The sequence below is a fragment of the Pseudorasbora parva genome, chromosome 13 (assembly GCF_024679245.1).
Source record: "Pseudorasbora parva isolate DD20220531a chromosome 13, ASM2467924v1, whole genome shotgun sequence".
NCBI lineage: Eukaryota > Metazoa > Chordata > Actinopteri > Cypriniformes > Gobionidae > Pseudorasbora > Pseudorasbora parva.
This window is the reverse complement of record NC_090184.1, coordinates 6,687,420-6,831,598: the sequence shown is the minus strand read 5'-3', so window position 1 is coordinate 6,831,598 and position 144,179 is coordinate 6,687,420. Positions and strand designations below refer to the sequence as shown.

Sequence of the window (144,179 nt, the reverse complement as noted above, 5' to 3'; positions counted from 1 at the left end):
CACTCACTCACTCACACACTCACACACTTACACTCACTCACACACTCGCTCATTCACTCATACACGCACACTCACTCACTCACTCACTCACTCACTCACTCACTCACTCACACACTCACACACACACACTCACTCACTCACTCACTCACTCACTCACACACACACACACACACACTCACACACACATTTACTCACTCACACACACACACACACACTCACTCACTCACTCACTCACTTACACACTCACTCATTCACTCACTCACTCACACACTCACTCACCCCCCCCCCCCCCCCCCCAAAAGCCAAAGGCTTTCCAAAGCCAGCTCCTCTGCAGGAGTGAAGCTGGCTGGTGGTGGCCCTCCCCCAGTGCCAGCAACCTCAGTCTTCTTTTTGGTCGCTGCAATTAAAAAAATAAAAACATACAAAAATATATATAAAAATATATGAAGTTAAAATATATGAAGTTAAATGGTTGTAACTTCAAGCTGGCATTGATTACATATGTACATACCATTAGATTTACTTACCATTCTGAACTTATTTTTATATTTTATTTTCACCTGCTGCCAGGTTCTTTTTCCTTCACTTAAGTTGCTGTTGTGTGAAAGCAATTAACGTTAGGCTACTGTTATTCACACACAAACTTTGCAACGTATTGTGACACATATTCAAGGTTGATAAAGTATTTTAAATAGTTTACACTGCTACTTATGCATTGAGACGATCAGCAATTTCCTGCCAACCTTTCTCTCTTGCTTTAATTATTGCTGCCGTATTGGCTTTTTTGGTGATGACATCTTTAAATTCTTCATATGTTTCCAATAGCAAACGCTGTTCCGTTGCCGTGAACATCGCTGCTCTATCTTTCCCTTTTGTTGCCATGGTAGCCCACAGTAAATCGACTGACCCATGCTCGCCTTTTCAGGACTTTTAAACAATGGTGTGCACACGCAATTATCTAGACTATTTAAACCTGACTCAAATTAGTAAGATCACATGATCCTCAACTTACTGTTATGGAACCAATTTAAGCGCGGTTGTTTAGCTCGGCTCATTCAAGTCAGGTTTTGGACTTGAATCCCCGCTTTAAGCGGCTTTTATGGAATACACCCCTGGCCATTTCTCTTGAGTATGTTATTGTGTTTTGTCAATAATAAACATAAACACCTCTTCTGATTTTGCAACCCTCTAATTTGTTAGCAACATTTAACCAGATTCTCATTTATAAAAATCTGTTGTCTTCTTAAAATAATTTATACTGCACACTGACATGGTTTTAAAGCTACAGTTAGCTGATTCTTTCATTTTCTTATGTCTTAAAATGCATATGTGAAGGAGGGAAATGTTTTGTTTTTTTCAAACCCTCCAAAATTCATATTTGGACCTCGGTATTTTGAAAATCCTGGGTACAGCCCTGAACGCGGGGTATAATCCTTTTTTTTTTTTTTTTTTTTTGCGTCATAGCTTATATTTTTGGACCCCAGTTTTTTTTAATAACGTACATATTTTCATAACAGAGACATATGCCGAAGCCAAGTGAAAAGTTCAGCATGACATGTTTTCATCAAATTTAGAGAGTGAAGACGAGCCTGCTCGAAGACTTATCTGTAAACCCACACGATACAGAAAATATGTTGATGATTGTGAGTTTAATAACTTGACGAGACAAGAGTGTTGTCATTTTGAAAAGCCTGCTGTTGTTTCTTGTAATATATTTAAAAATATAAAAATATATTTATTTTTCATAGATGACGAGGATGATGAACTGATTAAAAGGAAAATACCTGAGAGATTTTCAAGCACATCTTCATGTGAGTAATGTTTGTACAAGGATTATTAATTTGCTATTTATATTAAATAATTCCATAATTTAGAGAACACCACATATAATTGTTCACATAAGAGCAATTCGATACATGTAACCTTGTTAAACAGGCTGGCAGTAGGTAATTGTAGCAGATAAGTGGTACCCTCAGGACAGAAGGACGGCCAAACATGGATGAGATGAAGGATGTATATTTATTTCCCTTTAAAGAAGAATAGGTTGGAGCAAAATTAGAAAACACACTAGAAGGCCTACTCTCTCACTCCGCACTTCCCCGTCTGCATTCACAGTCAGACTAAGCGCGAGCGCTTAAAGGGTAACATTAAGTTTTGATGAAGTTAACACATTTACAAAAATATTTCTTTCAACAAAAAGAAGGTAAGGTAAAATAAAATAATAAAAGTAGGATGACATAAAATAAAAAGTCACAAGCAACTGGCTACATACTCCCCTCTTAACTTCACAAAACTTGTCACACTACATAATTTGTAGTCCTTTAGGGGTGTGGTTGAAGCAATTAATTTGATACTAAACACATTACTATCAAGTCATGCAACACATATGTTACCCGATTACCACGGAGAAAAGAACAAAAGAAAGTTGATCAGGCTCTCAGATATTCTTTTGCTAAAGAGGTGCCTTATACACCACTCAATTTGACTCAAATTACTCAGATTTTGGTTGCTTCGAAATTCTCATAATATGGCAGTGGTGGAGGAAGTACTGAATCTCAGTATTTAAGTAAAAGTACAAGTAACCAGAAATATATTTACTTTAGTAAAAGTAGAAGTACTACAACAACAACCCTACTTAAGTAAAAAGTTAAAAGTACCTGATTTTAAATGTACTTTAAGTATTAAAAGTAAAAGTACTTGCATAAAAATGTATTCTCTTAATGTCTAATTCTAATAATTAAAAAGAAGAAGAAAACAGTATGGGCGGTGGCATTTTAATTTAGTTAGTTTTGGGTTAATGTAATTGTTCTTACCATCTGTTGCCCAGTTTACATTCTGACTTACAATTCTGGTTATCTGCAAAGTTAAATGTCAACATTCTCATCAGCTTTGATGTATTTAAATCTTCATATTTATGATATTTTTACCTTTTATAAAGGACATTTTCCCCTAATCTTATTAAATATAGGCTTTGCTTCAGCTTTCCCTTTATATTCTTAAATTTGATTAATAAATTAAATTAGAATAAACAATAGCGCTGTTACCAATCAAATTAAATAATTAACACTGAAAAATTAAAACTGCACTAAATAATGCTATGCGGTTGTTTTAACTAAAAAAAGTTAACTAAACCACCAGTAGATGGCGGCAGGTGAATCCTTATGAGAGAGTCATTGAGTCTGTTCGTTCAAACAGCTGATTCGTTCATAAATGAGGCAGTCGTTTATGAATAGGGCATTGAATCTTTGATTCAGTAACGCACTGTTGCTGTGCAATATGGTTCGGACGTGGAAATCTGATCTTGGAAATATTTTCGCTGCTGAAATAGAACAAAAGCAATAAAGCAATCAATAAAATGTAAGTGACTTGATGTTAATTAATTGTTTATGGAACTGTTAAATGAAATCAGTGTCACATTTTCTGTCGTGATGGTATTTAGGAAAACTACACTCGTTGGTCGTGTCGTGATGTTTTTTGAACTGTTATAAAATATAAAAACTAAACATTTTGACTTTTTACTGCAGTATGTTACTGAGTTTCTTTGTGTGAGCGGGGCTGATTTGTTTCCATTTCTCCTCGAGAGGCTGCGCGAGCCTCAACAGCGCAACCGTCAATTCATTAGCCTATAACATACATTATATATTATTATCCGGGCAAGCCTTAATCTCGAGCCCTGAAACTGATCAGAAAATGTAACGAAAATGTAACGAAACGTTGTAGAAATGTAGTGGAGTAGAAAGTATAATAATTGCTGCAAAATGTAATGAAGTAAAAGTAAAAAGTATGCATTATTTCTTCTACTTAAGTAAAGTACAGATACGTGAAAAATGTACTTAAGTAAAGTAACGAAATATTTGTACTTTGTTACTTTCCACCACTGTAATATGGACAGTATAACTTGAAGTATCTTAAGACAACAGGGACTTAGTTATATCTTTGACTGCGTTGTGAGTTGTTCTCTGAGTCATATTCTGAATCAGTCTGTTCACAGGTCTAACTAACCTACCAACCCGTGTTCGTACCTGGGTCACTACATCAGACACATTAGGGGGTGCACTAGAAATGGACAAGGTTCTGGTGGATCTCAGCTGTTCTTTAACACTGGGCACTGTATCAACTGTATGCACTCCGTCCCTAGAGTCTGTTAGATTTGATGGAACGACTTGATTTTCAAATTGAGGGCAATTACTTTCAGACCCTGGGTCTGGTTCTTCTAATGTACCCTCAGACTCGCCAGGATCCATTATGCTCTCCTGTCCTCCTGTATCCACTCGCCCTTCACCCGGACCATCTGTGTCAGGTAGAGAAGCCACCCACTCAGCAGTACGCTCTGGTTCAGGTGGGTCGTTCCCCAGTACAGAATTCTGTGTCAGGGCATCATCCGACTGTTCCTGGCTAGTTAGTGAATCATCTTTGAAAGACTCAATTTCTCTTTCCTCAAGAGGCAGAAAGTTGGCTTGCAACATAAGGTTATGGTGCACTACCTTCTCTTGACCTGTACTGGTGTTCTTGATGCGGTAAGTGCGGCATCTGGGGTCTTTAGAAACTACCACGTAGGGCACCGTTTCCCACTTATCAGACAGTTTTTTCCGTCCTCTCTCGCCCTTGTTAGCGAGCAACACTCAGTCTCCTTTGAATGTCACATCCTTTTATCCTCCTGTTGTAAAATTCAGTCTGTCATTGCTGACTTGCACTGGCATTAACTTGAGCGAGGTTAAGAGCTTCCTTGAGATCATCTCTCATCCTTGCAACGTAGCTACCGTAGTCTGTGACATCATCATTCCTTCCAACACTGTGGAACATAGCATCTATTGGCAGACGAGGGATCCTTCCATACATCAGAGAGAATGATGCGTATCCCGTTGATTCATGAGCGGTGCAGTTATAGGCGAACGTCAACGTCTGTAACATCTGAGGCCACTTTTATTTGACTCTTGGGGGCAAGGCTCGTATCATGCTGCCTAGTGTGCGATTAAATCGCTCAGTGTGACCATTCCCCATAGGGTGGTAAGCCGTTGTCCTTGACTTCTTGACACCTGCAATCTGCATCATCTCCTGAATCAGTTCACTCTCGAAATTCGCCCCCTGATCAGAATGGATCCTCTCTGGGAACCCATATATGCAGAAATACCTGTACCACAACTGGCGAGCTACTTGCCTGGCTGATTGATTGCAGCAAGCAAAGGCGTGTGCCATCTTCGTAAAATGGTCTGTAACCACTAGCACGTCCACACTCCCGCCCTTGCGATCCTCTGCAGACCAGAAGTCGATAAACACCAACTCAAGAGGCCTGGTCGTCTTTACACTCTCGAGTGGTGCCTTTGCCTCTGGCTCAGGCGTCTTGCTTACCACACAGCGCTTACAGCACTTAACATACTCTCTAACATCTCGCTCCATGCCTACCCAAAAGAATCTTTCTCTGGTCAAGTGAAGTGCTCCTCCTTGGCCTTGGTGACCAGCATCGTCATGGACTCCCTGCAGGACTTGCTCAGTCAGTGAGGCTGGGACAACATACTACCAGCGTCTTCTTCCTGTTAGCCGATCTTTGCATACAAGATACAAAACTCCATCTAACAGTTTCAATCTTTCCCACTGTTTAAGAGTCTTCAGGAGCTTCAGCGTTTCTTTTGTCCTCTCACCTCTTGATGGCCTCCTGCTACGAGAGACATAGGAAAGAACTCGAAACAAGTTGAAAGAAGTTGTGCACATCCTGAGCCAGCCAATAATGCACCGCTTCCTCTGGCCCTGCATTCCACTCCACCTGGTTCATCTGGATGGCTGAAACCTCATCTGAGGAGAGTGAAATCTTATTTAGCTCCTGGCCAGAGAATGGTGGTTCGACACACTTAGCACTGATTTGGAAAGCGTGCTGTACTACGTCTTCTTTCAAGTGGTTGGCCTCCTCCAACAGGGCCTCATAACTTTCTGTTACCAACCTCTGACTTGCACGATTTTTTTTCTATATATTTTTTAAAATATTTTTTTCTATATTTTTTTAAAAATATAAAAGTAAATAAAAGCCCTGGACCGGACAATATTAGTGGCAAGGTACTGAAAGCATGTACTGAAAGCATGAAAGCACATTTAAGTGGTATATTTACACAGATCTTTAACCTTTCTCTTAGGATGCAAATTGTCCCACAAATCTGGAAACACTCCAAAGTTGTTCCTGTGGCAAAATGTAGAACTCCTAAGGTTTTAAATGATTTTAGGCCAGTAGCCCTCACCTCTCTGGTGATGAAAACATTTGAGAAGATTGTGAGAGGGGAAATATTGAAGTATGTAGAAGACAAATTAGATCCCTTTCAATTTGCGTACAGGGCAGGGAGGGGTGTTTAAGATGCTGTTGCGACTTTAGTGCATTTAGTAACTCAACATCTGGAGACCCAAAAAGCAAGGGTACGGCTAGCTTTTATTGATTTTTCAAGTGCATTTAATACATTAAGGCCATACGTGCTAGCCGAGAAGCTTGTGGAATTATTTAATCTGGATCTTAATCTGGTAGGATGGAGAGTCAATTTTCTAACAAATAGGACACAGTTTGTGCGTGTCAATGGTCAGATATCCTCCATGTTAAGTTCCTCCACAGGTTCTCCTCAAGGGTGCGTCTCGCCCTTGCTTTTTATTTTGTATACCAATGATTGTAGTACTACATTAAATAAGAGATATATACTGAAGTTTGCGGATGATACTGTCATTGTGAGCCTTTTAGCAAATGAGGAGACATCGCATGGTTCTGTGGTGGAGGACTTCGTTTCTTGGTGTCCAAACTGTGGCCTAAACTTAAATTTTGCTAAGACCAAGGATATGATTATAGACTTTGGAAAGTCTGTTATTCCTGTCTCTCCTACTGTTATTAATGGTAGAGCTCTTGAACTGGTGGATGAGTATAGATACTTGGGTACAGTGATTGATAATAAATTAAACTATAACGCTAACACTGATGCCATTTGTAAAAAGGTCCAACAACGCTTGTTTTTCCTAAGGAAAATGAATTATTTTAAGGTATGTAAAGTGCTAATGACACTGTTTTATCAGAGTTTTATTGAATCTGTTATTTCTTATTGTGTCATTGTATGGTTTGACTCTATTACTTTGTCTAGCAGGAATAGATTGATGAGGTTAATTAAGACTGCATCTAGGATTATTGGAGTTACACAGATATCAGCCAATAAAGCCAATGTGATAATTAATTCCTCTTCCCATCCATTACATAGAGAGTTTGTGGTACTTCCATCAGGTCGTAGATATAGAGCAATAGGAGGGAGAACGAAGAGATTTAAATACTCATTCATACCGACTGCCATTTCTATGTTAAATCAATTGTAATTGTAATGATGTGTGTGATTGTATAAATTATGTGTTTGGACACTTGTGCAAATTAAATTTCCTGAACGGATGAATAATAAACTGAACTGAACTGAACTGAACTGAACGTCCTTGGACAAAAGGCTGTCGACTCATGGCATCCGCCACCGCGTTCTTGTTCCCGGGGATATACTGTATACTAAAGTTGTATGGTGCCAACTTGGCGACCCACCTTTGCTCACACGCATCGAGCTTTGGCTTCGTCAAGATGTAAGTTAACGGATTATTATCCGTCCCTACAGCAAAGGAACACTGTAAAAAATAAAAAGTTGAGTTAACTTAAAAAAATAAAGCAACCAGCTGCAAAGCATTTTTGAGTTTACTCAACTTCAGTGGTTGAAGTTATGCCAAATCATTTTTGAAAGTTCACTAAACTTATTTGATTAAGTTAATTATACTTTACTCAGTAAGTTCATCTAACTACCAGTCCAACTCAAAGAAACAAGTAAGCACAACTTCAGAGGTCTTGAAGTTAAAAACTCAAAAATGCTTTGCAGCTGGTTGCTTTATTTTTTTAAAGTTAACTCAACTTTGTATTTTTTATAAGTTGGTTCAACTTTCTTCAAATATCTAACCCAGATACTTGTATAGCCCTCACATTAAGAATCCAAATGCAGCAAGAACAATCCACACTGAAAATACAACACAATACAAAATACATTGCCATCATTACAGAAAATATTTATTGACAATTCTGCAAAACAGCATTTTCTGTCTCCAATAGGTACATTAGAAGGTGATGAACTTCTACTCCACTCTTCAATATTTATAAACAAAAAAGATTATGCACTAAATTAGATTACAAATTGAAATAAATAAATGCTCAACCTTATGATTATCCATAAAGACTGCAGCAATTTTTTTAAGGACCAGACTCTTGCTGAGCACTGGGGGTCAAGAACATTAAACACTTTTGAAAAAAAATAATATTTAGTAACAATTGCAGCAAAAGTATTGCACATTACCTGGTCCAATCTGCTCTTGATACGACAGAGAGGCACCTTATATTTGGGTTTGAGTGGATGGTGGCTCAGAGAGCATACTGTCAGCAGTTGAAACTTGAGTTTGGTTCATGACTTTCAGCTCACAACTGTTTGGATGCTGGGGACCAATGTCCAAGTCCTCCAAAGCTACACAAGGGAACACATCAGCCACCTTTGTGTTCCTTCGCAAAGTTATGGGCTTATCAGTGGCATTCAGCACCTTGACGGGCACCCATCGATCACTGCTCATGGACGCTATCACCCGCCCGACGGCAATGTTCTCATGTAACTGTGACTTTGCAGGTTCAACAAGGACAGCACTTCTCACAGAGACCGGTACAGCAGCAGGTAACTTAGCCCAGACAAGGTGTTCTTGCTGAGGACACAAAACTACAGCTTGGGTAAGCTTAGCAGTTCCTATCTTGCCGGGCATTTCAGTGCCTTTCCACCTGTGAAGGCCAGACAACATGTCTAAAAACTGGATAACATCATCATTATTTGAACTTTCAGGTTGACTTAATACACGCCAATACACGGGTGTGTTCTTCATTTGGCTGATAATGTACTTGATAACATTAGTGCCCAAGATAATTTCTTCTCGCTGGCCATGAACAACTAGAATGGGAACACTGACTGCATGGCCATACACTTCCATCTCAAGATGATAGATGAACTCAGGCTGAATGCTGATGCCACCGCAACTAACAAGGATGATATCGGGACGCGTTTCACTGGGAGTGAGCACAACTCCTGCACTCTTCAACTTGAGTTCAGCCTCTTTATTCATAGTACAGGCCATAGACCCACTATCAAGCAATGCACGCAATGTAACTCGGGGCTCTGCAATGACAACATCAGTGTAAAACAGACTGTCAGCTCTTTCCAACTTCATCACATTTTGATATAGGACACTCTTATCAGGAACTGCTTTGCAGCTTTCTTCGTACAACAAAAGATCATCTTTTTTCCTGAGGGTTTCACTCTCCCTGCTCACATCGTCCCCTCCCCAATGCGAGCAGGATAGTTTTCCTGAGAGTGTGACATCATGTTTGGCTGGGAAGCTGGTTCGGTACCATTAGGACAGTCTTTACGTTGGAAACAAATGAGGCACCGCCTCTCTCGCATGCAGTGTGACCGAGTAGAGTGTGCAGTGTCACCACAGACACGACAAGACAGAATGCGAGCTCCATGTGCTTGAAAGGGCCTTGAAGGACTGTGTGCTGGCCTACTGGTTCGTTCCAGTACTCTTTCTAACATGCCAAGGACGCGTTCTAATGCATCAGAGTTGGGTGTAACTCCATCAACAGTCTTAGGATGGCCACTGGGAGTGCATGCTGCAGTATTGATAGCGGTGATTTCACTTTCCATGACTTCAACACTAGGGACTGCAGTGGCTGTCGATACTTGCAAAGTGCGAGGCTTAAATGTGCTGGGAATTCTGCGAGACTGACTTTCTCTCTGATGTTCATCAATAGCTTCCTGTATCTCTTCAACTGACCATTTGCTCATAGGTTTGCACTTAAACACGCTGGAGAGTTCAGGGTTAGGGCAGTTCCGTATGAACATCATGGCTTCTTCTGCACTCATGTTCTCCATGTTTCCCCCACTACGTTCTAAGTGATTATTAGTTTGTTCAGCTGCAGAGTTTAATCTCACCCAGTAATCTACGGGGCTTTCCTTAGCTTTTGGCTGTGTTGCGTAGAAATCTGCCAATGGCAAAAGTGACACAGGGTGATCACTAAAGTAGTGTCTCAACATGTCATAAATTTTATCGACACTAGCTGGACTAGAAGATGCCATGCTTTTTAGTCCCACTTTGATTATATTCTTAGCCCTTCCCAAGAGATGACTCATGACGGTGTCTGCTTTCTCTGCTTCAGGGCAGCAGCTTTTCTGCAAGTACAGTTCCATAACATCTATCCATTCTTGGACTGTGTACTTGTCGCTCTCGTCTCCCTTGAACATGGGTGGTTCTTTGATGTCAGACCTCACTATGAAATTAATTTTGGGGGGTTCAGGTGGGAGCTCAGTCTTGGTTAACTCTGTGGGCTTGTGGGTAACGGGTTGGCTACACTCTGACTGGCTAGCAAATGGCTAATAATGGTCTCACCAATCTGACTACTCAGCTCTCCTATTAATTCTCGTAACTGCTGTATGACATTGGGACTAGCATCAGAAGGAGTGGAGCATGTTGGCTGCGCTAGCTCAGGATGGGGATTTACTACTGGCAGAGACATACTACTGATACAGCTCCTGTACTCTCTCCTATTCTGCACAGACCTCTACCTCTCCCAGCTAATGGGGTGAATAAATCTGATGGATCTTGGCCCCTTCCAGCCATTTTGTGTGGTACAACCACCTGAACTACAAATAACACAAACGTGTAAATACGCTAACACTCAATGGTGACTGAAATGCAAAGACACTCAATGAGAATGTAACGTTTAGGAAGAATCCAGTCTTCAAAAAAAAATGCAGGTATGAATGTCAATGTCCAATGTGCATAAACGTCCAAAATGTACGTGTGTTGTACGACAGTCTAGGATTACGTGGAACTTTACGGTAGATAGGCGAGTGTGTGTGTGTGTGTGCAAACGTCCAAATAACATCACTTGAATATCCGCTGCGTAGATCCTCTGGCCGCACGGCACAGCACTCACACGTCAGCACACTGTTTGACCCCGGCGATCGGCTGCGGCTGACCAAATTGATCCGGGTCACGGCACCAGTTAGATGTAGCAGATATCAAGTGGTACCCTCAGGACAGAGACAGAGACCTAGAGAACACCACATATAATTGTTCACATAAGAGCAATTCGATACATGTAACCTTGTTAAACAGGCTGGCATTAGGTCATTGTAGCAGATATCAAGTGGTACCCTCAGGACAGAAGGACGGCCAAACATGGATGAGATGAAGGATGTATATTTATTTCCCTTTAAAGAAGAATAGGTTGGAGCAAAATTAGAAAACACACACACTGGAAGGCCTACTCTCTCACTCCGCACTTCCCCGTCTGCATTCACAGTCAGACTAAGCGCAAACGCTTAAAGGGGAAGCGATAACGCATCCTAAGGTGCGCCACTAATTAAGGCCCCACCTACAACAATTGATAGGAACTCCCGACTGGAACCATTTAAAATTAAACATAAATAACAATGAAAGGGTAACATTAAGTTTTGATGAAGTTAACACATTTACAAAAATATTTCTTTCAACACAAATAAGGTAAGGTAAAATAAAATAATAAAAGTAGGATGACATAAAATAAAAAGTCACAAGCAACTGGCTACATAATCATATTGTAATCCATTATTATGTGACTTATCAAGTGTTTGTGACTATTTTCTTTTCTAGTTATTCCATCTGCAAAATATTATTCAGCGCTTAAGACTGTGGAGTCAAATGAGACAAGTCAGTCAGTCAGTCTTTTAATTATAAATTGAATCAAACTGCATATGAGGTATTGATAAAATCAACAGTGTATTGTACATACTGTATGATTAGTTGTCATTTATTGTAAGTAACAGTAACATATTTGGGTTTTGTGTATCTTTACTGGATTTCAAGATGCCTGTCGTCGAACACACACCAAGGTGCTGGAAAAAGTAATTGAGGACTTCATAGCAGAAACACTGAAGTTTGCACCACACAGAGATAAGGTAAGGCTTTTGTAGTTTATAAAAAATTAATAAAGAAAACAATGCAAATGATATACTAATACTATGTTTTGTTTCTATAGAATTTAAGGTGTCACTTCAGCCCGAGGCAGAGATTTCTGGAAAAGAGGACACACAACACACTTAATTAAATGTCTAACACACAAAATATTTTGTTATACGATTTGGAATGTTTCAGTTTGTGGAATGTTTGAGTATATAAAATGTGAAAGTAAATTAAGATGTCAGTTACGATATTGTTTTCATCGAGATGTACTGTATGTTACAGTAGTGTACTTACTTTACAAATAAAATGTAAAAATATATTAAAATATGAAAAATGTTTGTGTAAAATAATATGTCAGTTACGTTATTTTTTTTAGATGTACTGTATGTTACAGTAGTGCTCTTGACAAATAAAAATGTAAAATATATTAAAATATGAATCTGTGTCTTACAGTTTTTGGTGTTGACAAATATAAGTAGTAATGTTTTATCAAATGTTATTGTTTGAATTGATATTTGTTTCTAAAAAATGATCCCATGGCAAGCATTTTCAAGAGGACAGAATTGAATGTTCCTTTAACGTTCACATAAACCTAGGAAAAACACATCTAGACATTTTGAATATTTAAAAAACATCCAGAAATAACGTTTTCATAATGTTTTCAAGATGATAGAATGGAATGTTTATATAACATTCACATAAACCAAGAAAAAACGTTCTCAATACATGGAAATACATACATTTGAAACATTTAAAGAACATTAACTAATTCACATAAACCAACAAAAAACGTTCTTAATACATGGAAAAAACTGGACATTTTAAACATTTAAAGAACTTTCCATAATAACGTTTTCGTAATGTTTTCAAAATGCTTGAAAAGAATGTTTTTATAACGTTCAGAGACCCTACAAAAAACGTTCTTAAAGGTGCACTACGCAACTTTTTTCTAAACAAAGGGCGCCTATATTCTAAACAAAGGCGTAGTTTGATGACGCCAAGTTTGAGCGCAGTATCTTGGGACATGCGGTCTTCAACTCACAGCCGGTGGAAAATAGGACTCGGGCAGAAATCACGTTCATGGATGCGGTTATTAACGTTACTGTAGTGAGAAGCAGAGCAGGACCGAGTGTTGAGGAACTGAACACGGCCCACTGGAGTGATTTTTAAACAAACACACGGCTCGCGAGTACCGGGACTTTTATTATGACGGGACGAGACACAGTCGCCGGGCGCCCGCTAGTAGTGGGAAGTTCGGATCATTTTCCTGACTCTAATCTTTGAGTCTTGTTCAACAAAATGAACCAATCTTTTTTCGAGTCATTTCGTTCATTTCAGCAAAATATAATTAAAATGACATGTTAAATAGCCTAACACATCTAGAACTTATGAAAATGTTGATTACATTTTTAAAAGTAAATAAAAATAAACTATAGGGTACTGCAACCAAAGCCAAATTATAAGAAAGTGAAATGTTTTTTTTTTTTTTTACATTGTATTTATTGGGTTTTAATATTAAATATCAGTACAAAATACAAGATAGACTGTACAGATCTTTCCTTATACAAAACCCTATAACACACCCCAATCCCCACCCAATGCCACAAATAAACCATAGACACACTGAACAAAAGACATGGAAAATGATTTGACGTTTAAGTACTTTGTACTGTTGTTATACCAAGATACGAGAGAAAGTTGCCCCAATTTTTTACAAACAAATCTTGATATTTCTTCAAACAAAATGCTATTTTTTCCAGTGGTACATATGATGATACTTCTGTAGTCCACATAGAAGAAGACGGAGGTTTAGGATCCTTCCAACTCAATGTTACACATTTTAGCTGCTAAAAGAGCTAATCTAACAAACCTCAAATTGACCCCCTTTTTTGCTTATCCAGCAAAGAAGTGTCCCCTAATAGGGTAAGCCTGGGCATATTACTGCCAACAACTTTACTAATCTACTAATGAACTTTACTAAGACCTCATCCCAGTATGCCTCTAGTATAGGGCATGACCACAGCATGTGTAAAAGAGTCCCTTTGTCATCTTTACATCTGGGACAGAGCTCTGAGTAGGTACTTTTGATATGAATTTGACTTTGAATTTAGCCTTATCTGGAGCAGGCTGCTGCCTTTGATGGTGAGAAATGCAGACTAAACAAAAATGTCATGCAAGTCTGCTCGACCTGGCCAACGTGTATTCCGTTTGAAAAGGCTACACGACGTTAAAATAGGGAAGTTTATGCCATATATGAAAATATTTCATTAAAGTCTACTAATCTAATAAAGATGATGCGATTGACATCACTGGCCGCGACACAGCGGACCCGCATCCTGCTGCCACGTCTAAACGGACCCTGTTGGCAGGTAACTAATTGACGGACAGCCGAATCAGCCAATCAACGTGCCCAAGTTCAAGGCGCAGCCTACTTTCTCACCCAATAATATACGTTGTGGGCGGGCTTTTACTGACAGCGATTCAGAACGAGGAACTAAACAGCTTTTGGCAGCAGAAACGGAGACATGTGTGGTGAGTAGGGCAATGGAAACTAATTTTTAAGTCATATTTAAACTGGTAATATACGTGACATGTATTTAAATTAAACGCGCGATAGATTAAAGACGTTTGGACTGCAATAGTGAGATAGAAAAGCCGTAGGAGGGAAAAATTTACTAGCATGTAGCATCTGACAGAGGCTGTGTCTGAAAATATACAGTAGTGAGCGTATCTAGACAGCATTTTGGGACATCTATGAACCCGGTTATGATGCTAAAATGTTTTCTAGATAGACATGACCTTAGTTTATTTATATTTAGAGTTATATTTATTAAGATTATTGTCCATTGCTTTTACTCTTTGTTTTACGATCTAGATTTAAATTCTAATTTTTAATGCACCCTTTGTTACTTCATCTTGTTGGATAAGATAGATATTGTTTACACAACTATTTGTACTATAGTGTATCTATTCAACATAAACCATCCCACTATTTAAAGATGACCAGACCACTCTTTCCAGTGGAACAGGTCACCATTCTACATTTCAAAGAACCACACCTCTAAATTAGGTTTGTTTGGGTGGCAAATGTGACAAACTGAATGCTTACGTCAAACCCAAAGAGAAGCACACTATAGGCTAAGTTACGTATAGATACTCAGTGCTTTTAAAAACCCAGAGGAGAAGGGCTCAAATATCCTTTGTCATTAGTAGAGGTAAGGAAGTGATAAAGAGGTAGACTGACCATCTGGATGTTATTTTCCCAGAGTTTTTTTCTGATAAGCTAAATCTGTATGACCTCTCCCTAAGATAGACAAGACATTCAGGGGCAGACACAACCTTGACGAATGGCAGGCATTGTCATTTTGGCCCTAAACTAAATAGACCAAAGTTTGGGATCAGATCTTTTCTAAAAGGCTCTGAAATAGAAAACAGCATTGCTCTTTTTTGGGGGGTGAAAGGAGTCCAATATATCATGTAGACATACTTTAAAGGTCATGGTTATTTACATACACACGTAGAGCTACACAATCCCATTTAATCCTGTGTCCAGGAGAGGTTGGAAAAATAGGCTTGAAAATCTAAATACATTTTTGCTGCTAGAAACATTAAGTTGTATAGTTACTAAAGAGAAAATATAATGCTAAATGTTTAGAAAATTGGTTCTTTGGGAAAGTGAAATACAATGCTTTCATACTATTTTATAAAAATATTGATATATAAATTTACACTATTTAAAAGTTTGGGATGAATAAAACATTTTTTTTAAGAGGAGATATTACTTTTATGCAAGGACACATTAAATTGATCAAAAGTGACAGTAAAGATAATTATAATGATTTCTGTTAAATATATATATATATATATATATATATATATATATATATAATTTTTATTTTTTTGAAGCTATGAGATGTTTATCAAATAATCCTGAAGTAAATATGTCACATTTTCTAAAAAAAACGAAAAGAAAATTCTGCAAATCATCATATTAGAATGATTTCTGAAGGATCATTCGGTACTAAAGCCTGGAGTTATGATGCTGAAAATTCAGATTTGTCATCAGGAGTAAAACACATTTACAATATACAATGCATATTAAAAATAGAAAAGTTATTTTAAATTGTAACCCTCTACACACACCTTGGCAATAGATTTGCAATTAGCCATTACATATTTAGTTTACTCGGCAAAGTGATATGGTATTTTACAATTTTATTTATAGGTATGAATGTATATGATTCATTGAGATGGCACGGCTTTTTAAATATCTGTAAACTCTTAACATCAGTCAATCAAGCATTACATTATGATAATCAAGCACTATTTAATGATAGAGCTTTAGTAATGAGAATTAAAACTTGGAACTAAAACTGTTTTAAAACTAAAACATGGTGGTGATGCTTAAAGGTGTAGTATGCAGTATTTATAAGGAGCAATTGGCAGAAATGCAATATAATATACATAACTATGTTTTCAGTGGTTTATAAAGACCTTACATAATGAACCGTTATGTTTTATTACCTTAAAATAAGCCATTTCTATTAACACACTAGAGCTGCATGATTCTGGATAAATTGAGAATCACGATTTTCGAAAACATTTAGACAACTAAATAAAATAATTTACTAGAGGTTCTGAAAATTTTAATTGCTCCAGTCTATTTAAAAAAATACATTAAATTGGACAAAATGTAGCAGATCTATTCTGTGTGGTATGTAAGACTCTCTCTCTCTCTCTCTCTCTCTCTCTCTCTGCGTGTGTGTGAGAAACACAGCGCTCTCAGCAAAGCGACAGCGAGTCGTGCACCGTCACACTAGAGTTAACAGCACGTCAGATACAGCTATGCTGCGCATCCATTGAGCTGAACTGAAATAGTCCAGATCGCTTGATGGAGAGCGAAACTCTCAAGCGCTCAGTGTTCACCGAGTGAAAATATATCTATGCTAACTTATACTAGCCTCTAACACACACACTGGAGAGTAAAATCTAAAAATGTATTAGCCAATGACTAATAGACATTTAGTCACCAGAGTGAAGATTTAGTCACATTGTTGGGGGTTGAATAATATTTCACAATATCACAGTTTTTAATGTTGTCAGACAAACTTGGTGGGAAGTAGAAAAAAACGTACAGACCCATATATTTTAACAGTATTGTACATAGATGTTTAAAGAACATCTTTTTGATTGATTTAGTCAATCAGATTTAGTTACTTTTTTGAAGAGGTGGGGGGATGAAACTATATTAACCATCCATGCTTTATTCATTTTAGCAATTCGTCGATGTATCTTAATAAAGCAGAGCCTTGTTTGACTACCTAACACTCTCACATACATACCGCTACACACACACACACACACACACACACACACACGAGTGCAGACCGCTGAATGGTGCTTCTGTGACGTTTCTTTCCTTTCATAGTGCTGTACTTGCCATTCACATTTCTCCCCTTTGACGATATGAACATTATACCAGTAATTTTCCTTATTTTCACTTGCCTTATCTCGCTGTTCACACCAGATTTTGCTGAGCTGATTCCTTGCTAACATTGATTTTGTTCTGACTAAGTGTATCCACAGAGATGGATGTTTCTTACCATTAGGCCTCTTCATTTTCTTAATGGCATACTCCGTAGTGTCACTTTCTTGTTTGTGCAATGGTGTGTTTTAGGGCTGGGCGATAAAACGATAACGATAATTATCACAATATAATTTTCCTCGATAAAACAATAACAACAGTTCAATAAATTCTTGATTTTATGCTTGCGCGCCATGCGTAATGCAGACCGGGCTTCTGGGCACTGCACGCGGTGCTGTTTAGAGTCACAGCGGCTGACAGGCTTGGAGGATCGGATGAAGTGGAGCGAGAAAAATTAGCGATAGTGAAGAAAACTAAGAGCTCACGATCAGCTCGGAGGACACAGATAACGTTGACAAGTTAGTTCGCTCAACTTCAGTGGTTTGGAATTTGGATATATTTTGGCTATCCCATCTGACATAAAACAGAGCGACGTACGTGGACTGTTTATCATAGGTTCACGTTCACCACAGGGAATTTAATTATTAAAAGATAGTGCTTCTTCTGAGTTCTTCAATATAACATTGAGCCCAACACAGCAGTAAATCTACCTTAATTAAATTCACACACAGGCTTATCACCTTTTTAGTTTTAGTGGGTGACTTGCAAGCTAACGTTACCAAACTATAATCACTAAAACATCGGACTTGTACATCGCTATCAGAATTGTTTGTCTTTGGTGATGAATTAATGACTCGGTATCGCCTGTATCAAAAGAGAAATAATTTTATCCGATGTTTAAAATGAATAAAAAAAGACTAGACAGCCCTTACTGGAGATCCACAAATACTGAACTTTGCTCTCTCGCGACCAGCCCACTGTCGCTGAGGGAGTGTGTCGGTGAGATGCGCGTGTGTGTGTTTATAGACTTGTTCGACTTCACCTAGCGATGCGCAGACCGATCGGCAGCTGACTTGAAGCAGTGCATGCCGGTTAGAAATATTGTCCGACTTGAGACAGTGCCGACAGCACGTGACTGTGACGAATGTCAACAAAGTACCGCGAGAGCGATTCGAGAGCAGCCGGCTGGTGCAGCCGCTGCAGATTCTCAAGGGGGACTGCAGGTGGATGCAAGAGCTCTGATGACGACACAGCTGATCCATGATTGGCCGATTCACCGCATGACAGCGAACACGTGCGTTTCGTGTTTATTCTAAAACCTTACGTTATGCTAATGCTCACAAATCATTTATATTTACCAGTAAAACCTCTTTTCATGTAGCCGCAATGTTATATCATCATGTTTATCAAACTAAAACTGATAAAAACCGTTGACAACACTTCATTGATAGTGTACGTTTATATGTTGAACATTAATCTTGCCCAAATAGACGCTTTATTAAACAGTACATAAAGTATTGAATGAAAATGTCATCTGAAACATCTGTGTATTTGAGAAATATTGCATTTATTTAACTTCAGCTGTGATAAAGTTTGCAAACGCAGTGCAAGCGTCACCACGGGAAGCAGAAAGTGTCCGACTTCACGTCTCCGTTTGCAGCTCCTCCCCGACTGCACTCGGCTACTCTCGCCGATCGCATCCATCCAGCCGCAGCCGCTGTCGAACACACCTTATGTGTGAGAAAGATGAACTGTGGACCAATCCACTGTGAGGCAAGAGAGGGGGGACTCAAAATGTGTCTTAACTTAAAACACTTTTTTTTGTTGCCTGTTTGCGTTTTTGGTGTTTTACTGCTTACACGATTAAGTAATGATATTATTGATATACAGTGTAGAGAAAAAGAAAATGCTGACCGCAATTAAGATTTTAATAAATACATCTACTGTAGTTTTAATAAATTGTTCACCTGTTTGGGAAGTGTGTGTCATGTTTTGACAATAAAGGATAGTGTAAAACCAACAGATGTGTTTGTTTTCTACATCTTTTACTCAGGAGCAAAAATATGCCTTTAAACTTTAAAGAAATAAAGATTTTACATTTATCGTGATATTTATCGATATCGGCTGATATGGAAAATTATATTGTGATAATTTTTTTGGGCCATATCGCCCAGCCCTAGTGTGTTTGTAGATTGGCCTGTTTCTAGCCCTTGTCCTTTTAAGTGGTTATTTAAAAGGTGTAAAACCAGTTTTGTCCTTTTTAACAGATTATCAGATTTGACATCACTCACTTTTTGTCTAGCTGTCATTTCGTCAGGGCGCTTCTTTCGCTTTCTTTACTGATTGTTTGCTGTTTGTTTTTAGAGACACTGCAGTTTTTCAAGAAATAGCATTTGTGATGTTTTGTGTCTTAACCATGATGAAGACTTAATCTGTAATAAAAAATGTATGGGAATTTAATAAAAGCTCTAGTTTTTTTTGTACTTAAAATTTAAAATGACTCAAAAGTAGCATCAGATATTTTATTCTTTAATGTACATCCGAGTATAAAGTAAAAAGTGTCCTTAGTACAAACACGTTTAATTAGACTTTGCTTTAAATATTGCCTTCATTAATTAAATTGTTCATTCAATTTAGTTTCATTTCCTGTCATTACATTTTATTGTATAATATGGATGAACAAGTAGGTTACTGTTAATGCTATAGTCATAAGTTAATGTTAATGGTAACCCTTTAGTGTTCAAAGTGGTCAACTTCTCACTGTTAACTAGTTGCTTATTAGAATGCATTCTACTAGGATATTGTTGGCTGTTTTTTAGTAAAGCACATATCAATGCCTTATTCTGCATGAACATATTACATCCCTAATCCCACCTAATTCCAAAACCTAACAACTACCTTACTAAATATTAAAGGGGTACTTCACCGCTGGGAAGATGAATGTCTTTTTAAATTATCATAATTAAAAAATAATGTTTTGAAGTCGGTGCCTTTTAGACTGAGAAAAGCCATAAACTATATTTTTGGCTCATGTGGATAAAAGACAACAAATCCAAATGCGCTTGCTTTGCTGTCCTACGAGGCCACTCCAAGGCGAGGCTATGGGTTACAGCACTCGGCCACCGCGTTTTCATTTTTATAGTAATAATATCATTTAGTTCAGTTAGAGAACAGACACTACAATTAAAAACGGAACATGTTTGGAGTCTGTTTAAGCTACAAGGTGTGATATTTTCCCCATCTAGCGGTGTAAAGGTATATGACCATCCAGTGAATATTAGTTTCTGTTCCTCTTAATTCTGATTTCGGTTTAACTCCTACGGTGGCTGATTTAGTCCAAGATTAACATGGCAATCCCCCTCTTCACATCGACACGGTGCCATCGAGTGTTAAAACGCGAAAGGCAAAGCTCGAATTTATGGGTATGTCCCTCTTTGGCTAAAGTACTTTCAAGATGGAGGGGCAACATGGCGAACCCCTCACCCGTATGTATTTTCAGTGGCATATTATAAACTTACGAGAGTAGTTTATTACTTGAAAGAAGTAAATATACATTAAAGGGGGGGTGAAACACTCAGTTTCAGTCAGTGTCATGTCAATCTTGAGTACCTACAGAGTAGCATTGCATCCTGCATATCTCCGAAAAGTCTTTATTTTTTTTATAATTATATAAGAAAGATGCGCTGTTCCGAGTCTTTCCGAAAAAAGCCGAGCGGGTGGGGGCTTATCGTGTGAGCGGAGCTAAATAATGACGTGTGCAGCAGCGCGCTGCTATTGTGTTTGAGTCGAGTGCGTCGTAAAGCTGTGTCATCCCTAACAGCGGGAAAAAAACTTTATTCAAAATAAAAATATGGCTTTTAATCAGATACAGCCATACATCTATGATCCGGAATCAGACCCAGAGGCTGCAGTTGAACAGGAGCAGCAGCAAAAACGACTAGAGCAGGACGTCTCTATGTGGTACAAGTTATACACTAACTATATAATATGCTTAGCGTCTTGTGTTATTTACATATTTATACTTGAATTATATCGTCGTATTTTTGTCTTTGAAGGTGTACATGTGGGAAGTGCAGTTGTGCACGTGTGTTTGTGTGTTTACGCGTGGTTTGTGTAGACAGTAAGCGGACTGGTTTTGCACGGCAGGCTAAGTTAGTGTTTACATAGAAAGACACGGAATAGTAGCGCATTTGAATGAAGAAGCGCGCTTATTTAGTTCAACATATTTCCCCACTCTTTGTGTATTGTTGTTTGGAGTGCTTTTACAATACACAAACATAAAGTTACACATATAGTGGCCAGCTAAACAAATGTACACGCACTACACATCGCATGCTCCATTGATCAATTAACTATACGTAATCATGTTTGGGCTACTTGATGAGCATAGGCAAAAACACAGACATTTGAAGCAGTCTTACTCACAGCCTGCGGTTCTAACGTTAGGACCTTTATCGTTGGGACTGCTCCATCCTTCAGCATTAGGCGATTGGGAAAATCCGGCGTCGAGCTGGGCCTTGTTTATGAAACAGTCGGCACCGAAATGCAGCGAACAGCTATAAACATTCGCGCAACTCAGTTGCTGATCCGGAAAAGCAAATTACATCCACTGTTGCCTTAACGCGGGGTTTTGGGGAATCTGTGCAGGACTGTCTTGGTCTGGCAACCAAAAACGCACTTTTTTGGTGACATTGTTATGTTTAGCACATTGTTATGTTACCTGTTTAGCATCCTACAAGCCAGCGCTTTGATGGGCGTAGCCTGTTGCTTTCGCTCTCTCCCTCGCTCTCTCTCTCTCTCACGCGCTTCCGGTAGAATTGTCCGTAAGGCCCATACAAGGAAATTCCGCCCCCATTAACGTCAAAGGGGACGCATGATCTCAAAAAACTTGCCGAAACTTATGACTAACCGGAAGTAGTATTTTTGACAAAGAAATACTCCCATCAAACGTCCACCTTAACTTTTGAAACTTTGTCTATGTTTAGTATGGGATTCCAAGTCTTTAACAGTGTAAAAAGATCAGTATGCATGAAACAGCATTTCACCCCCCCTTTAATGAGCACATATATTTTTGAAAGAACTCAGTGTTTTTAGCTATGAATAAACTAAAAAAGTTACACAGTGTAGCTTTAATAAAGTGTGAGTGAGCTGAACGAGATTCACAGCAGATTTCATTCATCACGATTAAAGCATTTACATCTGAAATCATGTTTTGTAAAGTTTAGCTAGTGTCTTTAATTGCTGAATTTACAAACAAACAGAAGAGTTTCACTGCTCTGTCCATAATGAAAAAAAATGTTTTCTCTCTGAAGGAATCTTTGCTTATCTGAATTATCACGTGCCTCGCACTCGCCGTGAGATCCTTGAGGTCCTCATCAAAGGTCTGCATCGCCTGGAGTACCGTGGCTATGACTCCGCAGGTCAGGAACTAACGGCTCATAAAACTGATAACACACACACACTTACATAGTTCTTCTGGAACAGGACCCACTGATCTTGAAATAGCATTTTCTTTCTGCAGGTGTGGGTATTGATGGGGGAAACGGTAAGGAATGGGAAACAAACTCCAAGAGCATCCACCTGATCAAACAAACAGGAAAGGTGAAGGCCTTGGATGACAAAATCCATAGTAAGTAATGGTGCTCGGTCTGCAGGTTCAGTCCCAGAACACACTTCACATCTGTACGAGAATGCTTATAGAAGCTCGACTTCACATGTTAATGTGCTTTGAAATGTGTGTCAGCACACATCACAAGTGTCACATTTTCAACATTGCTGAGTGAAGCTCTGTAGCATGCATAAAACAATCTTCTATTGTCTGTGTTCTCTTACAAATGAACAGCTTAAGAGGAAGTTGATTAGGCTGTAAACATGTTGACAATGACCAGTCAAAATGTCATCCAGTCCAATTCTTGCAAGAAAAAAAACACTTTAACAAATCTGCTTCACTGTTTATTATTTGAAAAAACACTTGTGCTGTGTAATCCACAAAAACAGTGAGATTAATACATATTTGATTTCATGATATTGTAAAAGTATTTTTTATTAGAGCTTGTCACTAATTATTTTATTATTAATCATCGATTATTTTGACGGTAAATGGAGTAATTGGATTTTTCCCGGGTAATAAAAGTAGACCTAAGCAAAGACCTAAGCCTTTAAAATGACTTGTATAATAAACATATAATCATATAATAACCATATACAGTACTAAATTGATATACTTAAAGTCTGCTAAATTGTTACAACTAATTTTGTACTTGATGCTCTTTAGTTATCCAGAAATAGTGCTGAGGTCCAACTTATCCTACTGTCCTTACTAACAGTGATATTAAAGCACATTTTAGGCTTAATATTAAGGAAGAAGTACTCCAAAATTGTTTTAATTATAATATTTATATCTGTAAGTCTTAAATGTTATGTCATTAAATATGGTAATGGTTTGTAGTATACTTAGTATGAAATAAACATATTTTAATACATTTTGGTATAGGTTTTCACTAGGGTTGACATTTATCATGGTACTTTAAAACCTTTTAATTGGCTCATTTTTGTGGACTTCAAAATCAGAACTTGAGGCTTTTGAGTTTCTAGCATTTTAAAGTCCAAATAAATTTTGAAAAAAAAAAAAAAGTGCTTTCACTCCTTATAAAGATACCATTGGTCTGTACTCCAAATCTGTGAATTACAACCATTTAAGTTCAAATGTATGCTCAAAAAGGGGGATGACAGTTAGGTTTTAAAAGGTAAACTTTTTGAAAAAGGATATAAATGTTTTGTGACACCAAATTTCATTTTCTGTCGTATAATGGGTACAATTGGCCAAGTGCATGTACACTTGTGTAAAGAATATTTCTGTTTTCTAGTGTGATCAGGTCTCTGTGTATTTGAAATGTGATATTAGCAGTTTGTATTTGAACATCTGGTCTGCAGTCCAGCAGGATGTTGATCTTGAGGTGGAGTTCGACGTGCACCTGGGAATCGCTCACACTCGATGGGCCACTCATGGCGTCCCCAGCCCTGTCAACAGCCACCCGCAAAGATCAGACAAGAACAACGGTCTGTTACCAACAGCCTGCTTTTCACAACAAAAAGTTTAACAAATCTGTGAAAGAATATTTTGGATAATTTTATAACTATTTATTTGATATGCTTGCAGAGTTTATCGTCATCCATAATGGGATCATCACCAACTACAAAGACCTGAAGAAGTTTCTGGCAAGTAAAACATTTTGGCATCTTGTATCCAACCATTTATCCAAACAACATGTCTAATATTTGACCACTTCTGTTTTTATGTGTACAGGAGAGTAAAGGTTATGAGTTTGAATCTGAGACTGATACAGAGACCATCGCTAAGCTGATGAAGTACATGTATGACAACCGGGAGAGCGACATCACCTTCGCCACCCTCGTGGAACAAGTCACCCAGCAACTAGTAAACACCTGTTCTGTCACCTTGACAAGAGAGGATCTGAAGGTCATGAGTAATGGGAATGATGTGGTAATAAATGCCTTCTCTATTTAGGAAGGAGCTTTTGCCCTTGTCTTCAAAAGTGTGCACTATCCGGGAGAGGCAGTGGGCAGCAGGTAATATCAACTTTATATATTTAAAGGGATAGTTCACCCAAAAATGAAAATTCTGTCATCATTTAGTCACGCTCCAGTTGTTCTGAGGAGCAAAAAGGAAACTATTTGGAAGAGTGTTATTAACCAAACAGATCTCACCCCCCATTTACTACCATAGTGGCAAAAAAATACTATGGCATTCAATCTGCTTGGTTATAACATTCTTCCAAATATTTTCCTTTGTGTTCAGCTGAACAAATAAACTCGTACAGGTTTGGAACAACTTGAGTGTGAGTAAATGATTACAGAATTTATATTTTTGGGTGAACTATCCCTTTAAGTCAACATCCTGTATGTGCTTAACATACACATACACACACGCACGCATGTCTGATTCACTATCTTTGTTTGGACTTTTCATAGACACACACAACTTTCTGTATTTTTACGATTTCAAAAAAAAAAAAAAAAAAATCTAGGATTTATAAGCTTGTTTCCTCAGGGGGACCTGAGTTTAGGTCCCCATAGTGACACAAGTCCCCATGAGTCAGTGTGCATTCAGGTTGAATTCCCCACCGGGATGGAAAAACATATTATTTTGCTTGACCTAATGGTGAAAAATATTTTTAATATTTTTAAATATCTAAATATTTATTATAGTTGATGTTATTTATGATTATGATTTTTATATTTTAACATAAAAAAAAAAAACCTAGTTGTATTTTTTAAAGGTACACCATGTATATTTTGGCCCTCTAGCAGTTAAAAACAAAACTGCATACATTGTGCAGAATAACATGGTTTTGGTTGTGCTTCGGCTCTGCTGTGACTGTATGGATGTATATGGTTCATATAATATATATATATATATATATATATATATATATATATATATATATATAGATATAGATATAGATATAGATATAGAGAGAGAGAGAGAGAGAGAGAGAGACTTTTCTCTTTTTCTGGATATGACAAGATGTGTACTAACATTGTAATTAATCATTTGATACAATGCACTTATTGTGTACATACATGTTTTTACATTGTACTTACATTTTAAAAAATACCTGCATGTAATTACATCTGTAATTAATTTCTGTAGTTACATTTGTAATTACACAGTTGGCACTTCCCTTAAACCAAACCCATCACCACCACACCTGTCTCTAACTCTAACCGTATCTCACCTCAGTATCAGCAAAGGTGTTTTGCAATACAATTTGAACACAGTAAGTACATTGTACTTATTTTTTGATGTAAGTACATAGCAGTTAAGGCCACCTAATATAAAGTGAGGCCTTAATTAATTAATTAAAAAAAAAAACGTTAACATTTATTTAATGGATTTAAGCTAACATGAAATAACAATTAATTTTTATTAGCGAAAAAGAATAAATACTGTTACAAATGAATTGCTCCATTTTAGTTAATACTTTAACTAATGCTGCACTATTGTAAAGTGTTACCAGAATGTAAATATCAGAGCACAACAAGTGAAATGCCTTTCCTAGAAAAATGCAATGTCAACACCTGTTGAGGGCCAATGCAGAGCCCAGCAGCAAATTATCTTTGCTCACACTTTTTTAGACATAAGCTTAAGTTCAAACACAATTAACACCTTTTAAACTGTTTTGTTTTTAAACTAGTTTGAACTGACGTGGTTGAATGAGTTAACAAATACAATAATTAAAAATCGATTTACTGTCATCAATGATGACCAAAATCAAATCAGCCAAACAGATTTTTAACTTCTCAAACTGATGTTTCTGTCCATCCATCCAGGAGAGGCGGTCCATTACTGATTGGAGTAAGAAGTGACCACAAGCTGTCAACGGATCACATCCCCATCCTGTACCGCTCCTGTGAGTTTGCACACTTTGCCACACTTTTTTCATAAGGCACAATGACCTCACACTGCATTCAGCACAATCTCTGTCCAATGGAAGTTATGTTCTTTCAAATGTTGGTGCAGAATTGCAGAAGCCTAAAAATGAAGGAAAATGTATTACAGATTAATAAGCATTCATATAGTGGCAAAAACATGACATGCACAATATGCATTTTTGAGTATGTTGTCATGCATAACTCGGTTTCATGCAGTATCCTACTTCAATGGACGTTTCTGTTAAATTCCCCTGTTATGTTATGCTATAATGAATGATACTGTTATTTGTATCTTTTATGTAGCTGGTAAAGATAAAAAGAGCTGCAGCACTCTGCCCAGGATGGACCAGGACACGTGTCTCTTTCCTGTGGATGAGAAAGCTGTGGAATACTACTTTGCATCTGATGCCAGGTCCATTCCTTTATATTTCGTCTTATCCATTCGGTTTCTTTGTTGGTTTAATCCATATATTGTGCATTGTTAATAAGATTTTATTTGTTTGCACTGGTGTTTATCAAGCACACTGGAATACATTTTAAACAGAATAGGGGTTTAAATTAATAAATGACAACTCTCGGAAGAGTTTAGCATGGTAATGGGTATAAACATTGTAAAAGAGATAGTTCACCCAAAAATGTAAATTATGTGATTAATTACTCACTCTCATGACATTCCAAACCTGTAAGACTTTTGTTCATCTTCAGAATACAAATTAAGATCTTTTTGATAAAATCGAAGACCTTTCTCTCCCTCCATTGACAGCTACACAATTACCACTTTGAGGCTTCAAAAAGTTCATAAAGAGATTGTGAAACTAATCCATATGAATTGAGCAGTTTAGTTTAGAGACACGATCACTTTATATGATGAACAGATTGAATTTAGGCTTTTATTCACATATTAACGTTGATCAGCAAACATAAACAGAAGCTCAACCGAACCTGCTTGACGTGTGAGAACAAACCTCATTGGTTCTTGCTGAAGCTCAAACATGCTGCGTAACACAAGAATGAACCTCACTGGTTCTCATCGGCTCTATTTAGAAAATATCAGATCTATGCAAGTGGAGCTGGGGAAGGTGGAGGGACTCTGTAAACTGCTACATCAGCATTGACCTACTTTTTTTAATGTTGAGCAGCAAACTCATCAAGACCTATCAGCCTGCGCCATCTGGATTTTCATGAAAGCCATATCCTTTTGTTCCTGCAGTGCTGTCATCGAGCACACCAATCAGGTCATCTTCCTCGAGGATGATGATATTGCGGCAGTGAGTGATGGCCGTCTCTCCATTCATCGAATTAAGCGCACCGCTGGAGACCATCCGGCCCGCGCCATCCAGACCCTTCAGATGGAACTGCAGCAGATCATGAAGGGTAATGACAGATGCATGTTGTACAGAAAAATGGCAGGAGTTGATTGAAATCACCAGTCCCTACCTGATTGCTAGGCTCTTCCTCTGTTCTACTATTGTATATTGAAAGACAGTAGAACTCACCGAACTGTATCATGTCTCATGTAATCACTCAATCAGTGTTTCAACTGCAGAAAAACGTTACATTTTCCTCAAAAAAGCTATTCAATAACCATAAATTGTTAATCAACCAAGTAAAATAACTCTAGAGAGGAAGCTTTAATGTTATAAAAAAAAACTTAAATTTTTTATTATTATTATTATTATATAAGCTGCTTGCAATCAAAATGTTTATACATAAATCATTTCAACCTTTAATAGGTTTTTACAGGGTTCCCGTATAGTTTACAGCATTAGTTAGTGAGCCATTCTTTTTCTCCTGAGAAAAATGGATGTATATAAACCATGTACAGTCCCCTCCAAAAGTATTGGAACAGTGAGGACTATTCCTTTATTTTTTCTGTAGACTGAAAACATTTGGGTTTGACATCAAACAATTTATGAGGCAAAAGATCAACATTTCAGCTTTTATTTCCAGGTATTTACATCTGGATCTGATACACAACTTGGAAGATATAACCTTTTGTTTGAACCCACCCATTTCTCATGTGACCAAAAGTATTGGAAAATGTGACTGACAGGTGTGTTTTGTTGCCCTGGTGTGTCCTATATCCTATTACATTGATTATTCAAACAATAAATAGCACTAAATGTCTGCACTCAGTTTCAGATTTGGGTTTTTCCTGTGCAGACTGCATTTATAGTTAGACGTGTAACCGACATGAAAACCAGAGAGCTGTCTATGGGTGAAAAACAAGCAATTGTGAAGCTGAGAGAAGATGGAAAATCAATCAGAGCCATTGCACAAACATTGACCATAGCAAGTACAACCATTTGGAATGTCCTGAAGAAGAAAGAAACCACTGGTGTACTAAGTAACAGACCTCGAATGGGTAGACCAAGAAAAACATCAGCTGTTGACGACACAAACATTGTGAGAGCTGTAAAGAAAGACCCTAAAACAACTGTTAGTGACATCAGCAACAATCTCAAGAGGGCAGGAGTTAAGGTATCACAGTCTACTGTCCGCAGAAGACTTCATGAACAAAAGTACAGAGGCTACACCAGAAGATGCGACCCTCTCATTAGCAAGAAGAATAAGAAGGCCAGGCTGGAATTTGCCAAAAACTACAGAGACAAGCCTCAAACATTCTGGGGCAAAGTTTTGTGGACTGATGAGACAAAGATTAACCTCTACCAAAGTGATGGAAAGGCTAAAGTTTGGAGAAAAAAAGGATCTGCTCATGACCCCAAACATACAAGCTTATCTGTGAAACACGGTGGAGGTAATGTCATGGCTTGGGCTTGCATGGCTTCTTCTGGGACGGGCTCATTAATCTTCATTGATGATGTAACACATGATGGCAGCAGCAAAATGAACTCTGAAGTGTACAGAATTTTTGTTTGCCAATTTACAGAAAAATGCAACCAAACTATTTTGGAGATCCTTCATCATGCAGCAAGATAATGACCCAAAACACAGTGCCAAAGCAACAAAGGAGTTCATCATGGGCAAAAAGTGGAAGATTTTTGACTGGCCAAGTCAATCTCCAGACTTAAACTCTACAGAGCATGCATTTTACCTGCTAAAAAAGAGACTGAAGGGAGTAACCCCCCAAAACAAACAACAACTGAAAGAGGCCTGCAGTGGAAGCCTGGAAAAGCATTACAAAAGAAGAATGCAAAAGTTTGGTGAAGTCAATGGGTCATAGGCTTGATGCAGTTATTGCAAGCAAAGGATTTTCAACTAAATATTAAGTCTTATTCACTTTAATCTATTTTAAATTAATCTGTTCCAATACTTTTGGTCACATGAGAAATGGGTGGGTTCAAACAAAAGGTTATATCTTCCAAGTTGTGTATCAGATCCAGATGTAAATACCTGGAAATAAAAGCTGAAATGTTGATCTTTTGTCTAAATTGTTTGATGTCAAACCCAAATGTTTTCAGTCTACAGAAAAAATAAAGGAATAGTCCTCACTGTTCCAATACTTTTGGAGGGGACTGTATATCCAAACTGGATCAAATTATTATATAATTTTCAGAGGAAGTACTATAGATTTAACGTTGTGTGCAAGGTTCATGTCACTTCTCAAGAAAGAAAAAAACATTTCTTAGTGCTGGGTATTGATGTCCCGATTCAATTCTGATTCACAAGATCTTTTGATTCAGTTCTTGATTTTCAATTCAATTAATTCAACGGTACAATTTTAAGGCCCCACCACAAAAAAGTGATAAATAAATAAAATTATTGTTTTTGATACCATAGCTAAAACTACTAACTAATAGAAACTTACAAGTAAAACTGTCTGAAATAATTACATTTCAAACAGTAGCACAAATACAATAGAACAAAGATGCAAATGAAATAATCAGTGCTTTTCATCTTTTTCAACTAGGTCTAACTGTAATTTTCAGTGGAATTTTTTTATTCTTATTTGCACATTGTCATTTGCACGTTGCACTACAGTCAACAGTCCGGTTATATGAGAACAATCATGAACTGACATGCACACATGCAATCTCTCTGTTTAATGCTAATTATTTGCTATGTTTGAAGCATTCTTCATTTTGTTGACATATTCCCCCTCTAAAGTCTGAGGTTACTCGTCTGACGTGACTGAGTGGTGTTTTTTTTTTTTAGAAATTGAAGATGTGATTAAACTGGTTATTCAGAACTGTCTTGGGAGAAATACACAATTGAATTTCAACCAACCACACCCTGTGACCCACATTAAGATTGCAGGGCTAAAACATTTTTTCATTGTTTAAAGGGGTGGTTGCATGCAATATCACTTTTTTAACTTTAGTTAGTGTGTAATGCTGCTTGAGCATAAACAGTATCTGCAAAGTTACAGCGCTGAAAGTGCAATGCAAATGGAGATATTGTCTTTTAAAGTTATGGCAGTTTATTGCCTACAAAAACGGCTGGTTTTGGACTACAACAAGCTTCTTCCTGAGTTGGTAACATTATAAACCCTTGGTATTAACATAAACACTGTGACTTCTGCCGGTAATGGTAAGGGATGTGCCGTTTCCGGACAACCTGTGCTTAGCACTTCAGCCAATAAAAATACAGGAAACTACATTTGGCCATCTAACCAATCTAAGACCATTGCGTTTTTCGGAGGGATGGGCTTCATAGAATCAGGAAGCAAACAAGCCGCTCAAAGGACAGTGGAGACAGCGGTGTGGAATAAAGGTAAAATATAAGAAAAGTATGGCATTTAAAAAATATTAAACTGTGCCCCATAAACACAACTAAGCCTAGAAAAAAAACACGGAACAGCCCCTTTAAGGACAAACAAAATACAGCTCTTTCTCATTTATGCCTGCCATATGAAACTTTAAAAAAGCGTGTGCTCAAACATTGATTTGTGGCATTGCCTCAGGAAACATACCGGTTTCATATGACAACTTAACTTATGGTACAACTATTGCAAACAAATCTGAAATCAGACCTTTTCCTCTACATAAACTAAAGTTCCTTATGTGTAAAAATGATGAAATGCTCCTGAAATTGAGATTAGTTTCTCTTGTTTTAAGTAAATGAGTTCTAGGAGGTCTTTGTTTCATTGCACTCTTGTTCCTTGCTCTTTTAATTGTCATACTTCTAACTCCCATGTTTATTAAACAAACAAAAAAAATGTAGTTATTATACTGCAAAATATTGAGAAAGCATTATTGTAACAAGAGTAAATCTAGGTAGTGTGCGTGTGAAATTCGTGGATTTCCTTGCACAAAACATAATAAGGAATATGACATTCTATATTATGTTTTAATTTTAATGGGAAGCACTTGTGCAGCACTTTGTTTGTCAACATGGGAAAAAACTGTTTAAAAGATTAATTAAATTGTTAAAGATTTATACGTATTTGATTATCATTGTTTTTGATAATAACATACATTTGTGTTAAAGTATAAAACTGGATCATTAAATCAGACAGACCAATAAAATAAAACATGTTTCATAGGGCATGATTATTGTTACAATTTTAATAAATTGTTAAATATTTTTTTTATGAATTCAACAGATTAGTCATCCTTTTTGATTTATTAAAATTTAATCTAAACATGAAAATGTAATCAGAAACAAAAAATAACACTTAAAATGGCCTTACACCTGAAATTCTTTGACAGTCGAAGATGGATCTTTAATTTATTTCCAATTTAAAGGTGCAGTATGTAGTATGTTTGAGGTAAAATAGCCAAAAACCACCAGCCAAGTATTATATATTTTGTTCAGTTGAGTTCTTACAATATCCCAAATGTTTCCAACTATTTTAAATTGTGAGGAAATTGCTATTTTAACCAAGGAGCCGGGACGCCTGAGGCAGTTGCCTGCCAATTGCGTCATATCTGCGTTACCCTCCGTTTCCGGTTTTATTTTAAAAACACTTTACTCTTAGCAGTGTGAACATGTCACAGCAGCCGCTAAGCGAACACACAGAGTAACGTCATAACATCATTTTGAACACAGTCAAAAGTATCTAATATGATAAACAGAGCTGAGTTACCGCATATTCATGAACGGAAAAGCGGAAATGGTGCCGGCAACTTGTCCCGTCATAATAAAAGGCCTGCTGCTCTCGAGGCGTGTGTTTGTGTTACAATCGCTTCAGCGGCCGTGCTCAGCTCCTCAACACTCGGTCCTGCTCTGCTTCATACTACAGTAACGTCAATAGTGGCATCCATGAACATGAGTCCTATCCCGATTCTTTTCCACTGGTCCACAGGTGAAGACCACATGTCCGAGGATTCTGCGCTCAAACTTGCCGTCATCAAACTACACCTTTGGTTGAATAGGCGCCCTCTAGCAGATGGAAAAATTACATAGTGCAGGTTTAATATTACTTGAAAATATGTGCATCTTAGAAATGTCTGGGAATGGGTCATTCATATCTTGTGCACTTGTATTAAAATATACTGTACATTTTGATTTAAAGTCAGACTCTGAGTCTGCATATAACGAAAGTTGTAATAGTCTTTACTTCCCTGTTGTGACTCAGAAGACCTATAATAAGTCATAAAATACATATGATACACCTACACAAGCACAAATTGTGCCGGATGTTTTACAGTGGTAATTCTTTATTTTATACCTTTCTGACATTTTAGATGTGGTGATGTTATTTAAACTGTCATTTATAACATCTGATTTGCATTAAGCTGCTTGTTTCAGAAAGCTGTTGTTGGAAAAATGATGAAAACACAACAGAAGGTTGTGGTTGTGTACTGCTGAGGTTCCTCTTTAGATGTTTCCTGAACTTTCGAATATTCCGATCTAATATGATTTCTGACCTGTAAGGTTGCCAGAATAATAATCATACACGGTGTGTTAATAGGCCAGAGGAGAACTGGCACCCCAACTGAGTCTGGGTTATCTCCCAAGGTTTATTTTTCTCCATCATGCCCTGATGGAGTTTTGGTTCCTTGCCACTGTCGCCTTTGGCTTGGCTTGCTCAGTTGGGGACACTAACATTTCAATCTAAGTTTTCAACTAAATATACAAATAAAAATAATTAACTGTATCAACTATATCACTGATCTGCCCACATTGTCACTATATGATAAATTGATCATATGATCCGTTTTCTCCAGAACAACCGTACAGCTGAATACAATTTTGTTGCAGTATTGTCCTGTTGAACACTGTGAAGCTGCTTTGAAACAATCGTCATTGTAAAAGCGCTATATAAATAACGTTGACTTGACTAGATGTCTGTGTCCAGGTAGTTCCTGTCAGTGAGTACTGCTCTTGCATGTCGAAAAGCAGCTTTAGTTCCAGTACAAAGTCTGTAGTAAACTTTTTTTTACTACAGGGAAACTACTCTACCTTTTAAGTGAATTGATGAAAACCTGTGCACACCCTGGCTTCTGGAAGTGACATTGCAGTTGAGCATTCTGGTTGACTTTGGATTGAGGCCGAGATTACGTAGCAGACCATGTTGAGCTTGTTGTGCTTGTGGAGTCAGAGAACAAATGTGCAACTTGCTCTCGTCCACCAGAGGGGAGTGCGTCAGTTCAGATGTGCACTGCTTTGTTTTCTCCTCCTTTTTTTCTCCTCCTCCATCCACTCCGTCCCCCATTTCTTCTCACCCCCCTACATTTCATCTGACTTATTGTGAAAAAAAGAAAACTATTCTCATGACCTAAATTCAGGGTATAGCATTCCCTCAAAGTTATTCTCACATTCCTGCTGTGTTTTGCAATGATTTTGTGAGACAATAATTAATGAAGAGTTTGTAATTGAGCGGAAAATTAAGGGTTTTGCTTTTGACTGGTGTCAGTGGCTAAAATCTCTTAATCCTGTCAAAGAGACTGTCTGTAATCTGCCATTTATAATAATGAGTTTTCAATCATTGCTTATAATGCTTCCTGGATGCCATTTGAGACTAGATCAGTTCCAGATGATATTTCTTTAAAAATATGACTTGCTTCACACAACCAAATGAGCTCTGTTTAATGCTTCACCACAGTATTCATATATATATATATATATACTAATGTAATTTACCACCAGCTAACATCACTCTGGTTCTTCTTTAAAAACAGGAAACTTCAGTTCCTTCATGCAGAAGGAGATCTTTGAGCAGCCAGAGTCAGTGGTCAACACCATGAGAGGACGAGTTAACTTTGAGAACAACACAGGTGAGCCCAGCTGTGCTCGGATCAGTAAATCATTTTCAGACCAGACATGGGTCTTTACAGTTACATGGGAATTTACAGTTTCTTAGAAAGAATTACATGGATTTAACTGGAATGAATGTTTATTTCCAAACATTTACCAGATAACACTTGAGATTTATTTATTTATTTTAAAGTAAAATGCCTTCTTGTCCTTTACAGGACTCATGAGCAGACTTCATGACTCTGAAATGAGTCAGATTTCAGTTGAATGATTAGTAGCAAGTTTACTAGAAATAGCTGATTATTCATGGATTTCCTACTTGTATACTGGATTTTCTTAACATGTGTGTGTGTGTGTGTGTGTGTGTGTTTGTGCGTGCAGTGACCTTGGGAGGGCTGAAAGATCACATTAAAGAGATCCAGAGATGTCGAAGGCTCATCATGATCGCCTGTGGGACCAGTTACCATGCTGGAGTTGCAGTATGTACATCATTAAACAAACAAACTCATGCCCACTTCACACCTGACATTACTTTGGGCGTTCCAGCAAATGGATGTAGTGCTGAAGGCAAATTTTGACATAATATTTGGAGCTAGTCATGGACTGATTTTAACAACATTGAACATACATGCTAATTCGTACATGAAAACCTTTGATTTGAGCAACCAATATATCTCAAATGGCTGAAATGCCAATATTAGGGGTGTAACAGTAAATTGCTTACGGTTCAGTTTGTCTCATGGTTTTAGGTTCACAGTTTTGGTTCATTGTTTACATGTCGCACGTGAATTCTGCGTAGTATGTAAGACTCTCACAGAGCTTACACAGATTGATTGTTATATCCACGGTTTGATGGTTTTGTCCTGACGCGTGACGATATCGATTATTGCTATTGTAATGTATTATTGGGGACCCAGCTTGTGTATCCATTGACAGAAGCATACATTTGCAAAACTGTTTTACATGTTGATATTTTCAACAAACTATAAGTTAGATGCGTCGACAGATTTGAGATCAACGGCAGTGCAACCGACCGGTACGGTTTGATGATTTTCTTTTTCTCCGTCTAGACTCTCCACCTTTCTCCATCTTTATTGGATTTTTTTTTAACAGTACTGGCTTATAAATTATTTGTCCAAATTGTTAAACAAATGTCAAAAACCGTATATGAAAAAGTGTTATAGCATGTGCCTTTCTCTGTGCGTGATTTTTTCCATCTTTGCTGAATCTTCACAGACAGCTTCTAAATGGGAAAAACGCAATAGACTAGATTTCTTATTTATTGCCTGTTATATGACAGAAATCATTTTGAAATATTTGAATCCGATCACATTGGAGACTTGGAATCCAAGGGGACAATGCAATCCAGCAGACGACTGTCCGGATATGAAGCGCATGATTATGTCAGGTGGAAAGCGGCCACAGAGACATGTATAAGTTTAAGTCCAGCTTTTAAATAGGGTCATATTAGGATGCTATGAAAAAATGTTTGTAACATTTATTTTTAACTTCTCATTTTGAAAAGATCATCTGACACTAAACTTCAAAAACAGTATAATGGTATGTAGATGGGCTGCTTTTGAAAGATGGGGAAGTGCAGAATATTAGACCTGATGTGGAATAAACCCGTTTTGCTTGTGAAATTTCACCAAAAATAATGGAAACTTATTGTGAAAAAGGCTGTCATTAAGTCAAAAACATTATTTGATAGACATTTTATTTGTCATATCACATTTATTTTTATTTTATTGTCATGTCTGATTAATGATGGTTCTTGCTGGTTCTGTTTCCTGCTTAGACTCGTCAGGTCCTGGAAGAACTGACTGAACTTCCTGTCATGGTGGAGCTGGCCAGTGATTTCCTGGATCGAAACACGCCTGTCTTTCGAGATGATGTGTGCTTTTTCATCAGTCAGTCAGGTTAGCTTGTGTGTGAGAGTGAGAGTTTTTGAGAAAAGGCATGCATCTGAACTCTGATGTGTGTGTTCAGGAGAGACGGCAGACAGCCTGTTGGCTCTGCGCTACTGTAAGGAGAGAGGCGCTCTGACGGTCGGCATCACCAACACTGTGGGCAGCTCCATCTCCAGAGAGACAGACTGTGGCGTTCACATCAACGCTGGCCCAGAAATTGGTGTGGCTAGCACCAAGGTGGGTTCTGCTTGTTTGTTTGTTTTTCTTAATTTATCAAATACTTTTTGTGTAATTTTGTCAGTACAGGCCAAAGTTTGGACACATTACTATTTGTAATGTTTTTGAAAGAAGTTTCTTCTGCTCATCAAGCCTGCATTTATTTGATCAAAATTACAGATTTTTTTTTTTAATATTGTGATATATTATTACAATTTAAAATGATTGGTTTTCAGTTTATTGTACTTTAAATTATCATTTTTTTTCTGTGATGCAAAGCTAAGTTTTCAGGATGGTTACTCCAGTCTTCAGTGTCACATGATCCTTCAGAAATTATTTTGGTGTGTTCCAAAAAATAGCAGTGTGGCATTCAATCACTGAGGTCATCAATTTTGTGAAGAAACAGGTGTGAATCAGGTGGCCCCTATTTAAGGATGAAGCCAACACTTGTTGAACATGCATTTGAAAGCTGAGGAAAATAGGTCGTTCAAGACATTGTTCAGAAGAACAGCGTACTTTGATTAAAAAGTTGATTAGAGAGGGGAAAACCTATAAAGAGGTGCAAAAAATGATAGGCTGTTCAGCTAAATTGATCTCCAATGCCTTAAAATGGAGAGCAAAACCAGAGAGACGTTGGAGAAAACGGAAGACAACCATCAAAATGGATAGAAGAATAACCAGAATGGCAAAGGCTCAGCCAATGATCACCTCCAGGATGATCAAAGACAGTCTGGAGTTACCTGTAAGTACTGTGACAGTTAGAAGACGTTTGTGTGAAGCTAATCTATTTTCAAAAATCCCCCGCAAAGTCCCTCTGTTAAAAAAAAGGCATGTGCAGAAGAGGTTACAATTTGCCAAAGAACACATCAACTGGCCTAAAGAGAAATGGAGGAACATTTTGTGGACTGATGAGAGTAAAATTGTTCTTTTTGGGTCCAAGGGCCACAGGCAGTTTGTGAGACGACCCCCAAACTCTGAATTCAAGCCACAGTACACAGTGAAGACAGTGAAGCATGGAGGTGCAAGCATCATGATATGGGCATGTTTCTACTACTATGGTGTTGGGCCTATTTATCGCATACCAGGGATCATGGATCAGTTTGCATATGTTAAAATACTTGAAGAGGTCATGTTGCCCTATGCTGAAGAGGACATGCCCTTGAAACGGTTGTTTCAAAAGGACAATGACCCAAAACAAACACGTGTAAACGGGCAAAGTCTTGGTTCCAAACCAACAAAATTAATGTTATGGAGTGGCCAGCCCAATCTCCAGACCTTAATCCAATTGAGAACTTGTGGGGTGATATCAAAAATGCTGTTTCTGAAGCAAAACCAAGAAATGTGAATGAATTGTGGAATGTTGTTAAAGAATCATGGAGTGGAATAACAGCTGAGAGGTGCCACAAGTTGGTTGACTCCATGCCACACAGATGTCAAGCAGTTTTAAAAAACTGTGGTCATACAACTAAATATTAGTTTAGTGATTCACAGGATTGCTAAATCCCAGAAAAAAAAAATGTTTGTACAAAATAGTTTTGAGTTTGTACAGTCAAAGGTAGACACTGCTATTTTTTTGAACACACCCCTTTCAACTAATTGCCCAATTGCACAGCCTTAAGAGCGTGCATATCATGAATGCTGGGTCTTGTTTGTTTTCTGACAATCTACTGAACCTACTGGTAACTTGTTTGCCACGTAGCAATAAAAAATATACTAAAAACCTTGATTATTCTGGTTAGTCACATTGTACTGCTATTATTTTGAACAAGACTGTATATATTAAATATATTTAGATTCGATGTGCGGAGTCGGATTCAACTACCGATCTCACAGTCAAATCTTCACGGGCGTGCGACCCCTTTAAGGGCGCTGAGCTTCGGGACGCGAAGCTCACCACCACGCCACGTCTTTAAAACTCGAACACATTGTTTTCAATGAGTGTACACACACCGGCGGCGGCATTCGGTGCCTGTCCGCGGCGAATCAGGAAGTTGTTTAAAATCCTGCGGCGCCACAGAGCGCCATTTCAAGGTTTTATATTAAATGTATATTATATTTCCCTCAAATTGTCAATGTTCTGATTTCACCCTGTGCTACAAGAGACACCCATCGTGCAGCTCTTCGGTCAGAAGTCGATTCAAAATTGAGCTTGCGCGTATGTAATGTGGTGTGCGACCCCCTATAATCAGCTTAAGAACGTGCATGTAAACACACTCAAAGTGTGTTTTTCCTCTCTAGCCAGGTATTTTTTTTAGGTTTATTTATCAAAATTTTCTTTTAGATATTTGTGTGATGTTCTGTATTTCGATCTCGGCTATAAAATGTTATGGGAAATCCACCACATTACCTTTTATTTAAACCTCAATAAGAAGGCCAGTCAGTTCGTCTGTCAGTGGGCAGGCAGTTTTGGTCGCTTTATTTAAAAGTTGTTGCTGTGTGCAGTGTGTAAAGGAAAATAAAAATAGTTTACCCTCCTGCTGACTAGTTTCGTGCCCCTCCCAACACACACACACACACATAGATGATTCGACTATCAGTCGAGCATAGAAAGATTCGACAATTCTGATTTGAATGTGAAAATCCTTAGTCATCCTTAGGGACACCCCTAATATATATAAAATCCTAATAATTTTATTACAATTTTAACCAATTTAATTCCTTAGTAATTTTAGAAGTCATAAATAATGATAGTTCTTTTTTGTCTGTGTACAATCTGATACTGATGCTCAAGTAGCAAACAGTTGCTATTTATTTATTTATTTATTCTTTATTTGACAGGGACGGTGGACCATAAAATATTACCCCAGAATTAGCTACAGAGCTAAATTTCATCAGTTGCTTTGCTATGGTTAATTTCCCGTCCTTTTCACAAGCTTCTGAAAATACACACTTTCTTGTAATCGTAACTTTTTTGGTTACTGAAATACTGTTTTAAAATGGTGTTGAAATGTTCCATATGTAGGAATAAAACCGTTAACTGTTCACACCTGCGTATTTCAATCCTTAATTAGGGATGTCGGATCTCCCTACAAACACCCTTGTAATTCGTACCAACCCATTTCCACCAATTTGCTAGAATCCAATGTTCACTACAACACATGGCAACCCTCATTATGTGCGTTAAATTGGTCTATTACCTGCAGCTATCCCATAGCCAAAGGATCTGTTCAAGAAGCCAATATGTTCTATATGCTGCAGTATGGCTGGGTAAGAAACGATCAATTTCTCGATTTTTAATTGATCCTCATTTTTGTAAACCACTATTGATTCTTAAAGAGTAAGTACACCCGAAAATGACATTATCCCATATTTTCCTCACCCTCAAGCCATCCTAGGTGTAAATGACTTTCTTCTTTCAGCCAAACACACTCAGAGTTATATTAAAAAAATATCCTGGCTCTTCCAAGCTTTATAATGGGAGTGAATGGCCCTTGTTTTTTGTAGCCCAAAAAAGTGCATCCATCCATCATAAAAGTAATCCATGTGGCTACAGAGAGTTAATAAAGGCTTTTTGAAGTGATTTGTTTTTGTAAGAAAAATATCCACATCCAACTTCATAAACTATAATCACTGCCTTCCGATAACGGCCGTACACAAATCTAGTTCCGGCAGGAAGAGTGACTCTTGCTTTGACTCGACGCATGACAGGATGTATGAGTAACGTAAGCTCAACAAACTCAAGCTCCTCACATTTCTCTTTAGAAATACTTGTTATTTACTTCTAGTGTTTTGTTTTGCACTTCAGCGTTTGTCAATATATCATGTGACGGATAAGAGGTCACTCTTCCGCCGGAAATCGACTCGCATACAGCCATTACAAGAAGCCAGTGATTATAATTTAACACTAACTAAAGATTTACTGAATGCACCTTTAACAGAGATAGTTGAGATGAACATTTCTGAGCTATTCTGAACCATTGTTGCATGATGAGCCATATTCTAGATTCAAACCTTTCTCTCCTGCATGAGCACTATAGCTCAATAGTTCTGGAGCATTTTAACCACTGTTTCATAGCTTTGGACACTGCATACAAGTCTAATGAAGTCACAACAAATATGTGAAAAGAAAAAACCTTTTGGAATCATGAGTCTGAGGAGCAGCTGGATTTGGCTGGATAAGAGAGTATAATACAGAGAGAAGAAATATGACTACATAGAAGACTGCACTTTTCATACTCGTGGTGCTCCAGCCTTTCTCTATCCCTACTTTCTTTCACCCTTCTTAAAAGAAAGATGATTGTCATTTCTCACTGTTAACATGTGTCATGCAAGAAAGACAAGAGAGCTCCAACTAATTTATGACAGAGCTTCATTAGGATAGAAACGGGGATGGCTTTAGGCTGAATTAGGTGATATAATCGCTCATATAAGTATCGGAGTGAAATAATGAGGGTAAGGAGCCAGGACATCTGCCAAAATCCTGCACTGGTATTTAGGTCCACTTTCTGGGCACGCCATTTTCAACGAGTTTAAACGATATGTTGCAGATTCCCCCGGATGAGTTCCAGGTTTCAAATGAAACACAGGACTCTACAGTTGTGAATAAACCCACATCGGTGGTTTATTTGGTTCTGTTTTCAAAAATAATTTGATTGTTAATGACCAGGTGTGTTACATAGTTGTAAAATAACCCCTTGCCAACCCTTCCCACCATAAAAAATAGATTTATAGTCACATAGCAGTGAATATATGCAGATTTATAACAGATTATTCATTAGGTCATATTAAAGTTAGGATGTAATCAAAATTGACCTTTTTTACTTTTTTACATATTACTCTCTAAAGAAAATGGTCTTAGTTTTTGTTCGTCTGCACTGTCAACTGCAAAATCTCATTTAGGTCCATTCTGCCATTGAAGGCAACTTTTGCAGATCCAAGACTTGTGGTTATGTTAACAATAACCATACAGTCATGTTGGGATTTTAAAGTAAATACCTGGAAATTAGTTTTTGCTACTACCAAGAAGTGATCCATAAACCAGTCACCTCTGTGTCCTTGAGCAAGGCACCTCAAGTTCTTCCTGGGAGTGTTTGTTCTGGTAAAAAAAAAAAAGGTTTATGATGCCAGTGTATGATATAAAATTATGTTCGATGTAAAATTACTGTTAATCAATTGCACTGGCCTCTATTATAATGTGTTACTGTATTTGCCTATTTTTCAAATTCAATGAATATGAATTTGACACATCCACTTTTCCACCATAGAGCGAATGGCTCTAAGAACAGTAAGGAACGGTTCTGTGTATTAAATTCAATTTAAGCTTTGCTCGGCACAGAATGATTACAAACCTTTCCTGGCCTGGAATTCTGCTGGTGGAATGCGTATAATGACGTCTCCACTCAGGATTGCTCACTTGTCTGTTGCCTGGCTGGCAGTTTTTCTGTAGCTGGTCAAGCCCGCTATTTGAGCAAAGTTAAGGCAAGTTAATAATAAAATTAAAAGAAATATCTGATCACCCTCCATATCGTGGTGGCTATTTACAACTCATATCATCTGTAAATTATTGCTGTACTGAGACAGCAACTGATGCATTTGTATTGCATTCCAATGACCTCTGTTATCAGCCCCACAGTGGAAAATGAAACCATATCCATACCGTCTGGGCCGGCACATAATTGAATGGTTAAGCAATGAGAAGGGTTTGGTCTGACTGTGGAAAAGCGGCTTTTGTTGCACTGTAAAATGGTGGTCTCTTTCCTGTGGTGCATTGTCATCGTAATAATTCCTCAAGAGTCTCAAATGAATTCCCTTTGGAGGGATTAAGAACCGCCATGATCATTGTAGAAGCTGTTTCCCAACTGGAACTCTCATTACAAAGAGAATGACACTCTGACTTTCGCATCGAACAATGAAAGTAGAAATCCATCCATCCGTTGTTCTTTTGTCCTCCTACCTTCTGGTTCCTGATTCATGTTTTTCCAGATCAGGGGCATTAACTGTCAGCACAGGACTTTGGTAGGTGTTTTTACATAATAACACCCACCAAACATGCACAAGCATGCTCTCGCAAGATGAACGTTATCTGGCCTACTTGCTTGTCTAAATTACCCCTAAAACCACATTTTAAAATGTCAGGACCTTTGAGAATTGTTGGATTGCTCCAGATATGCAGGCAGTTGCTCTCTATCCACCCATGTCTACACAGCACCAGAGCAGTCCCTCAGGGGAGCCTCTAAACCCACACCCACAACTACTTGTACTGTTGCGCTGCTGGGTTTCCAGATTTCAGCTGTAATAATTTGGATTGCAACTGCAAAATTGGAAGGTGTAAGTTTGGGGGGAAAGACAACTCTCTACTGACTGAGATAATAGAGGGCAGTTCTTTTTTCCTGACTCTTGATCATTTTCAAAACATCTATTTGTAAGTTTAACGCCTTTTGCGATTTGCAGAATAGCTTGCAGCCCATCCTGTGAGCCACTGTATTTGATGTAGAAGTGACATATTACTTGGTTTGCCTGACTTTGCTGTGACTGCAGTCCTTAATCTCTCATTAGGCCACTTTTCTTCCAAAATAATCCTACTGTGGCAAGCTTTGAAAACTGTGACATTCTGGAGAAAGAATAACTCTTGGGGAGCGTTCTTGGGAGGAACGTTAAGTATGAAATCTTGAAAGGAATCAAAAGATTTCATTGTGTCATTCTACCCATTGATGCTTCTGAAGCCTATTGAAGCTCTGCTTGTCCCTCAGTTGGTGGTGATGAGACTGTTTTAAAAAAGTGTTTGTTATTGAATCATTAATTTAAGAGATTCATTCAAAAACGGTGATTCATCCAATTATGAAACAATTCTTCATGAATGGGACATGACTCCTTCATTCAGTGGCACCAGTGAGACATCTAACAAAATTTAGTCGCACCGTAAGGAAAAGGGAAAATGAAAATGTGACCATTTGGTCTCCTTCTCCTCTATCTCCATCTCCTGTTATACCTCTTGGCTTTCAGTTTCCACTGACCTGAATAAACAATGTGTACCGTATACACTTTCACACTGGAAGTTTAGTGTTCAAGTATTACACCTTATTATAATAGCTAAAAGTTTGTTGCTATTGGAGACAACTGAAGAAAAAACAATCTTTTACACCATGATTTGATCCCAGCCAGACTATGGATTGACGAGCCAGACTATGCATTGGTGACTCAATGTTGTATAGACTGGAGGGTAGTAGACCACTGTCTACTGCAAAGTATTCCAGTGGGCTCAAGCACAGTGACTTGATTCAAGTTGAGTTTGTCTCTTTGTTTAATGTATCGTCAGGTTTGGCTCTGTTTCATTTCAACAAAACATGCTGAGGGTTTGATTAATATGCATTGGGGCTCTGGTAGGTTTCTGGTTTACTGAGATATATCGGCTTACATCATATTCTGTCAAACCTAATTACCATCATACCTTTGACCAAGCTACTTAACCTCGGATTGGCACTGGAGCCCTGTCCCTGCAGGTAGTGAACCTGCACAGATGAGAAGCATCTGCAAATAATAAGCGACACAGTAATGTCCAGTGAACAGCTCTCATGTGTTAGTGATTTGTCAGGGTGGGTGTATTGTCCATGGCGTCTCTACCGTCACTGCAAGTATCTTGCGTGAACTCACAGAACCTTAAATGAGCCAGAGGATATTGTCAAACATCCTGGATGCTTCATAAATGTGCTTCACATTTGACTGAGAGTGGCTTTAATATGCACTGAAGGATGATGGCATAGCGCTGGATTACAGTTAGACATGTAATGGGACAACGTATGCATTGAGGAATGCCGTTAAAGTGATTTAAAACCACAGAGGCTTTGCGGATCAAAGGCACATGTGAGAGATGGGGACAGAGAGAAAAATAAGAAGCTTATAGGATGGTGTTCACCATTCAGTTCTCTTTTCCTTAGTCTCATTTTGATATATTATATTTTTCATAACACCTCTTATGCTGAAATACGAGATAGTGTCTTTTGTCGCTTTATCATTTGACCAGGTGTATAATGTGAATCTTAAGAGTCTTTCTTAATCTTAAGTGTGGCGCAGGACTAGATTTGATGACAGAGTACGGGTGTGGGTGGAAAGGTATTTGTGTTCAGTTTGCGGAAGAATTAGCCTAGAAATCTAGACGCACCCTAGTGGCAGCAAATTTAATCTAATCTGCCCGCGAGTGTCGTCTAGCAACTCTCAATACCCTTCTGAGCTGTAATCCCCTAACTCTTGCCGGGACAATCACATTGTGTATAGAGTCGGTGGGCGGGGCCATAATGACGACGACCGAGTTGCATTTGCGTGCTTCTAGTAAACACAGAAGCTGGCGAACGGCGGTCTTTCGAATCAGCTTTGACCGCGATTCTGGAAGACTTGGAGTTAAGCTTTTCTCTGAGAAAAGAACAAAGAACGGCACTGAAGTCATTCTTAAAAAGGGAAGATGTGTTCGGAGTTTTGCCAACCGGATACGGCGAATGTTTAATCTGTCAACAAGCTCTGCTTCACCTTCGTTGCTCTGGTTGGTTGTACCGCTATCCTATCGCGTGCAGAGGGAGTTTGAAAGACAACCGTTTATCCCGCCCCTCGGATTGAGCTGTCAATGGTGAGTTTCTAGACCAAACATCTCGATGTGGGTCTGGCTTGTCAGGCTACGGAAGAATAAAACTATTTGTGGGAGTCCTGCATTTTATCCATGTTTAGCATTAGACTTTTGTATATGTACATTTCCGAAATCATAACTTGCATCAAACACAGTCACCACTGATAACAGATCACTCTAAATTGTATTGTAGACGCAGACATTTTCTGTAAAGGTGCTTTGAAACTATATGCATTGTGAAAAGTGCTATACAAATAAATGTGAATTGAATTGAATTAAAAATTATATTTTATGACCGTTTGGGTCATACAACAGTCTAATCTTGCTGATGTGTAATTGCTGCTATACTACTGTAATTAGTGCCTGGTTCTGCATCTGGCTGTTGCATCTGTTGTTGCAGTTTGAGTTAGTTCCACAGAGACTCTAATCCAAAGTTTGTTTTGTTGGGTGATGAGTAATTTGGATTATACAATAAATAAAATAAATAATGTGTGATCTGTATCAGGCACTACAAGCCACTGTGGGTATAGGATTGACCCCCTCATCTGTAACAATACAAACAAATTGGATTTGAGCTCATATGAACTCAGTTTTGTGCTGTTTGTTTTGTCTATTGCAGGCGTACACAAGTCAGTTTGTGGCTCTCATCATGTTCGCCCTGTTGATGTGTGATGACAGAATCTCTGTGCAGCCGCGAAGGCGAGAAATCATACAAGGCCTCAAAGTGCTTCCAGGTAATAACAGCGTTAGAATTGTCTGGTATTCTGCATGAATTGCTTCTAATGTGATCCCAGTCATAACTTCACAATATATAAATTCAGGATGGGACGGTATGAATTTCATATCATTATTACAGTAACCAAAATGATCACGATTACCAGTATTATCACAGTTTTGTTCAAATGAGATGTGTTCAAAAACTGATGCACACACTGAAAACATTTCAACAAGTTTTATATTTGAAAATTAACAAACAACAAATACAACCAGCAGATGCACTTTTTTTTAAAGGCAAGATTCTATTCTGTGGGATTTTCTTCCTTAAAATGACTATTGTAAATATCAGCGCATTATAACACAGCACACATCCATGTATCAGAACGGACGCTCTCTCTTGTTTCATTCTAATGCAACTTGTGTCTCCATTTTTGATTGTATTGAAAATGAATTCAGAGGACTTTACTATTAATACTATTATAATATTGTTGTGATCATCTTCTCTGGATGATTGTTTTGTAAGCTGTACAAAATAAATTTTAAAACTTTATTCAATAGATATACATTTTTATGCCATAAATGTCACTTTTAATGTCTGATCTTGTTTGTCCATCTTTTGCTCAAAGCCACTTGCTGCAAACTTTTCTTTGCGGAAGCTTCACGTCAATTCAACCCTACAATGCGAGTACATCTACACTCTGGGCGACTAAACTATCTATCATTAGCCATTGGCTAATAAATGCTTAGATTTTACTCACCATTCTGTGTTATAGGCTAAGAATAAGTTTTGCTTAGATATATTTTCATTTGCTGAACACTCAGAGAAACAGTTTGGCTCGCCGTACCTGTATCTGACGTACCGTAAACTCTAGTGTGAAGACGACTCTGCAGATTTGAAGTGTTTCCCCTTATTGCAGACTTTTTTTTGCATGTTCTGCAGACAGGGTGACCATCCTCGATTAAGTTTCCCTCAAGACTTTTTAAAAAACCAAAATATGACCACACCTCCGATTTGGTCCTTTTAGAAGGCTGAAAGATTTCCCAAGCGTTGTCACTGTCTTCTGCTTCTTTCTCATTCAAAAAACATTGTGTGCTGCATCTGCGTCAGACTGATGCTGACTGGACAGGATTTAGTTTACAAAATCATGATAATCAAACATGGTTTTAATGATAATGCAATTTTAATTGATAATACTAACCGCCAGTACATTTTATCTTGGTTTATCGTCAAACCGATAACCGTTGCATCCCTAATATGAATTGTAAACCTCTTTTTTGTACACATGCTCTTTGTGTGCATTTATATTGGTGAGATGATGTCATAGAGCTCTGTGTGCATGTAAGTGTGTGTGTGTGTGTTCACGGATTGGTGTGCAGGGAGGAGCAGATGGCCTCGGCCAGCTTTCTCAGTCACTATTGGAAGCCTTTATTGGACCACAAGTGTCTGCTGGGGCACCCCGGCCCCCCTTTCTCTCCTTTCTCCAGTTCTTTCGCTCTCCCTCTGTGAATTTTTCGTTCTGCTTCCAAGCCAATGAGGTCGGGAATGTGTTGGCAGCCAGTTACTAAAGTTCCCCCTGCACTCCAGCTTTCTATCCATGCTAAAAACTGCTGATTCTGTCATTAATGCCTGTATGTTTTGGTCACTGTATTTACAGTCTTTGACCCAAAACATATGTTTGCAAGTACATGAACATAGTTGCATTCTGAAATTTGGACATACATTCTCAGTCTTGCCACAATTGGTGCTTGCAGCAAGTATTATATAAGTATTAACAGCAGTTTGGAAATCTTGCAAGTTAGTTAACCCTTAAAGAACCCTTAAACCCATGTGTAAATAACTATTGTACCTAAATTCTTGTACAGATGAGATTTGCGGCTTTTCAGGAATCACTTTTGTCTCAGTTGGACATTCAGAAGCTCCATAGTCAGCGTGATAATGTCGTCAAGTTTTGATCAGCAAAACAATGCGATTTGTTCCTCTGAGCCAACAGGAACGATTGTTGATGTTTAGTCCCACCCCCGTGCCAAGATTGGTAGAAACTGTCATCTAATCCACCAATAGACATACTGTAGGTTTTGTTCTTTTGGACCACCAATTAGCATGTTTCTTTGGAAATTTGAGCAAACACAAAGTGAAAGTAATTGCATGCATAAAAAACGCTAAATAACAGATTTGCATGCAAACCCTGGTGTGAAACAGCGGTACACATTGGATGAAGCATTGAAATTTAAGTTGCCAAAGTAGTTGCTACACAATGTCCCGGTGGAACTGTTTCTGATGGAGATAACGGGTGCAGCCAAGAGTCCCATTTTGTTTATATAAATACTCATTTATATAGTTTGTGAAAAGTTTGTATTTTTGTTGCCAAGGCAATTTTCTATGAATGCCCCTGACTAAAGATTTTTCTAGTCGACTAGTAGTTGTTAATTTAAGTCAATACTTTACTAAATTTCATGTTTTATTGGTTAAATATATACTTGGGGGGGTAACTGGTAATGCTGACTGACTCGCCATCTCCGCTGTATAGTGGATGCGCTGGTAGAGAAATGCACCTTTCATATCAAAATATATTAGTCTGTGAACCTTCATATGTACTGCTATGAGCATGTAACAGCTGTACTGTTTATGGAAATTGCGTATTAATCATTACATTATTTTACAGAAGATTTCTGACAGCTTCTGTTCCATACAACAACAAAAAAAAATAATAATAATTTGGATGGACAGCTGAAATGCTGCACATTCATTTAGCTCTGATTCAAGAAATCTGTAGCTTTTGAGGCTTCATTAACCTGTTAACTGTCACACCCCATTTTGAAAATATACATGAAAATTCACTATCCAAACTTAAATGGTTGCCATTCAAGAATGCTTTGGTATATATGCGTAAGTTTGGTCTCATTTTAAAGAAGACAGTCAGCAGAGTATTGCTCAAGTGAAATCACTTCATGAAGTATAAAAAAAGTTATGGACGTTTAAATTTACTGTAAATCAAATATACTGTCAATTATATATCAATTAATCAATTATATACTATAATATTTAATATAAAATATGTTACAAAACTCTAAAATTACTATCAAATCAAAGCCATATGTCTAATAAATTTGTCTTCCAAATTTGAAGTTGATATCACAAAAATTGAAGTTCCCATGAGATTTTGTTTAGGCGCTGTACCACAAATAGCCACCAGGTGTCATTGAAATTCCATTGCTTTTTTAAATGCAATTTCCTGTGTCAAATGTATATATTTTGTTCAAATATCACAAAACAGTTTGCAGATATAGAACCGTGAGACTGATATGTTTTGTCAAGATTAGAAAAGGTTTTTATTATAAAGTAGTTAAATAAATATGAAACATGACAACGCCACTTGGGGAGGAGCCCGCTGGAATAATTTGGGGCACCGTTTCTATGGTAACCTAAGGTCCGATATCAAAATGTTTTTCACAGGTTGAATCTTGAGTTCTTAAGCTTTCGAATGATATATAGTTTGTCAACATTAGATCAGGATAAATATAGGATATAATTGTTTTAAACATGCAGTGGCAAATGGGCCCACTGGTGGGCCAGTGACAGTTGACAGGTTAATGCAACAGAGGAAACATGACTAATTATCTGATGACTTTCTGTAATTGATACCCCAATATCTGCCATACTAAATATTTCATGTGTGAATGTGCAAAAGCGTGAATTCAAGCCCAGTTCTCAAGCTACATTTTCTCTTTCTCTAGATCTGATCAAGGAGGTGTTAAGTCTGGACGATGAGATTCAGAAGTTGGCAACTGAGCTGTATCAACAGAAGAGTGTCCTCATCATGGGCCGAGGCTACCACTACGCCACCTGCCTGGAGGGAGCTTTGGTTAGACCACATGTCCTCTACCTCCCCTTTTCACTCATCTATCACTCATCTATCACTCACTTCACGCTACTGTTTCAAGTCTCCTGAAACCATATTATAGCTTTGTGGGAAGAACAGACCCAAATTTAAGTCATTATTCATTATTCATTATTCCTGTCCACCATAGCTCTCAAAATTAATTTGTGCTAGTTCAGTTCACATGCTGAACAAGCTGTGTCAGTGTAAAAATGGGGGAATGTTCATTTAAAAATGCAGAGTATGATTTCTTCCCAGAGGCATTGCAACTATGGCTGCAGAGTGAACAAACTCGGTTTGAACAGAACCATAACGCTAACCCTAACCAGAACTTTAAAGGGACTTCAGAGATAGATTGTCTAAAAATAAAAATTCAGTCATCATTTACATCATGTCATTCTTAACCTGTATGACTCTTTCTTCTGCTGAACATAAAATAAGATATTTTGAGATGTATTTTTCCCCTCCATACACGTTAATGGTCATTAAACTTCTAAATATCTTTTATGTTCTGCAGAACAAGTAATAAGTTGGTTTGGAACGACATGAGGGTGAATAGTTCTAGTTTTGTTTGGAGAGTAATTTGCACTGATTGATACGTTCATGAATGATTACCTGTATATTTAAGTCTTACCAGGAAAGGAAGAATAAGGAAGAAATTAAGAGTCCTAACTGATGGACTTCAGAATTTTCCAGAAGCTTGGCCTCATTTAGTTTAACCACAAATAAACAGAGGAAGCAATTTGACTGTTGGTTAAGAAAAATCCACTTATACTGGAAGTGAGGATGGGGCAACTGTCATCGAGGCATTAGCCAACTCTGACCGCAAAAATGTGCATTTGAACCTAAGATGTGATGCAGCTATTTCTTCCCTAATTATGATTATGCAACAGTTGTTTTGTGGGTTTTGACTTGTCTTTGTTTAAGCTGTGTTTAATAGTTCCTGTCTAGTCTGTCTTCTCAGGTAACATTCTCTTGTTTGTGTCATTTAGAAAATCAAGGAGATCACGTACATGCATTCAGAGGGGATTTTGGCTGGAGAGCTGAAGCATGGGCCGCTGGCTCTAGTGGACAAACTCATGCCTGTCATAATGATCATCATGAGAGACCACACGTACACCAAGTGCCAAAACGCACTGCAGCAGGTGGTGGCAAGACAGGTAAGATCCATTCAGATGTCCACATTTATCATCACTAGATCTTAGGAGTGGGTGATATGACCAAAACCTTATATCAGGATATGAGGGATTTTATTTCACGATAACAATGTGTGACCCTGGACCACAAAACCAGTTACAGTCACAAGGGTACTTTTTATTTAATGAGATTTAAACATCAGTGGAAAGCTTATTTATTCATCTTTCATATTATGTATTTGTTAGGATAGGATAATATTTGGTCGAGATACAAATTTGAAAATCTGGAATCTGAGGGTGCAAAAAAATCTAAATATTTAGAAAATCGCCTTTAAAGTTGTCCAAATGAACTCCGTAGCACCGCATATTACTCCTAATACATTTTTTTTATATATATTTATGGTAGGAAATTTACAAAATCTCTTCATGGAACATGATCTTCACTTAATATCCTAATGATTTTTGGCATAAAAGTAAAATTTTGACCCATACAAATGTACTGTTGGCTATTGCCACAAATATACCTGTGAGACTTGTGACTGGTTTTGTGGTCCAGGATCACAAATGTATTGCATGCTCAAGTATGCCCATCACTTAAGGAGGGATAGATTGAATATTGTTAAAAAAAACTTGCTATTTTTGTAAAACCCTAGTTATTTCTGGAGTTTTTGCTCTTTAAGAGGATAATGGTTGTGTTGCTGTTGTAGGGCCGTCCAATCGTAATCTGTGATAAGGAGGACAATGAGACCATCAACAGCTCCAGTCGCACCATCAAAGTGCCTCACTGTTTGGACTGCCTGCAGGGAATCCTCTGCGTCATCCCTCTACAGCTGCTCTCCTTCCACCTCGCTGTGCTCCGCGGATACGACGTGAGTCTCTCTGATATATCATCTCGCTGATATACACTCACCAGCCACTTTATCAGGCATACCTTACTAGTACCAGGTTGGACCCCTTTTTGCCTTCAGGACTGCCTGAATTCTTCATGGCATAGATTTAAGGTGCTCAGAGTTTTTGGTCTAGATTGTCACGATAGCGATATATTTGTCGGCCCATTCATTCCTCAACATCCCAAAGCTGCTCTTTTGGATTGAGATCTGGCCCTTAGAGTTTGGTGAACTCATTGACATGTTCAGGAAACCAGTGTGAGATGATCTGAGCTTGATGACATCCTGCTGGAAGTAGCCATCAGAAGATTGGCACACTGTGTTCATAAAGGGGTGGACATGGTCACCAAAGATTGAGGCATTTAAATGATGCTCACTAAGATGCCCAAAGTGTGCTGAGAAAATCACTTGCACATTACACCAGCCTGAAACGCTGATGCAAGGCAGGATGGATCCATGCCAAATACCCCAAATTCTGACCTGACCATCTGAATGTCACTGCAGACATAAAGACCAGGCAACATTTATCAAATGTTCTATTGTCCAGTTTGAATTGTAGCCTTAGTTTACTGATGCCAGCTGATAGGAATGGCACCGGTGTGTCTTCTGCTGCTGTAGCTCTTCTGCGTTCAGCGACGCGTTTCTGCAGACCTCAGTTGGTTATCTGAGTTACTGTTGCCTTTCTATCAGTTGAATCAGTCTGGTCATTCTCTGTTATTTGGTAACACTGACCACAGTTTTCTAAAACTTAAAAAAAAACCTATGAAGAAATAAAAATATAAATGCATATTTCTGGCACTTGGTATAAAAATACGAACAAAGTTCAAGAGTTTGGGGTCAGTAAGACTTTGTTTTTTATTTTTTTATTATTATTTTATTTTAAATAATTTTTTTGAATGTTTTATCAAAGAATCCTGAAAAATGTCACTATTTCAAAAAAAGAAAATATTTAGTTTTCAACATTGATTTCAACATTTTTTCTTAAGCTGCAGATCAATATATTAGAATGATTTCTGAAGGATCATGTGACACTGAAGACTGGAGTAATGATGCTGAACAATCTTAAAAGAAATGAAGAAATTACAATTACAAACTATTTTTTCTTTTTGTCCCTCACAGGTTGATTGCCCAAGAAACCTGGCCAAGTCTGTGACTGTTGAGTAAATGCTTCCTGATCGATGCCCCAAACACACACACACACACACGCGCGCACACACACACACAAGTAACTATCAAAACATGAAGACAATGAGTTTTATACGTGCCAGCTTTCATGTAACACGATCCTAAAGAACCTGAAGTGTACCTCCTATAACTGTATTTCATCTGAGCATGATTCTGGCCTCATATCATTGCTGTTGACTGGAATGTGATTAATTTAGTCTTTTTGTGGTGGCGTGGTATGGGGTGGGGTGGCGACACTAGATGTCACACACTGTGTGGCCTGATAACACGTTTGTCTTACAGCTGTTTATTGCTTGCTTTCTCTATTCATAATATTTGTTTGGCCCAGAAAGGCTTCTATATGCTTCACATATACATGCATTTGTGTAGCATCGAGGGTGTTTGCATTTAGTAACACAAGAGGCTCAAAACTCTCCATTACCTGCTTTCTCTAAGAAAAAAACCCATGATTCTTGTGAAATGTGGCACTAAAAAAAAACAGTCAGTGCTTAATGGTAATTTGCACACTCTTTAGTTGATCCAGTTTGCTGCTATTTAAGGGGATGCACTTGTTACTGATGAGCATATTTTTCCCGGGATGACCTGAGCATCTGGAATTTCATAACCACAGGGATGGCCATAGTCAACCTTCTTTATTCAGAGCACACAGCGGCCTTTAGGAGCATTGATACACTTGCGCTTTTATCTGAATCGGAAATGAAACCAATGCTGATATCCACTAGAGTTTGGACTGGGGTCTTCTCAATCCATTCCTTTGAGACATTACAACATAACTTTCATGGTTTGTAAAGTAGTAGGCTAATACTTTACAATAAAGGTTCAGTACTTTTATTAGCCTTCATTAATCTTGGTTTGTGTCCTATTCTACATATACTAATACAGTTTCAAGATGTTTAAATTAACATTATTAAATGTACAATGAGCAGTATATTTATCAATTAATAGAAACCAAGATTAATAAATGCTGTAAAAATGTTTGTGATACCTGCATTATATAATGATAAAAAATGTAGTCTTACTGTTACCCGCCTAAAATACATTTTTATTGCAAAGAAATGAAATCCCTGTTGGAAAGGAAGGAGAAATGACTACGACTCTTATAGATGCATGTGCATGAAGAGTCAAATATGAAGTGAATGTATGATTTTTGATTTACAGTATGTGGTGACGTTTTAATGAAGTTTCTGTGTGCTTTTTGGTCATGTTTCACACAAGGACATCTACCGGCCTTTTAAAAGCCCAGTCAGCCATTTAGAAATGAAATGTTTACATGGCTTGATGAAGAGAACGACATCTTTGAATATTGTAGTACTTGAAGTACTACCTATTGGTTCCCGCAAAACAAAAGTCAGGTCACCAGGATGTTTCCGAGCCAGATACTGACAGTGAATCACTGCAGTTGGTGACTCCACATACTGTATTTGTAGTTACTGTATGAGTGTAATATTTATAATCAGTTACTGAAATTAATACTTAAGTCGTGTACTTGAAATATACGCATGACTTTTTTGGCTTCCATTTTTTTATTCCGTTATTTTGAGAATGTCAGAGGCCTTGTTACAAAGGAGACTGTGTGTGTGTCTCCGGTTTACAGTAGTACTGCCAAAGGACTCACGCGAGGAAAACCCCAGAACATGAAGTATGCTGTGTTACGTAGCGCCTGCCCCATACAACGCCACCGTCGCTTTGATTGTTTCCATGGGACCATTTTCTTGTCTTCTGTCTTATGTTTTGTTTTTAATTGGGTATAGAAGGGTTATATTTTATACTTTATTTGGGATTGTGTACTTCCTTTGATTCAAATATTGTGATTTTTTTAATATGTCATTATTACAATATTATGTTGTGCATAAACTCAACATGAATAAAGATTATATCATCTGAAACTTGTTCAAAGCATCAGATGAATATTAACCAAAAATATCTTCTAATAAAGGCATGTAACCAAAGGATGAAGAAGGGTCGGATGGGGCAATACTATGAAGGTACAATTACAGTTCTGTGCTTATATTTCTGTTGTATTCTGAGATGAAATATTTAAGTTATGCCAGCTCATGGGAAAGATTTTAAATGTCACAGGCTAAATACTAGCATTGCTCTTTGCATTGCTTTTAGATTTTACAAGTGCATCTTTTCACCTAGGTAGGTTATTTTCACAATATCCGTTCTGCTATCCACACACATTTGTTGTAATTTTTTAAAACAATTTTATTTTAAGGCATGTCAAAATGTGTTTGGGCAGTCTGTACAGGATTCAAAATTATGATCGAAAGAGTTAATAAATGTTCAGTCTTTCTAACTCTGGTTGCTTTCATTGAACTTTGGTTAAGTCATACACTGTAAAATCGAATATATAAGTGTGTGTGTGTGTGTGCTGTCAAATATATACTACCCAAGAGATAGTCACTTATTCACTTCACCTGTCATATATTTATACTAACCTGATCTTTTCCACAGTTTGACCTGTTACAACCACATAGAAATATTTATTTTATTGGGATTGTATGTGATAGACCAACACAACGTGGCACTTTGAAGTGGAAGGAAAATGATAAATGGTGTCCAAAATCTTTTAAAAATAAATGTCTGAAAAGTGTGGTGTGCATTTGTATTCAGCCCCCCTAAATCAATACTTGTGGAACCACCTTTCGCTGGAATTACAGCTGCAAGTCTTTTGGGGTATATCTCTATCCGCTTTGCACATCTAGTGACATTTTTGCCTAGCCTGACAAGCCAGACCCACATCAAGATGTTTGGTCTGGAAACTCACCATTGACAGCTCAATCCGAGGGGCGGATAAACGGTTGTCTTTCAAACTCCCTCTGCACGCGATTGGATAGCGCTACAACCAACCAGAGCAACGAAGGTGAAGCAGAGCTAGTTGATAGATTAAACATTCGCCGTATCCGGTCGGCAAAACTCCGAACACATCTTCCCTTTTTAAGAATGACTTCAGTGCCGTTCTTTTCTCAGAGAAAAGCTTAACTCCAAGTCTTCCAGAGTCGCGGTCAAAGCTGATTCGAAAGACCGCCGCCGTTCGCCAGCTTCTGTGTTTACTAGAAGCACGCAAACGCAACTCGGGCATTGTCATTATGGCCCCGCCCACCGACTCTATACACGATGTGATTGGCCCGGCAAGAGTTAGGGGATTACAGCTCAGAAGGGTATTGAGAGTTCCTAGACGACACTCTCGGGCAGATTAGATTTGCTGCCGCTAGGGTGCGTCTAGATTTCTAGGCTAATTTTTGCCCTTTGTTCTTTGCAAAATAGCTCAAGCTCAGTCAGATTGGACGGATAGTGTCTGTGAACAGCAATTTTCAAGTCTTGCCACCGATTCTCAATTGGATTTAGGTCTGGGCTTTGACTGGACCATTCTAACTTATGCATACGCTTTGATCTAAACAATTCTACTGAAGCTCTGGCTGTTTGTTCAGGGTCATTGTCCTGCTGGAAGGTGAACCCCCAACCCAGTCCAAAGTCTTTGCAGAATAACAGGTTTTTATTTAAGATTGCCCTGTATTTGGCTCCATCTATCTTCTCATCAGCTCACAACTTCCCTGTCCCTGCTCAAGAAAAGCATCCCCACAACATGATGCTGCCACCACCATGTTTCATGGATGGTGTATGGTGATGTGTAGTGTTAGGTTTCAACTACACATAACGTTTTACATTAAGGCCAGAAAGTTAAATTTTGGTCTCATCTGACCAGAGCACCTTCTTCCACGTGTTTGCTGTGCCCCCCACATGGCTTGTCACAGACTGCAAACAGGACTTCTTATGGCTTTCTTTCAACAATGGCTTTCTTTATGCCACTTTACCATAAAGGCCAGATATGTGGAGTGCATGATTAATAGTTGTACTGTGAGCAGATGTTCCCACTTGGGCTGTGGATCTCTGCAGCTCTTCCAGAGTTACCATGGGCTTCTTCACTGCTTCTCCTTGTCCGGCCTGTCTATTTAGATGGACGGCCATGTCTTGGTCGGTTTGCATACCCTTTCCATTTTCGGATGTTGTATTGTACGTTGCTCTGTGAGATCCCTTGAACGGCTTGGGATATTGATTTATAACCTAACCCTGCTTTAAACTTCTCCACAACTTTATCCCTGACCTATGGTGTATTCTTTGGTCTGAAATGATCCTGTTTGTTCACTAATGTTCTCTAACAAACCTCTGAGGGCTTCACAAAACAGCTGTATTTATACTGAGATTAAATTACACACAGGTGGACTCTATTTACTAATTTGCTGTCTTCTGAAGGCAATTAGTTCCGTTGGATTTTAGTTATGCGTATAAGAGTAAAGTAATAAAAAATAAGAAAAAGGAAGGACCTTTGCCTGTCATGCTGATGTACAAAGATTCCAAATGATGTTATTTCATGTCTTTTCTTCTTATTAAATATCTTACCCGGGTTGCATGCTAACTTTTGATTAAATATTATGATTTACTTTGATAGGCTAACTCTATTTGATGGCAAATAATAACCTGTTTTAATGATCTGAGCTGTTTGTCCTTTGAAAATGTTGTTCTTCAAGAGCAGAGAAACATTTTAGCTCTGACTCAAAGAATCTTGGCCGTGTGGATAGATTGAAACTAACTCTGTCGCTGTTGTTGATGACTGGATTGCTTTATTGGCTGGAGCAGAAAGTGGGTCAGGAAGTGTAATGCTAAACGCAAACTTCACTGAATGTCTAAAAGAAAGCCAAGTAACAATGGCCTGTCACTTACACACCACTGACATGCCACCCACTTTGTCAGTTTGGGTACAATGTCAGTTTACCGCCAAGTCTGAGCTCATTTCTCCCTAGGGTGTTTAAATTAACTTTATGTAGCCACAACATTTTTTCCTTTGGGTGTACCCAGGAACATAAATGTAAATATTATTGTGGCCTTGTTGCCTTTTAAGTAATAAGGTATTAAAATCAGCATCGAGAAGATAATAATCGAAAAGGTTTCCTGTGAGAACCAGACAAATGTGACCTATTAAAACATGTTTCTGAAATTGTGTTCAACCATATTTTTGTACAGTAACACCAACATTATCACAAGCAAGATTGCTGTTGTGCAGATTTAGAGTCATAGTGTAATTATGACTGATATTGTTTTTATAACAGTTCTACAAACAAGACGTTAATAACAAATCATATAATTTTTGTCTTTGCTAATAGTTCCAAAACAAACCAAGCCGTGATTAAGAAGAATCTAATCTCAGCCTCAGACGTCACGCTAACTTCACATATTTTGAAAATCCAGCATAAATGCTCATTGTCACAGTTGTAACACAGTAAAGTGATTTTTTAGATATAAGTGTGCCAAATGTATCAGACGTGCAGCCAGCGGTCCGGCTGCACGTCTGATACATTTGGCACACTTATATCTAAAAAATCACTTTAGGCGTTTCAAAGTCATCATCTGATTGGTTGAATTCTACAGGATGTCCATGAGACATGTGATGTGTTCTTTAACTGTCCACCTGGAAACAAATGCCCTCTCCCTCATAGAAGAACGCTGTTGTGTTACAACTGTGACAATGAGCATTTAATGCTGGATTTTCAAAATATGTGAAGTTCACAGCTCAATAGTTGCAGTAAACTTGCTAAACATTCTTGAAGAAATAATTTATAGATGCAAGCCGGTCTGTTATTATAAGTACATTGACTTTACATTTGGATCAAACATCTTATGGATCAAAAGGAACTGTGATTAGTTGCACATGTCAGTCAAACCTCCTTTCTGGCGGATCTCAAAGAAAGAAAGCTGCGAAAGAGTCCAGACTTTCTGCTGTCAGTCTGAAGGCCTGGCTCATAGTCTGTAAAAAAAAAAAATTGGACGTAGTGTCAATGACGTCATGTGTAGGTTTCTAAAGAGCAAATTGAGTTTTGAAGTGTAAACTCGGACGTTGCCATCTTGGCAGCGCATATCGTGCGTCACTCCCGGATAACTGAAAATGGGCAAAGAGGCGGGACGTGGAAAGAGCTGAGGTCACGCGATTAATAAGGAAATCCACCTGTCACTCAAAGTGGCCACGCCCTTAATTATGCTTTAAAGGGGTGATGAATTGAGAAATCAACTTTCCCTTGAGCTTTTGATATGTAAAAGGTCATGGTAATATAAGAATATCCTCTAAGTTTCAGAGCTGAAAACTTCTTTGTTAGTCAAAGAAAAGCTTTTATAGACACCAGGCTCAGCAAACGGTCCTGTGCTTTATACCAGTGGTTCTCAAACCTGTCCTGGGGACCCCTCACCACTGCACATTTTGCATGTCTCCCTCATCAGACACCCAATTCAAATCTTAGAGTCTCTACAAATGAGCTGATTATTTGAATCAGGTGTGTTTGATGAGGGAGACATGCAAAATGTGTACTGGCTGGGGGTCCCCAGGACAGGTTTGAGAACCACTGCTTTATACTGACGTCACTGCGCGACGAAACACGGAGGGCACTGGAGGGCTTGTGCTAGCTCATCAACAACAATAAACATGCCGAGGAAGATAGCAAGATATTGCGCTATTCCTGGTTGTGGAAGAACACAGTCGCTGCATAAGCTTCCTTTGGATCCTAATATTAGGACTGAGTGGTTGAACTTTATTTTTAGTGAAGTTCCAGCTCAAGTGGGAAAGACATTCACTTAATTTCACAAGCTTGCCAAGGAAAGACACCCGCTCAGGGAGGCTTACGGTGGAATACACGTGGGGGTCGCCTGGAGGGGGAACCATGCACATGGAGGCACCTGGCCGGACACGAATGTCTGGGCAAGATAGGGCAGACTTGCTGGAGGAGCTCAGGGCTTCCGGGGAAGATCACCTGAGGAAAATATTGCACGTATCCAGTCCGTGGAGTGGAATGGCGAGCAAGCGAAGACACCTGAGCCTAGTCCATTACCGGCCACTTGTAGAGGCGAGTACATAGTCGCTCACAGGCTCCACTCGGAGATTGTAGGATCTGGCGAATGTGTTCGGTGTCGCCCAGCCTGCAGCTCCGCAGATGTCTGTTAGCGGAGCGCCATGCTCTAAAGCCCAAGAGGAGGCCACACTCCGAGTGGAGTGTGCCCTAACCCAAAGGGGGCATGGATGCCCTAGCATCTGGTAAGCCAAAACAATGGCGTCCACTATCCAGTGAGACAACCTTTGCTTTGAGAGAGTCTTCCCTTTCAGCTTTCCACCATAACAGACAAAGAGCTGGTCTGAGGTCCTGAAACACCGCGTCCTGTCTACGTAAGTACTGGACAGAGCAGTGCCAAGGCTGGGTCTGCCTCCTTCAAAGGAAGCGCTTGCAAGTTCACCACCTGGTCTCTGAACGGAGTGGTGGGAACCTTGGGCACATATCCAGGCCGGGGTCTCAGGATCACATGAGAGTCACCCGGCCCGAATTCCAGGCATGCTTTGTCAACCGAAAATGCCTGCACGTCCACTACCCTCTTGATGGAGGAGAATGTGGTCAGCAGAGCTGTCTTCATAGACAATAACTTAATCTCCAATGACCGCAAAGGCTCAAATAGGGCCCTCTGCAGAGCATTTAAGACTGCTGAAAGGTCCCAAGAGGGCACGAGGGGAGAACAAGGAGGATGGAGTCTCCTCGCTCCCCTCAGGAACATAATGATCAGGTCGTGCTGACTTACTGGTTTGTTTTCCAAGAAGTCATAATAGATGGCGATAGTGGCCACATAAACCTTGAAGGTGGAAGGACACAGCCTTCGATCCAACCCTATTTGGAGGAATGATAGAATAGACCCACTCAGACATTTCCAGGGGTCTTCATGGTGAGAAGAACACCAGGTGACGAAGAGGTTCAACTTCAACGCATAGGCATGTCTCGTAGACTCGGCACTACCTCGGCCATTAGGGTGCTGCTGACCTGTGGGCCGTGTGAGCGTGCGGTAACCTTCGTTTCACGGAGCGCGAGGTCGGTTGTGTGCTTCGTCAGCTCCACCCTCACGCATGTTGCAAAGGAACTTGACCTGGTAGGCCTGGAGGGTTTCCATGGTATGCAGAGAATCAGAGGGGCGCTTTGGATCGCCATGCCAGGCTGATGTGCACTGCGGACACAGTTGCATCGCAACAGAGCGCTCAACCGGGGGAATCCCAGTGTACCCTTTAGCCGCTGCCACATTGAGGGCGGAGAAGACGGAGGAGGTTGCCGAACGGTAACGGTAGAACAGTGGGGCGCTCCAGGAATGCGCAACCTCCTCATGCACTTCCAGGAAGAAAGGAATTGAGGGCGTGGCAGGACGGGTGTCCTGACGCGGCGCCCTAAAAAACCAATCATCCAGCTGTGAGCGCTCAGGTTGGGGCCGAGGGTTCCACTCCAACCCAAGCGCAGCGGCTGCCCGTGGTTGTCAGCGTTGGAGCTTTGTTCCACACCATCACCCTCAGGTCACCCTGGCCACCGGCCCAAGTGCCGCCTCTCCTGGAGATGTCAGATTGGGGTGTGGCAGAGGGGACTCTCGCTCCAGGAAGGAGTTAATTGATTCTCTACCGCAGCACGGAGATGGACATATTCCCGCAGTGGGACCACGACTCATCCATAAATGCGATCCTCTGATCAGTAGGCAGGAAGTATGCGATCGCTGGAGCGCGCCATTGACACCAACACCGACTGGAAGGTCTTGTCGTCTCGAAGAACTGACAGATACTCAGAAGGCTTTTGGAGTGAAGAGGTATGAAACCCTTGGCCTTGAAGCAGAAAACATATATAGACTTCCTTATATACCCACGTGTGTAGGCGGAGTTACGCATGCAAATCTTGCATGCCCATGGCATTGGCACTGCCATTGGCCGTTTTCTAGATTTCGAATTTGATAGGCTTCTAAGCGAAACTGACATTACTCGGAGTGACTGAACGAAAGGGAATAGTGATGGTAACACCAGCTAAACAACCCTGAATGCACCTTTAAAGTCACCATGAAATCAAAATAGACTAGATTTTTAATAGATATAGATTTTTTTAACAGAATTTTGCCATGTTTATTTTAATTATTTATCCATGCACAAGTCCTACTCTACATTTTTTGTCCAAGAAGTTTCACTTGGATATACATCACAATCACATCTTCTGTTTCATGCCTTTTATGGCCTACATTAATCGAGGCATGTCAATTTAACGTTGATTCTGTGCAATAAATAATAGGATAAAAATTAATGCAATAAAAATGTCAATGATCTCCCTGACTCACACTTAAATTCCAGGGAGACGGACTGATGGGATAAGGGTGGGGAAAACAGATAAAATATAATTATCAGGGTCAAAGACAGAGACAGATGTGAATTAACACTATCTATACAGAATATCACTATACAGATTTTTGTAATAGATCTGAACAAAACCGGTTACACAGGTCACACGGCACTGCTGGAGAAAAGGCATACTAATCCCAGTTTATTTTTTCCAGAATAATTTCATTTGTTTTTCTTTGGCTGCTCTTGAAACATTATTTGCCAAACCTTGCTGGGCTTATGCTTATGATACTGAATAAAAACTGGATATTTACTTCTTTTGAAATTGGACACATCCATGATGGCGAGAGCAGTTTAGAGTCTCTGTCTCATGAGATGCCAGCTTTCTGTGCAAATGTTGACAGAGCGGCTGTCTGGACTAAATTATACCTGGTCTAAAGGGAATCAGTCAAGGAGAGGAGGCCGAGCTGCCGGAGAGGCCTGATTAAAAACAACTCAGGAAAAGGAAGAAATCATTTTTTTAAATCATTTTTTTGTTTATTTCTGTGAGCAGACATAGGATCTGCTAAATATCAGATGCCATTTTATAACCAAATTATGTAGAAATCAAAGACTCTTTGAGAACATGTTGTCAAGCCTGTGACCGTACATTGAAAAGGTTTTAGTTGAATGTTACAGGGTCGAAAATCGGTGCAAGAATCTCTTATAAATGTCCTTTTATACATGAGTCAGTTTCTGGTGCTTTACGTCAAGGACATTTTTTTTCCAGTAAATGTGATTTATTTTTCCCGTAACAGAGTTGAACTTTTTGACATAATAGTAGTAAATGTTTTAAGAGAAACTGATCTCAATTTTAAAAAATTTGAAACTTCTAAAAAATCCGGACTTTAGAATGATCATTCCATTATAAGAACAAAGGAGACTGTATAACTGGGTTCAACAAAAAGATTCAGGCACACCATCCATGAAACGCATGCAAACAGGACGACCAGGATGACTTTTATCACAACATTTTATTTCAAAACAATAGAGCATGTAAAAAAATTAATAATGTAGTCACGATAAAGCATATATGATTTAACAGGGACATATATGATTTCTCTGATGTTAATGAACCATAAAACCATCATCATAACAAGGTTTTGGAGTTATATAAACTCACTGGCATAATAAGTGGGACCACAATAACTTACTCACTCAAATGACAAGAACTCTGTAGAAGCAAAGGCTTGTGAAATCTGACACTGTATTATAACAATAATATATACAGCATGTAATTATGAACAAAAACAAACTCGTATATCAAATGCATTGGACTCTGGGTTGTAAATATTTTCTTTGGCAAAAAATTATTTCCAATGCGAAAAGCTATTTGTGATCTCCTGTGGTTAATCATGGTGGATGAAGTGCAGAGGCTTTAGAACGCTTGCTTGGGAAAATGTGTCATCTTTTGTTTTTGCTTCTACATTATTCAAAATCACAATCATGCCACAATAATAAAAAATTAAATCACAATAAAAGGAAACCCTTGTATCAAAACAAAACCAAAAAATCTACACAGGCTACAGAGATTTATACATACAGCATGTGTAAAGTATGATAATTTGTATAAAAAAAAAAAAAAAAGAATAATGCACCCATACACCATTACAACTGTGACATGTGCAAAAAGTAAGGTGATGTTGCTTATTGTTTACATACATTTCAGATTTTCCTCTGATGTTTCAAGTCCGTCCCCATAACCATCTTCAACATCATCCAAAAGGTAATAGTTCCCCCCAAAAATTAAGAAAGTCTGGAACAACATGAAGGTCAGTGAATTATGACAGAATTTACACTTTTGAGTAAACTATCCCTTTAATTTATCATGTCTGGTACTTTGTTAATAAATTCAAAGATCAAAAAGTAACATGCCCCCAACCCCCAACCCAATCAAAGCCACTAAAATCACTATTGCACAAATAAATGTCCATTACCTGAATGAGCAAGTCTGTTGCCTTCCTATGGCAAAGCATTTATCAAAAATGTTTATTGAATCAAAAAAGTGGTTGAATGTTGCAACGGCATTTAGTTTAAAAGAAAAACATCAACAACAAAAAAAAATCTGCCACAATGGGTCTCATTCACTAACAGGAGATATGTGTGCATAAAATCATAATTCACTAATGTCATTAAAACATTCTAAATTTACTATCAAATTTAGAACCAACTGAAGTCACATGTACATAAAACCCTTATATAGAGATGGGTGTGTTTATGCAGATTACAGCTGGGGCATGCTAGCCTAGAAATCTAGACACACCCTAGCGGCAGCAAATCTAATCGTCTAGCAACTCTCAATACCCTTCTGAGCTGTAAAAGCCAAACCTTGGTCGGGCCAATCACATTGTGTATAGAGTTGGTGGGCGGGGCTTAACATAAAGACGGCCGAGTTGCGCTTGCGTGCTTCTAGTAAACACAGAAACTGGCGAACGGCGGTCTTTCGAATCAGCTTTGACCGCGACTCTGGAAGACTTGGAGTTAAGCTTTTCTCTGAGAAAAGAACAAAGAACGTCACTGAAGTCATTCTTAAAAAGGGAAGATGTGTTCGGAGTTTTGCCGACCAGATACAGCGAAAGTTTAATCTGTCAACTAGCTCCGCTTCTCGTTGCTCTGGTTGGTTGTAGCGCTATCCTATCGAGTGCAGAGGGAGTTTGAAAGACAACCGTTTATCCGCCCCTCGGATTGAGCTGTCAATGGTGAGTTTCCAGACCAAACATCTTGATGTGGGTCCGGCTTGTCAGGCTAGGGGCATGCAGTCTTTCATTTAAAAAAATTAAAATGCATCAATGTTAGAAGGTTAAAAAACAATCTGTGTGCATAGTATATCCACCTATTTTGAATCCAAAGAATTTGATTTTTTGTGCAAAATTTTCCTGTGCATTTAAGTATGCATAATACACACAATTGTTAGTGAATGAGACTTGCCATTTAAGGAAGTTGACCTGTATATGAAAACACTAGTTAAAAAGTGCATATACACTGCCTGGCCAAAAAAACAAGTCACTGTTTGGATTTAATAGGAAAATGCGTAAGAGTCTATGATTGGATCATTATTGGAGTGGTTATTATATTCCTATAGTGTTATATGTTTGGCAACAGTTTTTCTAAACCTAATTGATGGGGTGTGTAGCTTTTAATTTCTGAACCAACCATGTAGGAAGTCATCATGGCTTTATTCCAGAATGACAATGCCAAGATTCATCAGGCTCAAATGATGAAAGAATGATTGTGAGGGAGCATGAAGAATCATTTTCACACATGAATTTGCACCTCTGAGTCCAGACCTTAAAGGGGGGGTGAAATGCTGTTTCATGCATACTGACCTTTTTACACTGTTAAAGACTTGGAATCCCATACTAAACATAGACAAAGTTTCAAAAGTTAAGGTGGACGTTTGATGGGAGTATTTCTTTGTCAAAAATACTACTTCCGGTTAGTCATAAGTTTCGGCAAGTTTTTTGAGATCATGCGTCCCCTTTGACGTTAATGGGGGCGGAATTTCCTTGTATGGGCCTTACGGACAATTCTACCGGAAGCGCGTGAAAGCAACAGGCTACGCCCATCAAAGCGCTGGCTTGTAGGATGCGCTGAACAGGTGATGTGCACAATTACAATGTCACCAAAAAAGTGCGTTTTTGGTTGCCAGACCAAGACAGTCCTGCACAGATTCCCCCAAAACCCCGCGTTAAGGCAACAGTGGATGTAATTTGCTTTTCCGGATCAGCAACTGAGTTGCGCGAATGTTTATATCTGTTCTCTGCATTTCGGTGCCGACTGTTTCATAAACAAGGCCCAGCTCGACGCCGGATTTTCCAATCGCCTAATGCTGAATGATGGAGCAGTCCCAACGTTAGAAGGGTGAGTGAGACTGCTTCAAATGTCTGTTTTTTTTAGTCCGCTTACTGTCTACACAAACCACGCGTAAACACACAAACACACGTGCACAACTGCACTTCCCACATGTACACCTTCAAAGACAAAAATACGACGATATAATTCAAGTATAAATATGTAAATAACACAAGCCGCTAAGCATATTATATAGTTAGTGTATAACTTGTACCACATACAGACGTCCTGCTCTAGTCGTTTTTGCTGCTGCTCCTGTTCAACTGCAGCCTCTGGGTCTGATTCCGGATCATAGATGTATGGCTGTATCTGATTAAAAGCCATATTTTTATTTTGAATAAAGTTTTTTTCCCGCTGTTGACACAGCTTTACGACGCACTCGACTCAACATAGCAGCAGCGAGCACACGTCATTATTTAGCTCCGCTCACACGACACGCCCCCACCCGCTCGGCTTTTTTCGGAAAGACTCGGAACAGCGCATCTTTCTTATATAATTATTAAAAAAATGAAGACTTTTCGGAGATATGCAGGATGCAATGCTACTCTATAGGTACTCAAGATTGACATGACACTGACTGAAACTGAGTGTTTCACCCCCCCTTTAAATTCATTGAAAGTATTTGGGATGTGCTGGCGGAGACTTTACAGAGTGCTGGACTCTTGCATTGTCAATACAAGAACCAAACCAAAAATGTATGTAAGAAGTTCCGTTTCTCCCTGGGAAGAGTGAAAATTAACCAAGAGCCTGGGATATGTCTTTAACAGCACATATAGAGACACAGCCACACTTCATTTAAATGGAATAGAGTTGAACGCCTGGATTGCTGCAGTGGACAAGTCAGGGCTGCCAGGAAAGTTTAAAGCCTGGATTTACCAACATGGCATCCTTCCACGACTCCTCTGGCTCCTGCTGGTTTACAACGCTCCCCCTCTGTTGAGGGCTTTGAGAGGAAGATCTGCAACTCTCTGTGGAGGTGGCTGGATCTCCCTCACAGCATCATCAGCATAGCCTTGTTCAGAACAAGCTACAACTCCCTATTCAGCAGCTTGTCGGAGGAGTTCATGAAGCCAAATTTCCAAAGTTCCAGAAGTGATGCTGTACAGAGAGTCCACTGATGCCAAACTCTCATCAGCAAGCATAGAAATGAGGACAGGTAGGAAGTAGAGGCCCCAGGAGGCAGTCGACTAACTGTGGCACAGTGTGTTGGTGAGGAAAGTGGCTTCAGGACATGCAGGGTTTGGCTGTACCTGAAGACCTTGACATAACAAGGCCCTGGGAAAGGACAGGCGTCACCTGGTCAAGGAAGAAATCTGAGCAGGGTGAGAGGCCATCAGCACAAGGAGCAGGAACCCAGCAGGGGGACTTCTGGCAACAACCTGGGACTGACAGCTAAAGTTCAACCTGGGAAGGCAGTTCAACTTGTCCACAACCACACTTAGGCCTGACATTGTCCTCCTTTCAGATACATCTCGGCAGGTGGTCCTATTAGAATTGACTGCCCTGGGAAGACTTAATGGAAGAGCCATTTGAACGGAAGAGGACCAAGCATGAGGAGTTGGTAGGTGAATGCTGTAGCAGGGGATGGAAGACCCGTTGCCTAACCATCGAGGTTGGCTGCCAGTTGCTCTGCAGGGCCTTCAAGCACCCCTTATTGTTGCATCTCCACCACCCTGCTGATCACCCTGCTCAGATTTCTTCTTAATCAGGAGACTAAGAAGGCATCTAGATGGCTGTGGATCAAAAGGGGTGATCCGTGGACCACACAAGCTATCTAGACACAAGTCGGGGACTGATCCTCCCTGGCTGGGTCAACTGAATGAGGGTGTATGATGTTGAAAGACCCCAAAACACCCGATGACACCAGGTTACATCACTGATGCGTCTAGGTTGCACCTGTAAGGTGTGTTAAAATCTGTCTTGCTACATGTTTTTTTACGAAATGAAAAGCTAAACACTCCATCAATAAGACATGGAAAGCTACACACTCCACTAATTAGGGTTGGTGGAACTCTTAAGACTGTAAACTGTTACAAAACATTTAACATGCTAGAATGATAATAATCACTGCAATAATTTTCCAGTAATAAAGCATTTGCCTATTTAAATCTAAACAGCAACTTTTTTTTGGCCGGGCAGCGTATTTTCTCAACTGTTCTGAAGAAGAAAGTTCCTGAAAGGTTACTTTGTTTCACCTTTCCTCTTTCATGAAAATCTCCTTTTGGTCACATGTGCATGCAATTGTAAAACATCCACGAATCCATTAATGGAACCAGCCACTTCCATTCTCAAAGCTCGGTTAAACTCACAAATGGCTCCTGCTGAGAAACAGTAGCTTCATACACAAATTTTCTTTGCGATGCCTAGTGTCTGATTCTGAGTGTAGCTCCCTCCAAAGTTTCATGATGGATTGTGTTCCATTGCATAGTTTTTTTTTGCCACAGGTGAGTCACGTTTTTTTTGTGTTAGGCAACACAGCAACAGAATCTTGAGGAGGGTATGGAAAATGTATATTTCCTGTTTACTTTCAGTCCTCGTCTTTAGGTCCTCATAGTAGTCCACTCGCATTAAACACAGGGCCGTGGAGGTGGACGATCTGGAGGAGGAGCTCTGCCTGGAGGTGGGGCTTGAGGGGGTGGGGGCAGGGAGGAAGTAGGTGATGGTGGAAGAGATGTGGGAGGAGAAAAGTAGAGGGTGGTAGGGGATGAAGACCAGACTGGGGGTGGAGAATAGGATGGAGGAGGAGTAATGGGTGGAGATGGGTTGATGGTGTGAGGAGGAAGGGTAGAAGGTACCGGAGGAAAACTGGAGGATAAGGAGGCCGGTGGACTGCGTGGAGGAGGGGGCAGCTGACCTTGAGGAGGGGGTGGGTTGAGGGTCCGTGTGGGGGTGTAGATGGGTGAAGAATGTGGATTGTAGGATGGATACCGTGGAGGAGGATTAGTCTTGATGCGGGTGAAGTTCATACAGCGACCCTGAGAGAGAAAGATAAGACAGAACATTTTTAGAATTTAAACAAATTTTTTTGCTGAAGAAAATCTGTGGTATGGTTTTTCCTGTTGTCAAGGTGTAGCTATAAGGAATGAGGTAGTGTTGCTATCTAGTGGATATGAGGTTAGGATGCTAGAAGGTGGTTGACAGGGCTCTATTATGTATTATGTTCTTTGTGTTTTTTTCGCATATTTTGTCATGCAATTGCTTGGATGTCCGGGACGGTTGTCAAGGTGTAGTTATACAGTGAATATCATGTTATGAGTGTTGCTAGGATGGTTACCAAGGCATTGCTATGCTGCTTAAACATGTCCTTAGGGTTTTTAGTATATACAGTTACTAGGGTGTTTTGGGTCGTTGCCAGGGAATTGCTATGCAGTGTTATCATGTCCTTGGGCAGTTTTAGCATTCGCAGTAGCTAAGGGTGTTCAAGGGTAGCTGCCAAGGTATTGCTATGGGGTGTTAACAAGTTCGTAGGGTGCAGTTGCTAGGGTGCCCTAGGTAGTTGCCAGGGCATTGCAATGTGGTGGAAAACATTTTCTGATTCTCTATGGCTTTGTTCACACTGCACAGATTTTATTTTAAGGACTGACTATATGAGGTCATCTGCATTGGTTGCTATAGTAACACAGACAAATACATTTTAGCATGTGGAAAGAGAGGACAGATTTTTTTTTTATTTTTTTTTTTATGTTACGTATCATGGCATATCTCAAATTTAAGATCCAAAATGACTAAATCACATTCCAAATATATATGATTACTTGGATTTCAGACCAGTAATGGATGTAAACCCATTGATGGGTTTGTGAAAAAAGGTCACACCTTAGGTCCAATTTTCACTATTAACTAATTACAGCTGTTAATAGTTAGTAAGGTACTGGTTAAGTTTAGGTATTGTGTATGATAAAGGGATGTAGCATATGGTCATGCAAAATAAGGCATTAATATGTGCTTTATAAATAAATAAACAATATTCTAGTTATATGCACGCTAATAAGCAACTAGTTCATAGTAGTGAGAACTGGACCCTAAACTAAAGTTACAAAAAACCTAAATTGATTTAAGCAAAATTTGCCAAAAATAAAAAATAAAAAAAACACTTCAGGGATTTAGTAAATGAGGTCACTGATATTTAATTCCAAAGTGTGTGTGCCACAAATGGTAAACAGGCAAGTTGTTCCCCTCATGCTAAAAACACTACGGCTTTGTTTTGAGTTTAAAGTCTTCTCTCAAAATACCAGTATAACATTGACCGGCAAACGCCTTCCATGGAATTAGTCATTTTGCATTAGAAATCAGCCTCAGATAGCGATCGTAAAAGCTTGTTTTGTTGCCATCACACAGGCCTACGTGGCAGAAGAGAAATGTGCTACATTATTTGATTTTTATTCGGATGAAGGGAATAAGCCATGGACATTAATCTGAAGTCTCAAAATGCATGTGGCTGCAATCATGATGGACTTTACCGTCAGCATGACAAACACAACATGACAAACTCTCTTAGAGCTTAGAGGCGTCTTTCTGCTCTTTCTGTCTGTGTAGCTAAAGGATGTTATAAATGCCAGACCAGTTTTAATGATAAACAGAGGGAAAAGAGAGTTGTAGGTGGTTTACTAGAAACACTTAGGCAAAATTAGTGCACTCTTTCCCAATTTCCTGTCAACTAATGAAGAATTCCCCCGCTGGCCCCGCAAGCTTATGGTATACTGTAATTAAAAACATCAAAGACTGAAAGAATTTGGTATGTATAGCTCTAGTTTTCACGTGACATAAAAAAACAACACAAACAAAGCTTTCTTCTGCTGGTTCTGCTTTTTACCAGGTTTGTAATAAGGACTAATGTAACAAGATGTTGATATTAAAAGACCAAATTCAGTATACACCTCAGGCAAGCAGATGAAGCAACTCCCAAAGTTTCACGTGAAGCGTTTTCACATAGACGGGGCGAATTAAGGACCATTAAAGGGATAGTTCACACAAAATTTAATATTACCCCATGATATACTCACCCTTAAGCCATCTTAGGCCTTCTATCCTAATAAAGGCCTTCTGAAATATCTAGCTCCCGGCGGACGACCTTCCTTATTCAACATACGAAAAAAGCGTAACTGACGCAACGACGACGTTGGACGTAACGTTAGCGTTTTGAACAGCAAGAAACATACACCTTCTTCATAAGTTGAATATGGAAGGCGGTCCGCCAGAAGCTAGATATTTTACTTCATATTGTGTTAAATATTTATATTTTTCTGACACAATCGCACCTCTTCACTTTAGAAGGCCTTTTATTAACCCCCCGGAGCCATGTGGAGTACTTTTATAATGGATGGATGCACTTTTTGGGCTTCAAATTTTGGGCTGCCATTTACTCGCATTATACAGCTCAGAAGCTCAGAACATTTTGCAATATAACTCTGAGTGTATTTGTCTGAAAGGAGAAAATCATATACACCTAGGACGGCTTGAGAGAGAGTGAATTATGGGCTAATTTAAATTGTTGGGTTAACTATCTCTTAACCATGTGGTGTGTTCATATTCTGTGCTCATATGCTTGCCTATATAAATTATGCATTATCATTAAAGTGAATATTGAATCTGATATTTTAATATCTCTGTTAAGCCGCGAATGCCATGTTAAGCAGACGTTTTAGAATTTCATGCTGTCTTTGATGATTGAATTACCGCGGCAGGTGCTGTATTTGGATCGAAAGTGCGCAAAACTTGCTGTTCATATCATTGTTTTTCTTATTTTGAGAGGAGATTTAAATATTCATGACTTGAGACAGACGGGAACAGGCCTGTGCTAAGTTTTATGGATCTGGTCCAGGTCTCCTCACCAGTCACGTGACTGAAAAGGTCAACCGTTTAAGGTCGAGGAGGTTTTTTAATGAACCTCTCATTAAAAAAATGATGGAAGAAATCTTAATAGTAAATGTGGAGGAACAGAAGTCCCGCTTTTTGGTTAAACGTACCAATCACACGGCTGGTTACCTAGGATTGTGCATGCATAATAGATGGTCCAGCCAGGAAAATGTCCTTCTTCAGTGTGATTTGAGCTAAATAAGCTTTATTCATAATTGTATTGTCAGATTTTATTTGTGATTTGACACGTTATTAATATGGAATCTTGACAAACAGTTAGAGATTTCAGTCTTTTCCAAATATATGGGGCGGACTTTAGGAGAAAGTAGACACTTTTAATCAGACAAAATTTGAGTACAATTATAGCAATATACTGTAAGTGTCCATAGTCATAATAAATAGGGAACTTGTCAAATCTTTAAAAAACATAAAAAATTGTAATGTTTCAAATGGTAATTTTTTTTATGTTTAAGATGTTTGCCGTTCATTCTGATTTTGGTGTTCATTTTTAAGGACATTTTTGTTTGCTTTTGCATGCTAACCAATTTTGGCTTTGTGTAAGGGTGCATTATAAAATCTAGGTCCTGAAGCAAAACCAGATGAGAACCAGCCCTCAACTCCATCCCTTCCCTCATCCCAAACTTCTCTCTGTCTCCACACTATCTCTCTCAGAAAAAGTCAGGACAGCAGCCAGCAGTAGAATCTTTTTTAATTTTTACTGTCGCCAGACCCCAATTTTTTTTTCTAAATAACGTGCCTACATGCCTTCCTCTGTTAATATCTGGTCTTCATTCCCAGACTTTTGTCATCTGCTCTGCTCAAACTGTCCTTATTGTCACCACTTAGTCAACTTCAGAGGGAATCAAAAAATGATCATACTGCAAATCAAAAACATAATGATACCTTCCTGTTGAAAAGGAAGCAATGATGTTATTTAACCAGTGCACGTGTTAGGCATGTGTGCAGACATCATGATGGGATTTATGTGTGCTCTAGCCACCGTAAAAATTGGTCTGTACACTGCAAAGATGGCCATTGTCAGATTGTATTAATCTCTTGAGCCAGACTCTCGAAACATGTATTATATGTAAAAAAAAACATATTGGAACACTTTATGATGTATGTTCACTATGTAAATACATTATGAAGAGGTGAGAATGTATTTATTCTTTAAAAAACTAAAGGGAATTCAAACCAGAGACAGTGAAACTGAACCAAATAGGATATAAATACACAGGATAAATGAGGGATAAAACAAGGATCAGGTGAGACTAATCAATTAACAAATGAGTAGGTACATTACATCCGTTTGTGACTGAAAATGACTGTGTGTGACCTGGAGAGGCCAGATTGAATCTCATGAATAGTAGTATAATACAATATGAATAAAAAACACAACTCTCAAAATGCATCCGCGCAGTAGATTAGCTCTGCGATTGACTGGATTTCCTGCCTTCAGTTAACAGAGCAACCATGAAAAAGTTGTGTGATTGACAACACTTTCAGAGACTGAACGTTGTGTTTTTGGTCATTATATTTGTGAAACCGTTTAACATGAGCTGCTGTTTTTGCCGGTAAATTAACTGAAAATATTACATTTGGATGATCAAAAGCAAGTTCAGAAATTAAACAAAAATTTACATCACACAAGCAAGGCTGCTCTTCAGAACAATTGCAAATGTGATTCAGATTTTAAATAATTCAATACAAAAAGTAATATTAGGTGATTTATATTTTTAAGCCTCTTAAAAACATGGAAATAGTACCAAAAAAAGTCATCCCTGCAAAAGCCATTTCATTACTAAATGAATTTGCATTTTTTTAACGAATCGAGAGAGTCAATGATTCAATGATTCATAAACACCTACTGACTAGGATAGAGTAGGATGACCTACTACTTCCGGTGAGATCACTGGACACTACTATCCCATGATTTATGGATTTGTGAATGACACAGCTGAGGCTGGTAGGTCACATGATAATGATAATATGGCCAATGCAGTGCATCCAGATTACATTCATCCTACACACATTCATAGAACATACTTGTTTAGTGGTTGTGAAGTAATTACTCTTTTTAAAGAAGTACCTACTCAAGATAGAATGCCATTTTGGGTGCAGCCAGACACTTGCTTCACTCCTAAATAAATCATGTTTTAATGAATCGATTGAATGAATGACTGACTCCCCCATTAAGACAGTTTTATTTTCATATTTAAAAGTATCATTTCATTTTTCACATCATATTTCTAAATTCAATGTAGCCTTTGTGCCATTTCTGCAGTGCAAAGATGGATTATATTGATACGGATTTAATTTGATTGGTAACAGCCTGAAATTTAACTTTTTTTAAGACAAATTTATACATTTAAAATCAAGAATTTGGTATAAGAATTTAACGCCATGTCAGTAGGGCACTGTTCGTTTTGAAACGACTGAGACGATCAGACACAATTATTTATTTATTCAATTTAAGAAATGATCCGGCAAACTTACTCCCCCAACAAAGTTTTCCAGAGAGCGGTGACTGCGAATATTTTTCAAAAAGGGACCCAACGCTCTTAAAACCGACTTTTCTGCATTCATTTATAGAAAAAAATTTCTATAAATGAATATGCAGCCCAGGAAATTGTATGTACAATTTAAACTGTTTTGTAAAGGGTCTCTTGTATGGTATTTCATTTATGCATGTCTTATGAGCAACTTATAAGTTAGTAATATAAATTAATATAATTATAAATGATAAATGAATCCTTGTTTCAAGACTTAAACCTTTGTGTATGTTACTTCCTCATAGGAGGCAGTGTGTGTTTGATTTATTAACTGGAGTATAAATGGGCACAAACCCATTTTAATCATGTTTGAAACAAAGAGCTATAAAATCTCCAGAGGAACTTGGAAATCCCAACAATCTCATTGGTCAACTCTACCGTCGAGGCTGGAATTTCTCTAAGACTCTTAAGAGAGATGCACAAATCCTGTCACTCTTTTCTCTCTCTCTGGCTAAACCGCCACGTCATCTCAGCTGGCTCTGAGCCAGGCCATGCAGTGCTGGTCCTCCAAGCAGGGTGGGCTTACACACACACACACACACACACACACAACACAGAGCCATGTGCAGGCCCAAACTCCTCACACCATGTGCAACTTCCTCAACTTCGACAGAGTCGTAACAACAATGCAAGCTAATCATTTCTTCTTCAGTCAACGCAGAAGAAGTCGAAGGTGTTGCGATCGATTTCGACCAACTATCAAGACTTTCTACAGCTCAAAATTGGGTTCCAGTATTGTCCTGTTTAACACTGTGATGCTGCTTTGAAACAATCGTCATTTTAAAAGCTCTATATAAATAAAGTTGACTTGACTTGACTCAGGCTAAATGCCAGTTACGTATGAAATACAAACGCTGTGTAGTTAGTAAAACTGTAAACCCCTTTGTTCAGACAAAAGAGCTTATCAATGATGGTTCCTCCCAGGTTTTAGACTCTTTCCACAACTTCCTTCATCTGTTCTGACCCGATTCTTCCAACCACTTTAACTTTGCCTCTTATCATGTATGTGTGATGCGTGTTTCATGTTAGTTTTAGTATTGTCTGTGATTTAGTTAATCCAATTTGTGCACAATATATGTTTGGTTCTGACTCCTTGCAAACAAATAGTCACTTTAATGATCAATCTTGTTATGCGCTCTAGCGCTTACCGTATGTAAATACAAAGGAAGATTTTATTTTTTCTGTAGCCATGAAAAATATCCTTTTCTTAGAATGAATTAATAATAAATACTGAGCATTCACAGGATGAACAGGATTAATTAATTGTATTGTTAATGTAGCTACATCAAGTTAATCTATTTAAATGATTCAAATATTCATAATTAATCATAATGAATAATATTAATATTTTTCCACTGAGCTAATTCGCTACAGTTTGTTCTCTTCATTTTATTACAAAAAAGATGATGATGCAGTGACGATTGCATGTAATGCACATAAATGTTTTACAGTTTCCATCACCCTTTTTATGAGTATTTTGAAGTATTGCATCAGAAACCCTAAATCGCAAAAAAAACGTTTTTATGCTTTTACCGCTTAAGGTGGTTTTTGACTTGAGCGAGAAAGAGTTAATGTGAATAATGGGAGATGGAAATAAATTCTGGCGTAGCGGACATTAAACCCACATGGCTAATCGGCTGTTTTCACTGATGGTGTTTAAATTTCTGTTGATTACTAGGTTATCCACCGTCATCTGTTTAAACAACTTGAAGGAAACGCACCTCATTCGCATTTGTGTTTTGATTATTTTGCACACTTTGAAAAGATTTGCATCACATTTGGATGGAAACCCAGCTATTGCTGGCAAATGTTTCAACTACTACTATTTCAACAACAAGTTCATGACCCCTTTATAGAAGCTATTATGCATCATTGTGCGTCTCAATAAGATATCATCTGCTTCTAATTAGCAACAGATCATGCTGTTCAATGATTTTGTATTTAGCATCAACTTGACCACATTGCCTAGTTAGACAGAAGCATTTGGCATTAACACACATTAAAACTGGTTCATTTCCTATAGTTTTTCTTTTCTTTTTTGAAAATGAAAGATGTCTTGATCCACTCAGAGCTCAACACACATCTATGACCACAGTTGCTATGTAAACCGAAATACATAACCACCGAACTCACGTCATGATAAATGTCAAAAATCTGGGTCAAGACCCACCACTGCAAGAAGCTGTAATACATATCCATCAACTGACACACATCCACGAGAGCGGGGGTTTTCAATCTGACAGATGCCATGGACCTGTGTGAGGGACCTCCATCCTAAAGTTTATAAGGCATCTGTCTTTTATAAACATTAATTTATACACACACATATTATGAATCTAAAATTAGTTTCAGTTATATATATTTTTTCTTCTTAAGGTGTCTTTTTTCTTCAAATTGCTGTATTATATACTAACCAACCAATATATATATTAGTGGTGGGCAGATATCGGTGTTAACGTGCTGCATTAGCGTGACTCTTATCGGGCGATAAAAAAATAACGCCATTAATCTATTCTCAAAGTTGGGTTGGGAGCTGAGTCTATGCCACCTTTTCCACGGTTCATCTCACATATGATGACGCATCTTTAATATGGGTTGTAACTTGAAAATAATGCTTTATGAATGTTTCTGTCGATGTATACACGTGCTGGCTTCTCAGCGATACACTACAACATCGATAATAAAAGATAAATGTGGGCAAAACGGTCTCTCTTTGTAAACTGTTCAGTTTCCAATCAGGTTTCGACACCTATCACCGCGGCCATTTTAATTCCTATTCTTCAGCATCTCTTCTATTACATCGCTGCTCACAAATCAAAACTCCCTCCTCCAACTCCACCTTAACCTGTATTTAATCTGCATTTGTTTCTTTCCGTACAGGTACATGGCAAGCATTTTTATTTCATTTTAACATGTATTTTGTTTGTCTACACTCGTATAATTGCAATAACGTATACATATATTGCTTCCGTTCTCTACCTCAGGGGGGTTGACCCTCTTGGTGGGTAAAGTGAATGCTTCCTTAAATAAAAGATAAAGCTTTCACTTAAAAAGTTAGCTCAGTCTCCTTCTACCTCCTGTGCCCCATTATATAAGCAACATATTTTAAAGCTGGCTTAAGATACTGGAATCTTCTGATGGGTTTGCCAGACAACAACATCCCTATCCGGCAACATAACTGTCTGTGTTTGCTTTACGGCTCACATCTGTTTGTCCAGTGTAATGTTCTGCATATGTGCCTTTATCATCATTTTAACTATCACTGCACAAAAAAGCACTAACCTAAACAAATATAATTTAACACATAACTTCAAATCTAATAACATTTAGCATTTTAGTGTTTTGAGATACTTAATATACCTTTTTTGGACATAAGTCCATGGGAACACCATGTGTTCTAGGCACAAATATTGTGTTTTACTTTTATTGGCCAAAAGTATTGGGACACTTCTCCAAATCATTGAATTCAGGTGTTCCAATCATTTCCATGGCCACAGGTGTATAAATCAAGCACTAGGCATGCAGACGCTTCTACAAACATTAGTGAAAGAATCGGTCGCTCTCAGGAGCTCAGTGAACTCAAGCGTGGTACCGTGATAGGTTGCCATCTGTGCAAAAGTCCATTCGTGAAATTTTCTCACTACTAAATATTCTACAGTCAACTGTTAGTGTGATTATAACAAAGTGGAAGCAATTCGGAACAACAGCAACTTAGCCACGAAGTGGTAGGCCATGTAAAATCGGAAAATCAAAATCAGAGCGGGGTCAGCACATGCTGAGGGTAACAGTGGCAGAAGTCGTAAACTTTCTGCAAACTCAATAGTTACAGACCTCCAAACTTTGTGTGGACTTCAGATTAGCTCAAGAACAGTGTGTAGAAAGCTTCATGGAATGGGTTTCCATGGCTGAGCAGCTTATCCAAGCCTTACATCACCAAGTGCAATGCAAAGCGTGGGTTGCAGTGGAGTAAAGCACACCGCCAATGGACTCTAGAGCAGTGGAGACGTGTTCTCTGGAGTGATGAATCATGCTTCTTTGTCTAGCAATCCAGAGGACGAGTCTGGGTTTGGCGGTTTGTCTGCATTGTGCTAAGTGAAAGTTTGGTGTTTTTCAGGGTTGGGCTTGGCCCCTTAGTTCCAGTGAAAGGAACTCTTAACACTAGGTATGCAAGACATTTTGGACAATTTCATGCTCCCAACTTTGTGGGAACAGTTTTGGGATGGCCCCTTCCTGTTCCAACATGACTGCGCTCCAGTGCACAAACCGTCAGTCCATAAAGACATGATTGGGTGAGTTTGGTGTGGAGGAACTTGACTGGCCTGCACAAAGTCCTGACCTCAACCCGATAGATCACCTTTGGGATGAATTAGAGCAGAGACTGAGAGCCAGGCCTTCTCATCAGTGCCTGACTTCACAAATGTGCTTCTATAAGAATGTTCAAAAATTCCAATAAACACTCTCCTAAACCTTGTGGAAAGCCTTCCCAGAAGAGTTGAAGCTGTTATGCCTGCAAAGGGTGGGGCGACTCCATATTGCACTCAACAAATCAAGAATGGGATTTCATTAAAGTTCATTGGCATGTAAAGGCAGGTGCCCCAAAATTTTTGCCAATATAATGTATGTACCAATAGAAAGTCTTCTTTGAAGGTATGCCATAATCTTCACATTCAAATAGCATTTTCTAAACAATACGGCAATCATACACTACTTTGGGATCTATCAAAGCAGTGCTTCAAACGGGATTTTGTGAGACTGGGGTTGTGAGGCTGGGGGTTGGAATTTAACTGATAAGTTTATGTTTCAAAGTTAAATGCATAAGTCTGGTGCACTTTAAGAGTTGAAAACTAAAAGTTTCAACTTGTTTTCAGTTAGTTTTCAAATTGGAAAAAGTCTTTGCATTGACTTGTACCTGGACGTTAAAGGTTCGGTATGTAATATTGTCAGCTAGTGGTTGAAATCTGCATCCCAAATTCAAAATATTGGAGAGCGTTGTTTCTCCCGACTTCTCCTCATCAGATTTGATGCTCATGCTGGTTGCCATTTAAAGTACACACAGGAACGAGCCAATTGACAATCATACAGTAAGTTGATGACTTGATTTATCAACGTTTTAATATGCCTCTAGATATAAAGCGATTTAGTTGGATGCCAAGGCTTATTTAGGATGGGCAGAATCTGCTTTCTTTGACCTAGTTTGTTTGCTGGCTTCCACGGCTATGCAGTGTTTTCCACCAACTGGCAACCCAGAGTTTTAAAATAGTATTGGGTGAGCAAAACAAACATTCCGAACGGAACGTACATTTAAAAGAAGAATAACTGGCTGTAAAAAAGTTTCTTATCTACACTGTAACATCGTAACAAAATTGAGAAAATATGCATTTTCAAACGAAAATGTATTAATGTGGAGAAGGCCAAACTCCAACTTGCCTCAACACACCTGCCTGGACGCTTCTAGAATGCCTAGTAAGAGTTGATGAACTGCTTCAGGTGTTTGATTGAGGTTGGCGCTGAACTCTGCAGTGATTGAAGAGTGATTGAACCCTACAGGAGCAGGACTAGACATCCCTTGATTAGACTCTGACAGGCCGCCAGTGTCTTAGTAATTAATGGAAAATGCTGTAAAGTATAGTGTCATTGCCATTCCATACTGTCACAGAGTTTTTTTTATAAGGCCTGCGAACACTCAGTTATACAGATCATCACTGAATATCATTTACTGTTTTTGAGCATCTGGATGTGTTTTTCCACTAGGTATCGGCATGCGTCCCAAGTGTCTTCCTCCATTGTGGTGAAATGGTGATGGCTTTAACCTCATACAGTGATGTCATCATACTCTAAATCGCTGAGGGTGTCGCCTTCCTGATGGTGTTAATCACTGTTCTATGTTTGGCTGTCCTCTTGTAAAGCAATTGTATAATTTTCCTGATAGTCTAGACTCTATTGTTTCTACCCTGTTTCTCTGTTAGATCTTTAAACATTCCTTTAGGTCTTCTTTAAGCTTCTCTCTTGAAATATGATTGCTTTGTTGAGTAGTCAGTTGTGTTGAGTATCACTGTGCATGTCCTTTTAATAAAAATCATTTTATAATGCAAGCACAAATTCTTGACATCACTCAGCAAATATTTGATCAACTCCATCCTACCTGCAGATACACAGAGCAGGAGTTTAGGGAGTCATTTATTGGTGATTTTGTGACGTCTCTTTAAGAAGATTAGGTCCAAAGTTGAAGCCAAATGTGACTCACAGTGGGGATATGACATTTAGAGCTACTAAGCAAGCTTTGCAGAGAAAACGAGGGTGTGGGTGTTGAGTTTTGCACTGCGCTTCACATTTATAAATGACAACACCCTCTGCACATGGTGCTAAATCCAAATGGTTCTGTTGATGTTGGACCTCATCTTTTTACTTTGGTAAAATAAAGCTGCACATGTTTCATAGCGGAGAAAATGACAGCAGGACCCCAGTTTTTTCAAGTGTGCTATTAGTATAAGAAAGAATACTTTCAGACTACTTTTATGCACTTCTCAGAAATATACTCTTTTTTTACTTTTTATTTACTTCTCGGAAATATACATCAAATTGCACCTAAGTGTACTTGACTTTTCCTCACAGAAAAGTCTAAGGGTACTTTTTGTCCATCTGGATCCCTCCTCGTTTCCTTGCTCCACCGTCCTCCATCCTATGAGCTGGAAACCGACCTGGAACATCTCAACTCTCTAATTGCACGATGAGGAGGTGATAAACTAATTCATAAAAAAATTATTAATAAACCTTGGCTCCCCCTGCCAAGGTTTATTAATTATTATTATTATAACTAGCAATACTAAAATGTATGTCAAATGACGAGAACTGTAGTAGGACAGTTTCAGAATGATATCAAAGCAAATCAAGGAAATTAAAGAAAATTAAACAAACTGTAATACTCTACAAAAAATACAAAGCAGTTAATAACTGGGATTAATTCAGTGTTTATAATAACTGGTAATATATAAAATACAGAAAAATGTGGTATCTATGAAACTATTACAATATAAATAATTATCTCTAATGTTCAAGAATCCCGACATGCAAGCGAAATCCAGCAGTGTAGTCATTGTTAATTGACGACACTTTGAAGCGATGCTAAAGAAGCGGGAATATATATTTTCACTTGATTCAATTCCTCCGTTCCTGCGTCTTTTCCTTACGTCCTTCCCCCGCATCCTGAAGGGGTGGAGCTAAGATGTGAGGAAAGGAAGCGAGTAAAGGAAACGAGGATACACAATTAAGAATTGAGCAAATAAGTATATTTGGCCAATACTTGTTCTCAATCTTTTGGTCAAGATATACTTGTATAAATAAGTACTCTATACTTGGTTTGTAGTTATAATAATAATTAATAATAATAATAATAATAATAATAATAACAATAATACTTGGTTTGTAGTTGTGTTTAAACTTTTGATTGAATAGCCTATACATATTTTTTTTTGTACATAGTTTTACATACTTTTAGAAACTTACATTATTTAAAAATATTGATTTATAAAGAAAACAAATAGATTCCTAATTCTAAGTATCAACATTTTTGTGTAGGCTATTCCACTGGTAGAATACATAATAATTTACTCAAGATCTACTTTACCTCTTCCCGCCATTGACTGAATTTTTTCTGGCTATCCACAGTTTTACTGCCATTAGGTAAGGGGATGCTGTTTACGCTTATTCTAGTACAGAATCTCTGGATCAAAACACAAGTGAAGAAGAAGCAGGAACAAGTAATAGAAGATTGCTAACGTAAATGTAAAAATGAGGTCATCAAACTCAATCAACATCAATCAAAACTACCTAATGTTACCGCATTAAATGTCGAAGAAGGGTTTGTGACTGTGAAGCTTTGGGGGTGGTTGATGGACTCAATCTACGCCATCTGGATGGAAGCTTTTTCTGTTCAAAATTCAAGGTGTTGGATGTATGGAGCTAGAATAAAATGGTTTTTTTTTTTTATGGAAAGAGTTTAAGTACAGTTAAAGTGCAAAAATGATATATAAATAAACTAGTGTTGTTATGTTCACGTACAAGTATACTTGCAGAATACTTAACTAGCAGTTTACTGAGAGTACACTTTAAAGTGTCCTTTCAGTAACCAAAAAATGTGCTAAAAGTTTTCATATTGTAAACTATTAGTATACTTAAAAGCTCACTTGTAGTACAGACACAGGGCAAATGAGAAACGTAGTTGTGAACTATTTAAAGTTTACTACTGTTACACTTATAGTACACTTAAATGTATAAGTATATAAAAAATTGGGCCAATTTATTCCCAAGCAGTACAGTTTACTACTAGTACATTTACAGTCTTGTTCAAAATAATAGCAGTACAATGTGACTAACCAGAATAATCAAGGTTTTTAGTATATTTTTTATTGCTACGTGGCAAACAAGTTACCAGTAGGTTCAGTAGATTGTCAGAAAACAAACAAGACCCAGCATTCATGATATGCACGCTCTTAAGGCTGTGCAATTGGGCAATTAGTTGAAAGGGGTGTGTTCAAAAAAATAGCAGTGTCTACCTTTGACTGTACAAACTCAAAACTATTTTGTACAAACATTTTTTTTCTGGGATTTAGCAATCCTGTGAATCACTAAACTAATATTTAGTTGTATGACCACAGTTTTTTAAAACTGCTTGACATCTGTGTGGCATGGAGTCAACCAACTTGTGGCACCTCTCAGCTGTTATTCCACTCCATGATTCTTTAACAACATTCCACAATTCATTCACATTTCTTGGTTTTGCTTCAGAAACAGCATTTTTGATATCACCCCACAAGTTCTCAATTGGATTAAGGTCTGGAGATTGGGCTGGCCACTCCATAACATTAATTTTGTTGGTTTGGAACCAAGACTTTGCCCGTTTACTAGTGTGTTTTGGGTCATTGTCTTGTTGAAACAACCATTTCAAGGGCATGTCCTCTTCAGCATAGGGCAACATGACCTCTTCAAGTATTTTAACATATGCAAACTGATCCATGATCCCTGGAATGCGATAAATAGGCCCAACACCATAGTAGGAGAAACATGCCCATATCATGATGCTTGCACCTCCATGCTTCACTGTCTTCACTGTGTACTGTGGCTTGAATTCAGAGTTTGGGGGTCGTCTCACAAACTGCCTGTGGCCCTTGGACTCAAAAAGAACAATTTTACTCTCATCAGTCCACAAAATGTTCCTCCATTTCTCTTTAGGCCAGTTGATGTGTTCTTTGGCAAATTGTAACCTCTTCTGCACATGCCTTTTTTTTAACAGAGGGACTTTGCGGGGGATTCTTGAAAATAGATTAGCTTCACACAGATGTCTTCTAACTGTCACAGTACTTACAGGTAACTCCAGACTGTCTTTGATCATCCTGGAGGTGATCATTGGCTGAGCCTTTGCCATTCTGGTTATTCTTCTATCCATTTTGATGGTTGTCTTCCGTTTTCTTCCACGTCTCTCTGGTTTTGCTCTCCATTTTAAGGCATTGGAGATCATTTTAGCTGAACAGCCTATCATTTTTTGCACCTCATTATAGGTTTTCCCCTCTCTAATCAACTTTTTAATCAAAGTACGCTGTTCTTCTGAACAATGTCTTGAACGACCCATTTTCCTCAGCTTTCAAATGCATGTTCAACAAGTGTTGGCTTCATCCTTAAATAGGGGCCACCTGATTCACACCTGTTTCTTCACAAAATTGATGACCTCAGTGATTGAATGCCACACTGCTATTTTTTTGAACACACCCCTTTCAACTAATTCAACTAATTGCCCAATTGCACAGCCTTAAGAGCGTGCATATCATGAATGCTGGGTCTCATTTGTTTTCTGAGAATCTACTGAACCTACTGGTAACTTGTTTGCCACGTAGCAATAAAAAATATACGAAAAACCTTGATTATTCTGGTTAGTCACATTGTACTGCTATTATTTTGAACAATACTGTATATTTTATATACTTACAACTTAAAGTATACTTAAAAATCTACTTGAACATAAATTTAATTTAAAATTCATTTAAAATGAACTTTTTTCGAGTTTCGAATCAAGTAATTGTTAGTGCGCTGATCCATTTTGTTCATCCAATCTAGATTAGCTGTACTTGTATTTTCTAACTTTGTGAAGAAATCGTGAGTGATGGCTGCATTTGCAAAAGTTGCTACTTTTGCAATGTGGTTGCTAAGGTGTTCTGGTGTTTTAATGCACTACTATGCACATTTTGCGTATTTTCTGAATAACTAGACCTGACTGTGGCCTGAAAGTGTTCATCACATCTCCAACAGTTCAAACTGTATTTATTAGTCTATGAACAGCATTGTGTCCTTAGATGAGCTCTTGTTCTCAGTGGATTTGACCTGCAGTCTACTTTATAGTCAAATCGTCCTTTGCATAAGTAAGAAATAACATACGAGTCCACCCTAAAGAAATTCAAAATTCACTTCAAGCACATCTCCAATTGGGATATATGATATGCATTTCCTCGGTTTATTTGCTTAGTCCAGGAGACCCAGCATGCAAACAGGTGGGCTTTCACTCTTGGTCTGTAGCCGAGGATAGAAGAATGTTTAAAAGAAGCACAGAATGAAAGCAAATACATGCTATAAAGACAAAGCCAAGTCTAACTGCAACATTTGTCATTAGCGTTCATGATACATTAGCAAAGTTGACCTTGTTTGAGTAAACACTACTAAAATATGCACACTCCAAACATTTTCCAAATTAATTGAACCCTCATGCCAGACCGTATGTTTTTATTTCTACATATAACACAAAAGGAGATTGGTTTTTATCAACAAAAGTTGATGGTGAGCACAAGCTCCAAAAATGACAAAAGCTCTTTGAAACTGAACTGAACTAAGATCTGATGTCTATATCCATGCTGTGTAAACCTCTATCAGTGTGAAGCTGGTTTTCATTTCCTAAGCTGTAGAATAGTGCCGTATTAATCTTTTTATTTCTGCTTTTCATCACTTCAGTAAAACCAAGTCATATTGAATTAACTGACAGTTATAATAGTGATTTAGCACATTGCTCTGTGAAAAATCAAAAGAGTCAGTTAAGATCCTTTTTTAAGCTTCGGGGTCCTTGAGTGTCTGTTCATCTTTAAAAAGAAATTAAGTGGAAATGGATACCACAGCAAACTCTTGCAGCAATTGAAATGACAGATTAAACCCGTTCAACTCTAAAGCCTCCAACTCCCATCCACTTTTCCCCAACAGCCGCATCCTCCTCACTCATACCAACAACTCATAGAGCACATACACAGTGTATATCCGTGCATCCAAATCGTGTCTTATCCCAACTTCTCTAAACCTTTTATCATTCCTGTTCACACAAGAACAACAGTTTCACACCATTCCAGTGTTGCTCCATGGACAAAGGCTAATTTGTGCAAACGAAAACCAATAATGCATTTGACATCCATATTTTGGATTACTTTATCCACAAAAGTTACATACAGTATATACACACTGTATATGTTAATAGGGAATTGGATCCAATACCTTGTCACTCTAATGCTATAAAACAGCAGTAATTAATGGTTTCTAGATAACACAGATATTTGTTATTTCCATATTTTATAAAATAGTCTCAAAGAAATGATCTCTGATAACCTGTTAAAGAAACAAATTGTTCTGTGAAACAATAAACAATGACTATTCTTACCTTGTCTCCTGGTTGTGGTCGCATGATGGACACTCGATCATACCCTTTCTTCAGAAGTACCCACAATGCATCCAGTTTTCCCTGCACGCACACACACACAAAGACATGAAAATGAATGTAGAAAAGGCAAGGGTGCTTTTGCTGTGTGATTTAGGCCTTCATTGACCCTCAGGTGTTTAATAAATTGTTCCTCACATTGATCAGTCACTAAACTCTGGGAAATGGGTTTTATTAGCAGAGATTTCCTGAACTCAACATCCCACATGTGGCCCCTCTGGCTCATTATCATATGAGACGGATAAAGCTCAAAGCCATAGTTTAGAATGAATCAATGCTTCACTATCTGCACCACGGTTATAAATATGAAACAGCATTCTAATGTCCCTCAGCCTTGACCTAACTTGCTAATAAAGTCAGCCAACTCTCATTGCACAAGAGACGCTGTCTTTACCCAAAAAAAAAAAAACTACAGAAAATGAATGGGTGAGGGAAAGAGAAGACCAGAAGAATGTCTAGGAATATTTAAATGTAAAGTTGGATCACTGGTCACGTTGCCCCTCTCCAAATAACAGGCAGACACAGAGATGAACAAATAAAAGGGGATAAATGTTCAAACAACAGACCAAAAGAATGAGCAATGGGGGAAAGCTTTGGCAATGCTCTGCGCTCTTGGACGGCAGGATCTATGAGAGTGAGTGAACGGAGAGAGGTGAAATGAGGGGAACCTGGTATTGAGTGTAATAAAATGCTGACTCCGCAGGCCCAGTTTCTTCGAGGTCAACACAATTTCTGGTCTGTATTACAAATCCCCCAGCATGGACTCATAGAAGCTTGATTATAAGCATTGAAATCTCAAGTCATGGTTTTGGACATATTAATTCAGCAGGAGAACTGCATAGTATACTCATGTATAACTATCAGCAGAATGAGAAATGAACTATTTTTAACAAACCAATTTTGTTGGCTTCAAAATATCTTCTTTTGTGTTTTACAGAAGAAATCAGTAGATTATCTGCATGCATACATTCTTGCGTACTGTTGCCCATAACATTAGCCTGACGTCATCATACTCAGATTCTAGTCAGAATATGAATCTGATACTGCTCCACGCACGCTAGAAGAAGTAGAAGAAGAAGATGAGTGTAAACGATCTTTGCCGGTGTTGTAAAAAGAATTTAAGCATACACGGAGTCCATACAACCTAAGACGTCGTTACAAAGCCCATCTCACTACAGTGGTTCTACAATCATTTTATGAAGTGACGAGAATAGTTTTTGTGCGCAAAAAAACCTAAATAACGGCTTATGTAGTGATGGCCGATATCAAAATATCGCTTCATAAAGCCTCGCAGCATTTTGAATCAGTGTATCAATTCATGATTCTGCTGATTCGATAAACTGATTCATTAAACTCCGAGGCTTTACGAAGCAGTGTTTTGAAATCGGCCCATCACTATATAAGTTATTTCGTTTTTTTGGACAAAAACTATTCTCGTGTCTTCATAAAATGATTGTAGAACCACTGTAGTGAGATGGGCTTTGTAACGACGTCTTTAGTGGCTTTATGAGTCTTGAGAGAGGAAATGACATTGGTGTCAATGAAGGCCTTTCTGAGCTATCGGATTTCAACTAAAATATCTTCATTTGTGTTCAGAAGATGAACGGAGGTCTTACGGGTTTCGAACGACATGAGGGTAAGTAATTAATGACAGAAATGTCATTTTTGGGTGAACTAACCCTTTAAGTTTTAATTATCATGTGTAGCCCAAGAACACCATATTGTTCTTCTCACCTTTATAGGCGAGTACCATTTACGGGGACCTGGTGGTTTCCGCATGCCATTATTTAGGATGCGAGAAGGAGGCGCTTCAAACTCTTGTTCAGGCATTTTTACCCTTGCGTTCTTCGCCTTTTCCAGTTTAGCACCCTCTTCAGTCGAACCTCTCTCACCCCAGCGAACCTGAAACGATGATGATGATGGTGATCATGTTATCCAGTATGATTTGACAATGATCCCTAAAAAAAGAGCTTTAAATGAAGCTGGAACATCTGACATTCTGCACAGAGGAGTTCAAATGATCAAATTTTACTCTGAAATATTTCTTAAATTTTTTACATCACAACCTTTCTGTTGTGAACATTTCAAAATGCTTTTCAGGCTTATTTAGAATAGAATAGAATAGAATAGAATAGAATAGAATAGAATAGAATAGAATAGAATAGAATAGAATAGAATAGAATAGAAACAGAATAGAATAGAAACAGAATAGAATAGAATAGAAACAGAATATAATTGAATAGCACAGAAACGGAATAGAATAGAACAGAACAGATTAGCACAGAATAGAATAGAACAGAATAAAATAGAAAGAATAGAACATAACATAATAGAATAGAATAGAATAGAATAGAATAGAATAGAATAGAATAGAATAGAATAGAATAGAATAGAATAGAATAGAATAGAATAGAATAGAATAGAATAGAATAGAAAGCCTTTATTGTCATTATACCATGTACAACGAAATTAGGAAGTGCTTCCCTTGGTGCCTGAAAAAAAAAACATATACAACAAAAACATACTTATATTACATATGCTACACATATTAAACATATAGTACAAAAAGTAAACAGTTGATGTAGACCAGTATTTATAAATATTGCACTAATGAAGATACTGTATTGCACTAAAACTGTTCATTGCAGAGTGAAAATACACCCTGAACTGTGTTTGTAGCGGAGCGGGATCAGCTCAGACGTATAAAAACTGTGGATAATGACGACAATACGTTTATTTTATGTTGTTTACTTGTCAATTAAAGGTGCAGTAACCGATTTTTAAAAAACTCTGTTGAAAAGTTCATCTGACCGAGCACCACAACACACTTTTAGCCAATCAGCAATAAGGGGCGTGTCCACTCATGATGGGGGAAGAGAGAGACATTAGCAGAGTTAAAGATATTCATGCCTTAATATAGCTTGAATGTAACTTACACTCTTGCTTTATTTAGTAATCGCTGATCTATGAATATGCAAATCAGCCCCGCCTCCACTCACTCACACCAGCTCAGAGATCCATTCACTCAACTTTACCGACACTGCACAAAGGTATTGCTCTTTACAACGTCAGACACATAATAGCAAAAAATATGATTAGCCTTTTGCTTGGCTAAATTATTAAAGGGGGGGGGGGGGGGTGAAACACTCAGTTTCAGTCAATCTCATGTCAATCTTGAGTACCTATAGAGTAGTATTGCATCCTACAATCTCCGAAAAGTCTTTAGTTTTATTATATTTATAAAAGAAATATGGGCTGTACTGAGTCTTTCCGGAAAAAAACGAGCGCCTGGAGGCGTATCGTGTGGGCGGAGCTAAAGAATGACAAGCGCGCAAAGCGGTGACGTCCTCAAGCGTGGAGAAACCCATGGCTATCTCAGCTAATACAGATAATGATCCAGAATCATTCAGAGGCTGAAATAAATTGAACAGGAGAAACGGCAACTTCAGGACGTCCGTCTCTGTGGTATGTACTGTATTTAGTGGTCTGTCAACATTTGTGTGTCTTTACTCGCAGTTTATGAGGACATGATTCGGTTTATGGACTATTGTATGCGACTAAACCTTAGCAGTAGCAAGCAAAACGGTTTTGCACGTCAGACTAGTGTAACGTTATACATAGAACAACAATGGAGTAACGTTAACCTTTAGCGCATTTGAATGACGAAGCACGCGATCGTGTCGTTGACTGATGTTTACTCACGCGACGATAGCCAACAGCACAGACATTTGAAGCAGTTTAACTCCGTTAACTCCGCTCCATCAAAAACACACTTCTTTGGTATGATTTGGTAAAGTCCTGTGACAGCAGTGAACGGTGGAGATCCACTTTGCGACGCGACTGAAGCGATGTTGTGAAGCTTCCTGTCATTTCTGCGTTCAAATCGGGTCAAATGCAGCGCTGCCTTCCCGGAATGCTGTGCTGAAGCGTTGAAGTCGCTCAACGTCACCCAGAGGAATAAAGTGGAGCGCGGCACGACCATAAGGTGCGTCAGAAGTGTTCACGGACGACTGGATCTGCACCTGAGCGAGTGTTTATGGGCGTGCATTTCCTCTCTCGCTCTAGTCACGCGTGCGCGCACCGGAGAAGGGCCCGTATAATGGCCCATACAAGGACCTTCCGCTCTGTTCACGTCAAGTCGAGCCATACTCGAAAAAAACTCTCCGAAACTTGTGAGAAACCGGAAGGAGTATTTTTAACACAGAAATACTCCATCAAACGTCCAACATTAGTTTTTGAAACTTTGTCTATGTTTAGGATGGGAATCCAAGTCTTTAACAGTGTAAAAAGCTCAGTATGCATGAAACAGCATTTCACCCCCCCCCCCCCCCTTTAAACAGCTAATAATGTGTTGCCAATGTCACACAAACCATGTTCCTTTAGCCATCTTAGTCTGCCTTCTAAAAATCAGCACACACAATCAGAAACACCAGCGATTACAAACAACGTTTTTGAGAATGACTTTGGTTCACTGTACTTTTAAGGGAGAAAATACTCAGCAATGGTGTTGACTTGAATTTGCACATGGTTTGTCTGAAAGCATATTTAAAACATTTACACAACATTAAAAACCATTGATTTTCACCACCGGGCGTCTTAAAGGAGCAGGAAGGCCTGAAACCGGATGCTGAGGTTGCTTTATTTCTTCTCGATACATGAGTAACGTTGGTATTACTGTGTTTTTCAGAACTAAGATATGCTGTCTTTAGCTTGAATATACTTGTGTGTCATCTTCGTTAGTTTGTTCTTTTGCACTATTATTATTATTATTATTATTATTATTATTATTATTATTATTATTATTATTATTATTATTATTATTATTATTATTACAAGCCTTTAAAGGGATACTTCACCGCTTTTTCATATTAAACTGTTATTTCCTTAACTAAATCGAGTTGATACATCCCTCTCTCGTCTCAGTGTGCGCTCTTAATCTCTCTGACGCGCGGTGACGATCTGATAGCATTTAGCTTAGCTCCCTAAGCCCAGTTCATTCACTATCGTACCAAACAGAGATCAAGTTAGAAGCCACCAAACACCTCCACGCTTTCCCTATTTAAATACAGTCACACGAAAAGTTGAACGATCAAGTATGGTGACATAAAATAAAACATGGCGCTTTTGAGAGTACTTCGACTCGGTGAAGTAAAAAGTCCGGCTGAAAAATCCTCCCTCACATCTCATTTCTGTCAATTGTGGGGAGGGGGAGATGTGAGGGAGGATTTTTCAGCTGGGACTTTTTAGTTTTTTGTTTTGTTTTTAGATTACGTGCAAGCACTGAGACGAGAGAGGGATGTATCAACTCGTCTTAGTTAAGGGAATAACTGTTTAATATGAAAAAGCGGTGACGTATCCCTTTAAACCTCCACTGACTGTTTTAAGCATCGGTTCCCAAAGTGTCGAAAAATGTGAGAAAATATACTCCTAATATGTTTTTTTCCTTATGGTTCCATTTTAGTGAAAGCTATAACCTCTTAATCTTGTCACATGTGTAATATATTAGTTACTTGGACAATCGTGTTATGTAGGGAGCTGGTCATGAAAACTTTTTTATTGGGATGGAAGGGATGAGTTTGTTATCGAAGGAGTAGTGCAGTTAAACAACAATAAATCATCATATTAACCCAAATTGCTTTCACTAATTGATGACATCATTCCCTCGGGCAGCAGATTTTGCCATAGTTATTCCATGTGTTGCATAACGTTTACTTGGATGTGAGAGTGGAAGGATTAAGATAAGGGTGTGATCCTATTGGGTAGGGGAGTGTTTATTTTGGTGATTTCAACTATCAACAGCGTTTACCAGAAATCAGTTACAGCACCGTTAAACTGCTATCTCAGCAGTTCTGCTAACTGAGGGAGAATGTCTGATGGAAGGAAGGATTCGAAAACAGCAGATGAGTTTTATAATGCACGCATGCTTGTTTTTCTCAATTGTAAACTCTATCTTGCTGTTATTGTTAACAAATGTTACTGGCAGACATTTGTTAAAATCTCGTCGATTTTTCCCTTGTTTTTATCGTGGCATTTGTCTGGTGTTATTGACGAGGTACGCATAATACATTGTTTATTTCAAGCATACCTATTGTGAATCAATGCATCTGACAAATATTTTGCTTTCCCTTCTGTATTTCCTGTTCTTCTTCACGGTTGTGGGCTTTTTATTCACATCGCTGACTTCAGTTATGACGTGGTGAAGTCTCTTGGCAAGTAATGTAAACAACAGTGGTTTCATTCCAAGTAGAGGCAAACTGTCAACTGGAGATTTACTGAGAGAATCTATCACCCTTAAGAAAGACACTTAACCCTAGGTTCCTCAAGAGACCCAGCCTTCTTCCTCTGGATGAGAAGCATCTGTTAAGTGACTGAGCGTGTGCTAATTTAGTGGCTGGTGTTCTCGAGTGAGTAATAAAACTGTTGTTTACCTCCATTCTTTTAATGCCACCAACTCCTCTTCCCCCATAGTAGGACGCGTCGACTGTGGGCCATTTCTTCTTTGCAGTGCCATCCTCTTCATCATCCTTACAGAGCAAACAACACGAGACAATGAATATGTGACCAAAGTAGAGCCCAACCATCATGGTGCAAAGCTATCCTAGTCAAGGCAATTGGTAAATTATTCCAAATTCCTTATCCTCAAAAAGGTAAAAACGAAATATGACCCTGATCATATTAAGTAGGGGTTAAAGGTTTCATACTATATCTATTTCTCAGTTCTCTCTGCGCTGAGAACTGATATACACATCTTGTAGAATGAAACAAGACCACTATTGTGAAGATTTTTTGTTTGCTCCAAAAACATATTTTTTGGGGTTCTAATTCAAATGGCACAGCATTTTCCTAAATGAGGTGTGACTCACTCTTTTAAAACATGACTTTTTCATTTATTGCCTCGCAGAAAGGCACGAGCCATGCCTTACGCCCTTCCCTAGCTCTTCCTGATCCAGTAAAATAAGTCCAACTTGGCTCACTCATGTTATGACTTTATTTTTCCAGCTCTGAAGAAATTTAAACCTGTTTAACAATCAGTCCTTGGGATCTGAACAGCCACCTTCTATCAATCCCTCCATACTTAATCAAAAAGGTTAACAGCCGTCCCCTTCCTTCATTTTCAGACCACCCACTTGATTCCCCATCATGTTTTTTCTCCTGAAAGTTTAGCGTAACTTAAAGAAACCTTTGGGGGAATATCCCTAACCCATAGCCATTCCACGTATGACATTCCTATGGTCTTACAAAAGTTACATCACTTATGAAAGATTTATAAAAACAAAATATGCTGAATATCACATTACAGGTCTTTAATAAGACCAGACTGAACTAATTCATTTTAGCACAGCAGAGCCAGCACGGTTAAACAACAGCTTACAAAGATCTGGATAGTTTTACAGAGGCCAAAGTCTCTCCCAGAGTTCCTGTTAAAAAGCTGAAACATTCCGGCCTTCAGAAAGAGTTGTCAAAATAACATTGTTACAAAATAACATCAAAAATTGACCCTTTTTACTGTCTTAAAAGACATTTATCATGTGTGAATTTGCACATTGAGACCTCAGGGATTGTTTCATAAAGATGGATTAAGCCTAATCCAAGATAAGCAAGCGTTAAATAAGACAATCACCATAAACTCTGCAGTTTAACCAAGTAAACATGTTTACTTTCCAAAGTATAACACAGCGAAACTATACAAGTCATTATCACAAACTCCTTTAGGGTAATACAACACCCCTCTGTCTTACGTCATAATCTGCTGTGAGTTTATTTAAGCAATAATGACCGGCTGGCTGTGCCTTATCCTACTTATGACAGCTTACAAGGATATTTGTCATCTTATTTACGGATAACTTACAGCCACATGCTAGTTACTTGTCTTTATCTGTTTTTTTTTTTTAGCTTTTTGTGTCTCTACACTGTAAAATCTAATCAGTTAGACTTACTTAAAAAAAAACACATGTTGTACTGACAAAAACTTAGCATAGGTCACTTACGCAAGAGTTCTAGTAAAAATACCTGTAGAGAGTACTTGATCATGTACTTTAGATTTATTTTTGACTTTTTGTCACCATTGTTGTGTTTTGATACTGTCATATTGAGCAACTGCAAGATATTTTCACAACTACGTATATATATATGGGTTATATCAACCCGGTTAAATGTTTCTCAAGGTGTTTATGAAAGGTGTTAGCAATATTTTTTTTTAAAGATCATTATTTGACATAAAAAAAACCTAGTTATAAGTGAGGTCACATTTAAAATCTAGTTATTGCTTCCCTTTCTTTTAAACCATATAATATAAATGAAGTTCTAAGTGCCCAACCAAAGGAAACACTGATCACCATTATGGAGAGTTCAATAAAAAACATTTTAGGAAAATAAACTTCAATTTATGAAGTCAGCTTATGTGACGTTTTCTCAAATGTTTCAGTTGTATTGAAAAGTACATTTTCAAGATTTCTTTGGGAAACGAGTGAATGCCACGAGAGAAAGATAACTGCAGAAGTGGAGGAAATGAGTGAAAAACCAAACAATTAAATAAACAAGGCATAGTTTGTGAAAAATACAGAGTACTAGATTTTTACATTTAAGTAAAAAGATTAAGTAAAGTTACCTAAAACGTGCTAGTTAGTACTACTGTGGGATTTTACAGTGCTTGTCAGAAATACAGAGATAAAACTCTTAATTGGTAATTGTAAAAAAACAAAACATTTAACATGGTGTGAACATAGCAATTTTCCGGGGCCTTGTTTGTCAAAAATACATTTTCATATTTTTATTATTTTTTGCTTCAACTGTGGCCTTCTAATCTTATAGCCATTTACCAACTTCTTATGCTGACCATTTATAATATATTAAAATGTAAAAATGTACATTAAAGTCATTTCTATTAGTCATAATAACCAATGGTCCATGATGCCATGGGAAGCAGCAAAATATCCAGATTAAATGTCAACAAACCACACTTGACTGCTCAGTTCTATAATTGACCAATCAGAATCAAGTATTCCAGGAAGCCATGATAAAGTGCTGATATTTAGTACAACAGCACTAGCATGTATCACACCACACTTTCCAGACCAGAGTATGTGAGCGGTGGTGTGATTATGGATTATGAAAAGGGAAATCTCCTTCGTTCCGATCCAATGATATGCCGTTTCAGAGCAGCTTTCAATCTGTGTGCCGTTTCGTGACTAACTAAACTTGATGCTTTGGCTTCTTCTGGAATTATTTTTGTTGGCGAAGAAGAAATAAATGATCTACCTAGACAGTTTTTGTCTGAAACGTTGCATGCCTATGGCTAGATCATAGTTCTGCTCATAGTCAGAATGACAACACACATGTAAGTGTGATGTTGCTAAATTAGTTTGATATTACACTTACAATAAAACAAAAGTTCTTACCGTACTATCTTCCACTATTGGTGGTGGAGGTTCATGGATAATCTGTAGAGAGAGAGAGAGAGAGAGAGAGAGAGAGAGAGAGAGAGAGAGAGAGAGAGAGAGAGAGAGAGAGAGAGAGAGAGAGAGAGAGAGAGAGAGAGAGAGAGAGAGAGAGAGAGAGATAAACAACATCACATGAGCCCACTCATGCTGGCATTTCAGACCACATGCTCTCCAAAGTAAAAAACAAAAACACTGACAAGTCAAAGGACCCAAGTAATGTTTTCAATGTGTGCCAAAAAATCAGGTTACACAAAAACACATGGCTAAGGAATCTGCACTCCTCCCCTCCTCCATTTCAGTGTTTACAAGCAAGTTTAAATGACCTAAAAATCTGGAGGCCAGATCTAAATGCTAAAAGGCAGAGCTCAACATCAAGCTTCTCCAGGTACGTCTTCAGAGTAGTAAAACTGATTATTAATTTGTATGACAACATTTTACTATTACAGTACACTACATTAATTAGCAAAAATATCATAGGGGATTATTATAGTCACAGTCGTATCATAATCATCAAGTCAACCATATAATAATCCATTAATTATGTATGATTCAGCTGACCATAAAAAAGCCTAGATTAATATTCCTCTGGGTCCTCTGTTGCTGATCATTCTCATGTATAATAAGCAGACTAACTAGTTAGTGTAGTTGAAAACTAAAATCTATAAAAACATTTGACCATTTACAGATTTGGTTAAATGACGTTGGCGTGACATGCAATATATGATTTAAAAGACAGGAATTGAAGGTTAAGGCAGCATCAGTTAAAAACAGAAGTGGAAGGCACCAAATAAAAAAATAAAAAAAGAAGATCTTTGGAAATCTAATACTATATTGCTAAAGAGTGTAAAAAGAAAACATCTAGTATTCATCCACATGCAAAACATTTGTGAAAGAACAGGCTGTTATGGTTTTAAAACTCATCTGGAATTCTGGGAATCATGTGAAAAACATTTCAAGGATAGAGACATTAAAAAGTGTAGTAATAATTACAGCTCATTCGCTCTCTTATTGGACTGAAGGGGAAATTATTTGATTAATTGGATGTTTTTAACATTTCTGTGGTCTCTTCCTGTGGTGTCGTCATGTCAGGATGATAGTTTATGATCGAGAGCACATGAACAACACCACACAGCAAAACATGATTTTCAGTTTTGTTTTCCATTACAAATATCTAACAATTCTTAAATCAAAATACATTTAATTGAAAATGAAAATGAGTTAAGATATTAACTCTTATTTACTGAAAACAATATCAAATTTATTTTTTAGGCTTAAATCTAAATCTTTAGTTTAAATTGAGTTTAAATGTATTTTCCTCACTAAGGTCACAGCCGCACGTAGCCGGAGCTTTCCTTATGCAATCCTTATTCTTCCCTCATCTCAATAAATACTGAAACTACTGAAACCGACTCAAAACGATGTAGAATACACGCCAGACCAGTGTGTGGCGCTGTAATTCTGCCACAGAAATACACTAAAAACAGAGAAGAAGAGTTGTGGCTAGAAGGGGTACAGCAACGATTGGAGGTGAAGCAATATCTTATGATAAAAAAACAATAAACACATGTTCTACTTACCAGATTGTGTTTTATTAATGCCTACACCTACCCCAACCCTAAACATACCCTTACAATAATGCAAGTACAGTAATTAAATGACGTAATATTGATGTGGCCGTGGCTGTATCTCTTCTAGTCTTTACCGTGTGGGACATGGTGTGATGACATCACCCTTTCACAAAATATACGGATTGGCTGTACACATGAAAACGCAAGGGTGTCATTTTCAGATTTATCCACTCTGGGACACGGTTGGACGAAATGCTTATACAACATTTTTACATATAGAGCTAAACCCGTCTATGTGTGGACAAGAATTAGACTAAGTGGAATTATCTGGGATTATCTGTTTTTTTTTTTTTTTTTAGGTAGGTTTATCACATGTTTTAGTTTTGTGACCTATTTTTAGTTTGTTTCCATGGTTTTTCATTCATTGATTTGTTTGCATACCTGCTATTCATTTCATTGATCAGTTTGTCTGGTTATTTAAGCCCTTTGTGTCTATCAGTTCATTGTCAGTTCTCGTGGTGGTTTGTTTGTGGTTCTAGTTCTTTGATAATAAAACTAAAACTGTTTTTATTGGATCCATTCATTATTCTTTATTTTGCAACCATTGTTGACAGAAGGACAGGCCATTAAAAAAGGATCTAACAGCAGTTTGCATCATCCTCCTCTCCTATGGGGACAGCTCGTGAGACATGCAGTTTTTCCTGGAATAATGCCACCTTGTCCACTATGACGCTGTATGTGTTTTCCATGGAAAGTCCATGGAAAGGGTCCTTTTTAACTGTAGGACCCCCTTTACCATCAGCGAGAGGATCATCACTCTATCGCCTACACTGCGCATTTAGTTAAGAGATGTTCAGATACTCATTTTCCCTTCCGATGCCAGGGCTCAGGGTATCGGCCGATACCGAGTACTGATCCGATACCTGAGTGTGTATCTGTCCAATCAGAACATGACACATACACCTCCGGCTTCACCTCGGTCAGTTGTCATTCTGCCTTCCCCATGGACTTCCGAGCCTTCAGCTGCGCTTCATCCCTCCACCCTTTGACTCCGTCTGACTCTGCCTTCCATCCGGGTTCCTCCCATTGTTTGCTGTGCCCTGGCCCCTGTGCCTGCCTCCTTAGCACCCTCCCGCCTGGCTGACACCCTCCCGCCCTCCTCTGTTGGAGTTGTAATTACTAGTGAGGAAACTTTCTTTAAGCTCCCAGTTTCTGAGTTGAGCGAGTGTCAAAAAAAGATTTAATGGTAGAAGCAAACTGTTATTGAAAATTACATCAATAAATGTTGATGGTACACCATTCAATTTTATACAAATGAGTTCTTCTGCGGATGAAGATCAGCGATATAGCTTATTTGCTTATTTATGATGCTCATTTAATGCTCATTTAGCTAGTTTAAGACAGGCTTGTGTAACAAATCTGCCCAAAATTTGAATTGACTGAGAAGGATAAAGTATAATTTAACCCAATCCACACTATTTTGTTACCACTAGTGCTACAAAGTTCCTGTCTTTGTAGGGATATAAAAAAGACGAAATTGGCCAGCATATTTATTTTATTACATGCCAATTCACATGTTGTAATTAAAATTTCTGAATGTGTAGGTAGAAACTGCCCAAAAAGACTTGAGCATGGCATTGGCATATAGAGTGTGTTTCATATACTGGTTATCCTACAGTGAAAACAGCTTTATTCATTAAAAATAAAGCATTTCAGTTGGGCATTTCAATATTGCAAATATGGCTCTGTACCTCCTGTAAAATGTGAGCATTAGGCTTCAATAGATCTTAATGGAATTGAGAATGGGCACCATTCCTCCTTGTTATTTTAAAGGTCAAATCACAATTTCATTTTCCATGGTAACACAGGATAACTTTTCCAAACAGAGCCGTGCCCCCTTGAAGTTCACGGAGAGATTTCAAGTGGCAGACAGACAAGACTTTTCCGCTTTCTTTTTCAAGACTTGTAAAAATATTCATTTCTTAAGGCATTTTGCCGAGCAGGTTTGAACTTGACCAACACACGTTTTTCGAAGTCTAAAAGAACTTGTGTTAATAAATAAAGCCAAGCTATTTAAACATAGCAATAAGCTAATGCTAATTCAGTCCATGACATTCAACAGCTGGTCTCTATGGAAACTGATCATGGCTGAGCATTTTAGCTGGTTCAACCTTCCATGAACTTGAGCTCAACACTCCTCTAACATGGCAATGACTCATTTCTTCTCTTTCCCTGTTGTGACTTTCCAGACAAATTCCAGGCATATCTAGTTCTTCTGATATTCCTCAGATGAACTTCACTGACAGTCTGAATTATTATATGTCCCTCAGAAATCAAGAAAAAGACCAGGCTTGGGTCTGAAGCAGCGGAAGCACAATGCCCTGTGTTAATGTTATCCCGCCTGGAAGTTTCTAAACTTTTACTTTCTGCTTCAAATATGTTAAATTAGGGTTGCAGCTAAACTCAGCAGAAAGGTGGCCTTCAAGGAGCAGGATTTCACAACTTGGGCCAAGACCATAGCCGGTTCTGCTGTTGATTATCTTACATTACATGTCTAAACCATCCTATTGACCAGTATGAGATATGTTTTGGACATTTTAATGCTTGTTTTGACTGGTCATCATCATGGCAACATTGATCAAGCTACCAATGTCTACTTGCAACAATGAACGTTTAACCAGCTTGTGCTAGTGTAACAGAGGCCAACTAGTGTATAGGTAAGCTGTTTAGTCCTGCCTTTGTTGGGGTGGCTGCTTAGGACCAGAAACAACGGCGCTGTGACCCAGATGGGAGTGAAGTTTAAGAGGGTGACACTGGACACAACAAAGCAACCGTTGCAAATGCAGTTGTCCTCCATGTGAAAAGTAGCACACATGCTTTGAGTAATCAAAAATAGAATGGGGCATCAGTGTACTGTCGGAGATTAAGAGGCACACTAGCAACTGATGCTAGAGGCTGCACCCTTGTTAGTGCAACCCCCTCCCATAGGTTAATGCTGGTTCGATTCCTGAGTGATAGGACCAGTTTCACTCGTAGAAGTAGTTGTGATCAGCTCAATCTAGTCAAAGTCCAAACCAAGACTAGAAAAGCATCATGTCCAACTCAAGACCACATACTACTGAGTCTATGACAAGGCCAAGATATATAGTGGTAATCGAGATAGAGTCCTGTCTTGAGTACTGCAACACCGTAATTCAGTAGCACCTACATGAGAGAACTGTAATGATAACAAATACTAATCATCAGTAAGTGTACATGTACAGGGGATTTATATGATGTTTTATTAGCAAAGTTTGAAAAGGAGCATGTTCATTAACATGTTCATGTTCTAATCAACCTAATAAGCATGAGAGGAGGTCTGAAAAAAATTAAGAGAACATGGATTTCTCAATGTTAAGTGGTCTCTTAATTTTTTTCCAGAGCTGTATCTATACTGTAAATAGCCGACTTACAGTACCTCTATCTCACAACCATTTTCTAGCTTCCTTCCACCAACACAACTCCTCACTCTTAACTATATCCTATCCCAACCAGGGATGCAGAAGTACTCTGGGTTCGGGCCGAATTCTGAGCTCAGAGCCCTTCCCTCGGACAGCATGCCAAATATTCATCCTTTTTACTATATCTGATTATAAGGGTGAACACGTGAATCAAGGTATGTTGATCACGAATGATGCCAGCAGAGGGGGTAATGTGTACTCTGTCTTGACTCAGACTTGACCCTGTTTCGATCTTGGTTTGGTCAGAATATGTAACATTCTAACAGTACGAATACTTCATTAATCGACACTGATTGGTTTTTGGATGTCTGGGCACATAAATCAACCATTTTGACCTGCCCCTGAACTTTAAATTTTTTCCCTTTAATAACCTCAATTTCTCAATTGAAACTTTCTTTGTGTAAAAAAAAAGCTGCCACATCTGCTCCTCAGCTGGAAATGTAATGAGGAAAGTCACTTTTGACATTAGACCTTGAGAGTTCAAAGGTGACATAAGATCCAAGAGTTGTCCGGCCAATTTGTTCATAAATCCCAGGTGGCCTTGAACCTGTGTGGGTCAAATATACTCAGTTAACAAGTCATTACAGGACAAATAGGGCATGGAAACTTATTTAACACAACCTGCACATAATGCCTGGACACCACTAGGATTTAGTTAAGCAACAGAAATGCTCATTACATGGTCAAACTAACAACCATTGAAGTCAGCCATAGGTAATAAAGGTGTACTGTACATCTTGTCCATAACCCTACCCTTTAAAGGAACCATATCCTAACTTTGCCTATTTGTTTCTAGGACTAGGATGTCTAAAATGTCATTTTATGTAATTCTGTTTTGTTCAAGTCATCTCTCTGTATTTGTATAATTATTGGGAATAGAGCAATCCAACAGGTTTGTCAGATATGAATCTTAACCGAACACATGAATCTTATATGCGGTTTCAGCCCAATGTCTACAAACCATCTGGAGATTTAGGGGGTAGATGTTCCACGCATTGGGTTGTTTTCTGTAAATTTTTGTTTTCTGGGTAAATTTTTATGAAATTCATCTTTATAATAAATATTCATTTCTGAAAGTTGAGTATCCTCTACACATTTAAAGGTGTACTATGCAACTTTCCGTCCACTGGAGGGCGCCTATTAAAGGACAACTCCGGTGAGAAATGAACCTAGGGGTAATTAACAGATGGTTACAGACTAGATCGTTCTCTGCGATGCGTTTTCATGGAAATCGAATGTAAAGAGTTTTATCTCTAAAAACAGATTAGCTTATAACACTTGTCTATGGGGCACCGGGTAGTGAAATTAAATCACTAGTTAATACCACTAACAAGGCTAAAAATAGCCTCACGCTAAAACACAGTAGCATAATGAGGGTCCCTACATGCAAACCGAAGCATTGAGAACTTTGTAAGTGTACAAACAGTGGAAAATAGGAATCGGGCAGAAATCACGTTCATGGATGCGGTTATTAACGTTACTGTAGTGTGAAGCAGAGCAGGACCGAGTGTTGTGGGGCTGAGCACAGCTGCTGGAGCGATTGTTATACAAACACACGCCTCGTGAACACCAGGACTTTAATTATGACGGGACGGGACACAGTCACCGGGCACCTGCACTGATCCGCTCTTCCGGTTATGATTATGAGGTAAAGCAGCTCTGTTTATCATATTAGATACATTTAATTGTGTTGAAAATGATGTTATGACATTACTCCGTGCGTTCACTTGTTCACACTGTAAGAGTAAAGCGCTCCTGCCCAAAAAAAAATGAAACCGAGGGTAGCGCAGATATGACGCGATTGACAGGTGACTCCCTCAAACGCTATGCTTAAACATCCCGGTCCTTAGTTAAAATAGCAATTTTCTCACGATTTACAAATAGTTGGACACATTTGGGATATTGTAGGTACTCAACTGAACAAAATATATAACACCGGCCTTGTGGTTTTTGGATAATTTACTGCAAAAATACTACATAGTGCGCATTTAATGAAATTACCTCTTCAATTCAATCTTTTCAAATTATTATCAGTTTATCCTCAGTCACCTCTTAACATAAGAACTACGGCTGCAGTCCATTCCGAGTACTTATATGAGATTTTAAATCTTTTGAATATTGTTTTCTATCAATAAATAGGCATGCACATTCATCTATTTAAATTTTCCTGAGTGTGCTGTGTGATTCTAATTCCTAATATGTAGCAGCACATCTATTTGAGTAAGCCAGCACAGAAGTTGAGCTGTTTCACGCAGAGGACTCACCACAGTGCAGCAGAGAGGCCAGAACCACCACAGGAGAGCCAGAATCAGCAGCAACATCACTATCAGAAGCGCTATGGCCAGGATCGTACCATCAGACTGCAGGGAGGAACAGATGAACAACACTCTGAGTGAGACCGTTTATTATTATCACATTAGATCCAAACGACATGCAGAAAAACATTTGGAAAATGTAATGGAACAAAAGGATGATGTCAGTCCTTCAACCTCCAGTTCAAACAATGGTTCCAAGTAAGGGTGCTAGCTGTGAAAATAACAGGTGATGCATGACGACAGAGATTAATAAACGAGGGGATAAACTAAGTTACAAGTGATCTCACTGGGAGATCTCATAACCCATTGACTCTTTGGCTGGCGGGAAACATATTGTGCTCTTCTAAAGAGCTTTGACTGGCACCACTTTACAGGCATCAGACATTCCAGCAATCCTTTTAATAAATAGTTACTTTTCCCCCCTTTGTTCGCGCAAAAGTTCCCAGCCCGCAGACTGTAGTTGGACCCTGTTATTTTCCTTCAACACATTTTTTACTGAGTAATTTGGCTGCATTTTCAAAAGCAAAAATGCTGCAACAATGACTGTTAGCTAGAGAAGCTCTTCCAATGTGTAGAAGTAGTTTGTATAGCATCACTTTTTAATGTAACATTTTAAATGTACATTTTATGTAAAATACACTTTCCTAAACTGTTTTATATAATCTGAAAGTTATATTTTATTTTAATAGATATTGTCCCTTTAAAACAGCTATGATGCAGTTAGCTACTTTTCTATACTTGGCAAGCTACAGTTTAAAGGTACAGTACCGATCAAAAGTTTGGGTTCAGATTTTTTGTGTTTTAAGTAATTGCTATTGCTAATTTATTCAGCAAGCGCCAATACATTATCAAAAATGACAGTGAAGACATTTATAATGTTACATAATTCTATTTCAAATAAATACTGTCAAAGAATACTGAATAAAACAGTAACACTTTATTTTAGTGTCCTTGTTAGAGTCAAATCGATATGGGTTGTGTGGGCCGATACTGAAATTAGGGAGTAAAAAAGGCAGATATCAATATATCGGCCAATATTATTTGTGTATATTATATTACAGTACCAGTCAAAAATGTAGACATCCTTTACCAGTGGTGTCCATACTTTTGACTAGTACTGTATACAAAATGATTATATACATAATATACATACACTATAAATAAATAAAATAAAAAATCTAATGTAAAACAGCTCTTCATAATCTTCAGTGTATAAATATAGATGAACCCTTATTAAATGTATTTAGTCAAGAGCCGTGAGTGTTTTTTTCCCGTCTTTTATCATCTCATCTTTTATGAGAAAATAAAAGTGCCATTGTACATTGCCAAAACACAGGCGAAGAAGAGGCAGGAACGAGTGATCTCTAAAAAGCAGATGCATATGTAAAATAACATGATCATCAACATTAACCAGCACATAAATCAAAACATCTGTGTTTTGATCATCGCTCTGAATCCCAATCTGTAGGTAAGTTAGTCGCGATTTTCTCAGCTCTTTTAATCAAAATGTTGCTTTTTCATGAAACTTACAAGTGTTGATAAAAAAGAATGCATGAAGCTAGAATAAACCAGAGGGTCTGTTCTTTCTTTTGATATATTGCATGTTCAGATATTAATACAAGATATTCTGTGGGCCATGAAACTGGTGAAAATGACCAAAAATGCAGGCGGTCTGCCAGTCAGATCTCCTATTTACACTCACCTAAGACATAACCGAATATGTTTACGATGATACTCGACAAGACTTGCATTTTGACATAATTTTGTGTAAATATTTATGCGCTGTGAGACACGTAGGCACGCATTCATATCGGTGGCATTTTGGCGGCATATACACCGATTCCGATATATCTGTGACAGACTCATTTCAGCCGATAACAATCAGCAGACTAATAAATCGCTCAGCATCTAGTCCTCGTTACACGTTACATGATAATTACTGTTATTATTACTGTTGTAATAACTTTAAATTATGCATAATGACATGCAACTAACCCTAAACCAACTCAGCTTTGAATAATAAATTTGACTATATTTTAAAATAGATTTTTTTTAACTGTAATAATATTTCACAATATTACTGTTTTTACTTTATTTTCTATTAAATAAAGGCAGCCTTGTTGACCATAGGACTCTTCTTTAAGAAAAAGAAAAGAAAAGAAAAAAAAACGATTATACTGGCTACAAACGTTTCAACAATAGTGCAGCTGTCCCAACATTGGTTGTCAAACAAAAGAACACAAAAAAACAAATAAAGAAAGATGAGTAAGAATAATACTTACACAGCTTACAGTGGTGATAGTAACCGAACTAGAGATAAAACTCAGGCCTTCGTTCATGCTAACGTAAAGGGAGGCTGCACTGCAATACACACAGAAAAAAATACTTAGGTCTTTTGAAAACTGCATTACGTTCCTTTATGAGTACAGCCACAGTTCAAATTCTGTTACTAGAAAGAATGCAAAAAGGTGAACACTGGGACACTTACGTTCCCTCCTCTCGAAGAACAGGAGCTGGACATAGCAAATATGTGTCCTCCACTATCAATGGCTTCACCACTAATAAAAAAGAAAAAGGCAGAATAACATTTCAAACTGCAAATCTGGAAAATACTGCATGAGATAGTTATTTTGTTTGATTGCTTGTTGCATAAGAGGTTAGTTGAGGACAGACTGCATATAATTTTTACTTGTTGGAAACCCACTACATTTTTATCACCTTGGATTTGAAAGTTAAGATTTCAGTTTAACGTGCACTGCTTCTAGTAGTGGCTAATGCTCAGGGCTAGAGACTAGAAGCTCCTCACGACCTTTCAGCATTGGGCTCTTAAGCAATGCATTTAACCACTAATGACCCTAAAGTATCTGAATGGAAGAGAAGTGAGCCTAGGATTACAGAACAGGAGAAATGGGGTCAGAGATTTGGTCAATGGAGGCCAAAAACAACAAATGACTGCAGATGTAAAGGTACATTCTTGTAATTGCAACTTTGCAATTTTGTATCTTGCCATATTGCCTCTCCAAGAAATCAAATGGACTGGAGGTTGATTGGTGCTTTTTAAACAGTTAAAGCATGAAGAAGACAATTACAAACATGACACTTCAGCCTTTTCCTTTATCCTGTAGAAAGCTGTTTGTTGGTGTAGGCGGTTGGCTCAAATCCCAAAGAACCCGAGTTCTGGCAGAGGATCCTGTTGTCATTGCACTTTAATGGGCTGTTTACCCATATCATAGCACATGAGGGAATGTCATGTTTTACTACTAACTAAAGACATGTGCACATGGTTTGGACTTGCGTGATAAATCAATAAGAACTACTGTTGGTACCAAATTACATCCTAGCCTTTCAAGAGGTAAATTACCTGACCTGGTTTCAAGCCTAAAGGATGAATTAAACAGATCATGTGCTTACTATGCAATCATCTAATTGCTTGAGGAACGTTAAAGAAGGGAAATGCAAGTCATGGACAGCAAGTCTAGACACCCACAAACCGCCCCCAGTCCATTCCCTGACCATCAGCTGCATGCACACACACAAAAACCTGTGAAGAAGAAGCAGTTTCTGGATTTTCCAATGTTTGCAAGGTTAGCGGTATCAAATCTTCAAAAGATGTTTAGAGTTTAGTGTATACAAATGGATGTATGAGCAGCTTTGACCGGAAATGGCAAGTGACTTTTTAGTGAACTGGCCTGTAACTGTTTACATAATTTTCCTGTCATTTCTTTCGTTGGAATTCACTTTTTTCTGTACTGATTTATTAATGTGATATCAACCATTTAAGATGTTTTCATTGCTATGGAAGTTTGTTTCCGTCACAGAATAAAAAATTATAAAGTTAATTTAGACTTTTTATCTCACATTTTATACATTATAACAATAAAATGTCGCAATTGTGAGCCAAAACTGCATGCTATAAAGTCAGAATTGTGAGTTTATATCTTGCACTTCTGACTTATATGACGCAATTCTAAACTCGCAATTGTGAGAAATAAAGTCACAATTATTAAAGAGATAGTTCACCCAAAAATGAAAATGTGATGTTTATCTAGTTACCCCCAGGGCATCCAAGATGTAGGTGTGTCAGTAGAACACAAATGAAGATGTTTAACTCCAACCGTTGCTCGTATAATGCATGTCAATGGGATCTAATGAGAATGGGTGTTGAATGGGTATTTGTGCAAAATATATGAATAATTTGCATTCTTCTGTTTTGGGTGAACTATCCCTTTAACAAACAGACTCAGAACGCATGTGCTAGTTGGCAGTCGCCTTTAGTCCTTCTAGTGTGTTCAAGCACAGATTTTTGACCGAGACGCAGCTGACTCAAGGCTACAACACAGTCAGATTTCGCCGCCGCTAGTTCATCGAAGTTGGCTTGGTGTGTCCCCCGCTTTAACACACATCACACCACAGGAACATCTGAAAAGAGTCTGTAGAACCATCAAGGTAATCGTGACTTTAGCTAAGATTGTCGGAAGGGGAGAATTGGGGCCAAAATCTTTGGCCCCAGAATGGATGCCTTTAGAAACACAGAAGCGTAAGGTACCGTTCATACAGAACACGTTTTTCCATTTCACTGCGCACCTTTTACACTGTTTTTCAATGTAAACGTGCTAAACACATGCTAGACACGTAACCTTTGCGCTCACGTCTCACGTCTTTTGCAGCATCTCACGCATGACAACATTTTAAACACACTTCGCTTAAAGGGGGGGTGAAACACTCAGTTTCAGTCAGTGTCATGTCAATCTTGAGTACCTATAGAGTAGCATTGCATCCTGCATATCTCCGAAAAGTCTTTATTTTTTTTATAATTATATAAGAAAGATGCGCTGTTCCGAGTCTTTCCGAAAAAAGCCGAGCGGGTGGGGGCGTGTCGTGTGAGCGGAGCTAAATAATGACGTGTGCAGCAGCGCGCTGCTATTGTGTTGAGTCGAGTGCGTCATCCCTAACAGCGGGAAAAAAACTTTATTCAAAATAAAAATATGGCTTTTAATCAGATACAGCCATACATCTATGATCCGGAATCAGACCCAGAGGCTGCAGTTGAACAGGAGCAGCAGCAAAAACGACTAGAGCAGGACGTCTCTATGTGGTACAAGTTATACACTAACTATATAATATGCTTAGCGACTTGTGTTATTTACATATTTATACTTGAATTATATCGTCGTATTTTTGTCTTTGAAGGTGTACATGTGGGAAGTGCAGTTGTGCACGTGTGTTTGTGTGTTTACGCGTGGTTTGTGTAGACAGGTTAAGTTAGTGTTTACATAGAAAGACACGGAATAGTAGCGCATTTGAATGAAGAAGCGCGCTTATTTAGTTCAACATATTTCCCCCCTCTTTGTGTATTGTTGAGTGCTTTTACAATACACAAACATAAAGTTACACATATAGTGGCCAGCTAAACAAATGTACACGCACTACACATCGCATGCTCCATTGATCAATTTCTATATATAGTAATATATATAGTAACTATACGTGATCATGTTTGGGCTACTTGATGAGCATAGACACAGACATTTGAAGCAGTCTCACTCACCCTTCTAACGTTGGGACTGCTCCATCCTTCAGCATTAGGCGATTGGAAAATCCGGCGTCAAGCTGGGCCTTGTTTATGAAACAGTCGGCACCGAAATGCAGCGAACAGATATAAACATTCGCGCAACTCAGTTGCTGATCCGGAAAAGCAAATTACATCCACTGTTGCCTTACCGCGGGGTTTTGGGGGAATCTGTGCAGGACTGTCTTGGTCTGGCAACCAAAAACGCACTTTTTGATGTCATTGTTAATTGTGCACATTACCTGTGCAGCGCAGCCTACGAGCCAGCGCTTTGATGGGCATAGGCTGTTGCTTTCGCTCTCTCCCTCTCTCTCTCTCACGCTCTTCCGGTAGAATTGTCCGTAAGGCCCATACAGGGAAATTCCGCCCCCATTAACGTCAAAGGGGACGCATGATCGCAAAAAACTTGCCGAAACTTATGACTAACCGGAAGTAGTATTTTTGACAAAGAAATACTCCCATCAAACGTCCACCTTAACTTTTGAAACTTTGTCCATGTTTAGTATGGGATTCCATGTCTTTAACAGTGTAAAAAGATCAGTATGCATGAAACAGCATTTCACCCCCCCTTTAAGTTAAAAGAAGTTCAACCTTTATAAGGTAACATCTTTTGCGGGTTTTTTTTTAATTATTCCCCTGACCTGTGCAGCACCAAAAATGCATTCTGTGTGAACCAGCCCTTAGCCCGTTTTCTGTCATTTAAGGCCAAGGTAATACAACACAAGCAACGGTGTTAAAAATGTCATTACTTATTTTAAAAATAAAATATGATTGCTAGATTTACAATGTAATAACTGTGGAAATGCAACAGGCATTTATGTTCAATAAACATGAAGAAAATATGTGAAAAGTGGAATTAAAGTGACTACCGGTGCAGTTATTAAGTGTTTATTATGTAGTGTTAGGGGGTAAGGGATTTATTTTAGCAATAAGGTGACATTCATTTAATAAAAACATAATTTGCACTCAATATAATATTATTGCATACCGTTTTATAGTGTACTAAACTACTGAGGTGCAAATAGTATTAAGTATTTAATAAGTAGTATTAAATACTTAATTAGTATTAAATATTTAATAAGTAATTAAACTTATTGCAAAGAAAATACTGCAATTTTACATAGTGTAAAAAGTCTTTGCCTACTTTTAAAGGCTATGAATCCGGCTGCATACGCTAACATTTATGTCAAAAATAAAGTATCCTTTGAGCTTTAGTATACAATCACAAACTTCTCTTCAGTGCCCAAGTAGAGGCAATATTAGCCCAATCAGTACATAAAGATGCACAGTAGGCTACATTATACCATCCAAGCAAAATGACTACCATTTTGAATGCATTAATACTAATCTTAACATTAATTTAATTTAATCAGGAGAAATATTATGCTAGTTGGTCTACTTTAAGAGCTACATCTTCTGACTGAAAGTCAGAAGCTCAACACGCCGTCCCCACACGCTGTTCTTTTCCGTCAGCCTGCAATCAGCCTTGGGCTCATAGTAAGTGGAACAGGTTGTGTATGATGGGCATTATCATTCATCGACAGGATATACACTCTAGTGTTTACAGTGGTCAAGAGTAAAAAAAACAGCAGGCCTCCGCAAAGACAGAGTAAATGTGTTGCAGGTCTGGAAATTGGATGCCTTTAGGATTGGAAAGTGGGTCCGGTTTGCTGAAGGGTGAGCGGAAGGGGAAAAAATCATTTTTGTTTGTTTGTTTGTTTGTTTTTTCAAATTACTTCCATGACACAGTTACACTCATCAAATGGATGTTCTAATTATCAGACACAAACACTTAGCATGGTGCAACGTTTGAAATGTCCAGCATTAATCAAAGCAAAGACAGGCAAGATGTGAAGCACCAAAGCTGGCACCTATTAGTGATATGTTAAAATAAGATTGAAGGCAGATGAAGGCTTTGATCTCACAACCAGCGCCAATTTTAATGAAATTACGATTGTTTGGAATAAAAAGAGACCCTCCCTCAAGGCTTAATACCATTACAGTATCGGGGCATATGAAAAGTCAACATAGAATCACTTTAATAGTTTCACTTCAAAAGGAAAGTTTGCCAGGCAATTAACAGCAGATTTTGTTAAACACACAATGCATGCACATCTTTTCCATAACTGCCTTGGTAATTTATTTTTGTCATCATGGATAGGACATATGTGAACATTGGCAGAAAACTGCTCTTTGTTTTTGTAAAGACAAAGCTTTTTATAAAGGTTCTCAAGTGGTGACATCAAAATACAATTAATTTGTGTAAACTCTTTTGTGTGTTTTTGTACAATCTGCTTAGTTATGGTAATGTTTAGGGGTGGGGTTAAGGGTGGACCTTTCTAAAATCCTTCGACTCAAACCATGCAGCTTCATACAAAATCGCCTCCTCAACATGATTATGTTTTCCTGTGTGATTGGGTGGGTTGCCACTTGACGTCCAATATACAAATCTGAAGACTGAAACAAAAATCAATTACGATTCACTGCCATAGAATACTTCTACAGTGGCCCAGTAGTGCAGCCGTACTAAATTAAACCACAACACAATGACATTGCCACAATACAACAGAAACAAGCCACAACACAAACAATAATGCACTACGTTGGAATTTGAACATTTAAACTAAACAAAAAAACATTTTAATTAATAAAATTATACGTTTCAACCTACTGGTGAAATTTGCAGACGTTCCTTTAGGCATCAAGCACCGTGATAGAGAGTAAAAGCATTTTCGAGCATAAATATGCAGCTATAATTAATGTAGGTGATTTTGAATTGATATTTCATGTCGATATACAATGGTTCGACACTTAAAACTGATCGCAGTGATCTTTGTAAGACTGGCCAATCTATAGAACAATGGCAAGGAAAACTAACTTTACCGCACTCTGAGAGACCCCTCGTGGTCGGGAGCATTTCCGTTGTGTTGTGGCGATTTCGTTGAGTTGTGGTTTAATTAAGTACGGCTGCACTACTGGGCCACCGTATACTTCTGCTAGCATACTAGTTTAACTCTTTCTCTCCCACTGATGGAATTTTCCAGTGTTCTGTGTGTTCACTGTTATACAGTAGAGACGCTATCAGGCATCTACTGAAAGAGTACTCTCCTGATCAAAGCACATGTGAAGAAGCAGAAACAAGCGATAGCATTTGTAAGCAGATGCATACGTAAAATAACACGATCATCAACATTAATCAGCATATAAATCAAAACTGCCTAATGTTACTAAACCCATGAATGACCCATTATGAGCTATAGGACTGTGAAGCCTTGGAGGTGTTGTTGGACTCGATCTACTCTATCTGTATTTTGATCATCGTTCTGAATCCTATCTTAGCGTAGTCTTTGACAAAAAAACGTGATTTCTCAGCTTATTGCTCAGAATGTTGTTTTTTATGAAACTTGCATTCAAGTGATGAAAACACTAGTGGGGAAAGAGTTAATTTCATTGTGCCTATGACTCATCCGCCAGGCTATGCAACACTACAGTGTGCAAGAAAGGACACATATCCTGTTTAAAGTGAGACTTACAGTAAAAACTGCAAGGGGTCGAGCTGACATTTGCCTGAGAGGCTTTTCCAACTCTGTTCACCTCTTGTGTGGCAGCGTATCTTTCTTATATCTCCTTCAGTTGGCAGCAATCCATCCTGTAAAACTTCTAGCCTTTAAAAACTGCTATTATCCAAAAAAACAATTGGGACTGGCATTTGTCTTGGCATGCTCTGCCTTCCAGGGTTTCAATGAAAATGAGTCAGCTGGGACGTTTGGTGGAAAAATGATAGCTAATCAGAAGGTTTTATAGATTCTGACTCAAATCATTCCAACCATATGGTAATTACGCAAGGAAGTCACGGAAATGTCTTATATAAGACTGCTGTCATCCCACATAACAGTTAACCCCCATTTTAATAGTCTTTATCGAGCCAGTGATGTGTTCAGCATACATCATCTTTGTAATACAAGACCAATTCAGCATTGTGGGCTTAAAGGGATAGTTCGTCCAAAAATTATAATTCATGTCATTCCATAACCTGTATGATTTTCTTTTTTTTGTGAAACACAAAACATCTTTTCCAACAAACTACTGTTCAAAAAGTTACCAAAGTGCTTCAAAAAGGACAAGTAGACGAGGGAGTTCCTGTTTACACCTGGTGTCAATTTTATGTTTCATGGAATTGGAAATCCAATTCTAAAATTATACGAGGGTGAATAAATAACTGCCATAATTGCATTGTACTTACTTCGGGTGAGGGTGTCATTTATTCGGAAGCTGCAAAGAACCTTGTCCACATTTCTAGCATGAAGAAATCCATTTCCTCTAACAACAACTTGGAATGACTCTATGAAACAGGAAGTTTAAACATAATGTTAAATCATTTAGCATATTTTGAAAGGCACTTATCAGAGCTATCAGAGCAAGATTTATTTTAAGATTTATTTTCTAAAGGAGGAAGACGTTTTATGGCACAAAGCATAATATCTGACAGCATCATCAATATTTTGCTTTAAGGTGTGGTCACATTAGCAAACGTTCACATGCCAAAAAAGGTCTGTTATATATTGTTAATACCGTAGCGTTTGTATGAAGCTTTTGCAAAAACTGCCCGGGGAAATTCTCACTACTAAATATTATGCATTTAAATATTATAATTTTTTAAATCAATTGAATTTAAGTGCCTTTTCAGCCTCCTTATTAACATATTTAAGTAGTGGTTTACAATTAATTTTGATAGTCCACTTTTGACATTCTACTTTATTTTGATGCTCCCCAACACACATTCTACTGACAAAGTAACTTTACAACAACGTGTCTAGCTAACTAACACTCATTTAGAGCATTTGTAAAGTGTAAGGGGTATCACATTAGATTAAGGTCCGATTCTCACCATTAACTAACTATTAACTACGGCATTTTCTTCAATAAACACCTACTTACTGCTAATTAATAGTTAGTAAGGTAGTTTCTAAGTTTAGGTATTGTGTAGAATTAAGGGATGTAGAATAAGGTCATGCAGAATAAGGCCTTATTTGTGCTTTATAAGTACTAATGGTAATAAAAGCCAATACCCTAGTAGTATGCATAAGCAACTAGTTCATAGTGAGAATTGGACCCTAAACTAAAGCGTTACCATGTTAGGTTAGGGTTAGTAGAATGAGGGTTTACATGACAAATGTTATTTTTGCATACAGACGACATTGTTGTCAAAATTATTCCCGTTCACATGGAAAACGACTAAAAACGCTGTATTCTGCTGCCAGGCCAGTAGTTGGCAATGTCACTTTGTAAAGAAACACTACCCACACGTTATATGCATGCACATGATGTCAACGTTTTTCACAAATTGAAACTTTTGTGTAAGTAAATGAGCAATTTTAGTTGAAAATGGTATTCTGTAAACAGCCACTAAGTTGACATGTAGTTACAAAGTTACTTATAGTTAGTAGAGTATCTGTTGGGGAGTATTAAAATAAAGTGTTAGCAGAGACGGTTTACTAAAACTCTAGTGAGAGTTAGTTGACATGTAGTTGCAAAGTTACTTATAATTAGTAGAATGTCTATGGTAGACTATCAAAGTAATACCAAGTAATGTATTATATAAATCCACTTGTGTAGTTTAAGTGTGTGTTAATTTTATTAGATGTTAAAGGGGGGGTGAAACACTCAGTTTCAGTCAATCTCATGTCAATCTTGAGTACCTATAGAGTAGTATTGCATCCTTCATATCTCCGAAAAGTCTTTAGTTTTATCATATTTATAAAAGAAATATGGGCTGTACCGAGTCTTTAGCGCCTGGAGGCGTATCGTGTGGGCGGAGCTAAAGAATGACGAATGTGCACAAAGCGGTGACGTCCTCAAGCGTGGAGAAACCCATCGCTATCTCAGCTAATACAGATAATGATCCACAATCAAATCTGAGGCTGAAATAAATTGAACAGGAGAAACGGCAACATCAGGATGTCCGTCTCTGTGGTATGTACTGTATTTAGGGGCCTTTGTGTGTCTTTACGCGCAGTTTATGAGGACATGATTCGGTTTATGGACTATTGTATGTGACTAGACCTTAGAGGTAGCGAGCAAAACGGTTTTGCACGTCAGAGTCAGACTAGTGTTATACAGAACAACAATGGAGTAACCGTTAGCGCATTTGAATGACGAAGCACGCGATCGTATCGTTTACTGATGTTTACTCATGCGACGGTAGCCAATAGCAGAGACATTTGAAGTTGATTTACTCACCGACTGCTTCCAAAGCAGGACCGAAACTTTATCGCTGGGACCGCTCTGTCAAAAACACACTTCTTTGGTATGATTTGGTGAAGTCCTGTGACAGCAGTGACCGTGGAAATCCACTTTGCGACGCGACTGAAGCGATGCCTTAAAGCTTCCCGTCATTTCTGCATTCAAATCGGTTCAAATGCAGCGCTGCCTTCCCGGAATGCTGTGCAGAAGCGTTGAAGTCGCTCGACGTCACCCATAGGAATAAAGTGGAGCGCGGCGCGTCATAAGTGTTCACGGAGGACTGGATCTGCACCTGAGAGACTGTTTACGGCGTGCATTTCCTCTCTCCCTCTAGTCACGCGCGCGCGCACCCTACCGGGAGAAGAGCCCGTACAGCCCATAAAGGACCTTCCGATCTATTAACGTCAAGTCGACCCATACTCGAAAAAAACTCGCCGAAACTTGTGAGAAACCGGAAGGAGTATTTTTAACACAGAAATACTCCATCAAAGGTCCAACATTAGTTTTTGAAACTTTGTCTATGTTTAGGATGGGAATCCAAGTCTTTAACAGTGTAAAAAGCTCAGTATGCATGACATAGCATTTCACCCCCCCTTTAAAATGTTTTGAAACGCAAACAAACCTCACTTTTTGATCAAATAAAATCAGAACTATTAGTCTGGAGGATTGTTCGCTACTGTTAAACCAACCTTTGATCTATTGAGCTGAACAGAATTGTACTCACCTCCAGCACAGATACTGGAAGGTTCTGCAGCAAGAATCTCAATGCATGATTTCTTCAAGATCTGGCGAGTACAAAGAAATTTAGCAGGTAAACATTTAGGTTAGCTGACCTAGAAAAACTAACTGGCCACTCAATGTCCTTAAATTCATTAAACAAACTGTTAGTAGGGAAGACTCGCAGGAGAGGTGTTGCTTCATTTGATTGGTGGATCCTTCAAGAAAAAACGGAGAAAAAATTGTTTTTTTCAAAACAAAAGCGCCACATGGGCATTGTGCTGTTGAGGCACTCGCAGGAGAGGTGTTGCTTCATTTGATTGGGGAATCCTTCAAGATAAAATAAACGTATATGAACTTACATAAACTCATATTACGTAAAACAAACCGAAAGGTTTAATAAACTAAAACCTCTCCGTTTTAACTTGAAGGATCCACCAATCAAAGGAAGCAGCACCTCTCCTGCGAGTGTCTCAACAGGACAATCCCCATGTGGCGTTTTTGTTTTGAAATCTACATCTGCTTTCTCCGTCTCTTTCCTCTCGTCCTGGAAATAGCCTTCATCGGCCACACCAGCACCTACGTGTGGCGAGACTGTTTTGATCTACATGACTACCGCCTTCCTCTGTCATCTATGGAAGTATGCTTTCAGATCCCAAGGTCCCTGCTGATTTACGACACTCTTCTCCTGAGCTTCGGCCAAGAGCTTTCAGCATGCAGCTAATTGAGAGCAGATGGAGGCCGGCTGGACTGACCCCAGTCTCGGCTCATGAAACAGTCACCCTCTGCATGGGCGAGACAAGCCTTTACCCAAATATCTCCTCTTTTCTTCAACCTTCAGAGCTTAAGAAATATAAATCATTAGCTTTCATTGCAAAAAGAAAAGGACATGGTGACGAGGCTTTGATCGTGTTTGGTCAGACTCCAGCGGCCCGTGGGATCAAAGCGGTCCAGGGAGGGCATGGCAGGACTTTGTTAGATTTCTGATACAGGAGACGATCCGTCATCTTCCCACGGGACTCAATGAATATTCTTGTTTGTTATTGTATAGTTCTGTGTTTTTCTTTAATACATCTGCTGTTTTTCACCAAGAGGTTGTTTTTAGGTTAATTTTTACCCAAGGGGTCAAGGTTTGGCTTGTTGTATTACTGTATTAAACCATTTATAACACTCACCGAATCAATGACACCTTGTAGAGCTTCAAAGCCATCATTTACTGGGAAGACATGGTCTTTGCTGTCAGCAATATTGGCCAGCTATGAAAAGTGAACAAATAAATTATAATATATATATATATATATATATATATATATATATATATATATATATATATATATATATATATATATATTATATATATATATATAATAAGAAGAATATATATTATTTAGAAAAAAAGTTACCTGGTTGCCTTAAAATTTCCGAGTTCATTGAAATTAAAAATTTTAGTTAATACAATGAATATTTTTTGAGATTCGACAACCTTTATTAAAATATTATTAAAAGATTTTGTAAGCATATTGGGTATTTTTGTGTTTTATTTTTGATGATGCAGTGAAACATGCCAAATAGTGCTATTTTCATGATTTAATAAAAAAAATTGTGGTTCAGATACAATAACATTTTGAGTTTCTATTTATTAAACAAATTTCCTTCATTGTATCAACTCACAGTTTTTATTTCAATAAACTCAAAATTTTAAGGCAACCAGGTTACTTACTTTTTTTAAGTTAAACCAATATTTTTTTACAGTGTATATATATATATGGGTCAATGACATGACATGTATTTTTTGTGTCCAAATGATTTATTTTTCTAAACATAATTTTAATAAATACATGTCATATATCAAACTGATCTACAATATCTCCTTTATAAGAAACCTTTTTCATTTTATTGATATTCAATTGATGTTTTTGAGTTTTGGTGTTTGAAAGACCAAAAATGTCAGGCGGTGCGACCGTCCGAACCTGCAACCAGAGAACAAAACTGCAATAAAAAGGTTAATTTTGTCATTAAAATTTTTAATTAAATAGTTTGGCATGATTTTATGTTAAAGTCATTATAAATGAGCGAAAATGGTGTATCAGTCCTATTTCAAAACTATTTTAACACTTAAAAAACTTTTGTCCGAAAAATTGACTTCTCCAAATGTCAGGGAGGGCGACCGACATAAAAACGCAATTTTATGCAATGTTCCTTTAAGAAAACCATGTGACAGCATATGACATTACACAAAAGACCCCAGAGGACCCATTTGATGCAGTAACAAGGTTAGTCACCCTCCCATAAATATTAGATAATTTGACATTTTTGAGTAATGATGAGGTTGATTCAACTTATCATGTCAGGCGGTATGACCCCTGGAAAACTTTGAAAATGTGTTGTTATTATTAAAATGTGTATTTGATTAAAAAAAATTATGTATAACCTTGAGCACATGGTCAAACATTTTTATAGGTGTCCAAACTAATGCCTGTTAGATTTGAATTGAGTTTGAAATGTCAGGTGGTGCGACCAATATGTCAGGTGTCGCGACCAGAATAGCAGTTAAACGAACTGAAAAAAGTCATGTTAATTCATGTTTTTGAATATATTAAATACATTTGAATAAATGTATAAAGCTTTCTGTAAGATATTAAGTTGTTTAACGGTGCAATCTACATATATATTTTTATTTTATTTTATGATGGTATGGGTAACCATTTAAGCACATTGTCCATCTAAAAATCATATTCTTCAAGAATAACCAACACTGATACTAAAACAATTGCATATTGCATCTTTAAATTAATCTTTTTTTCATTTGTTTTTGTAGATGCCATTATCAAGCAAGGAGAAAAGAGCACAACATAGAGCTAATTTAAAGGGGTGATGAATTGAGAAATCAGCTTTCCCTTGAGCTTTTGATATATAAAAGGTCATGGTAATATAAGAATATCCTGTAAGTTTCAGAGCTAAAAACTTCCTTGTTAGTCAAAGAAAAGCTTTTATAAACACCAGGCCCAGCAAACGGTCTTGTGCTTCATCCTGACATCATCGACTGACGAAACACGCCTCTACAGAATAATAAGCACATCCATGTGTGTGTGTGTGCAGTTTGTGCTTCTATCCACCGATCGGGCAGGCTAAGCAATACAAAAATAATATTTCAATCAATCGCGGGTGGATGAGAAATAAATCATTGTGTTTGTTTGATAAAGATGTTCTCGAGCCCTGTGGTCGAGAGAATCATTCTGGTTGCCGCTTTCAAAACAATCTTTCCCTCCAATGAACTGACAGCGTTTACTTCTAAGTCTCCAGTGACACGCCCATCAAAACCCAGCGTACAGGAGAGAGAGCCTCAAAACCAGTGTAGAAAGTAGACTATCACTTATTAGTTATGATGTTTTTGAATGTAAAAACCACACGAACATCATTAGTTGACCTCAGACAACAGTATAAATAAAAATAAAAAAGCCAGTTCATGACACCTTTAAAAAGTGATCCAGTTGCAAGGGCAGAGTACCTTGCCAAAAGAAAAGCAAGGTTTTGTGTACATCTAGATAGATTACAACTCAAGTTAAGATGTTATGTTTTGTGGTAATTACACAGTTATTACATGTTAATAATAGAAATGTTTTAAATTTCTAGTTCCCTTTCAGTTGGTCACGTTCGACGTACGTCTCCATTCCCTCCTTCAGGGAACGAGGGTTACATACGTAACGGAGACGTTCTAAAGAATCGATAATCAAATGTTTTTATTTATTTATTTTTATCTTGACTTACTGTTACTAATGTGTCTATTTGAATGAACAATAGATTGATAGATTCTGGGCCCAATATTTGCACTAGTTCCATATAAAAGATGTTTTCATTTATTTAACTTGTTCCTTGAGGTTTTGTCTGTATTGTTTTGCACTTCTTGTTAATGAAATATTATTATATTACTGAGTTACATAAATTGGTCTGAGGATTAAAATAAAGGCAATTGAAATCAGAATAAAATGCATTGACATTTTTACTTTTATCTTGTAAATATCAATCTTTATTGATCATAACGTCAGGTGGTGCGACCGGTCATGGTCAGGTGGTGCAACCAGCATATTTTCATTTAAATGTATCAATTTCCACTGCAATTGCAAAATAAAGTAAGAAATATAACTGTAAAACTTTATATAACATATACAAACCATTTTAACAATTAAAAACAAAAATAAAAACTCCTTATCGAAAAATTGGTGTTTGAACACATAGAAAAGTAGCCATTTATATGAATTGGAATAAAAAAGACAACAAATAAAGAAATGAAAGGGGAATTTACAATGCAATATGCATTTAAGACACTACAAGGACTGATATTTACAAGTTCTCAGTAGTGCTAAGTACATTAAATGTATATTTATTTAAATGAATATATGGTCGCACCACCTGACATTTTCTGGGTGGTAAAATCAGAAATCTTGTTTAATAATGAATTAATGCTGCCTAAAAAGCTGTAAAACCAATATGAAGCAACATCAAACATTTGTTTGGACATAAAAATGCATTTTAAAACCATTTTGCTTAAAAAAAATAAAAAATGATCTTGAAAACCTTATTCGTCATTGACCCATATATATATATATATATATATATATATATATATATATATATATATATATATATATGCTTAAACAAGTGCAAGTATATAAACGCCCAAGCATCATTTACACAAACCTTGAAAAACTTACAAGGCTTAAGTACCAAGATCTAGTTTTTAACCTTAAACATGACACATTTTAACAATTTATTTAAGTCCACTTTAAAAGAAATGATTTACAGACACACACACACACACACACACACACACACACACACACACACACACACACACACACACACACACACACACACACACACACACACACACACACCGACACACACACAAACACACCTGAGTCTCATTGAAATCCTTTACCCCTACGCAGTAGACAGAGGCGCCCAGGCTGCGAGAGCGATTGGCCTGAAGGAAACACAAGAGCAGAAACACTTCAGACACCTGCAATCTATTAGCCATAAACTGCCTTATTTAGAGCTTAAGCTTTTGGCACTGACTGGCAAAGTTGAACATCAATGAAGAAGACGCTGGTAATTATAATCATTAGAGATGCTGAATAACGTCTTTGTTGGTTGAAGCTGAAAGGAAAATTGGGTCAGAAGATGGGGGTGGGGAAAACTGCTGTACAGTACACTTATTATTTCAGTGAGTGCGGCTGAAATAAAACAGCTCATAAGTTTTGCTGTTATTTTTTATTAATTTGTTTACCTAAATATATAGTTCATATCAGTTACACTCTTAAAAATGCTGGGTTAAAAACAATCGAAGTTGGGTTGAAAATGGACAAACCCAGAAATTGGGTTTCTGGGTTTGTCCATTTTCAACCCAACTTGGGTTGTTTTTAATCCAGCATTTTTTTAGAGAGTAATAGGTTGTAATAGTGTTACACTCTGTGCTATAGGATGATGAAGAAAAAAGGGTTATGATTAATTCCCAGTATGTGCATGAATTCATATGGGACATTAAAGACCATATTTACCGTGTGTACAACAAAGCAAGCGGTCACAATGTTGCTTGCAGTGAAGACACCCCTTGTGAAAAAAAGTGCACTTAATTTTATTGTATATATGCCCTTGTAATGTACTTTAAATCTTAAAAGTACATTTTGAAAAATCTATACTTTCAGATAATAAAATCATATGTCACTTAAGTGTAATTAAAGAGAGTACACTTATCATGACTGTGTTTCTTAACAAGTACACTTTTAAAATGATCACGCTCTTATTCATGCAAATGCTTTAAAGTAAAGTGTTTTGCTGCCCTGATCAACTAGACATGTGGTATCTGGCACCAAAATGTTAGCAGCAGATCCTTTAAGTCCTGTAAGTTGCGAGGTGGGCCCTCCATGGATCGCACTTGCTTGTTCAGCACATCCCACAGATGCTCGATTGGATTGAGATCTGGGGAACTTGGAGGTCAAGTCAAGACTTCAAACTTATTGTTGTGCTCCTCAAACAGTTCCTGAACCATTTGTGCTTTGTGGCAGGAGCATTATCCTGCTGAAAGAGCCACAGACACCAGGGAATACTGTTTCTGTGAAAGGGTGAACATGGTCTGAAATAATGCTTAGGTAGGTGGTACGTGTCAAAGTAACATCCACATGGATAGCAGGACTAAAGGTGTCCCAGCAGAACATTGCCCAAAGCATCACACTGCCTCCGCCGGTTTGCCTTATTCCCATAGTGCATCCGGGTGCCATGTGTTCCCCAGGTAAGTAACGCACTCGTATCCGGCCATCCACGTGATGTAAAAGAAAATGTGATTCATCAGACCAGGCCACCTTCTTCCATTGCTCTGTGGTCCAGTTCTGATGCTCACGTGTCCACTGTTGGCGCTTTCGGTGGTGGACAGGGGTCAGCATGGGCACCCTGACTGGTCTACGGCTAATCAGCCCCATACACAACAAACTGTGATGCTCTGTGGATTCTGACGCCTTTCTATCAGAACCAGCATTAACGTCTTGATCAATTTGAGCTACAGTAGCTCATCTGTTTGATCGAGCCAAAGGTCCGACATATGTTGTTTACAAACTTTTATGTTAGATCCGATTAATTGAGACAGCACAAAAAACTTTTCTTACAATTATGATAAATTGAACTGTCAGCAACTCTTTTTCTTTCTCTTCTCCTATCTTTCATTATTCTTACCTCTCTCTCAGCGTAAAAGAAGAGATCTTCATGCAGCTCCCCGTCTGTGAGGGCGATGATGACACTGGCTGTGCGGTATCCTTCACAGAGACACAACGTTGTATCACATTTGTAACTTGGTGCCAGATTTAGATCATTTTTTGAACAGTTTTAGAGCAGGAACATGCAACGTGCTGAAACTAGCAAGCAAGTCATTTTGATATCTAAAATAACAATATGAGGAAAATACACATTAAATGTGCTGAATTGAAACCAGCTAAATTGGTTAAGCTATGGCTGGATTAAATAACCAATTAAGATTTAAACAGTTTTTTCTTTAAAATAGTAACTTAAAATAGTGTTTTAAATTGACCTACCCTCAGAGTTGCCATAGTAAATCTGTTCGCTTGCCTAGTAGTAAGAAAAAAAGCAACGAAAAACATCATAGATATTGTAATCTCAGGCAGATCAAACAACATTCACAGTGACAAGTTATTTCACTGAAATAACGGAATAAATTTAGCCCACTGGAAAGATCATTTAAAAACAACTTTTTTTAGGTCAATCAGTCTGAATACAGGCCAAACATAACCTTTGTGAAGACTAGTTACAGCTATTTATCATCGCTGGATGGGAAGTACTGCTAAGCCAAAATGGCTCACTCACCCTCTGAATGCCTTCATGCATAAAAGTGTCTCCACCTGGCCGGACATTCTTGAGTTCCTCCAAACCCTTACGAATTTGGTCCCTGACATTTGCACACAATAACAGAGTACACTACAGTAAGTAAGTACAGTAAGTACACTACAAGCCAAAAGTTTGTCATAACATAGATAATGTTGTGAAACAGTAATATTGTGAAATTTTAATTAGCTGTTTTCTATTTGAATATATTTTAAAATGTTTTTTTCCTGTTATCAAAGCTGAATTTTCAGCATCATTACTCCAGTATTCAGTCACAAGATCTTTCAGAAATTATTCTAATATGCTGCTCAAGAAAGATTTTTAATTATATGTTAACATATAATTAGAAGACATTATATATGGGGTAAGGTGGATTTTTAATATACATTTTTATAAATGTATACATTTTTAATACATTTTTAAATTCGGATACATTTTTGCCGACTTTGTCTGAAGATGATACGATTCAATTTAGGTGAAAAATGGACCCTTGGTCTAGGAGGAGATTTTCAAAACCTTCAAAGTAGGTATTGAAAGAAAATCAAAATGGCGGACAGGAAATTTAGCTAACTGTGGAAAAATTGGCACATCTAATCAAAAGTTACAAAAAAATAAAAAAATGAAATGTGGTGCCCCAAAACATTTTGAGTACCTTTAGGGTGTAGTGCTGAAGACCTATACCGAGATTCATAACGATATCATGAAGTTCAAAATGGCCGTGGTACATTAAATTTGACACCTGACAAGTCACAGCAGCACTAATTATCAGCAACATATTTGTGTTTATAATGGCATGTGTTGTGTGATGGCATTGCAATATTTTATTAAAGTTTAAAAAGCAGGCATTGGCAGTGCCGTGCTTGGCGTGATGATTCTTTATGAACGAAATGTACAGAAGATGGGGCGGTTTGACCAATCAGATGAAAGTAGCATCAGTGCTGCCCACAAGTCGAATGAAATATAGTGGTGCAGGTATGACATCGCTTTGTAGGTCTAAACACGGGAGTGAGTTCGCATTTTAGCACTTCAATGGGTTTTTATGAATGGGGTTTTGGTTAAATGGCTGAAATAATGTCTGTGGTACGTCATAAAATCCATCAGTATTACCCCACTCGGGATTTTTTTATGCTGTTACGTGTCTTGAAAAAGGCAGTTGCTAATAAGTGGCTAAATGAACTACAGAGGCTGTCGAGGAGATTAAACATTATTACGCTGAACTGGTAAGTGCAGTCCGCTTTTACAGCCTCATTATGCTCAATTGTGCATAATTGAACTATTCTAACTCAAACTTTCTGGGAAAACAAAGAGTTGTTGGAAGCTTAGTGATAGTGATGCTGACGTCACACGACCATGCTATAGTTTGTTTATAGCCTACCCGTAGCTTTTTACTTCTGGCGACTGCATTTAGGGTATAAAACTCATAAAAGTTGTGCTTTTCTGTGATAATTATCTTGATGGACAAAATTTCTAAGTATCATAAACTTTTATTGATCACAGAGCTTGTTTTTTGATATAATCCACAAGCCTATAGGAATATCCTATTGATTTTTCTCGAGTGAACCAGTGCGATGTGAACTGCCGGTTGGCCTACAAAGTGACGTCACCTCACCACCCTATACTCAAGCCATAAACATACACACAATAAAAGGGAGGTATTGAAACAAAATCTTGTTTGTCTTTTTCCGTTTGTTATTAACAAAATAAAAATTATAATAATAACCTCTTTCAATTATCATTTTCAAATAGGAAATGAACACGACCGCAAATGATACCATGAATAATATGCATTGGCCCTGATGATAATTGACAAACCAACCCTTCTCTGGACTCATGGAAGCCCTAGTCACAATGATTTTTGGCATTGGCAGCCCACAAAAGTGACATTTCTTTAGAAATTGTGAGCCGCATGCTGAAGTCATAGAAGTGCTTTTTTGAGGATTGGAGACGATCGCCAAGACCAGGACCAGGGAATGTTCACAGCAGATGTGTCGCTCTTTATGGGTCATTAACTGTCACATAACCGATTCTCACAGATTTGGCCTTCATTGGTAACAACAGTGTAAAACTTCTGTTGGCTCAAACTCATACTATGGTCAAAAACCCTTCCAGACAGATTTGTGTAAATGGCCGGAGTTCAACAGATAAATAATGAAGATAAAGTTTACTCACCTGTCTTCTGTAAGCTGCATCAAAATCTTGCCCTGATCGGAGAATACAATGAAGGACATCCGCAACTGTGGGCTGTATGAAAAAACAAATTATTATGTATATTTGACTTAAATTATTATTTCAATGTACATTTCAAATGCACTGTAGTTTGATTAAGATGAGATATCCACAATTTTGAAATAACTGAATTAGTGTATTATAGTTTTAAAATCATTTTTGTTAACACTTTATTTCACTTTATTCCACTTTAGACATTGATTCTAAGTAACTCTGTAACATTGTATTACATGCAAACTACTAGTCATGGTAGACATAGTAGACACTTTAATTTGATGTTCCCCCAACACAAGTTCTAAGTAACTTTGCAAGAATGTCAACTTACTTTACAAACCCAAACCCTGACCTAACAGTCCACTGCAGTCTAGTGAAACTCTAGTGAGAGTTAGTTGACATGTAGTTGCAAAGTTACTTATAGTTAGTACACTGTAAAAAAAAATTGTGTTGTTTTTTGTTGGTTTAACTTAAAAAAGTAAGTAACCTGGTTGCCTTAAAATTTTGAGTTTATTGAAATAAAAAATGTGAGTTGATACAATGAAGGAAATTTGTTTAATAAATAGAAACTCAAAATATTTTTTGTATCTGAACCACATAAAAAAATTGATAAATCATGAAAATAGCACTATTTGGCATGTTTCACTGCGTTATCAGAAATAAAACACACACACTTACCCAATATGCTTACAAAATCTTTTAATAATATTTTAATAAATGCTGTTGAATCTCAAAAAATGTTCATTGTATTAGCTCAAAATTTTAATTTCAATAAACTCAAAATTTTAAGGCAACCAGGTCACTTTTTTTTCTAAATAATTTTTTACAGTGTAGAATGTCTAACGTGGACAATCCAAACAAAGCCTAATCAGTTCATTCATTTACAGAACTTTTATGAAGCCAACTAGAAATTATAGATGCTACTTGTCACTAAATATTTTTAGTTAAAGATGTTATTTAGAGCGGTAGTGTTTTTTCAGGGAATTTTTCCTTCACATACAGTATACAGTATAGTAGAAAAAAGTATGCACACGCACACATTTCTGTAAGACTGTCTTTGCCTACCTTATGAACTTATGGGCCAGATGTTCCACAAAGTTATATATTTCATTCCAGTGATGCTGCACACTTCCTGATCTGCAGGGTGAAACAGACAAATTGGACACTTACAGTCGAACATCAAGAGGGCAATAAAGATTCACATTCTGAGAAGAATAGCCAAAGTTTGAGATTTACAGCTGTGTGAATAAGATAGGGTTTTTTCCCCTAAAAGCAGCAGTTCAAAAACTACATTGACACATTTTTATCCTCCCCAGAGGGAAATCGTTCAAGTATCCAGCAGCATCCTCCCGGAGCAGCTGTCTGAGCTGAATGAGTGTGATGCCAGCTGTTAATACTCCATTGACTTTAAACTAAGCCAAAGATCAGCAATCAAGCTCCTTTCATATTACAGTAGTAATGCACTGAAACCTCACATTGGACATTTGTAATCTGGGGCCGGTTGCATAAAACACTTAGACAAGTCTTAAAAGTAAGTCATCAAATTTTTTTCTTTAAGTCTAGCCCTAACTTTTTAAAATCAGTTACATAAAGTGGTAGATTGGTTCAATTTGAATTAGAAAACAGAGACTGATTACATTTTGACAAATTGCTAGTTGGACAAATAAGTGCTTAAGACACAGTCTTAACAAACTTTATCTAAAGTATATGCAACTAGCCCCTGACTTTGAAATTAAAATTAAATGAAATACCTCAAATTAGGTAAGACAGGGGAGATTACCCCCTTTAAGAACAATGGGCATTTACTTTTAAATTATAACATATTTAAAAGATGTAACATTTATTCATAAGTTTCGAATCTGAAGGATGATGATGCATCAGCCAATGTGTTATTAATGGAAAAAGAAACATTTGCTAAATGATTCAAAGACTATTGGGCTAAGATAGCTTCCTAATGGGTCAAGAAGCCCCTAAGGATATGTATAAATTACTTTTGATATCATTCATATTAATATTTATTTAATAAGTCTTAATTGAACTAATACTATAACAACTATTTAAAATAGTCTCTTGACAATTTACTTGAAATTTTAAAAAAACAGTGACAAAGCAGAATGCTATTAAAAGAGTGTCAAGTCAGTGTTTGGGTTAGATTTCACAATCATGTTTTCTTGTCTTTTCTTGTTTGTCATAGTCATTTTTCTTTCTTATCTCAAGTGATACTCATGTGATCTTGGACCTGTCCAAATACAATCACTTGGCCACTTGAGAGTAAATGCGCAAGACTGTCCCAGGTCCCAAAAACGGCAAAGCTCAGTGCCCTTAATGCACACTAAACCCACGAAATGTGAAACCACAAAAAAAAGGTATTTGAGGCTAAATGGATCCCCCATACACTATATTGCCAAAAGTATTGGGGCGCCTGCACATGCACATTAACTTTAATAATGTCTCAAAACCATTGACTTTAGGTGTTCCAATCACTTTCAATGGCCTCAGGTGTATAAAATCAAGCACCTAGGAATGCAGACACTTCTACAAACATTAGTGAAAGAATGGGACGCTCTCAGGAGCTCAGAAGTGTGGTACCGAGATAGGTTGCCACCTGTGCAATAAGTCTAATCGTGAAATTTCCTCACTACTAAATATTATATGGTCAACTGTTAGTGCACAGAAGTTGCCAACTTTCTGCAAAGTCAACAGCTAAAGACCTCCAAACTTTGTGTGCCCGGTACTTGACTGACGGCATTGTCCCAAGTGTAAAGTTTGGTGATGTTTGGTGTTTTTAGCGGTTGGGCTTGGTTCCTTAGTTCCAGTAAAAGGAACTCTTAAGCCGCCTTTCCACTGCACACGACAAACGACCGCCGTCGGACCAGAAGTCATTCATTTCCAATGGAGAGTCGTACAGGGATTGCGTCGGGTGCCGACCATATGCGAATGCGGAATTTACGGATCCGATTTGAGCTTCGGATGCATTCAAATATTTGAACTTGAGCGACTACACCGTATGCGACACGCCGACCGGATGTGATGTATTCCAAAGTTGTCCAATCAAATCAGTGTGCGCACAAGTTGAGAATTATTATTCTTTTTGTTTATCAGGTTTTATTTTGTTTTACAACCTTTTTAAAAATGCATAATAGATGAATATTAAATTATATATTTTTCTAAATAAATCTGCCGAATGGGTCGGGGTCAGCTGGTAATTAAAACACCCACACACACCATCATTTTATTCAATGTGTGAATAAGAGTAAACAGTGTTATTTAGTGCTGATATTAGATAAGTCAGCGGCTGCTGTCTGGCTCTTGTGTAACGATCGCTGCGCCGCTCGTGTGTGTGTGTCTGTGAGAGTGAATCACAGTTCACCTTAGTAGTTTAACTTATGTGATCTAGTTTACTAGTTTGAGGCGGCTGGTCCGGTCCTATGGCTGTTGGAAGAATGAACAAATCAGAGAATAAATAAATAAAAACACTTAAAAGACGCAGTGTGTCGTCATGTTTTTGTCTACCGTATATGAGAAGGTTGCGATATGATTCTAGAGAAGTATAAAAATGAGACCGCAAGATCTCTCCCATGTTGCCGTGTACGATCATAATAACATTTCCGTGCGACTGCCACTAGGGGGCAAACTCCGACAGTCGTGTCCGAATGTCGTGTGCAGTGGAAAGGCGGCTTTAATTCTTCAGCATACCAAGTCATTTTGGACAATGCCCCCAACTTTAAGGGAACAGTTTGGGGATGGCCCCTTTCTGTTCCAACATGACTGCGCACCAGTACACAAAGCAAGATTTATAAAGGCATGAATGAGGAAGTTTTGTGTGGAAGAACTCGACTGGCCTGCACAGAGTCCACTGAAGTAAATTTTTGCATGCTTGTATTTGAGAGTACATCACAGTCACTGCGTAGCTTGCATTGTGACTAACGTTATATAAACATTCAATATCGCTGACGAAAAAAGACAAGTCTAAAGTGTAGTTATAAATAAAAACGAACAAAAAGCACTGGTTTTGGTTTTATCGGGGGAAAAAGAAGAGTGTTCGTCTGTTCGAGGGTGCGTGCTTGCGGTTGCCAGATTTCAGTCATTTAAATCCCCCAATCAGAGCTGTTCTGTGAAATTAACACGTATACTATCCGGTGTTTAACCTAAACGTGCAAGCTCTCTCTTGTGCGTGGTTGATCTGAAAACACCAATAAACAAGTAAGCTGCATTTCAGCAATCTCCATTTAAGATGTTCTCTTTAAAGTGTCATTCAGTCAGTCTGTGTTCTGTCAGGACTCACGAGCCGCTTCGCTTAAAAACTGCACTTGTGTGAGCAGCTGAAATAAGCCAATCAGAGCAGAGCTCAACATTAATATTCATGACCCTTCCAAATAAGGCAAAAACAGAGCATTACATCCGAGGGACAATTTATAGGGTTGTAAATGGACCTGTAAAACTGTATCTGGACAATTTTTGCCCTTAAATAAGCCCCATACCCTCTATGTAGATATCAGAGAACAATTTAACATATTGTTTCAACTCATTCTGGGGCACCTTTAAGTAGCTTTTTGTAAACACCCCGTGAAATCTATTTTTGTTTTGTTTTTTGGCTGTTAGTATGAACACTGTTATCTATAAGCTAGTGTGCTCTAAAAGAGCATTCAAAACTTACAGTCTCTCACTTCCACTAATATGGATCAAGGTTTTTGATGACATCCCTCTGCACTTTAGCGTCTCATCAGACGTTCTGTCGAATCAAAGCTCTCTAGAATCTGAAAAGAATCTAGAAACTAAAGCGATTCTTTGAGGATTGGCCGAAGCAGCCAGTGCTGCTAATGGGCCTACAAAAATACATCATCGGTGCAGCACTCTACAAGACTACACAAATGAGGTGTTTTCTTTTGGAAAGATTAACTCTCTTTGGCGTAGACTTTCATTTCCATTGTTTTAGAACGGTTACATGTGCAAATAGCTATATTACACACTAAATATGAGGTTAAAAAAAAAAACAAAGCATAATAGGTGCCATTTAATGTTTTTGTTCCATTATATCCGCCTCATAAAGGCATTCTGATTAGTGCATTTGTCACTGTGCCAGATGTTATTTCAATGATGTCATGTCTAGTGCAGAGCTACAACCATTCAGTTGACCATCAATCAAATGGTGTACTTGTTGTTGTAATGTATAACTCTGCCCACAATTAAATTGCTTCTAAATGATCATGTTTTTGCATGGTAATGCTGTATAAAAATCCAGGCCCTTGCATCAAAATATAGTGATTTACTCAGATGTGCACTTTATATTAGTTATTAAATAGACATAATCATTGTTACCATACTTTATTCATTAATGTATGTCAAGTACAATTGCCACATTTTTGCCACACTTTAATACTGTTAGAATTTATAGATAACAAATTATTAAACTAAGTGGCATCTGCAATGTGATTTTATATTTTAAAACCCAATAAACTGTTACATCTTGATTTAAAAGTGAGTGTACTGTATGTTATATCATTCTTGCAAAACAGCCATTCTTGGTATTGTTTTATAATTTTATTTTGTTATTTGTGCTATAAAATCCACAATATATTCATAGCATGAAACACACAGCATCCATAGCATATGGTCTATGGATATAACCTCAACCGCATCTCTCAGCTTTTATTTCAAACCTAGTACAGGTCAACGAGGACATTTCACTTATATTGGCTCAAAACAATAGCAGTTAGTTAAATTATGTTTTACATTATATTTAACCTTTGCTCAAGAATAATTTGGTGTTCAAAGCCAGATTACTAGAAAAGAAAACCAAGAACATTATTTCAAAATTAGCACAGATATCATTAGATCTTCTAGATTCTGAATAAAATCCACAATATATTCATAGCATGAAACACACAGCATCCATAGCATATGGATATTTTTGTTGCATAGCAATGTTTTGTTATGGCACTATGTTGTCTTACTGACTTTGCTTACAAATAATGGATTTGGATATTTAGGTGTAAAAGTACAGCAAAAGGGCTGTTAGGGACTACAACAAGCTTCTTCACAGGTTATTGACATCACTAACCCTAAAAATATAGATAAACCTCGCCCCCAGGACAACGCAAAGACCATGTTGAGAAGAGCACATTTCAGAGTCTGTTCAAGCTGTCGCAACCGTATTTTCACATTTACTGCAAAACAGTACGTAAAACAAATGCAATAGTATGTCATAAAAGCAAGATGACAACATAAGTTATAATCGTAATTAAACTAAACTACACCTGTCAAATCTTCATGCGGCAGATATTCTGACTCTGAAGGGATTTTACAACAGTTCCCACATTAGCGATTTATAGATTATCATGACAGAATATGCTAATCAATGACTTGAAGATAGTTAACTCCACATTCAGAAACATCCTGTTTCTTTCTACATGTTGTCACTTCTTCTTCAGTCTCTCCATCATTGTCGGACTCGTTTGAACATAAAAGGATGAACGATTTCTGACATTTTCATTGCATGAGGTAATCCAAGCTGCTTATGCAAGATCTTGAAGCTCCGCCCTCGTCTTGAAAGCTCATTTGCATTTAAAGCGACACACAAAAACAGTGCATTTGTGCTCACCCTCAAAAATTGACAATTTTGCACATGCACACCCTGGGGACATCACAGACTTACTTTGCATCTTGTAAAAAGGGACCCCTTTAAGTTTAGAACTATAAATTGCCATGAAATGATGTGAGATATTTGAATTGTTCAAGCACTGCCTCTGTCCTACCCTATGCTTGTCTTTCTCCTTCTCTTACTATTTTTCCATTGTTAGCGGGATCCAGGCCTCTAAAGCAGCCAAATCAGGCAGGGTTTGGAACATCTGGCGCTGATGGTGAAATGGTTTAACAAGAGGCAAATGGTATGTGTGTGCGAGTGTGTAAAAGAGAAGGATTTATTTATATAGCTATAACTCTTAATGAACTAGCCTTCTACAGCTGCCCAAGATTGCCTATTCATTTTCACTGAAATTGGACTATTGTCACATTATTCAGTTCCTCCCTAACCCAAAGGTTTAGATAATTCCTGGGAATGGACGAGGCACAAAACCCAACCTCAACCGCATCTCTCAGCTTTTATTTCAAACCTAGTACAGGTCAACGAGGACATTTCACTTATATTGGCTCAAATCAATAGCAGTTAGTTAAATTATGTTTTACATTATATTTAACCTTTGCTCAAGAATAATTTGGTGTTCAGAGCCAGATTACTAGAAATGAAAACCAAGAACATTATTTCAAAATTAGTGTAGATCTCATTAGATGAATGCTTGGTCCCAAACTGTAGAAATATTAAATTTTATTAGTATATTAAAAATACTAAATGATACTAAAGTATTAAAAAAACTGCATGTAGATTTTATATATATCAATGACATGGTATCAATCAAACCTATTTTAGGATACATAAGAGTTCAAAAAACTCATCCAGTCATAAACTCCTACATTAGCTCATCAATTAATGGGTCTTTTATTGACTTAAATTTAGTGTTTGCATGGGAAAGTAAACACATAATATCATAACTAGAATAACTGCTAATAATAATCAGCAACCTAAGTATTATGACAAAAATCAGTCCGTGAAGACACAAAAAGGACCAGTCCAGTATACAGAAAATTTGGCCAAATATTTAGTTTCATTAAAGAAAACTGTGGCTGACCATTCAGAAGCAGAAGTTCCAGAACTATTCCAGAGACAACAACAGGCCTTTCTGGTCATTAGTGTTATGAGTTATATTATTAGTTTCCTAACACATGTCTTTATTCCCAACACTGCTTCTAAACGGTTCTCTCATTGCACTCTCTGTAGAAGCGCTTGAGCTGAATGAATGGAGGAGAACAGTAAATGGCCTTCACAGACCCTCCTGAGCACAAGAGCCAAACCATCAAGCCCACGACTATAAAGTGGAGCCACAGAGATGACACATTAGTAGAACAACCAAACCCTGACTTTCAACCCATAACTCAGATCCAAGGCATTGCTGATTGATATGTGTTGATAAACTAATCCGTCTTAAACATAACCAGAAGTTAATGGTGGGCATAGACCCATGATAGCTAGAAGGCTCCTGTTTTATCTGCTAAATGAATCCCATTTCATCTCTTGTCTGCTGAAGATTCTAAATAGACTGCTACTCTGCATGACTGATTATGATCAGTTGTGTGTGTTGTGTTTATAGCCAAATGATGCCAGAAATATTGCAATAGTCAGATTTGACTGTATCCTGACAGACTTATACTGAAAAAGTTGCACAAAAGGGCGTAAATTTGACCTACAAATTTTAATGAGCACTGAGAGTCAGGACCTCAGTTTAACGTCTTATCCAAAGAATGGTGCTCTTTGACAGTACAGTGTCCTCATCATTATACTGGGGTGTTAGGAGGACCCAGACAGACCACAGGTTGAGCACCCTCTGCTGGCCTCAATAACATCTCTTCCAGCAGCTACCCAGTTGGTCTCACACCAGGGTACCGACAAGGCTCAACCCTGCTTAGCTTGAGTGGGCAACCAGTCTTGGGTTACAAAGTTGAAGTAGGTGATTGGTTGATATGGGGGTTGAAGTTGGTCAGAGGCCTTTATCAGTAGTCGATGAAGTACCTGAAAGCCACACTTGAGTAAACTTTTGATATCTTACCAGGAAATTACTTAAGGGGGACCTATTATGTCCCTTTTTACAAGATGTAAAATAATGGTGTTTCTTAAAAAGAAGGCTGCATCCTACAAAGGCTACATATCTCGGCTGCCACTTCATCAAAAGTTGCTGAAGCCCATCTCAATTTGAAGGATCCTTGGAAGGCAACCTTCATTTTTCCTCCTTCATTTGTCCTTTTTTGAAGGATACATGATCGGATGTATCCTACGCAGCCTTAAATTACCCACAATCCTTTGAAACTTGTTACTGAGCTTGAGCTTGTTGAGTTTATTATGAAATATAAAAATAATGTTTTCGGACATTAAAGTATAATGTTATCTTTTGTTTGTTAAAGGAACACACCGATTTTTGGGGACTTTAGCTTATTCACTGTATCCCACAGAGTTAGATAAGTCCATACATACCATTCTCATCTCCGTGCGTGCCATAACTCTGCTGCCGTACCTGGTTGAGGCAGGCACCTGAAAATAGGCTAACTTCCATCAACATAACCAACGTTACAACCTGCCTGCACAGAAAGCGTGCTGCATGGGATTATTTTCAGGCGCTGCGTTATTATCATTGCACCGCTGCATTCATGGTACGGCAGCAAAGTTCCTTGATTATTACGCTGGAAGGAGAGTATAGTCCCTAGCCATATCGGTCTAAAAAAATCAACCAACAGACTTTTTCCAGGAGGAGATTGGAGCATTAACTTTTAATTTCTACATTTCCATAACTCATTTCTCAGGTCCCAAATCAGCACAAGATGGCAGCACCATAATTGGGACATTGGCAGGTTTATTTTTCTACAATGGAAGAGAGTGAAGGTGCGTCATCTTTTTTTACAGTCTATGGTTTTAATCCATCTTTCACAATCCACCTTTTTGAAAATCAAGTGTTGAAAAGACCCTCGTTTGTGAAGCAGTCCAGTGCAAACACATAAGACTTTAATTTAATTTCCGTGGTTCAATTAAATTTAACCACAATGTCCTCATTGACTCAGATGGTGGGAGTCTATGGAGATTCTTATGTGCATTGGCACATGCCAAAACACAACACAGCCTCTTTGCTTGCCTGCTTCTGTTCTTCCAGTCTGTTCTTCTGACTTTATTTTTTACTAAGTAATGAATATGCATCGGAAATATATAAGTGTAAAAGTAAATGTCTACATTTTATTTAGGAAATGTAGTGGAGTAAAAGTGAAAGTTAACAGAAATATAAAAACTCAAGAAAAGTATAGATCACCTCCCCCCCAAAAAAAGACTTTTATTCGTTACATTACACCACTGGCTTTTATGTGTAATTGCATCTGTAAACTGAATTTTAAGCAGCCACACAATAGCCTTAAACTGCTATGTTAAGATGCCTTTTGACAACATTTGACAGAATTTGGCTTTGCTCTTTTTCTTAGCGGGGTCTAAAAGTTTAATGACACTGTAAGAAGGGGGAGTTATTATATAAAGAGAAAGATTTTGCAGATGTCCTTGATTCGATTAGAGCACAAGATGCACATTTTAGATAATTCTGAAGAACATGGTCATCAGTTTTACTTTAAATCCCCTTGGACTCTGCTGTTATTAAAGTGAAATGGGCACATTTGCTATTTGCTTTAGTGGCATGTTCTGTCATCGTTGCATTCATTAACTATTTTCTCCCATAGCATTTCTAGAATTCATTTAGTGTATCTAGTTGAACAATAATATTTTGACTTCACAAGTCTTCTAGATGATAAAAGACATGAAAAGAGCCCATAGGAACAGAATTCTGAGTGGCTTGGCCATTGAGTGCTGATAACATAACATACATCTTTGCACCAAATATCAATAACATAATCAACATTGTTATATTAAGGTAAATGTTCTTAAAATTAATGAATAAACAAAGGAAAAATGAATGTGATCCGACAATTTTATTTACATGCAGGATCCAAGGCAGTGGCGTGAAGAGAAATGAGTTGAGATACAGCTGTATGTCACTGTAAAACAATATGAATCTGTCCAACACATTCACAGCTGAACTGCCAGGCTAGCCATGACGAATGATTTACATGTATTAGGAAACACAGCTGTGTTATTTTTTACTTAAAACACATTCGTCGAACATGAACATAACACTCTGAGGAGCCAAGTAGAGCCAAAGTTTATATTGGTATAGAAACTAAATAGTTGGAAACTGTGACCCACATCCAATCTACTGTATGTCCATGTATGTGTATTCATATGCATGCATCTCAGTGTGATGATTGAGTTCAGATCCGTATGTAATTGATTTTCCATGTGTTCTTATAGGTCCTAGGGCTTTCACCACAATGCATGCCAAATTAGGTTAAGATAGCTTCTGAATTGCCAAGCAAACTATCAAACAAAACTAAAACAACCTCAAATTGAAGTCAAAACACTTAGAAGTTCATTACTTGTTTTATTCAACTGACTATGTGGAACTAATATGGCAAATAGCCTCGAAAACCAGCTGTTTAATCTATCATTCCCTTGCAGGCTTTTGGCTCAGAGCTGCATATTTGTAAACTGCCCTCAGAAGGCAGCACTTGCATCCAGTCAGTGTCCGCATTGACCCCAAACATGCAATTTTCTCACCTCAAGTTAGATGAGACATATGTGGCATTTTGTTATCGGACATTATTGGATCATATTCATAGATACTGTGATACTGTGATAGTCTACATCTGTGGATCCTCTGACAGGACACACCTGTGTGAACTTGAGTAGAACTGACTAAAATGACAATGTCATTGAGAAAAAAATGATGAAGAAAAGTTACGTTATTTATTAGAAAAGAATGTGCAGGATTTGACAGCATATGTCATATACTTAGCATCTAATGTAATTGTTAAATTGCATAGGGATCCTTGGAGTTAGTTTCCAATGGGTTAAAAACATTAATACATAAAAACATCACCTAATTTAGCCGTACTCACTGTAACAGAACCTGAAAAGCTTTATGTTATGCATTGCATGTAAGATATGTATTTCTAACTAAATCAGGTGAACAGGTTAAAGTCCTCTCTCATAGTGAGTCTTATATGGTAAGTGAATGTCAACACAGCATTTATGGAGTGTTGCCATGCTGATAACCATACATTGGTAAGGAGAAATGTTAATGAAAAGGATAACTTACTTGTCTAGAACAAAATAGAGGTCAAAGCCCCCATAGCAGGAGGAAGCTGCTCTCCCTCTTTCCGGCACAAGTCCTGTATTTCCATTCGCAGTGTCCACCAATTTGACACAGAGCAAAACTGCTATCCTCCAAAGTCTGCACATTTTGTATAGCACTGTTTGAGTCAAGCAAAAAGTCAGGACTACAGGAAAAATAAAAAAGTGACCATGAGAGAAAAAGCTTCCACAGGATCCTTAACAATCCGTAATCCGTATGTGGAGACCTAATTTGGAGAAATGTGTTGTTCTTCTAGTGTCCTGTGGTAGCAGAGTGAATGTTTTACAGAAAAATTGAAGAAAATGTCTTTAAACAGAAAGAAGTTTCTAGAACTCAAATGCACATATGTGAATGTGCACATGCACCTAAAAGTCTGACACACTTCTGCTCGCTGCCCCAGTTGCTGCTAGATTGATGGGGTGTGGGAGGGAGTGAGGTTGTGTGTGTGTTTATGTTTGAGAATGTGTGTGTGACCATGTCTTTGCCAGATTCAAAAGCATTGTCTCTCTCAGCCCCTTGACTCCAAAACAACTTTCCATCCTCTTTTTTAAGCAATAAAGAAAGCCAAAGAGAGATTAAGATTGTTATTTTGCCATCTAGTGGTAAGAAATGTTAGTGAAAATGCTGGAGTTCATTGACCGCATCAATTGGCTTATTGGCCATATATAATTCGCCATATTGGCCACCAAAGATCAACCATTAACAGTTTAGGCACGAAGTTTAAAAAGTGTTAAGATAGTATTGATCTGTGCTGCTTAAATAAATAAAAAATATTTAAAAAAGTGCCAACAAACAGATTGTATTGATTCAGCTTTATTTATATAAAAGTGTACAATTCATTTAAATTCATTTCAAATATTTTCATTTTAATCACTTTTTTTTTAAAGTAAACTAGAATTTACATAATTTAATTTATATCATTCATTATTTAAACTGATTTAGGATTTAGTGCTCAGTTATTATATTTTTTATATATATGCATCCAAAACTGAAATATATCAAAAACTCTTCCAACCCCGGTAATGCACAATTCATGTTCATTTAAATATATTTGTGTTATTGCCCATTAAATCAGCAGATACACCTGAAGAATTAAGATTGAATTCTTTCTTTAATTCATGGCCGTCATTTACCAACAGCACCATGAACACATGGAACTTTCTCAAAAACTTCAAACGTGCATGTAGTGTAATCGTACTGCACCATGCACTTGTCAGGATAATTCATGGGCCTCGCCATTCTACAGAAATTAAACAAAATAAAAGAGATTATTATATATTATATCAATCCAAAATTGTCACAAAAAGCAATTGCTTCCAAAGGCATGAACTGAAAACGTGCCAGACTGAACACGTGCTGTGAACGACTGCCACAAGCGCAGGCGCGTTTACCTCAGCTCTCATCACGAGAGCTCATTTAGCTCATTCATCACACCTGCAGCATTTGTGCTGACACTTCCTCAGCAGCTAAATCACAATATATTGAACAATAAAGTTTTTCTGTGAACACGGTGGGAAAGTGATCCAGTCACAGTGATTCAGTAGTGTTGGCTTTGCCAGTAGCAGCGAAGCATTCTGGGAATTGTAGTCTTTCATCCCCATGAGACAAAAATACATTTTCTGTCTTTTCTCAGTATAGAAAGCACCAAATTCAAAAATAATTTCACATTTCTACTACATTAATGACCCAGTTTAAATACAGATTCATCTTCCCAGCGCTGAAGTACCTCTTTAAATAACTCAATTCTGAGGAAATCAATACAACAGGTGATGTCACAAGTAAACATTAAATATACTTACGCCTCACAGCAGCTCATGGAATTAGCAGAACAACTACAGTCCATACATTTTCTGTTTCTCCAAGAGGATCCAACAGGATGCCAAGACTTATCTGCTTGATCCTGGCAAAATGTAACTATCAAGGAAATTCAGAAAAATGGGTCATACTTTTTTAGTCGTGCAATAAAAGCAAAGTAAAGTTTATGTGTGTATGTACCTGGTTTTGCGTGATCCTTCATGAAGCATGCAGCATTGACCAGAGGAAGGACAATGCACAGAAACAAACCCAAAACCACAGTCCTCTTCACAGTCAACAAACACAAGAAAACAAAGCAACTGATTCAATGTTAAACTTGAAGTTATACCTGAAGCTGGAGTATTATAGTGAATTTAATTTTACAACAATGAATAATAAAAGCATGTTTGCTTAACACAAGTAAAGTAATTTGCAATGATTGTATTGCAAAACTCTATTATCATTGTCCGCCAGTTATAAAACAAGTATAATATATATATATTAAACTATGAACATAAGCAATGCTATAATGAAAGCTTACCATGTTTCTGCAGACAGTGATCTGATTATATGAAGCCAAAATCTATGCCTGTATTTAAGTGAACAGATGAGGGCGGAGCAATATGTAAATGATTTATTTCACAAATCTGATTTTTTTGCCTCCAAATTGTTTCATTACATTATTATTATTATTATTATTATTATTATTATTATTATTATTATTATTATTATTATTATTATTATTATTGCGATTATAATTATTATAAATAAACTAGTTTTCATGCTTTGGAATTGATCATTTTTTATTACAGACATATGACATGGCCACAAAGATATGTCATATTGCAATTACATTAACTACTTCAGCTCTGCGGCCCAAATTTGAATACGTCATAATTATTTAAAATATGCTGCAGAGCTGAAGTGTTTTTTAAGGAAACTTTACACAGCTGTTATATAGCTACTTGTAATTTTATTGAAGAGATGTAAAACTCAATATTCTCTACAAGTTGCGTAGAAAAACTTCTACTTTGTCTTATCTGTTAAGTAAAGTGCTGTTTGGACTTTGAAGCTGAAACAAACAAAAGCTCAGCAGCATTCCAGTGTACCTAATATATACCGATCAAACATTTGGGGTCAGTAAGATTTTTTTTGTAATTAATACTTCGACGGTTTCAGCTGCAGCAACAAACAAACGTTACAAACGCATGCACGCTTTTGTGGTCCAAACTTAACTTCTGGGTTAACTAAATGGGTAATCATCTTTCATTTTAATTGTGCAACAATATTTTAATTTATATGTTTTTGTAGTTTCAACATGTTTATTATAATCTCCCATTTCTGTCTTCAGTATTTGGGGAAAACAAATTTACTGACTTATCTCCTGGCTTTGTTAAGACATGTAAAAAAAAATTCGTTATAGATTTAGCTGTATGAAATCATAAAAGGTCATATATATTGATATCGAAAAAGATGCTACAATTAAAAACTGAAATGAGCTTAAACCAGCGGCAGGAGTCAGATTTCATTTATCACAAGTGAGAATTAAGCTGACAATATACGGCTGAAGGTTCAGTTTCAAAGCTAAATGTAAAAGTGCCCGATTAAGCGAGCTTGTCATTGTACTGTTCTGTTATGTTTTTCAGTTTGGGGGGGGGGGGGGGGGGGACCTTCCAGTATCTGTGCTGGAGGTGAGTACAATTCTGTTCAGCTCAATAGATCAAAGGTTGGTTTAACAGTAGCGAACAATCCTCCAGACTAATAGTTCTGATTTTATTTGATCAAAAAGTGAGGTTTGTTTGCGTTTCAAAACATTTTAAAGGGGGGGGTGAAATGCTGTTTCATGCATACTGAGCTTTTTACACTGTTAAAGACTTGGATTCCCATCCTAAACATAGACAAAGTTTCAAAAACTAATGTTGGACGTTTGATGGAGTATTTCTGTGTTAAAAATACTCCTTCCGGTTTCTCACAAGTTTCAGAGAGTTATTTTCGAGTATGGCTCGGCTTGACGTTAATAGAACGGAAGGTCCTTGTATGGGCCGTACGGGCTCTTCTCCCGGTAGGGTGCGCGCGCGCGTGCGCGTGACTAGAGCGAGAGAGAGGAAATGCACGCCGTAAACACTCCCTCAGGTGCAGATCCAGTCGTCCGTGAACACTTATGTCGCGCGCCGCGCTCCACTTTATTCCTATGGGTGACGTCGAGCGACTTCAACGCTTCAGCACAGCATTCCGGGAAGGCAGCGCTGCATTTGAATTTGTGCCGAATTTGTGCCGATTTGAACGCAGAAATGACGGGAAGCTTCACAACATCGCTTCAGTCGCGTCTCAAAGTGGATTTACACACCACTACTGTCACAGGACTTCACCAAATCATACCAAAGAAGTGTGTTTTTGACGGAGCGGTCCCAGCGATAAAGGTAAAAACTAATTCAGATGTCTGTGCTGTCGGCTATCGTTGCGTGAGTAAACATCAGTCAACGACACGATCGCGTGCTTCGTCATTCAAATGCGCTAACGGTTACTCCATTGTTGTTCTATGTATAACGTTACCCTAGTCTGATGTGCAAAACCGTTTTGCTTGCTACTGCTAAGGTTTAGTCGCATACAATAGTCCATAAACCGAATCATGTCCTCATAAACTGCGAGTAAAGACACACAAATGTTGACAGGCCTCTAAATACAGTACATACCACAGAGACGGACGTCCTGATGTTGCTGTTTCTCATGTTCAATTTATTTCTGCCTCAGATTTGATTGTGGATCATTATCTGTATTAGCTGAGATAGCCATGGGTTCCTCCACGCTTGAGGACGTCACCGCTTTGTTCGCGATAGTCATTCTTTAGCTCCGCCCACTCGATACGCCTCCAGGCGATCGTTTTTTTCCGGAAAGACTCGGTACAGCCCATATTTCTTTTAGAAATATAATAAAGCTAAAGACTTTTCGGAGATATGAAGGATGCAATACTACTCTATAGGTACTCAAGATTGACATGAGATTGACTGAAACTGAGTGTTTCACCCCCCCTTTAAGAATAGCATTGATATTAATATTAAACACACTTGTAACAAAGTTCATAAATATGGGAAGGAAGGAGGCAGGAACGGTGAACATTTAACAACTTTAATTAAATAAATAAACAAAACGACATGGACAGCCCCTCACGGACGACTGCCCACACACACATAATAAACCATAAACAAAACTCAACCTAAAGTCCAGGCCTGGTCCTCTCTCGTCCTTCACTGGTGTCGCTCGTCCTTATATGCCTCCAATCTCCGTCATGAGAGGACTCGAGACCGGTGTGACTCGCAGGTGACGCTTACTCGCCATCACGCCCCGATCTCGCTCGCTCCTCCCATGTCTCTCGCTCGTCCACCTCCCAACAACACCATTCAAGCAATTTGCTCCCAAATTGGTATAAAGTATAATCCGTGCGGGAATTCATAATGGTGCGCATTATGAATACAGCCTCCATTCTTCGTGAAAGATTTAGAAATACGCACAGGAAACAAAATCCTTGCAAAAAGTATATACAATCTGCCAAATCCTGGCCAAATCAGAGATGCCGATTTGCACAGGACTACTATTATCACAGGACCTCTGTGTTCGGCGAAATATGGTAGGTAATTTGTGGAGGAATTTTTACTGTACAAATTACAGACATGGCCGATTCGCACGGGTTTAAGATCAGACATTCTCTGAAATTATTACAAATCACCAGAGCTCCCCAGATAATACTAATCCTGTGTGAATAGGGGTTAAGTTAAAAATTTTGTGTGAACTAACCCTGGACTGTGTAATAAATGCGCCTGCGCTTACCTTTCAATTATGCAATTTGTCGGAATAACATGTTTCTTTGTTTCATAATATAAGAAAATGAAAATGTCATGCCATGCCATGGGACCTTTAATATGATTTCAACTCTATGTCTGCTGTGTGGTGTTTAATTTGTTTTCCAGAGACAGTCTGACATAGACAGTCTGACCCTTATCTCTGGGCCCTGACCAAAAGGGCATTGGAGAGAGAGTTCCAATAGATGAATCCCGTCTGTTTTTAGTTACCCCAGGACAGGACAGAAAGGTGTCTGGGGTGTGGGGATGGTATTGGGGGGTTGAGTCTCCCAGTTGTGATTTTTTCCCATTTATATATATAGTGTGATTTTTCCTATTTATGTAGTGTGATTTTTCCCAGATGCCTGGATTTATTCCCTAGCCCAACTCGCTCCGACTTTTTAATGCCCCATAAGGCCGGGCTTCGGCCAATTTTCACATCATACCTAAAACGCAGGCCGGGCTTCGGGCCTTTTTTAGACTTCTTCGTTTTATATTTATTTTATCAATTAAAAGAAACAATGAGATGTGCTGCGCTGGTGGAAACAACATGAGACCATGATAGCTTACACGACTGTCAAGACTGGCTCGCACAGTGTTCAGAGTCCACGCCAGCAGCAGTGCATGTTTCTTCGGCGCAGCTGCTAGAGTTATGGCCTTTTTACAACTAGTTCCATCTTCTAACCAGATATCTATTAAATTGTGAAATGACCAGGAGTAGGCGTAAATGCCTTCCGAGATTCTTTGAAGATGTATTTAACTCCAATCACTCAAACAAACCATTTCAGAAGGTGGTCTGAAAGCATTTCAGACAAAACTAGAAGTGTTAATGTACACCCTTAAAAATAAAGGTGTGTACATTTACACGAACCAAAAATTGGCTTTCAAAATGATGCCATAGAAGAACCATTTTTGGTTCCCAAATTTTTGTGAAAGGTTCTTTAAAGAACCATTTTTTTCTAACCATTTTATAGTCCCAGACAGATCCAAATTTCCAACTGTTTGTACTCATTCATGGGTTTGTTAAATGGGATGAGTACCAATAACCCCAGGAAAAGCAATTC

At 38.1% G+C, this 144,179-nt stretch overlaps 3 protein-coding genes across 3 annotated transcripts; 1 reads left to right on the top strand and 2 right to left on the bottom strand.

The window, feature by feature from the left end:
• The first annotated feature begins 14,482 nt into the window (after positions 1-14,482).
• Positions 14,483-55,784, top strand: gfpt1 (glutamine--fructose-6-phosphate transaminase 1). Its single transcript, XM_067413050.1, has 19 exons — positions 14,483-14,550; positions 22,756-22,863; positions 22,965-23,072; positions 24,377-24,502; positions 24,603-24,661; positions 24,750-24,881; positions 24,972-25,033; positions 26,798-26,877; positions 27,203-27,311; positions 28,110-28,273; positions 34,927-35,022; positions 35,384-35,481; positions 36,801-36,921; positions 36,992-37,149; positions 46,302-46,416; positions 50,135-50,262; positions 51,270-51,437; positions 52,121-52,282; positions 53,420-55,784. Exons 1-19 carry the CDS (start codon positions 14,544-14,546, stop codon positions 53,462-53,464), a joined length of 2,046 nt encoding a protein of 681 aa, XP_067269151.1. The 5' UTR covers positions 14,483-14,543; the 3' UTR covers positions 53,465-55,784.
• Positions 55,785-63,648: 7,864 nt separating this feature from the next.
• Positions 63,649-137,866, bottom strand: antxr1a (ANTXR cell adhesion molecule 1a). The gene is made up of 18 exons (XM_067413049.1): positions 137,450-137,866; positions 126,720-126,791; positions 125,604-125,675; positions 123,417-123,498; positions 123,128-123,161; positions 122,772-122,851; positions 120,961-121,029; positions 117,221-117,301; positions 116,053-116,113; positions 113,329-113,427; positions 106,005-106,074; positions 105,799-105,877; positions 103,466-103,561; positions 96,092-96,133; positions 93,122-93,217; positions 88,428-88,595; positions 86,637-86,717; positions 63,649-69,520 (listed from the first exon to the last, which is right to left on the bottom strand). The coding sequence occupies exons 1-18, from the start codon at positions 137,590-137,592 to the stop codon at positions 69,113-69,115; spliced, it is 1,833 nt and encodes a 610-aa protein (XP_067269150.1). The 5' UTR covers positions 137,593-137,866; the 3' UTR covers positions 63,649-69,112.
• Positions 137,867-138,282: 416 nt separating this feature from the next.
• LOC137038023 (beta-microseminoprotein A1-like) lies at positions 138,283-139,841 on the bottom strand. Its single transcript, XM_067412461.1, has 4 exons — positions 139,821-139,841; positions 139,481-139,565; positions 139,285-139,399; positions 138,283-138,725 (listed from the first exon to the last, which is right to left on the bottom strand). The coding sequence occupies exons 1-4, from the start codon at positions 139,821-139,823 to the stop codon at positions 138,611-138,613; spliced, it is 318 nt and encodes a 105-aa protein (XP_067268562.1). The 5' UTR covers positions 139,824-139,841; the 3' UTR covers positions 138,283-138,610.
• Positions 139,842-144,179: the final 4,338 nt, after the last annotated feature.

Bases quoted from the DNA above. Each gene is read 5' to 3' on its own strand.
- LOC137038023 (XM_067412461.1), bottom strand. The intron at 139,400-139,480 runs GTACATACACAC...TTTCCTTGATAG, and splicing joins GAAGGATCACGCAAAACCAG to TTACATTTTGCCAGGATCAA. The intron at 138,726-139,284 runs GTAAGTATATTT...TAATTTCTGTAG, and splicing joins TCCATGAGCTGCTGTGAGGC to AATGGCGAGGCCCATGAATT.
- gfpt1 (XM_067413050.1), top strand. The intron at 24,882-24,971 runs GTAAACACCTGT...TTCTCTATTTAG, and splicing joins AACAAGTCACCCAGCAACTA to GAAGGAGCTTTTGCCCTTGT. The intron at 36,922-36,991 runs GTTAGCTTGTGT...GTGTGTGTTCAG, and splicing joins CTTTTTCATCAGTCAGTCAG to GAGAGACGGCAGACAGCCTG.
- antxr1a (XM_067413049.1), bottom strand. From the start codon at position 137,592: ATGTGCAGACTTTGGAGGATAGCAGTTTTGCTCTGTGTCAAATTGGTG. The intron at 113,428-116,052 runs GTGAGTACAATT...CCTGTTTCATAG, and splicing joins TTCCAGTATCTGTGCTGGAG to AGTCATTCCAAGTTGTTGTT. The intron at 103,562-105,798 runs GTAAGTATTATT...TCCTCCCTGCAG, and splicing joins CTATCACCACTGTAAGCTGT to TCTGATGGTACGATCCTGGC.